This window comes from Sinohyriopsis cumingii, chromosome 15 (genome assembly GCF_028554795.1).
Source record: "Sinohyriopsis cumingii isolate HCF-2022 chromosome 15, ASM2855479v2, whole genome shotgun sequence".
Taxonomy (NCBI): domain Eukaryota; kingdom Metazoa; phylum Mollusca; class Bivalvia; order Unionida; family Unionidae; genus Sinohyriopsis; species Sinohyriopsis cumingii.
In genome coordinates, this window is record NC_142975.1 from 83,563,167 (window position 1) to 83,707,345 (window position 144,179).

The 144,179-nt window shown below is 37.9% G+C and overlaps 3 protein-coding genes, 1 long non-coding RNA gene and 1 other non-coding gene across 5 annotated transcripts; 3 read left to right on the forward strand and 2 right to left on the reverse strand.

Moving 5' to 3' along the window:
• Positions 1 to 26,385: 26,385 nt before the first annotated feature.
• LOC149782212 (medium-chain acyl-CoA ligase ACSF2, mitochondrial-like) lies at positions 26,386 to 32,095 on the reverse strand. The gene is made up of 2 exons (XM_089933606.1): positions 30,948 to 32,095; positions 26,386 to 29,460 (listed from the first exon to the last, which is right to left on the reverse strand). Exons 1-2 carry the CDS (start codon positions 31,860 to 31,862, stop codon positions 28,729 to 28,731), a joined length of 1,647 nt encoding a protein of 548 aa, XP_089789732.1. The 5' UTR covers positions 31,863 to 32,095; the 3' UTR covers positions 26,386 to 28,728.
• LOC149782213 (uncharacterized) lies at positions 30,030 to 59,516 on the forward strand. The gene is made up of 2 exons (XR_016414272.1): positions 30,030 to 30,618; positions 59,212 to 59,516. It is a non-coding gene; the product is annotated as an uncharacterized LOC149782213 (long non-coding RNA).
• Positions 59,517 to 60,594: 1,078 nt separating this feature from the next.
• Positions 60,595 to 64,565, forward strand: LOC149782214 (uncharacterized). The gene is made up of 2 exons (XM_089934852.1): positions 60,595 to 61,849; positions 62,706 to 64,565. Exons 1-2 carry the CDS (start codon positions 60,923 to 60,925, stop codon positions 63,447 to 63,449), a joined length of 1,671 nt encoding a protein of 556 aa, XP_089790978.1. The 5' UTR covers positions 60,595 to 60,922; the 3' UTR covers positions 63,450 to 64,565.
• A 13,464-nt stretch (positions 64,566 to 78,029) lies between these two features.
• LOC149782215 (U5 spliceosomal RNA) lies at positions 78,030 to 78,149 on the forward strand. Its single transcript, XR_016414848.1, has one exon. It is a non-coding gene; the product is annotated as a U5 spliceosomal RNA (small nuclear RNA).
• Positions 78,150 to 99,591: 21,442 nt separating this feature from the next.
• On the reverse strand, positions 99,592 to 103,598 carry LOC149782216 (uncharacterized). The gene is made up of 2 exons (XM_089933607.1): positions 102,542 to 103,598; positions 99,592 to 101,064 (listed from the first exon to the last, which is right to left on the reverse strand). Exons 1-2 carry the CDS (start codon positions 103,454 to 103,456, stop codon positions 100,333 to 100,335), a joined length of 1,647 nt encoding a protein of 548 aa, XP_089789733.1. The 5' UTR covers positions 103,457 to 103,598; the 3' UTR covers positions 99,592 to 100,332.
• Between the last annotated feature and the right edge of the window lie 40,581 nt (positions 103,599 to 144,179).

Sequence of the window (144,179 nt, forward strand, 5' to 3'; positions counted from 1 at the left end):
TAGCATTGAGGGATATGGAAAAACAATTGGTACCGTGATACCATAAGGTATCTTCATCAGCGAAACGTCTGCCATCATTTTAGTCTCAACAAACTTGCAAAAACGTCATCTGCAATCAGTTTTGTGTAATAAAGAATACATGCAACCTTTAATGGTAGCATATCTAAACGAGAGGGCTGGGGTCAACACGTGTGTTATAAAAAGTTTACCGCAAAGCTTTTTCTAGTCACTAAATTGTGAAGACAAAATTCATTTTTCTGATATGAGCATATTGTGTCGCCACCATCTCTCAAGAAAAATTATCATGGTCTGCGCTCTTATGTTATAAGGAAAAAAAGCGCGCGGTGTTGTTGTAATAATGACACGGACGAGCCTCTATTCTGCAACACAATTAAAACTAGTATATATTACCTAAGAGCGTACACAAGAAATCATTTATGATATCAGTACACATGACTTAAAAGAACTGAAGGCTGCACACAATTAACTGACTCACAGAAATACTATTCATGTTACATGTTACATGGGGATAATTTAGAAATCACATTATTTTGGTAATTCGATATAAGTATGCTGCAATTAGATGTCTCATTAGTTAAACAATTTCACTTCATTTGTCCTCACTTCAGGTAAACTAATTCATAGTCAAGTCTCTCTTTGAGCGATTTAAGAATACATGTATTTATACCAAAACTAAATGTGTACTGGTTAGAACGTGACACATTAGGCCTTTAATCCGGATATAACCAAATTTTGCGAGAATGACGATTGTTGATATTAGAATCAACTGTAAATTGTTCACTATCGGATTGCGTAAGGTGAACTAACAGCTACAAAGACTGATGTACAAGAACATGTTTTCGAAAAGCTATCTTACCACCTTAAGAGAGACATCTGTCGCATGCAAAACAATTCCTGATTCTTTAAAACAACTGGCTAAAGATGCACCGGATGCAGGGGCTTTCATTTTTCTTTCAAAATAAAGTATAACATGGAAGGAGCTAAACGAGAGATCGCGGGAATTTGGAAAGAAATTGATAAAATATGGCGTCAGAGGTGGGGATATAATCGCACTCAGTATTCCGAATCGTCCGGAATGGCTGTACTCTGCGCTTGGATCGGTGATAGCAGGAGCTAGTCCGATATCCATTAACGTTTTCATTTGCTGACGGAAATGATGCTTCGGCAACATTAACCAAGCTGAGGAAATGTTCGACCTTTATTCTGGATCCGAGTCCCAACGGTATAATGTGGGACATTTTGAAAACCTTCATTGATTCATTTTCTCCAGATGGATCTGTGAAGTCAACGAAGATCCCGTCTTTGCAACGTTTGATGCTTATATCGCAACCTGAAAGAAACGACAAAATTCTGCTTTTGGATGACTTTCTTAACAATAATGTTTCAACAATTGATATTCATAAGATAGAGCCAGAAAACATTGCTTTTATGATTCAGACTTCAGGTAGTGCAGGAATGCCAAAGGCCGTTGCTCACACACATCAGTCTCTTCTGTCCTCTGGTTTGCATTGGGCTTTATGTTTCACTCAGAAGGACAGGCACTATTGTGATGGGAGTTTTGGCTGGACGGGGGGATTGCCGTATAACATTCTCATAAATGGAGAAACGAGCCTGACGAGTTCCAACATACCGGTTCAAGAGGCTACAGCGGAATTTATTCTGGATGTTGTCGGTCGCGAGAAGTTTACGATTTTGACACTTATCCCATCTGCCTGCATTCTATACTTTCCATGAAGGTACCCAATATTTTATTTATCAATCTATTATTTATGGAATATAAACAATCTGTCTGTCAAGGACACGCCCTCACACTCACACTCCATCTGCATTTCCTGGGGGGTAAATAAGTATATTTGAAAGATTTACCGAATTGCTATACATTTTTTGAGAAACTAGTGATTTTCTAATCCAGTATATTGGAAGATAACTTGCTCAAAAGGGCAAAAAATCAATTATTACATCATTTTCTTGATATTTAATGTTCTACATACAGCGTTTATCTCCTCCAAGTGGTCAGTAATTACTAGAAAGGGCCTCCATGCACAATGTTAAGTTACAACTATTATTGCTCCCATATATAACACTCAAACAAGCACAATTAAATGCATATTGTATTGTTTACAGTTTGTTTACTGGTTCAGGTAGTATTAGAAACCAGAATATGCACATTGTATGGTATCTCAACCAGGAAGAATATTATATGCTACTGAAGTATTTCGTTAACGATTTTTTCGCTCCTTCCAACATTAATTTAAAGGTGCCGGATGCTGTGACATTCACTTTCAAGTGACACATGTCTGTGGGAACCAATTTTAACTTATGTCTATTGTGACAAAAACAAGAAGTTTTGTTGACTTACTTTACCAGTTTTTAATTAACAACCGTCTGATTATTTAAAACTGACTCCGCCAGAGCTGCAGTAGTATACATTTAATTGCGTAGACACCTGGGCGATATATAACACATCTATTTCTTCGGATATAAATATTGAAAGAGACCTAAAGATCCTATTTCAGTGTGCTGTTTAAAAAAACAACAAAACATTTGTATGACAAAGTTGGTGGAGTTGATAATCCGAATTAAGTTTCATTTATGACATGCCTTTACATAATTGTTAAATAATTTGTTACCGCTGTTGTTCAAAAGTGTTCCATATGCGTTGATAGCTCACAAGAACTTGGGTAGAATTAACACACATACTCATTAAGTTCGACATCAAGAGGACAGGCTGTTATCAGATAACACGCTGGCAATAGCAATTGTACCAATCGAATCTCAGAAACTACATGCATACTATTATTTAACTGAGAAAACCATGCTACAATCTATTATTAGACTGTGAAATCCCTATCATTAGCTATTTGCATAGTTTGACAAATAGTTGCATTAGTTGCACAAAGAAATAATAAAAACATAATATTTAAACTTTTAAATTTCGAGTTAAAAATTTGAGTGAGCGTTTTGAACAGTTCAGCTTTGGTCCATTTCAAATGTATTCAGTTTTATGGACGGCCAAGGTACATCAGACTATACACCTAGTCTATTTCGACTGCTGTGATGACATTTTTGTGGCTTTTGTCTTGGGAAGGACTTTGGGGCATTAGGATCAACTTTTTTAAGAGGGTGCGAATGATGACAGATCAGCCAGTTGCGTCAAGGTTACTTTGTTTCTCTCAAAAAAGCGTTTGGTTTGATGAGGAATGTTAAAGATGCCTTTCAGTAATTGACGTGCTGTCATGGTAAACCATCGTAAGACTTCTTTGATCCTGGCTTCTAAGACACGAGCACGCATTCATGATTTTTTCGCGACTTATGCCGTACAAGGCACGAGTCGATTTGATGAGAAGATGTGATTGAAGGGATGTTATGTTGACGCTGTATGAGACAGACCCGAATTGTCCGAGGTTTTTATACAATTTTTTTAAGTCAACAACGGAACGTGTACACGACAGGCCCTCCGTCTTGGCACAAGTGGTGAAACAGATGGGTACGAAATCGCAAATAATCGGGGCTGGGGGATGGGTTTTAAATCCACGAGTAAATAGGCGTGTGGGGTTTGAGTGCCATCGACTTACGCATGAGTCAGACAACGCGTTCCTAACTGTTTGGCTAAGATTTGCACTTGCGATTTACATATAGGGCTTTTAAACAAGACCAGGTAATGAACAATGAGACTGATGGTGCTACAGGCTTTACTGTGTTGAAACAAATTTTGAGTAATGTAAATGACGCTTCCATTATGATGATGACCTTTCCGCGTAAACCACATTTTAATTTCTTCTTCGTCTTCACTTAACATGTCGATAAAGACCAGATAGGTTTGACTTGGGTCAGACATGATTCCGTCGTCTTCGTCAGGAATCCCTTCCACAAACACGATGGATACGCCTTGACTTTCTAGCATGAGACTGTACGCCAATTGCCATTCTTTGTAACACCACATGATGAGTTGATGTGAAAGATCAATCAAATGATGTTTATGCTTGGTCAAACGTTTAAAAATTCGGTTTTGCCTGAATCGCTAGGTCCGACAATTAACATGTTGAAGGGATGACGAAGATACAAGGCCTCCAAACAAGCACGATCTAAGTGTTCGTCAATGACTTTAAAAGTGGCGGAAGAGGAAGCGGAGACAATAGAGGTAGCCATAGTGAAGGTAATGTCACTTTTGACACGAAGACCGACAAGACACTAGCTTGTTTTATATTTTCTTCAGGACGCGTGTATTGCAACATAACATGGAACAACTCGAAAGACGAAAATACATAAAAGCCAAAATGGTTAAGTACAGCTATAAAATACACACCACAACGATCAAAGTGGAATATAAACAAGTCACTGTACAACATGAGTTTGGTAACCAAGATGTCCTAGGGACAGTGGGCAATGTTCTTACAGTCTCAATATTGGGTATAGTCGCACAGGTGTCCTCCCGGAATGGTCTTTCGGGAATGTCTATGACAGTCCTGTCCTGTCCTGAAGGGAGTGGTTGTCCTCTGTGCCGGGTTTTTCTTCTAGTACTGTCACTAACACTGGTTTATAAGTTACCTTTTTCACTGGACGTTTGAATCGAGGATCACAACTTTCGGGCATAATTGGCCACTTCTTTTGTCCTAGCCTCAAAACCCCAACTTTTCCAGTCACGTACATATGTCCAATGAGGCTGTAAGTCACAAGCTACACACACATGGTCGTACACATCTTCAGTACCTAAAAGTTGACGAATCTTTTTTTCCCGAAGAGGTCGAGAAGTATCAAGATAAAAACGCAAGGCTTTTAACAAAACGAATCCATTCTGAACATTTAAAGGGAGCATTTGCATGTTTTATTTGGTGGTAAATTCTGTTCGTAAAGAGTCCACAAGGAATCGGCTGGTAAATGAAATCTCAGAAAGCAAGTCATTAAGATATACACCACACGTCGACCCTAATTCAATGGAGACAATTCATGTAATAAGTGTTGGTAATCCTCCACCATTTGAATACTCTCATCTATTTCCTTCCACGGAATCTGTTGTATCACCACTGATAAAGGTCGTGGCATGATAGCCCGTTTTTATACCTCTTTTCTCGGAGGCAATACGTATACTTTCTGCACAGGGGTGATAGTGCTTCACTTCTAATTGTCTTTATTTGATTTAAAATCTTCTCCTAGAGCGAGCGCAATGGAGATAGTGATTAATTTCTGACCACTGCCACTCAGGGTAACGGTCAAGAATGTCAATAAAATCTAATGTAAACGGTCTAAAGCGGAAAAATCGGTTGAACGCAGACTTGATCCAGAGAAATTTGACAAGTTTGGTCACTTTTTTCTTTTTCATCTTGTGAAGTTCTCGACACAAAAGTTCTACAGTCATCGACTGAGATTTTGTTCTGGCAAGTCCCTGCCAAACATCATTGTAGATCTTCTCTTGCAGTTCGTTTGGTAATCGTTGAATATTACTTTTCAAAGGGGTATAAATACTTGTCTCGGTATTGTCCAGCGTTTGACTCCTAGTCAAGCTGGTTTCTTAAACGACATTGTATGTCACTTCAATGACTAGGCCCCCACTAAAGGTGGTGACACCGGAGACCACTGAGCATGTTCCAGGTAAGCCGAATCTTTCAGCTCCCACTGTTGAAGTGAGACACCACAACTGAAGCACTTGGCTTTATCCCCTTCGCCCAAGTAGAAAATTCTGGCTCTGGATAATTCTTCGGGGGTAGGTCCTTCTAGATATTTAGGCCATCGTCCTTGGAAACGACTTTCAAAGTTGCAGTATTCGTCTTTCACAGGTTCATTTCGACGACGGTAGGGTGAAATCCACTTTGGTTTGCTCATGTTTGGATGACATCCGTAGAGTGGTAGCTGAATGATTTCACCTGGACAATGACATGCAGTAAAGAGTCCACGATAACGAGTGGCATCGCTTTCGTCCGACAGGTTTGACACGCACATCATCACTTTCCATGGTAGGTGTAGTGGTTGTAGTAGTAGTCATAGCAAAGTCCCCATGATACTTTACTGTATCGCTAAGTCCCAATGATACTTTACTGTATCGCTGAGGTCACAACGTACGGCTTCGCTCTCATCTCAAGGAACAGCATCGCACTCCACTTGAAAATCCCTAAACTTGAATGATGTCTGTTTAAAAGGATTCATCTTTCTCGTTTGGTCTTTGTAGTTACAATGAACTATCGGTCTTGGAAGTTTTCCCTTTTTATACTAATCGTAATGCAGTCTCGAGCTTGTACATCGTTCCTTTTTTATACATAGTTTTGGAAGATTTCCTTTATTTCTTCCTGGGCAAATGTAATAACTCCTCTAAGGTATAGTCACCGTAATGTGATTGCTGAATAGGTCTTAGGAAGGTAAGGACAGTGAGGAGACCATTGAGTATGTTCCAGAATAGCTGATTATTTATAGATACATCGATCCATTCGCAGCTTCAGACCATAGCTGAAACACTGTACTTCGTAACCCAATCCAGTTTCAGGTCCCAAGTAGACAAATCCTGTTGTAACTAAAACATTCGAAGTAGGTAATCCTTCCCTATCCGTGGGCTATTTTTAAACGTTTGCAATCGACGGGCACAATCACAATAGACAGAAAAATTGTATTGTTTGAACTTGGATTCCTCAAAGGGTCTCTTACTCGATTCTTGCTGTCTCGAAATCATCCTTCTTGTTATAGTCTTTCCAAGGGTCGACTGACCATTTGGTAGGTAGGTTAGCGTACAATCTTGTGCCATTCGTAGGTGGTCACTTTATAGTTTCCATCTTGTCCAGGCTGAAAGGCTTCTTTCAATACACCAAAGTTCAGCACTGGACTGTTGCGATACATGAGAGTCGATCCTTTCACTTTACACTACGTGTTCACTTCTCCTTGACTGAAGGTGTTCGTAGCCGTAAATTTTAGGACTGTCACTAGCAAAACTTAGAATCTTGTCATCGGAGTATTCGTCTGTCCAGGCTCCTAAACGGTCTCCTTCGATGTCAGGATGACACTGACCCAGGAGATCGCTGTAGATATGCAACTGTCTGTGTCAAAATACAGGACGCAATCTCATACCAGTTCTTAAGCTTCGTACAATTTTAAGCGAACATGGGCTGTCACGTAGGGCGCAATGATGACATTTCTAAATTCGTCGGCTTCTTCAAAGTCCAGTGTTTCTTTCTTCGTAATTGACCAGGATCAAGTACTCACGAAGTACATCCACGTGTTTCATGTATTTGGTTTTGTCGTGAATCATCTAAAAGTAACGGGAAGGTTCTGTCAAATACTTTGTATTGGGGAAAGTCGGTCGTTGTGCCATTTTGCCCCATAAGTAATTTAACATCACCTTGGCAAACAATCGCCTTCCTTTGTTTTTGTCCACTTGGTCTAAAGTGATGCCTTCCTGCTCCTAGTATTTCTCTTTGAATTTCTTTTGGTTTTCGGGAGTGTGGCACCAGGAAAGATAGCGAATGGCTTCTTGTGTCAGTTTCAAAAAGGCATCCTCATAGTTTGCGAAAATGCCTTTCTGAGTCTCGTCTCGTGTTATTTTTCTGTCTTGGGAAAATGGTAAATGTTGTACACTTCTAACAGTTGGTATCCCAGGTCCAGAGCTTTAAACAATTCCACGCTGACCCAAGTACCCGTCAAGGCGCGTTCTTCCTGCGTGTGCTGACAAGGTCGGTCTTGGTTGCACGTTTCGACATAAGTACGGCACAAGGGAAACATCAGTTTTCCTTGGCAATGGTGAGGTAAAACGGGAATGTACATGTCGGTTGGAGGCAAGACTTTGCACTTGATCAATCCTTGGTATTGTCGAATGTTGTCCAGGTCGATGTGTTTCGTCAGCAATTGTGGGTACCGTGCGGAAAAGCGACAATATTTGCACACGTAAGTATCTGATTTGTTCTCTTTTCTCCTCGTCGGTTTGGTACGGCAGACAGATAAACACAATACTTACATAACTGATATTAAAGTAAAGTAATTCAAAATCTGGATAATTGTCTTCAAGGACAAAAGTGAACCATTTCATAACAGAAAAGAATCATCACTACCACAGTTTGAACTCCATTTCAGTATAGAAAATACCTGTAATGTTTGTGCTCCTCTTTATCTCTATTGCAAGTAGTTCAATTTCTATTGTAAATAAATATGGTACTAAAGGGTCTCCCTTGGGGACAACAACTCTCCAACTTAAAACGTGTCGATTATGTCAATTACTAAGGATATAGCCGTTTGAAGGGTTCTTCACAGAGGTGTGGGATTCTTTGCTAACCACACTGAAACGGTAATGTGAAGCAAAGAAGACGATCGCTTGAGACTTTCCATTCATCATGACAGTCTGAAGTCCCCCGTTTGGGTCTAGTTTAGCAGCCCAACAGAATTGACACCTTCCAAAGTCATCTACAAGATTCAAGCAACAACACGTGGGACAAGCGAATATAAATAAAGATCAGGTGCAAAACAATTTAAGCTAATGTCCCACACCAGGTCAGGCGGAGATGTAAGGGTACGTTTTTAACCATGACAACGTATAATTAGCAATTTTTTAAATTAAAAACTGTCAAAACATTATCCGCTACAATTCTCGAGTGCAGAATCATAAATCCAAAATACTAATATCTGATTCATTGAGGGAGGAGGGGAAGGGGTAGTCAGATAATTGATACCTCAAACCCGCATTGGGTGGTCTGGGTTCTGGATTCATCTGTTTATAAAAATCTACAATGATTGCAGTCAGATTTGTCTGCAACGGAAAGTTCGAACAGTTGTATAGGTTGAGCGATATTTCTCACGGCTCTTAAATTACTGTCAGTTGAGGGTGCTCTTACGCGAACTATACAGAATATTTTCGTATCAGAACAATGCTAGGTAATTTGTAAATACACGTGAAAAAACACAAGCCTGCCTCATGTAACCGTTTCGAATTACCGGGTTCCATTAGTAATAAAGAACCAATCAGGCGCGACTTAGCGTATAAGAAGTGGTCATGTGACTATAGGTTTGTGGATTTATCAAGTGTTTGTTACGCGAATATGATCAAGTCATGTGGCTATTATCAAGGTCCAAAAATGTGTATTATCAGAAACTCGACGGGACAAGTTTTCGTTGTACCTCAACATATTCCAAAAAGTCGGTTAATTAGTCAGTTTTGTAATAGGATGTGTTGTTGAACCACGATAACTTCATGAGATATGCATCACGTGACAGTTATATGATACATCCACAGACATTCGAGTCACATTAGCAAAACAACAATTTGCAAGGGACGAAATAGCAACTAAACGGTTTTTCATTTCTTGTGTAATATCCATGACTTGCCAATGTTGCCTGGTAATTGAAATGGCGGCAGTAAATCTGGCTGTATCATTTCACGTGGAGTTACAATACGAAAAACATCAAATATGATACCGAAATATGCTCTGCATATCGTCGCAAGGCTCCGCCTTTAGTGAAGAACCGCGAAAAATAACGGCAGATGTATTGAAATGATCCATAGGTGCACTCTTGTGCTGTGGACAAATCTGTCTGCAATTGGAGGGTAGTATAAACAGGTGAGATCAGATTCCAAACCATCCGTCATACTAATGCAGATCTGACGGCTGATATACAGACTGGGATCGGGGTGCGGGTGAGGGTTGGGTTGAGAAATTGATTAATGTTAGCATTTCTTTCAGGACATATTTTACATTTCTTACCGCCAAGGTATCACATAATTTGCCAAAGAATGATTTTTTTTTTCTCAATTGGATAAGTGTACATGATTATTCTGTTTTCGTACACTTGGGATTCAATAGTCATTGAAATTACTTTCTACAGATAAAAAGTTCTGTTCATATACTTCTCATTAGAGGTAAACACTAATGTTGCTAGTTTGTTTTGTTATTTTTTATGAGCGGGGATGGAAGTCTTTTCTGCATGGAGCATTATACGTTAATTAGGTACATTTATGACATTTTATGTTTTAATATTCCAGTTAAGTAATAATATTTAAAGAGATTTTTAATGTATTAATTTTTAAAGATTGAACATCCTTGTTCTACCATATACATATCAGTTTACAGAAAGGATACAAGATTTACTATTCGTGTAAAAATTCAATATTGAAGAGCGATTTTTAGAATACATACATACATACATACATAGGATAGGATTTTGGTGGTGGGGTATCCAAGTTGATTCTCTCAATTTGTGTCAGATTTGGCATAACCAGAAAGAAAATGTTTGTGAATCGCAGTTTCAAAATATGTGTTGATGTTTGTTTAATATAACTGAGAAACATCAACCACAACACTGCTGTAAAATACTAACAAGAAAACACTTCTCTTATTCCCCCTATGACCTGTTTAAGACTTTAAATTGTTATTTCAAGATTCGCGCTGCGTAATAAATTTTGCACTGATGTTTACTCCAGAGATTCAACATTTTAGCCTACATCAAATCTAACCTACTACCATACCTCTTAATAATATGGCTGGTTTTCGAACATCACTGCTTGATATGATCATGATCAGTCACGCATACGTTAAATTTCAATGCGCGGAATGGAATACTACATTCTCATTGTCTACCAAAAATAATATCATCAGCAAGTGGAAAATTTCTAAATATGTTAGGACTTGCCTTATGTATCTACTGTGTGGATCTGTGGATGGCGAGAAAGAAAAAAAACGCAGCCGGTACTCTAGATCTTTATTTCAAGTAAATGATTTAGGTATCTTTACGTTCTCTATGACGTAATGAAAAGGAAAACGGCAATGAATATGTTTTATCAAGATGTTTCAATCTTGTGGAGTCTATAAAAAATCATCGGTGAAAAATGTCTGATACAGAAAGAAACCCCGACGCTCTAGAGATATCACTAAAAGTAAAAGAATATGACTTTGGCATATTTAAATTGCTCTTCACAATATAAACTCTGTTTACTTCGGAGAAGTTAAGCTTTAAAAGTGTTAATTTCCATTGTACATTCGGGAATGAAATTGTTGTATTTAACTTCTTTGACCACTTATCTTTGTTAAAACTATAATGTATTAAGTTGAAAATATGTGTGTAAAATGTGCAAAACATAATGTTACCTCTCTCTTTATCCCATTTATCCAACGTTTGCTCTTAATAATTTTGCTGGCCTACACCTGTACAATTGGGGCTATTCAATAATGTGCCCCATGTTAGATGACTTCATGTTGTATCAATGATATATAGACACGAATGTAATGAAATACAGAACTGTTTTAAAATTAATTTGGTTTACAAGAATTGTATTGTCCAAATATATAATGCACATGATGAGGATTGATTCATTAGCTTGTTACGAGTTTGTCGTCTTAAAATGAGTCACATAAAAGAATGAAAAGCAACAAGATTTGTAAAATTCAACAAACAATTTATTTCCCTTGATTGTAAAGCGAAAATGAAAAGAAAACGTGCGGTATTACAAATTAAATCCGAAAATATTCCTAGAATTACAGACACAAGTCCTGATAATAAAAGTTCTGAATACACTTTAGTAGAAATTCAAATTAAATCCATCGCTGAAGTTGTTGATATCCCTGTGGCGGTCTGTATATTGCTGTATCAACAGTCTTTTCTTGAAATACAGTAATATAATTTCACATTTGAAATCACTATTAATGTTAGTGAATGTCTTTGTCCAAGAACATTTTTTTATGAGCATTCTGTATTTCCAGACAAAATATTCACTGAATTAAATAATTTGAAGAAATAAATTCCAGCCCAAATGAACTTCTGGATATAACAATAATACAATCTTATTCTTTCTGCTAGATCTTAAAACACGAATGAATAATCTTTCCAGAAAAAATATTATCTAGTCTTCCACTCGACCTCATGGCACAATTAATATAATTTTAAAAAAATTACCTAATGGTAAACAACTTTCTATAAAGTTGTTAATGTTTGCGAAATAAAATTTCCTTATTATTAGAAAGTGTGTTACTAAAATTATAATACATAACCTGGACTATGTCAGATACACCAAGTAAATTGTATTTGGAGATTCCAATAACCTAGACCCAGACCCAAATAAACATGTTTTCTTTTATTAATAATGATCTTGATATTAAACCCATAAAAATAGAGAATATTGGAGCCATGTATTAGTTATTACAGATACAAATCCAAATAATAACATATAGCCAACCCGTTTATGCTATGTTGGACCCTCATTAATTGTTTTAAATGACCACTCCTTGACTCTCCTCCCTACATTGTGCTCTATATCTATCTATAAAGATAGAGAATATTTGAGGCATGTATTAGTTGTTTACAGAATAAAATTAAAAAAAATCAGTAATTCTGGTCAAGTAGAAAATAACTTATTTTGGACAAGATTATATCTAACATACAATGTTAGATTACAATAGCATATCAAGGAAAAAACTTAACTTACAAACAATACATATTAAGCATATGTAACAATTTAATATCCGGCTCTTGCACAAGGGATTTGCACGCTTATTTGAATGAAATTAATAACAAAGATATACATTGTCCCTTTTTGTTGCGATTCTTGTATGATTTTGTTTGCTTTATGTTTGCATTAGTTTTAATGTACATTTTACACATTATTGACTATATCATGCCGACGAAATGGTTTTCAAAGTGTCTTTCCCAAGAGAACACCAAGACGGCGGACTAGTGGTGACCCCGTAAACCCTTGAATACATATCCGACATTCTAGAAACCGCGGTTCCCTGAAGTCATAATCATAAGCAAATTTTTAAAAAAAAGATGACAATAAAAGTCAGTGTGTCTTTATGTACGTGTGTATGTGATTTGGATTTTTAACATACCTTTAACAATTTTTCAACCATATTGCTACGAAGTCTGCAGTCTGACAGTTTATAGTGATGGCTAGCATTGGGGCATCATGCTTCAGACATGTAGCATGATATCCCACCCATTCACATTATCCCAACACTAGGCCGACCAGCCCTAATAATAACATCTTAATACTGAGCGTCTAACTAGGTTGCTGTTAGTACCATTTTTATAAATTTTTGATATGAATCGGCCTTGGTTCGAATCCGCGACCTTTCTAACAACTAGGCCAGAGGAGCAGCTCAAACTAAAAGTCTGAGTTAGCCAACCGTACTTAATGAATAAAAATATACATAACATCACATGCTCGCCAAACGGAAACAGGCTTTTTACATTACTGTATTGACATACTCGCACTAGAGATTTGGGCTTTGCATTAAATGTCGTTCGGCTGTTTCCGTATCCGTCTCCTTTGGATGGTTATTAAATAGTCATATCTCATAATCCAGTACATGTGCGTCAGATCTTTGTAGTGCATGTGAAATGTCTTGGAATCAAAGGTCTCGTCGTGTTACTGTCAGCAAATTGGAATGATGACAGCTAACATCTGAACCTGCTCTTAACAATACTACCGTTGAAAACCAAATCACACAAAATAGGCGCATCGATCTCACGAACACAATATATATTCCATAAGAATGCAATTTCCATATATATAAATAAATAATTACAATCTCTCTCTCTTTCAAAATTTAGCTAAAAATCTCTAGTATTTATCCCTTTATCTATTTACACACGCAATTGTCTGTTTGTGCTCTTAGAAAGAGTACTTATGCAGACATAGCTTGAAGAACACTAACAGACAATTACTAACCTCCACGTATCTAGACTGGAATATACATCTTAAAGATGTATAGAACATACAGAACGAAGTCAAACACGATGAAAGGCTATATTTATTAATGCTAATGCCGAAAGAATATGCCATTCCATCCTTGTATAGCATAGTTATTATACTTACAAGGAACTGATTGAGATACTAAGCTTAATAACAGCTTGTGTCAATAATTTACTATAGGTGTCAAATTCCGATAACCGGACTCGGGTCACAGTTATTTTGTCTGTATATCAATATTTGTTTGCAAGTACTGAACTTTACAGTGTGTCCAAGCCCTAATAAATCATATTTTAATCCGTTGTCTTGAAAGCTTAACTCACGGTGAGTTTCTTTGATAGGTTGGACTGTAAACAAAACGACTTACAATGGGTCACAGATTTCACCTCCTGGCACCCACCAGAGCCACACTAATCTCTCTGCGCACCGTTGCCACGATGCACACAGACAACACACAACACCATAATGCTCATATTCTAAAGAATAATCAATTTCTTTTAAATTATTACCAGTATTGCATACATCTAAGTAAAGAACCACCAATAAAAGAAATGAGGAAACATACTGTAAAATGCGATTGCGACTACATTAGTGGTGTTTAATATGGAAATATTAATTATGACCGGGGTCCATCTAGAAGGTCAGCAAATTCGGTTTACTCGGACATTATTTGGGTCTAGGATACAGATTTAGAACTCATCTATTTCTGATTGATTTAAAAAAAAGTCGAGAAAAGTTGGAATATAAATGTCTAAGTCCTTCCACAACACAAATTTCTGCGAAATTAGCAAATAAATAATTTCGGGGGAAGGGGTGGGGTTGGATGGGGCCTTGAGTTAAGAATATCATTTATTGTGATTTAAACAACTAAGGCTCTACATTTCATTGTTGACCTTGCACTTATAGATCAGGGTTCTCCTCATTGTCAATGATATATTGAAGAGGTAATTTAAAGTTGTCAATTCAGTGTAGGGCTTGTTGTTTAATTTTGGTGATACTTCGATGTTGAAATTTGTATTACTCTCATAAATCTTTCAGTCATACCCAAAATTACAATACCTGTGGTACATCTTGATACATTTCTGCAATAGTTGGCCGAAAGTAACTTTTTTTTAAGTTCTCAATTTCTCAGCTTTTTCATTATTCATCTTTTCCTTGGCGAGTTTAAAATTATGACGTTCACGACTTGTTTGTAAAGTATTTATTTTTTATATCTTTTTAAAAAAAGAAGTTATTTGCATCGAGTCACAGAATAATGCTCAGTTTTGTTTCGTTTTAGTTTATTAATTAAAGAGAAACCGTTCATCAGGCGTGATATGCGTATACTTTTCTTTGGTTTGACACTAGCCGTATATAATATTACCAAAATATTATATACAAGAATAGGTGTGCACATGGGATGCACGATATTCGACGCTACGAGATGGCGACTATAACTGACACGTTTTTCTTTCACAGGGGCACGAAAGAAACTCAAATTTGCATATCAAACGTTCGGTACAGTGCGACGCATTCGGTGTAAGCACGTTGATGATGGTTTTCTTATTTGAAGTTGTAATAAACATTAAATACAGTCGTTTGTAACGTGTGGCCATTCCATACTTTGTTCCGTCTTGTGTATTCCTATGCCGAGTTGTGTTGGTTGGGTCTAAGCCCAAATGACAATATGTCGAATGCAACAGCAGTATGTATGTATGTATACATGTATGTATGTATGTATGTATGTATGTATGTATGTATGTATGTATGTATGTATGTATGTATGTATGTATGTATGCATGTATGTATGTATGCATGTATGTATGTATGCATGTATGTATGTATGTATGTATGTATACATGTCTGTATGTATGTATGTATGTTTCAGTGTGGGTATGTATGTATGTATGTATACATGTCTCTATATATGTAGGTATGTATGTATGTATGTATACATGTCTGTATGTATGTATGTATGTTTGTATGTATGTATGTATGTATATATGTATGTTTCAGTGTGGGTATGTATGTATGTATGTTTCAGTGTGGGTATGTATGTATGTATGTTTCAGTGTGGGTATGTATGTATGTATGTATGTATGTTTCAGTGTGGGTATGTATGCATGTATGTATGTTTCAGTGTGGGTATGTATGTATGTATGTTTCAGTGTGGGTATGTATGTATATATGTATGTTTCAGTGTGGGTATCTATGCATGTTTCAGTGTGGGTATGTATGCATGTATGTTTCAGTGTGGGTATGTATGTATGTATGTATGTTTCAGTGTGGGTATGTATGTATGTATGTATGTTTCAGTGTGGGTATGTATGTATGTATGTATGTTTCAGTGTGGGTATGTATGTATGGACGGATGGACGGATGTATGTATGTATGTATGTATGTTTCAGTGTGGGCATGTATGTATGTATGTATGTTTCAGTGTGGGTATGTATGTATGTATGTATGTTTCAGTGTGGTATGTATGTATGTATGTATGTTTCAGTGCGGGCATGTATGTATGTTTCAATGTGGGTATGCATGTATGTTTCAGTGTTGGTATGTATGTATGTATGTATGTATGTATGTTTCAGTGTGGGCATGTATGTATGTATGTATGTTTCAGTGTGGGTATGTATGTATGTATGTTTCAGTGTGGTATGTATGTATGTTTCAATGTGGGTATGCATGTATGTTTCAGTGTTGGTATGTATGTATGTATGTATGTATGTATGTATGTATGTATGTATGTATGTATGTTTCAGTGTGGGTATGTATGTATGTTTCAGTGTGGGTACGTATGGAAGTGAACAGTGTGACCAAAGCAGGTGCATTTCCATAGACAAGGATCGATCACTGCATTGACATTAATGGAAATGCAAAATATGTCACCAATCTGAACTTTGTATGTAGGTATTTATGTTTCAGTGTGGGTATATATGTATGTATGTATGCATGTATGTATGTATGTATGTATGTATGTATGTATGTATGTATGTTTCAGTGTGGGTATGTATGTATGTATGTTTCAGTGTGGGTATGTATGTATGTATGTATGTATGTATGTTTCAGTGGGGGTATGTATGTATACATGTATGTTTCAGTGTGGGTATGTATGTATGTTTCAGTGTGGGTATGTATGCATGTATGTTTCAGTGTGGGTATGTATGTATGTATGTATGATTCAGTGTGGGTATGTATGCATGTGTGTATGTATGTATGTATGGATGGATGGATGGATGAATGGATGGATGTATGTATGTATGTATGTATGTATGTATGTTTCAGTGTGGGCATGTATGTATGTATGCATGTTTCAGTGTGGGTATGTATGTATGTATGTTTCAGTGTGGTATGTATGTATGTATGTATGTTTGTTTCAGTGTGGGTATGTATGTATGTTTCAATGTGGGTATGCATGCATGTTTCAGTGTTGGTATGTATGTACATATGTATGTATGTATGTATGTATGTTTCAGTGTGGGTATGTATGTATGTATCTATGTTTCAGTGTGGGTGTGTATGTATGTATGTATGTATGTATGTTTCAGTGTGGGTATGTATGTATATATGTATGTTTCAGTGTGGGTATGTATCATGTTTCAGTGTGGGTATGTATGCATGTATGTATGTATGTATGTTTCAGTGTGGGTATGTATGTATGTATGTATGGATGGATGGATGGATGGATGTATGTATGTATGTTTCAGTGTGGGCATGTATGTATGTATGTATATTTCAGTGTGGGTATGTACGTATGTATGTTTCAGTTTGGTATGTATGTATGTATGTATGTTTCAGTGTGGGTATGTATGTATGTTTCAGTGTGGGTATGCATGTATGTTTCAGTGTTGGCATGTATGTATGTATGTATGTATGTTTCAGTGTGGGCATGTATGTATGTATGTATGTTTCAGTGTGGGTATGTATGTATGTATGTATGTTTCAGTGTGGTATGTATGTATGTATGTATCTATGTTTTAGTGTGGGTAAGTATGTATGTATGTATGTTTCAGTGTGGGTATGTATATATGTTTGTTTCAGTGTGGGTATGTATGTATGTATGTATGTATGCATGTATGTTTCAGTGTGGATATGTATGTATGTATGTTTCAGTGTTGGTATGTATGTATGTTTCAGTGTGGGTATGTATGTATGTATGTATGTATGTATGTTTCAATGTGGGTATGTATGTATATATGTATGTTTCAGTGTGGGTATGTATGTATGTTTTAGTGTGGGTATGTATGCATGTATGTTTCAGTGTGGGTATGTATGTATGTATGTTTCAGTGTGGGTATGTATGTATGTATGTATGTTTCAGTGTGGGTATGTATGTATGTATGTATGTATGTATGTATGGATTGATGGATGTATGTATGTATGTATGTTTCAGTGTGGGCATGTATGTATGTATGCATGTTTCAGTGTGGGTATGTATGTATGTATGTATGTTTCAGAGTGGTATGTATGTATGTATGTATGTTTCAGTGTGGGTATGTATGTATTTGTCAATGTGGGTATGCATGTATGTTTCAGTGTTGGTATGTATTTATGTATGCATGTATGTATGTATGTATGTATGTTTCAGTGTGGGTATGTATGTATGTTTCAGTGTGGGTATGTATGGAAGTGAACAGTGTGACCAAAGCAGGTGCATTTCCGTAGACAAGGATCGATGACTGCATTGACATAAATGGAAATGCAAAATATGTCACCAATTAGAACTTTGTATGTATGTATGTATGTTTCAGTGTGGGTATGTATGTATGTATGTATGTATGTATGTATGTATGTATGTATGTATGTATGTATATATGTATGTTTCAGTGTGGGCATGTATGTATGTATCTTTCAGTGTGGGTATGTATGTATGTATGTAGGTATGTATGTTTCAGTGTGGGTATGTATGTATATATGTATGTTTCAGTGTGGGTATGTATGTATGTTTCAGTGTGGGTATGTATGCATGTATGTTTCAGTGTGGGTATGTATGTATGTATGTATGTTTCAGTGTGGGTATGTATGTATGTATGTTTGTATGGATGGATGTATGTATGTATGTATGTATGTATGTATGTATGTATGTATGTATGTATGTTTCAGTGTGGGCATGTATGTATGTATGCATGTTTCAGTGTGGGTATGTTTGTATGTATGTTTCAGTGTGGTATGTATGTATGTATGTATGTATGTATGTATGTATGTTTCAGTGTGGGTATGTATGTATGTTTCAGTGTGGGTATGTATGCATGTATGTTTCAGTGGGGGTATGTATGTATGTATGTTTGTATGTATGTTTCAGTGTGGGTATGTATGTATGTATGTTTGTATGGATGGATGGATGGATGGATGGATGGATGGATGGATGTATGTATGTATATATGTATGTTTCAGTGTGGGCATGTATGTATGTATGCATGTTTCAGTGTAGGTATGTATGTATGTATGTTTCAGTGTGGTATGTATGTATGTATGTATGTTTCAGTGAGGGTATGTATGTATGTTTCAATGTGGGTATGCATGTATGTTTCAGTGTTGGTATGTATGTATATATGTATGTATGTATGTATGTTTCAGTGTGGGTATGTATGTATGTATGTATGTTTAAGTGTGGGTATGTATGTATGTTTCAGTGTGGGTATGTATGTATATATGTATGTTTCAGTGTGGGTATGTATGTATGTTTCAGTGTGGGTATGTATGCATGTATGTTTTAGTGTGGGTATGTATGTATGTATGTATGTATGTATGTATGTATGTTTCAGTGTGGGTATGTATGTATGTATGTATGTATGGATGTATGTATGTATGTATGTATGTATGTATGTATGTATGTATGTATGTATGTATGTTTCAGTGTGGGCATGTATGTATGTATGGATGTTTCAGTGTGGGTATGTATGTATGTATGTTTCAGTGAGGTATGTATGTATGTTTCAGTGTGGGCATGTATGTATGCATGTATGTTTCAGTGTGGGTATGTATGTATGTATGTATATATGTTTCAGTGTGGGTATGTATGTATGTTTCAATGTGGGTATGCATGTATGTTTCAGTGTTGGTATGTATGTATGTATGTATGTATGCAAGTTTCAGTGTGGGTATGTATGTATGTTTCAGTGTGGGTATGTATGGAAGTGAACAGTGTGACCAAAGCAGGTGCATTTCCATAGACAAGGATCGATGACTGCATTGACATTGATGGAAATGCAAAATATGTCACCGATTTGAACTTTGTATGTATGTATGTATGTTTCAGTGTGGGCATGTATTTATGTATGTATGTATGTATGTTTCATTGTGGGTATGTATGTATGTATGTTTCAGTGTGGGTTTGTATGTATAGATGTATGTTTCAGTGTGGGTATGTATGTATGTTTCAGTGTGGGTATGTATGCATGTATGTTTCAATGTGGGTATGTATGTATGTATGTATGTATGTATGTTTCAGTGTGGGTATGTATGTATGGATGGATGGATGGATGGATGGATGGATTTATGGATGTATGTATGTTTCAGTGTGGGCATGTATGTATGTATGTTTCAGTGTGGGTATGTATGTATGTATGTTTCAGTGTGGTATGTATGTATGTATGTTTCAGTGTGGGTATGTATGCATGTTTCAATGTGGGTATGCATGTATGTTTCAGTGTTGGTATGTATATATGTATGTATGTATGTATGTATGTATGTATGTATGTATGTATGTATGTATGTATGTATGTTTCAGTGTGGGTATGTATGTATGTTTCAGTGTGGGTATGTATGGAAGTGAACAGTGTGACCAAAGCAGGTGCATTTCCATAGACAAGGATCGATGACTGCATTGACATTAATGGAAATGCAAAATATGTCACCAATTTGAACTTTTGAAAGGATTCCAGTAAATTTCACTAAAGAAAACGGCAAATGAAAAATGGACTTTTCCAATATAAAGTGATGCCGTTTGGGATGGAAGGGTAGCCTTGTTCGTTTAAACATTTAATGAATATGATTACATCTGGTTTAGAAAAATGTGATATTTACATCGATGATGTCATCATCTACAATGACGTCTGCAAAGATCATTGAGAGGCAATTCAGAAATTCTTTGGCAGACCTACACATGCAAATTTGACAATTAATTTATCCAAAATCGAGTTTTTTCGTGCTTGTATTACATTTCTATGACAAATTGTAGGACATCGACAACTTAAATGTATAGATGCTAACAGCAATGCTATCGCTGAATTCCCCGTGCCTACGAGTACAAAACATCAGATGCGAATTTTGGGTATGGCTAGATACCATCGGAAATATTTGTTCCACCTTGTCCATAATGTTGAACCCCTGACTTATTTATTGAGTAGAAATTCCAAGTTTCATTGGTCTGAGAAATGTCAGTGGGATTTTGATATGTTAAGGGCCATAGTTTATAGAGCACCAAGGTGAAATTAGTGTCAGATTATATTTGTGTTTTGTGTGTAGTTTCCTTCCACGAATGCCTCTTTAGATAATTATAAGGAATTAACGGAAACTGTGGAATGACTCTTTGATGAGTATAGCCAGAAAGGTCTTGTGATTATTTGTGGTGGCTTGTGTGCAGAGCTGCCGAATCAAGTGGTTCCCAAATGTAAGAATGACAATGATTATTTGTTGCATTCCTTTCTTAAAACTTGGCGTCTAATCTCTACAAGTGGTTATACCCCTTGTAGAATGCCAGGATTTACATTTTGCTCGCCTGATGGCCAATACTCATCCACGATCAATTATATTCTTGTACCAATTTCAAAAATAGATTTGGTCAATAGTACTAAGATTGAAGATGATAGCCATCTAAATAATTTTGACCTCTTGACTGAAAGATCAGAGCTGATAGTTCCCAATGAACTCCAGGAATCGACTTTTTCCGACTATCCCGTTACAATCAACTGGAGTAAAGTTTCTTCAGAGCTGCTGGAGAAGTACAAAACCCTTCAACCGCATCTAAAACCCATGGAAATTCATTAATGTGGCGGCACTGTATAAAGGTATGAGAATAAACTAAAAAAAGAAGGGGACATAATTCGGGACCATCAGTTGATTCGTGAAGCGTGGCGTCAACATATTGAAACACTAGGACCTGAAAGCCCTGCTTTTCAACGAATCTTTGGCGAATAAAACGAAGAACACAATGAAGAACAATGTCTGTTTAAATAATAAAGAACAAACAAACAACAAGTTGTTTGGTATCATAATGCAAAATGACACTGAAGACGCTGTGAGAGAACTGAAGAAAATTAAATCATATGGTCACGTTAAAATATATGCAAAACGTATCATCCTTGTTTATGAATCGATTAGTTCTATTCTGTGCCATGTATCCATTGGCATCATCTTCTTGGAAACGTCAATGGCATCATCTCCTTGGAAACGTATCCCGACTATATAAAAGTGTAATTGTTATATTTATCTTTCCAGGTGGGAAAAATATAGACTTGATATGCCTAACTATAGAGACATCTCAGTCATTCTCGTTTTTCAAAACGCATTTGAAAAATACTGTTGAAAATACTTAATCAATTTAGTGAAAGATCAATTTTCCACTCATCTTACAACAGGGATTTTGAAACAATTGTGGAATCATTACTGAAGCCTTTATTTTAAAAGAGGCAGCGCCCACCATGTTGTAGGTCACTCAAACGTATATGGAACATTCTTGGACTGCACTGGGCTTCAATGCAGTATGACATGATGGCCTCTCTATAAACTATTCTTTCTTAGTGTTAAAGGAAAACTGTGGAGATTAATTCGTAATTATTTTCTCCTCAACGGAAAACATTCGAAACCATGCACAGTAAACTAAGGGGTAGGATAAAGAAGAACGTTATCAGCGTGGCTATTCTTTGTCATGATGAATGACCTAATATCGTTGTTGGAATGATCATGTTGAATACAAGCTGGTACCTTAAGCATCCCATGTGGTTCATCTAGCTGATGACACAACCCTGTTATCCTTATCACTGAATGTCATGTCTAATTTGCTTCGAAACTTCAATGATTATGCATCCAAGTGGAGATGCGGAGAAAAGCAATATTGTCATATTTTCTAATAAAAGAATCCTGCAAGAAAACACGTCCATAAGCAGATTCATATTGTTTCGTCAAGAAAAAATGATGGGGCGATTATCTCCTCTGAAAATTCTAATACAGTAACTGCTACAGTGAATGGTGCAGGTGATAAAGAAAGTTCAGTACTATATTCCCTTGTTGTAATTATCTTAGGAAAGGATGGTAGGAATTCAGTTAGTAGGGCTAAAATCTGGTCAAATATTGTTTGGTCTGCTATGATGTATGGATGCGAATAATTTTGGTCAAACTTGACTCAGTCACAGATATTTGACCTATAAGTCTGTCAAAGAAAAGCTGCAAGAAAGATTATAGGTCTCGACCCGCGCTCACCTGCAAAGACAACAATAAGGAATCTTGGACTGTGGTCAGTTGAAGGATCTGTTGATAAATCAAAATTGGTTATTTTTTTATTTCCCGATACACAAATGTGAGAGCATTGCTTTGGTTAAAGACATATACCGTGTTCTTGTGAAACACAAGCTTGGAGACTTATACCTTGTTACAACCCGATGGTCCTAAAATAAATAATAGAAAGAGTGAAAAGAAACAAGCTTCGTAAAATTCAACAAATAGTTTATTTCCTTGGAATACAAAGAGAAAATTAAAAAGAAACTTACAGTATTTCGAATTAAATCCCAAGTAATCCTAGAATTACAAACACAAGTCCTTGAAGTTCTGAATAAACTTTAGTGGAAATTCAAAGTAAGCAAAATTCAGAAGATGTTGATATCCTCTGGTGGCCTGTATTGTGGTGTTATACGAACAGTCTTTTGTTGAATCACATTAATATAATTCCAGGTTTGAACTCACTGTAAACCCCAGTGAATGTCTCTGCCCAAGAATATTAATTTCTTATGAGCACTCTATACATCCTGAGAAAAATCACGTGGATTAAATAATTTGAAGAAAGCAATCCAACCCAAATGAATTACTGAACACAACATAACACAATTGATTCTGCCAAGATATTAAAGCACGAATAACATACTTTCAGAAAAAAGTTAGTTATATGACAAACTAAGAAGCAAAACGAAATTCCGGATAAGGACCAAAAGTTCATTGATCCAGAAGGATTATAAATTTTGTTACCATAAGACGAATAGTCGAAAAACAACTATATAAAATACAATGTCCTTGACTCAGCTTAAGATAATGATCGTCACTCAGAGAAAAAAATAAGGTGTTTCGAAATCGTAGCTGGTTTTGGACAAGGTCAGAAACTAGAAACAATGTTGGTTACCGACAACATATAATGAAATAAAAACAAACACTCATAAACAATGCAAATGAAACGTACATAACACTTTTCCATCATAAAGAAGAAGAAAAAAAAACGTATGCAATAAAGCTTTCTCTTTACTATTAGTTAAATATAAAAAAAAATCACAGAAGATGAAATCTTATAAATTACACAAAGTATACATTAAACAATATAATCGTACTAGGTCAGAAGCTATACAATGTTGTCCACGACATATAATGAAATATTAAAAAAAAAAAACTAAAAGAAGAGCAAACAATGAAAATTAAATATACATAAACACGCGAGCAATCATGCTCTGTGCCATTGTGGAGATCTAAACTAGAATCAACTTTTTATGTTATGTAAACGTCCATGCTGATCTTGAACCACTTGCTGTCCAGAAACTCGTAAAAAACTTGCCTAATAAAAACATTCTTTTGTAAACTTCGCTTATTTAACGATGTGTCCAATTTCGTCCGAGGGTGAGTATAACTGAAAACTTTGATAAACATTAGTTGCAGACATAGCCAAGCATATGCTTCTATACTGCCAAGCCCGACACGATAAACGCATTATTATGTTTGAACAAACAATAGACGCAATAGACATATTATACCCACATTCCTTTTCTGTAAAAGAGTGGAAAACATTGACCTTTCGGAATATATATATAAAATCAGAAAAGTATATATCTGTCTATAATAGGAATGTGAATATGTTCTGTTTGCTATTGGTTCATACAGAATGAGGTATCAACCTGTTTGTTATTCTTATTTGTATGTTGACAAAGGAAACCAAAATGTATTTTGTAAGCTCCATCTATCATTGATTTCCATGGGAATTTGGCCTCTGTATCAGTCAAAAAACTTAATAATTATCAACTCTATCGCCATTATTTTACATAAGAATTTTTTTTTAAATCCAGTGAATTAAGATTCTTTTCTCTTTCAATGTATGTATGAAAATAAATGGATGTTTTATATATCGCATCGATGCCTACGCAAATCAAATTATGCTACTTCAACTGGGACCAACTAGGTGTTAAAAGTTCGGAGATACTTGCTAATTTTAAAATTTGTAAAACATGTCAAACCAAACCCCATTATTTTGTTGTCACCCTGGAGACCGGTTAGGATTGGTCCCATAGATAGGTGGACCTTAATAAAGAGTATCACAACATCTGGCAACCTTGAAAATAATGATGGAAAGGGGAGCCAAAGTCAAAAAGATAATGATTAAGTGGCATATATAATTTTAAGTTGAGATACCAGACCGAATTATTTCTAGTAGAACCTGAATCATGAAATCAACCTTAAAATTTGAATTTTTAAAGCACGAAATATGCATTTATTTATGTAAATTTGATTATAATATACAGCAACACTTGTAAATGAATATTAACAACGTGACCGGAGGCCATTTCCGTAGAGCATTGACCACTTGTTTGATCTGATTACCGCTGTATGCAGACCCTTAAATAGCAAGAAAGTGATGAAATAAGTGCGGTTTTGCTATTTTCATCAGATTACATTTATATAAAGTATGAGAAAATGATGATTCTCTAACAAAATGTGTAAACTTTCAGTCCTATAATCAAATGAATTTATTTACACCCAGGGAAGGTAATCAGTGTGTGCATGTCTTTTGTATACGAACAGATGGTCTACATTCTGTAAATTAAAGATTGGATACTTCTCGCGTCGAACGACGTCCAGAATAAACTCCGCCGCATCTGCTTGAGCTGCCATGTTGGATCTCGTCAGTCTCGACTCACCCATTTTGAGAATGTTGCACATGAATCCTCCGGTCCAGCCAAAACTCCTACCACTGTAATGTTTGTCTTCGTGAGTACAAAATGATGCCCATTGCAAACCAAGAAACTTAAGAACGCGATATGAATGCGTAACCGCCTTTGCCACTCCTGTAGTCCCCGAAGTGTGAATGAGAAAGGCAATGTTTTCTGGCTCTAGCTTAAAAAAAATCAATTTTTGGAACATCGTTGTTAAGAAATTGCTTTAAATCAAAACAATATAGAATAACCAATGTATAATAAAGCATGTGTTACATGTTACAAGGTAAAGCAACCTGAATGTAAAATTTACCAGACAGCATTCAGCATCAAACTCGGAGAAGAAAACAAGTAAAATTTGAGAGAACACAGAAAAGAGTGCCATCTGAGAAAGAGGGACATACAAATTCACCATTGACAAAGGTATTATCAGTAAAAAGAGGGAAATAATTACAGAATTTGAACTCGAAGACAAATAAAAGATGTCGAAATGACAAAAACAAAGAATTTAAAACTTATTCCGTGAGATAATATGGTAATGATACTACTACTACCACTACTACTAATAATAATAATAATTATAATGATAATAATAACAATTCCAAGTCAGGAAAGTATATTCAATTTTAAATTTAATGGTTAAAGTGCGTTTAAAGTTGCAAAAATTGTTTGCCATGAATTATAGAAATAAATGTTTCTTCTTCTTTTTATTGGTTTAAAACGTACTTAGAAAAGTACTGAAACGTTTCTTGCCCAAGAACAAATCATTGAAGCCAATTTGCGAAAATCATGTTCTAGGCTGATGTGTGATGCATAACCATTTAGATAACGAGTTTGTCGACCGCTGAAACAAATGTACTCTGCAATGATGTCATTTTCTAAAGGGAACTATAACCACATATTTTTTTTTGTTTTATGCTGTATACGTTTTTCAATCATTTCTTCCTGTGTGCCTAGAAGTATACATACCCATCGCCTTTTTATCCTTGCTACAAAACGCGAACATAAATCCACCTTTATCACGTATGTTCTTCGTGATAGGGAAGTTGTTCTGTGTTAAAACTCCTGCATATATCCCAATAGGTCTGCTGGTGCAGGATAACTTAGAATAAGTAGCTAAAACTCTCTCGCTGAAATCCAAGTACTGTTGGAAACGGACACGACTAGCTCCAAGATTTTAATTACGCGAACACGAGGAAGTCGCACCAGATTCTGATTGGTTAAAAACTCTATACTTAGACTAAATTCTGGGATAGACGGAAGTCGGACTATTCTCAGTTTAGTAAAGTACCTGGATAATCTAAAATATAGAGGAGATCGTTCCTGCCTGTCCAGGTACGCTGCCCTCATTGTAGGTGACGTCGATAGGAACAGGATGACGACGCAATTTGTAATACTGGAATAGCCCTAGGGTTGATGCTGAGACCAAAGGACAGAACTTTGAACTGATAATACTGTGTCGCGGTAAGCAAAATGGAGAAATTTATCTGCGCACTGGCAACATCATATATATATATATATATATATATATATATATATATATATATATATATATATATATATATATATATATATATATATATATCCAGTAGTGCACGCACGAGATTGTACTACATTTATCTATTATATAGACATAATATACCAGCTTACAGTTGCGCAAAACTTAAGTTCATGTGTGTGTGTGTGTGTGTATGTGTGTGTGACTCAGATTTTAAACGTAGCTTTAACAATTTTAGTCATATCGATGTCTGCCTTGTGACAGTTTATAGTGATGTCTAGCACTGGGGCATCATATAGCATGTAGCATCTTGTCCCACCGAGTCGCATTATCCTGACACCAGGTCGACCAGTCCTAAAACTAACTTCTTAATGCTGAGCGCTTATCGAGGCAGTTGCTAGTGCCGTTTTTATAAGTCGTTGGTATCACCCCCCCCCCCCCGTGTTCGATCCTGCAACTCTCGCATCCGAGGTGAACTAGGCTACCAAAGAGTTTCACAAAAAATGAGGAAGCTATTTTGCAATATTCAGCTTTGATGCAGCCTGGTGATAGCCCCATGACGAGATGTTCTTTTTGAAACAGTCAGATAATCAATCCAAAGACCCTAGAGTCACATGACCACTTCGGACGAACAAAGTAGTGCCTGAGTGTTGTTTCATTATTACTGGAACAACTGATCGAACTTTGTAATTCAAAATTGCAACATGAAGTAGGATTGTGTTATTCCACGTTTATTTTCAAATTACCAAGCAACGGACTGATATAAAAATATGCTGTGCAGTTGAACAAAACGGTCCCTAACTAGCTTTCAATGTAAAATAGCTTTGAAGACTGACGAACAACTAAGGCAGAAAAATGAAACTGTTGCTAGTTTATGATGCCTAACGTGTTGCTATTCCAGCTAATTAAGAAAACAAGTGGTTTTCACTCTGTTAGTTTTAACATATTGAGAATCATGTTTGTACTGTATACCTGTCTGTTTATATAAATGATACAAGATATACTTTTGTGCATACTCTAATACTGAAGGAAGATTTTAGAATGCACACATGCATACAAATGTTTCAAGAATTTCACGCACATGCCAAGCGAAAACATTTATCAGTTCTAATATTTCTGCAGACACATATGTTGACGGTTGTACTTAATTAGATATTCCTTTTTTTAAATGCAGTAGTGGAGTCAACATTTCTCGTTTTCTATATATATATATATATATATATATATATATATATATATATATATATATATATATATATATATATTACATGTCTAGTGTATTGTTTATCAATTAATTCAATTAATGTCACTGTAATGTTCCTGTTACAATTATTTAATAATGAAAACAACTGATAGGAATCTCCTTCGAAGGAGAAGTGAAGGAATCATACATACATACATACAAAGTCCAAGTACTGATTTTCTTTCGGTTTCTTCGTTGGTGCAAATTTTCTCTTTCACCTTATTCCCAATTGTTCCTTAGCTCTGATTGATAAGGCTTTTCTGTCAATCTTTCCAGTGCTTGCTTGCGGAAAGGAATCAACGAAGACATAGTATTTAGGAATCACATCGAGCAAATGAGCCGCAGAAAACTTTCTAAGGGAATCCTCTAGCTCGGCCTTGTTGGCGGAAGTGAAGGGAATCACGCATGCGCACACTACTTGGAACATAACGAAATCAGGAATTGGTACGACACAGACATCCAGCACACCTGGATGGGTTTTCAATATTTTTTCAATGACAGATGGCATCACATTCAACCCACCTGAGATCATCATGTCTGACTTCCGGCCAAGTATAATGATCTCACCTGCTTCACTGATAAAGCCTACATCGTCAGTTTTGTACCAACCATCTTGATGTTTTACACTGTTCGTTTTCTCTTCATCATTGTAGTATTTCAGAAATACACTTGATGAGCGAACGTAAACTTCACCCTGAATCCCTATCGGCACTATTTCGTCTGAATCGTTAACTACTTTTATTTCAACCCCTTCCTGAGGTCTTCCGCTCGAATACGGGTCTTTGATATTGGTTTCGTCAATGACTTTGGCAGACACCAAAAAGGTTTCCGTCCCTGCATAGAAGAGTGTCAGTCGCCGACACAAAGGCCCTACAACAGTTGAGGCATGCCCAGACAATGGTTGTCCCGCCGTGACGATTGTCTCCAGTTGGAGATCATCCTGTCCCTGAAGGAAAGACAGCATTATCTCAGAAGAATGATCGAAATAGACTAGGTTTAAAGACTGTTTAATGTACCTTTGCCGCCCATACACTGAACACATTTGAAACGAACAGAATAAATGTAAACTTTTCAACAAGTTCATTAAAGTTTGACTACTCGGCAAATTGTTTATTCTGTGATGTTTCTATTTCAAATTTAAAAATTGTGCTACCATTATTTTCATGTTCATCTAATACAACTATTTGTCAATGGGATGGAAATAGCTTATAACAGGGATTTGACAGTCTAATAATAGCATGCACGTGCTGTCTGTGGGTCGTTTAACTGGTGCAATAACTGTTGGCAGAACTACAGTTTCATGTACGTCATTACAAGTTATCATAGTCTGTTCGTTAATAATGGGTTATCCTTATAGCTGTTCAATCTACTGAATAGCACATGTGTGGCAATACTTTCTCGGTTCTTGTGAACAGACATTTAGGATCTGGAGAATGTTGAATTCTATGGCCAGTCAATGAACAGCAAATGGACAAGACAAAGAACTGCTGATCCAGAGCTTTCAGACATAAAAAAGTGAGTGCTTTTTTGTCAGATGGGGCATTTAGCCAAATGCATGTTCTAGAATTTACCCTTGCTACAGTCCTAATTTCATCTTAACAGATCCACGTACCAAATAAGCATAAAAACATTAACAAGAGGAGGATGGCAACCGGGGTTATAAAAGAAAACTTCTGTTAATAGAAGAACTAGGAGAGTCCCGGATGCTTCATTCCCCAGGGCCAGTGATCACTCTCCACGGTATATATATATATATATATATATATATATATATATATATATATATATATATATATATATATATATATATATATATATATCCAAGGTGTCTACTAAATTCAGATTATGCTACTACAGCTGGGACGGACGGAGTTCAATGATCAGAAGGTAGTTTCTAATTTAAAAACTGGTAAAACCACAACTCATTTTCGGTCATCAAAGGGACCGGTTAGGATTGCTTCTTTAGCTAGATGGCCCTTTAAGAGTGTCACAGCTTCCGGCAACCTTGAAGTCAAAAATGAAAGGGGAGCAAAAATCATACAGAGAAAGATGAAGCAGCATATAGAATTCTAAGATGAGACACCAAACCGGATTATTTCTAAAGGTAGGTGAATAATTAAATCAACCTTAAAATGCGAATATTCAAGACAAAAAAATGGATTTATTTCATTACATTTGAGTGTCATATACAGCAGTTGTATTATATATATATATATATATATATATATATATATATATATATATATATATATATATATATATATATATATATATATATATATATATATAATTAAAAAACAATATTTTACTAAAATGTGTAACAAATTCCGTCCATTAATCAAATTTAAGGGAAGATAAGTGGTGTGTATGATGTGTGTGTGTCCTTGATAGACAAACATATTGTCTACATTCTATAAATAAAAGAATGGATACCTTTTTGGAAAGCATTAAATGAATGGTAGGTGGGAGAGCTGTCAAAATATTACACTTCTCTCGACGAAAAACATCCAGAATAAACTCCGCCTCATCTTCTATATCCGCCATGTTGGATATCGTCAATCTCGTTTCTCCCGATATGAGAATGTTATACGGGAATCCGCCGGTCCAGCCAAAACCTCTATCACAGTAATGTTTGTCCTTGTGAGTAAAAAATAAAGCCCAGTGCAAACCAACGGACATAAGAGAGCGATGTGTATGAGCAACGGCTTTTGGCACTCCTGTAGTTCCTGAAGTCTGAATGAGAAAGGCAATGTTTTCTGGCTCTATCTTAGGGAGATCAATTTTTGAAATCCCCTTGTTAAGAAAGTCATCCAAAAGCAGAATTTTGTCGTTGCTTTCAGGTTGGGATAGAAACAACAAGCGTTGCAAAGACGGGATCTTCGTTGACTTCGCAGATCCATCTGGAGAAAACGAATCAATAAAGGTTTTCAAAATACCCCAGTTTCTACTATCGGGACTAGGATCCAGAATAAGGGTCGAACATTTCTTCAGCGTAGTTAATATCGCTAAAACGTCACTTCCATCAGCAAATGAAAACCATATAGATATCGGAATAGCTCCGGCTATCACCGATCCAAACGCCGAGTACAACCATTCCGGACGATTTGGAATACTGAGTGCGATTATATCTCCACTTTTGACACCAAACTGTATCAATCTCTTTCCAAAATCTCGCGATCTCTCGTTTAACTCTTTCCATGTTACACTTTCTTTCTTAAAATCTGTTGAAAGAAAAACGAAAGCCTGTGCATTTGGTGCTTCCTCAGCCCATTGTTTTAAAGAATCGGGAATTGTTTTGTATGGCACAGATGTGTGTCTTAAGGTGGTAATGTAGCTTTTCGATAACATTTTCTTGTACACCAGACTGTGACTGTTTTTGTTTTAACTGTATGCGTCTCAGTAATCCAGAATTTGTACAGCTTGTTCAAGTTACAGCAATTGTTATTCTAGCAAGATCTGGTTATATCCTGAATAAACGAGTTGTTGTGTGAAGGTAAAATCAGGATACACCTCCTTCCCGGTATAAATATATGCACGCTTATCTCGTTGACGATAGATTCGGCCATAAATTAGTATACTTGAAGAGGGGAACAAATGAGGGGATAACGTAAACTAAATCAACACCTAAGTGCACAAATTTTATACCGGAGTAACAAAATAACCAAAGCTCTAAATGACCAACATATAACATGAATAGTATATCTGTATTTCTATTTTTAGTTTGATGTGTGGCTTTCAGTTCTTTTTGTTCTCCGTGTGGGGAATGAAATATACAGTTTCTGTGCCATAACAAAGGTACTACTACTACCTATACCACTCTACTACAACTATTAACAATAATAATGACCTAATTTTATTTTCTGAGGATAATATATTTGGTTTTGAATCATTCATATGACCGTTCCGGTGGCCTAACTGACCTATCCAAGACTTATAAAAAGGGTATTAGCACGCTGCAGACATCGTTGCGATATGACTAAAATTGTCAAAGCTACGTTAAAAATCTTAATCACACACACACAGACACGCACACACACACACAGACAGAGTCAACCGATTTTAGATGTTGTCATCATTAATAAAATTAATAAAATAAAAATGCAACGTGGATATAATGACTACAGAGTCTGACACTCACGTGCAATCATAAAATATACATACATACATACATACATACATACGTACGTACGTACGTACGTACGTACGCACGTGCGTGCGTGAGTGCGTGCGTGCTTGCGTGCGTACGTACATACATACATAAATACATGTAGATTTGGAAGAAAGCAAGGTGGTGGGGTATCCAAGTTAAATATCTCAAGTTGTCAGAAAGCAAACGTTTGCAAAATATTGTCATAAAAGAACTCTGCTTGTGTTTGTTTAATATAATTTAGAATTATATTCAACACAACACTAGTGCAGAGTATGTAACATATGTTTTGTGCTAAGTCATTTTGAATTTAGGCTAATTAAAATGAGGGTATGAAATAAACTGCAGATTGCGTAAATGTGCATTGGAAGGTAGAGTTACGTATGTTTTTTTTTTTTTTTGACACTTTTTAATATAGTAACCTGAAATGTACTGCTACCATCTAATTTCTTTATTCTCACTATAATTGTCATGCAATTTTATGTCTGTGTTTATTTGCATTTTGATAGTTTCGCACGACAGTATTACATATCAACGGCCTTATGTTAATTCAGTTAAAGACAAGTGATACAACCAGTCATGGCATGTCAGTCGTCAGTCATTCGATGTAGAATTCTGTCATCCGCAATATATAAAGATTAATGAAAAGAAGAGATATCTCATTATATATTGTATTAATGGCAGGCAATGCAAACGGAATGATATTCTAAATCTTGCTTAAATGATACAGTCCCCTTTCAAAGTCATTGAGAAGCCGATGATGTTAATTGGTCATGCTTTCTCTGCGCCACCTAAATTCGAGGCGTTCGTCCCAACATAAGTAGTAATGGGGGGCGCCGTGGAGACACGTATACTTCCATATTAAAAGTGAAGATGTACTTGGAAATTTAACATGGGTCTTTAGAAGATGTACTTGGGGGACAATGAGAATTTAACAAGGGCCTGTATAGGGGAATTTAACATGTGGAATGGGTCAATTGAGGGAAAATGAAAATGTTTTGGGTCAGTATAGGGACAAGGGGACTTGAATAGAACAGGTTTGGGATTGTCTAGTGACAAGGATTATATATGGACAAAGACTTCAGAGACGTAGAAAGACATGGACACAAACAAACAAACACGAATACATAAGAAAGAAAAAACAATTGGACAAGAGAGTAGACATCTTATCGAGATAATGGAGTGGTCCTCAATAGAGCCTTTTGATTTTGTTAACAACACTCAGTTAACATAGGGAACATGGCACAAGTCTTCTTCTCTTCCTCAAACTTCATCTGACATCCGGACCGTAGATTAAGACTCACTTCAGACAGCCCTGCTCTCCACATAAATCCTTCGTTTCCAAATGGCCCTATATGTCATATTTGTGATAGCCCATGATGATTTCGCATACAACGGACAGTCCCGGTTGAACTGTATCGAAGATATGAGGGTAGACGACTCTACTTTAGTCCGCGTCTTGTCGTGAGAACAGGTGAATGGAATGAAGGGAGTCGCGGTTATTTATAGTTCAAGAGCGTATCGAAACGGATTGACCTCTTTCACCACTCCAGACACGCTTTACAAAATTCAGTCACAGCGCAATCACTCTTCCAGTCAGAAGAGAGCTACCTGTGACGTTACATACACTATATAGGTGCGCTAGCGTCTGTGCGCAGTGAATCGATGCGACAGAGTTGGAACATGACGGAAAGAAAGAATACTGTGAATTGGGTGCACCGGCAGTGGATACAAGTATTGATGGCATAGCAGCGACTAACAAAATAACCACAGTGATACTTCCAAAAGAGAATGATTATAATAGGGATTTAGTGAATTTTCTCTCTCTCTTCACAAGAATTTGTTTGGGTACCAGTAACTTCACCACCTTTTCCTTCCTTACATCACGTCAAGGATTTTAAACAGAGGCAGAAAGAAGAATCGGAGAAATTTTGCAACAACAGAAAGAAGCAGAACAAGCCTTGCTCATTCAACATCGAGAAGAACAGGCAAGAAGAAAATGAGAGGAAGAAGAAGCAGAGAAGAAGCAAGGTCTATAGTACAAGTCAGATAGGTCACTTATATGTGTAAACTCATTTCAAATTAAATATAAATCTTTCTTTTAAAATTTAACACTAATTTTATTTAACCAAAATCTATTTGATCCTGATTATTGAATGATCTGCACCTTAATTGTCACCAAGAAACCTCCAGACGAAAATTATCCAATTCTATGGACTTTTACAATGGTGGATATGCACTAAACTTGGGTCAACATAAGATCGCCTTGAGTGGAATCGTTACAATCGAGGGACGTACGAATTTGTTTATCAATATGCGTTGCTTTCATTGTAACATCACAGTACGCGACATCCTATCCGGATTGTACAGGATTACACCTTTATGTTCATTTCGTCCAAAAATGTATACGTACTTTAGCATTGATTTTGCCGTGTGCATCTCTTGGGGCGTCTACAAAATGATCTTCCGAAGAAATATTGATATATTCGAACCTAAATGAAGTGAATACTTGCCACTTCAGTGTATGTAGAATCCAATTCCAAAACATGTTGCCCATTACTGGAATAGTCTGTGTTGAATACCTACATGACCCGTGTGACTTGTACTATAGGAGAGAAGGAGGACAGTGAAAGTCAAACGGTCACGGAACTCTTAGACATTTTGGCAGAGTGAAGCAGTCTGAAACAAATGTATCAGACTTATTTAACTCGACCCAAGAGAAAAAGACCTTCCTAAGCCAAATAGTCCATCCAAGTCGACACTCCCACTACTCCTGAAATGACAACAGTAGTGATCTCTACCACATCACCGACAGTAGCAGGCAAGGAATTAGGCCTTGGCCGTGGTGAAGGTATAAGGCAGATAAAGCTCATTACCTCCCGTTTCTGAGTTTGTTAAAATAACACCCAACGGTCCTTTTCAATGCCACCCTTATCTCTCGAAAAGTGTGACTACTCAAAGTTTGCGAAATCAAGTAACACTTAAATCCTTTTTCTTTCCCCTAAGACATACGTGTGTGAGTTCGTGAGTGTAGGTCCTTATTATTATTATAAAAATCAAAACCAAGAGACACTTACTTTTTTCTGGTCTATTCTAGCAGAATTAATAATGTCACATCACATCAATAAAAAGTTAATTGACTTCTTTTCTTTTCACTTTGTTCCTTTGAATTTCTTCGCTGACACAGGTGTTTCCTCCTCTTCTTCCTCACATTCTTTTCATCTTCTTTTCTGTTCTTTCTGGACGGGTATGGGTTCTTCTCTCATTTCGGAGGTTACATATTATTCGTATTCGGAACACCTTTCCTTCTACTCCTCTTGATTCTTGGATCGGCTCTTGTTTTCTTAGGGCAGTCTGAGGACCAGTGACAATGATAACAGGTATCTTGACCTTTGTCTTTCGTGACGCCTGTGTTCCTTTTTCGTTGCGGACATTCTGAAGTTCAACGTCCTTTCTTCTGATTGACACAGCAAGTGTCTCGACTTTTATCTCGAAAGGAAGAGGATTTGTCCGTCAGCTTTTCTGAAGAAAACCTTCGTAAGCAATCCACTTGAATTGACACCTTCCAAAGTTATCGACAAGGTTCAACACGTGCAGCAATCCAACTACAAGTTAAATATCACTGAGGGAAAATGGACACTGTACATGGCTCACGTTTCTCTTCTCCCTCCAAGGGATAGGACGCAAAAAATGCTATTGGTGGACGACTTTCTCAGCATCACGCGCAGCATCGTCGAAATTAAGAACATTCAAGACAAGAATAAAACGGCAGAATGGAAAAGAGCCTGGGAGAACATTCGAAAATCGAACAAAGCCAAACAATGAAGTGATGCAGAACTCCTTTTACAGCAAACCGGTCTATGCAAAGACACACCTTGTGGCATTCCTGAATTGAAAAACTGCAGGACGTCGTGGCACCACGCTTCACGTTAAACGAACACCAACCATCAAGAAGTGCATGGAGAACTGTTGTTTCGAGGCAACGATTTCAAAGACAGAGAATACATTCACGTCTGTCATCACGGTGAACATTTCGATACCATTACCAGTATACCTCATTCCTCGGATATGGTTATTATTGTGAGAAATGTGACTATGGATATAACAATCGAGACCAACACAAGCTATGCGGATCGAAAATTTCAGGATGTTTAGCCTCTAAACCATGTCTTGACAAAGGACAACAACGAATGCATTGCTCAGCTTTTCATCGAACATTTGTCACTCCAACCCGTTACCAACATCTCAAGATGCAAGGTTCTCAGCGGAAATTGTTTTGTCAACTCCTGAGATGGTGCCCTACTTGTGGAAACAGCATGCGTACCAATAGCACAGAGTCTCATATTTGCCAAGTATAGAAACGGTGTAGCATTTGTCGCCAAATCGTGGACTTTAAACATGAATGTTACATTCAAAAATACCATTCCAAACTGAAGAAGGAGGAGGAGGAGCAGGTGGTGGAAGATCACCAGAAGAAGAAAGAGAATTTCAGCTTTTCGATTTCGAATGCATGCAAGGGACCGGCATTCACATTCATAATTTCTGCGTGGGTCATCGAGCATGAGAGAAGTGCATCCAAGAACCTCTAATCGTTGCCCTCACTGTTGCAAGATTCCTGGAGGATATAAAAAAAGTCTTTCGGGGACCTAACTCGTTGGTCAATATTGCCCAATGGATTTTGGACCCTATCGACGAGATGTGGAGTCATTAGGACATCGAACGTTACTGAGATTGTCATCGCTATACCACGGTGATGGCTCATTTCTCGGGGTACGATGGACAGTTTCTTCTGAAATACTATATGGAGCAAGGTACCGAACGTCTTAAAATCACTTTGAACGGAGAAAAAAATATTTTTATGCAAGTTGGACAAGTACAGTTTAAAGATTCGATGAATTACTTGGCCATGCCTTTGAGTCGAATGCTTTAAACGCTTGGAATGACAGAAATGGGCAAAGGATATTTTCCGCACGTTTTCAATATCGAAGCCACTCAACACGCCGTCCTACCACTTTTGCCTGGATCGCACTAATACGACCTCGACAATATGCGCACTGAACAACGAGAGGATTTCAACGTACCAAACTCACGCTTCGGACCCCTTAGACTTTCAGGAGTAAATGTTAAGGTACTGTCGATCATACGTGGATATTTTACGGCCTTGCAGTGGAGAATTTCGAGAATATTCATGGAGCACTTAGAGATGGATCCGTTGAAAGTTCTTTTCCACTGCCAAAGCGTGTTTGTTAGTGTACCGCAAACTATTAATGACCAAGAACAAACTGGCTGTCACCCGCCATCAAATGATTAACTTTCCCAAACGCAGTTACTCGCTCAAAACTCTAAGCTATCTGTATTACTTGAGGGACAAGGAAGAAACATGGATTCAACATGCTATGAAACGGAGGAGGCGAAAAGAACATCGGAATTTATTTGGTTGATGGAGACTTAAAAAACCCAAAGATCGTCTACGAGTTTAACGGATACTGAATTCATGGATGTCAGACCTGCTACCCTCAATATGACACCAAACATAAGTTTTTACAACGTACCAAGGGAGGCTTGTACAAGGACATATGTCAACGCCACTTGAAGTTAGAACAGCAAGGATACCAAGTCGTGGAAATGTGTGAAAACTAGTACGATCACCGTCTAGAAACCGATTACGAGTATAAACGAGTGTTCATTGTATCCTTACGTGTGCAAATATTATCATTTTCCCGTAGGACATCCACAATTGCTGACGGTACACATCGACGTGGAAAACACTTGACAACAGGAATGATTGATTAAATGGAAAGGTTTGACGCCTACGGACTAGTACCATCCCGTTTTAGTTTAACACAGCCAAGGAAAACTAATGTTTTCTTTGTGTCTCACTTGTGCCGAAACTTGTAACCAACGTCAACCTTATCATCACAATCAGGAAGAACGCGCATTGACGGGACCGTGGGTCAGCTTAGAATTGTTAAATCTCTGGACCTAGGATACCGACTGTTAGAAGTGTATGAAATTACTACTTTCCCAAGACAGAACATTATCAAAGGGTGATGAAACTCAGAAATGTATTTTCGCGGACTACGTATTTGCAGTTTTTGAAACTGAAACAAGAAGCCAGCGGCTCCCCTTCCTGGTGTCAAACTCCTAAACATCAAAATAAAGATTCAAAGAGAAATACTCTGACCAGGAAAGCATCACTTTTGATCACGCCAAAAAACGAAGGAATACGTTCGTTTGCAAACGTGATGTTGGCAAAACGACAGGGTTTACCCAATGAGTAGTATTTGACAGATCCTTGCTGCTACTTACCGATGTTTCACGAGGAATATTGGAAATGACTTCATTGCGGCCTAGGTGACAGCCCATGCTCGTTTAAAATTGTACGAAACCTTAGACCAATTAGTAGATCTTGTGCTGTCTTTGGACACCGAGAGTTGCATCTACATCGATCGTCTTAGTCACCGTCACCCTAAAATCGAAGGAGGCCGTTTAACATCCTGGACGGACGAGCACCTCGACGACAAGATTCTAAGTTTTGTTAGCGGCGGTCCTAAAAAGTATGGGTGTGAATACCGGGAAAAACGAGGAGAAGTGCACACAGAGTGCAAAGTGCCAGGATTAACTGTAAATCATCGCACGAGTCGGGTGGTGAGCTTTGGCGTGCCCACCTATAAACCGCACAAGATTGCACCTTTAGCCACATACAAAATCATCAGTCGGCCTTTGGGATAAAAATGTATCAAATCGTGTACCAGGAACGAGTACAAATTCCCAACCACTTCACTTTACTGTAAGGACACATCGATATTTCTAAGCATATGAAGGGGAAAACGTACAAGACCGACACTTCATTGTGACTACAAAGGTCCAGCTACAAGGACGAATCCTTTCAGACAGACACAAGTTAACAATAGGTCAAAGATCGATGATGATCAAGTCGAGTGCGATGCTGTGCCTTGCGATGTCAGAGATGCCGAGCGCAGCGACATAATCGGTTCAGCACGGGATCACGAGATCTTCGCTATGACAACTCCACCTACCATGGAACGTGGTGCTGTGCGTGTCAAACCTGACGGAAAATTACTCATGTATCACCACTACCTCATCGAAATGAACTTGCCAGAGAAGAATATTTGTTGCCTGTGTGCATGTCTGGATACTGCGACTCTGAAAGTCGATTCCAAACGTTGAAAGGAATGTGGCCCAAATATATGAGAGGACCTACCCCCAAGGAAGTAACCAGAGCTGGATTTGTCTACTTGGGTGAAGGAGATAAGCTCAGGTGCTTCAGGTGCTTCAGATGCTTCAGTTGCGGTGTGTCACTTCACGAGTGGGAACATAATGATCCAGCTTACCTGTATCATGCGCGTGATCTCCGCACTGTCACAACCTACCTATAGAAATTGCAGTGTATTCACCAAGTTTCATACGATGTTGTTTAAAAAAGCAGTCCAACGTTTGACAACACCATTGACTCATGGGACTCAAGTATTGAAACCCCATTTCAAAAGCAATATTTAACGATTACCAAGCGAACTGCAAGTGAAATCTACAAGGAAATTTTGCTGCGATTTGCAACAGTAAAATTTCAATTATTGTCTGTAGAACATTTGTGTCGAGAAATTCGCAAGAGGTAAGTGACAAAATGTAAACAAACTCACCAGATTTCTTTGGATCATATCTGCGTTCTACAGAGTATTCTACTTTAGACCATTTATATTAGAAAATGTTATTGACATTTTTGAAAGTTTTCCGGAATGGCAGTGGTCCAAAATTACTTTCTACATCCATCCCTTTCACTCTGGGAGAAGATTTTGAAGAAAACTAAGGTCATTCAGAAGTTTCCCAACGTAGGCATAAAAACATGATACCATCCCACGATCTTTTTCAGTAGTGATACAACAGATTCCGTGGAAGCAAGTCAATGACACCGTCCAGACTTTGGAGGATTACCACAACGTTTTACAAGAACTGTTTCCTTTGAATTGGGGAGGGCTTGTGGTGTGGATGTTAGTGATTTCCTTTCTGAGATTTAGTTTACCGTCAGATTCCCATTTACAAACTATACCTACAAGAAAGACATTATGGTGGTTCATTTGAATGTATACAAGAGACTTATTTCTGTTGAAAGAGTTGCGCTTTCATATCGATACTTCTCAACCTCAACCGGTAAGAAAGATTCGTAAAATTTTAGCCACTGAGGATGCGTACGAAGTGTGTATAGCTTGTGACCTACACCCTAACTGGCAATATATACGTGACTGGAAAAGTCTTGGTTTCGATCCTTGGACGAAAGAAGTGGCTCAGTATGCCAAAGGTTTCTGTTAATGAATTCAAACGTCCAGTGGAATATGACCTTTACATCCGTGTTAGAAAGAGTGACAGAAGAAGAAACCGACACCGAATAAAACCACCTGATTCAGGACAGTACCGTCGTTAACATAGACACCACCCATAAAAGCAATGCCGGAAGGACACATGTGAGACTGTGCAACGTGAAAAGACTCCAGGAACGTTTCAAAGTGTCCCTAGGGCACCACACCTTCTTCACAAATGGTGTACATTAACTTGTTTGTTCACCACTTTGATCGTTTTATTGTGTATTTTATCGATGTATATAACCATCTGGCTCTTATGTATGTTTGTATTTCGTCTCTAATTTTAAGTTTGGAATAAACTTGCCCTGAAAATTATAAAAAAAACTCTTGTCTTGTCTGTGTTCGTTTTAAAATTATAAACGTCTTCACTAGAGCTACATCTTCCTCTTTCACCTCTTCCACGACTTTCAAAGTCATAGAAGAAACGTTAGATCGTTCATGCTGGGAGGCACTGTATCTTCGCTATCCATTGAACATGTTAACTGCTGGACCAAGCGGTTCATGCAAAACTGAATATTTTGTTAAACGTTTGACAGAACACAAAAGTCATTTAATCGATCGTTCAGCTCAACGCAATGTATGGAGTTACAAAGAGTAGCAATCAGCGTACAGTCTCCTTCGAGAAATTCAAGAAAATTCCATCGTTTTTGAGGAAGGCATTCCTCGCGAAGACGACGGAATCATGTCTGACACTAGTGAAACTTATCTGGTCATCTTCGACGACATGTTAGGTGAAGACGAAGAAGAAACTAAACTGGTTTACGTGCAAAGGGCATGATCGTAACGACACTATAATTTAGCTTACCAAAAATTTGTTTAAACAAAATAAAGTCCATCGCACCATCAGTTCTCATTACCTGCTCTTGTATAAAAGTCACAGAGATAAATTGCAAGTTTAAGTTTAGCCAAAGAGTTAGGAACTCCTTGGCTGTCTCATGAGTACGACGATTCCATTCAAACAATACACGCCTATTTACTCGTCGATTTAAAACCCACAACCTCGAATTATTTGCGATTTCGTACCCATCTGTTTCACAACTGGAGCCAAGACGGAGGGATTGTCGTGTACACGTTCCCGTCGGTGTGCATAAAACCCATAAAAGCCTCCGACACTTGTGGTCTGTCTTACACATCGTCAACATGACATTTCTTCAGTCTCATTTTCCAGTGAAATTGATTCGTGCCTTGTACGGCATCAGTGGCGAAAAAATCCACAAATACGTGCTCGTGTCTTAAAAGCAAGTTGAGAAGTCCTATGATGGTTTAAGTTGCTAGCACGTCAATTACTTCAAGGCATCATTCACGTCCGTCATCAAAGAAAACGCTTTTTTGACAAACAATTTGACCATTTTACTGAGCAGCTGCATCGGTTACTTTCTACCCAATTCTTCCTTGAAATGCTCTGCCAGAAGTCAAACGGGAGCCTTGCGACCAACTCCAGTCACCATCACAACAATCACAACAGCTCTCTTCAGGAAACTCATTTGACCTCTAGTGTCTCCTATCTTTACCAAGTATGTTTTCACACAATAAATGGTGCAATTTCACGGCTAAATTACCTCAGGACATCAATGGATCGCGAAGTCATTGGGAAGTGACATTGTCCGGAATCATTCATCCAACACAAGTCTAAAATGTCAGTGGAAATTAAACGAACTTTACCCTCGAAGTCCTGAACGAACAAATGCAGCAACACTTGGATACCAACGATCCTGGTTTTACGTATCCAAAAGATTGTCACCTGCCAATCCAGCATTGAGCATGTATGCCATGAAGATTTCGACAGGCTGCCTCTTTTGCTCTCAACATCTGGTGAAAATGATTGCCAGTATTTCGACGATCAATTTGGCAAAACCTGGAGAAAACAAAACGAAGTGTCAAGATCGAGTACAACAAAATAGTTTGTCGCCTGCTGTGAGATTTTCGGATGATGAAACCTTGTCCATCACGTTTCATCCCACTTTGTTTGAAACATTGGGTGGAGATCTCATAGTGTCCCCCAAGTCTAGAGACATCAACAACAGCGACCGATTTTATAAGCATTTTTGTTACCTGTTAAACCGAACTAAGGACTGAATTTGATCTCTCTGTATTCCGATGTGGTGGAGTACAAAGTGATGGGAAACACAGATACAACGTTACTGCGAGTGATTCCTTTCAAAGTGGATCTGCCGCGGCTACTTACGAGGAAGGTGGAAATATTTGTTACATACATCGCGAATTTGTACACCCTCATTATCGGCGGTCAGTTAGTCGTACTTCGAGAGTGTCAACATCGGTATAAAAAGAGATCTGGGACAAAATATTCCATTCTCGAAAGGAAAAGTCACGGCGAAACTCCATTTTCGAAAACCATTTTCTAGCTACTTGTAAGTCATGTATCCTGTGTACCGTGGAGTCGCTCGAGACAGAGGACATAGTTTATGAGATATGCTGGTATCTGCGATTTGTTCGGTAGCACTCGTCTTGAAATCGATGGTGACACGAGGATTGCACGCCTTAAAAGATGCCGCTTTGACGTACCTTTTATTTTAAGCCATACTAATGTTCATCGGCACAGATAGTCTATATTCAAAATATCATGAAGACGACAAAATTTATATTTCGGACAAGGGGATACAGAAATGATTACCAATGGATAAATGGACACTTTTCGTGGCGCCCATGTGGCTATCTCGGACCCTGTCCTCCCTTTCCAGCTCCGTACATAATAGTTTATTAGGCAGTGCAGATCGTGTTAAGATGAGTATGTGCACTGCGATTCCCAGTCATCTAATGTCCCCTGCGGCTTGTATAGCAAAAACTAAAAAGCATACGGTGTATGCATTAATTCGTACGGAAGTGAGGCACAAATTCCCTCCCGTACGAGTAACCTAATATCCAGCGGTGCTGGAACAAACTAGACGCAAATGTTCGAAAGGGCGAAAGCATCTCTAATTGAATCGAAAGAACGAACGAACGAACGAACAGTCTGACCCTTGTTGACTCGTCAACCAGTGAAGATCACTTCCAAATTAGCAATGCTACACGATGCCCACGTGAATTTAGGCAAAACTGATGTGAGAATGATTAATGTAGCACAAGACTTGATAGAAGAGATGTATGGATTACAACGTACTGGAGTGAGGCACTAATTCCCTCCCGTATGAGTAATTAAATATCAAGCGGTGTTGCAACAAACTAGACGCACACGTCCAAATGGACAAAAGCGTCCCTAATTTAATAGAACGAACGAATAGTCTGGTTAATTTATCGACCAAGAGATCAGCAAACAGTACAACAAGTATTACTTGAGCTAGATATGGATGTACTCATTTCTGAACAAGCCCTGAGTGCGATACGATGGTTAGGTCTCAATATCGCAACAATATTGAGCCTAAGTGGGAAAATAAGCAAGACGAACACCACTCTTGCACATTTGTGAAGAGAGACCATTTAGCAATAACTAGAGAAGTGGCCCCCAGAGACGTCCGACGCAAATGAGACCAATTAACACCCAACAAAGGGAGCAAACTAGAGATTCGCATACTCGACCTGCTAGTAACGTCGTCACCATTAGTACCCCTGCTGGAATTACATCAAGAGAAATTCCATCTTCCGATGAGAAAACAGCTATGGTGGCGCACCTTAACTTGCCAACAACAACACAACAACATCCGCCTCAGTGAATACTACTCATACATAGGCGCTCCAAAGTGACAAAGCGGCAAAAATTAAAACACCAGAGGGAACACAAGGGGTAGAGGCCATGGAAGTTATTCGGATGCAAGAAAAAAAGATATGGATTATTCAAAAGAAACTAAAAAAAAAAAACCAAACAAACCGAGAAACCAGAAAAACTTCACCAGTAGTTCCTGTAGACCCATGAACAACAATAACTGCCCCCACTCCTACATCAACATCAACACGATCGATAGAAGTTAGCCAAATTATTACTACTACACGGAAAAATCTAAAAGAGAAGCAGAAAACTATGTCAAACATCGCTTCACTACCAACACCACTACCAACCAAAATAACTACGTCAAGAGCAACATCAGGCACAATCGTGGCACCAAAGATGGTGCTATCATGAACACAAGGTAATCTGTAACATCAAAAGCAGCCACTGGAACTTCATCAGCAAATCCCAAGAAAAGGCAACAAAGAAAGAAAAACCCTGAACTTTCGCAGTTTCTTTTAGTTCTGCACACACATTACTTTTGAATCTTTAGTATGTGATATATGTAGTTTATATAATTGGGTGTTTTCCTTCACATCCGTGCTTGAGACATATAAAGCGGTGCGTTCGTCAGTCTGGCTATCCTCGCTGACTATTCGACACATTGAAAACATGAATTTGGTGAATGTTTTAAAATATGCTTGTTATTGGATGATGGATGCGTAGTATATGGTAGAAACGGTTGCAACTCATTGGAGGTATAGAGTCACCCTAGAATTCGTGACAAGTCAAATGACCACGCTAAAAACAGCCAGAGATCTGGCTAAGACGTGATAAAGGAGGAATTCGAAAAGATAAGAAGATTGATGAAGTGTTGTAAAGTGGGTAATTTGAAGGAGGCTGTTGATGTTGTGGTGAAAGTAAAGTATTTTTAGAAGACATAGATGATTGGACCGATTGGTCTTACCTGTCACTCAGGAGTGTGCAGTGGGGAACAAACAGCTTAAATAAAAACGAATATAGGGTTAGAAGGGTCATGGAAGAGGAAGTGAACAACATAAAAAGCTACCTGGGCCAAGGAGAGGAAGGAGAAAGATAAAAGAAAGGAAAAAGCGGTCTTTGACAGACTCAGTGAAAATTGGATAAAGGTACAGGAAACGTTCAGAGCATGGGACATCCTGACTGAATCCCAAAGGAGGAAAAGAAGCAAAAGAAATGAATAATAGAGAAAGCGAAGAGATGGTTGAAGAACGGGGGGAAATAGAAGAAGAAATCAACGGCCCACTCCACTGCCTCGAAAAGATGTATACTCTCTTACCCAAAACGTTTTCGTCTTTCTTTTGTATAGGTGTTTGTTTGTCTGTGCCTATGTCTGACTACGTCGCTGATGTCTTTGTACCTGTACAACCCTTGTCCTTAGACAATCCCACCCCTGTTCTGTTTAAGTCCCCATGTCCCTATACTGGCCCAATACATTTTCCTTTGTCCCTCAATAGACCCATTTCCCATGTTAAATTCCCCTTGTCCCTATAGAGACCCTAGCCTGGCCTTTGTTAAATTCCCATTGTCTCCCACATGCATATCCACTTTTACCATGGAAGTCCCCGTTGTCCCTACGGTGCCACCCCGAAATCACTCCTAACATACTCTGTTAGTGATTGCTATCCGATCTGTGCCACAAGAAAGAAGTTTAACATTCAGAAACGGCCCATACCACTATTACGTAGAGATTATGTAGCCGTTTCCATGACTATACCTTTTTGACCGACACGAAATATATTCTAAGCAAATGTCAACCAATCTTCATAAATCCAAATTGTATATCTTCCACACATACTGCACTAAAATTAAGAAATGTATTTTTAAAATTTCAACTAAGTTCGAACCCACGGCCAACATTCCACGTTAGGTATTGTATTAGAGTAACTGCACATTAAACACACGGCTAATCGGACATATATTATAATATTTAAAATCAATGACATATAAAGAGTTTATACCTATTATAGATTGTTTACATTTGGTCCAAACCTAAACATTGTCAATTGATCATGGTTTCTCTGTACAATCCGCCTATAGTTATATGATAACCGGTATAAACATTATTCGTATTTAAGGAGATCATGGATACTCGTGCATATTGATATCAGTTTAAATTATTTATTTGCACTATTGAATAGCACCTTCATTATAACGTAGTTGTAAAATGCGTGCCATTGTTAGCTCTTTAGCATCTTTCAATTAAAGAAGGGGTCATAGGTTCGATTCTCTTGAAATAGAGTTTAAAAACAATCTGTACATACTACATGCCGATGCATAATTGAGACGTTCGGTTGATTTAATATCGTGATAAAAACGTGTTGAATTTTCACTTTTGTAATCACCGGATTGTTTAAGACTGTATCAAACTTTCTTATATGCACGTATACCGGATAAAGTGTCAGTGAAAACGTGTTATATGAGAAACAGATACGGCTTGTAAGGCCTAGAAAGAGTTATGTCACTACGTTCTTTTTGTTTTTTGTAATTGTTTTGTCGTATCGTTTGAATATTATTTTGTAATTGAAATATGCTTAAACATCAAGGCTATCGATTCTTCAGAAACTTTTTACTGATTGTTAATGCTTATATTTAATGAATATTTATATAACCTGCCATTTAATTCAACACAATCCTAAATTTACCCGATTTACCCACAGTAACAAACAGATCTAGTCTTTCATTATTATGCATCTTTAAACAGACATTAGATGGTTTATTCGTTATTCACGGGTTCTTAGTTACTGTTACATGGATTGTTATCATCAAGGGCGTAACTATGATATGACTGCTGAATTTGCTGCCGCAGTGTCATGTTGAGCGGCAAAGCACCGAAAGTCAGAGGGGTGGGGGTTGTACGGGGTAAGATTATTAAAATCTAGAGGATCAGAGATGATGATGAGAGAGAGAGAGAGAGAGAGAGAGAGAGAGAGAGAGATATCTACAGTGATTGCCATAGAAAAGGGAAATAAGAACGTACTTATTTTCCTTCATAGACTTCAGTTTTCACCACCTCTGGGATACCAAGCGATTCCTTTCAGGAAATGAAATCCAAGTCAAGTATTGTACCAGTCATCAAGGAATGCTCTTTCTTCGACTATTTGTTTGAATGTACCTGAATTGTTAGTTTTTTTAATAAAAGTTCCTGTCAGTTCTAGAGCCGTAGTTTAGCGTATGAATTCTTGTTGAGGGTGTCATCTACGTAGCTATTTATAGAACAGTGGATTCTCCATCTGCAACGTAATAGCCACGTCAACATATTTTTTTTTACCAATGGTAGGCAATCTAAGGCTTTGAACATTACACAGCATGGTCTTAATCTTTTATCTAGATTGGTATATGTGATCTGAGTAGCAGTTCAATATTCAAAGCAAAGGATGTGTTCTTTTGTTTGACGTACGAATGTATCATGTATCTTGGATTTGATGTTGTCATGAGTTCATTATGACTTGGCCGAATCGTTATTGTCCAGACACGTGAGTAACCAATTTTCATTTCTTTAAATCTATTTTCAGGTTCACTAACAGTTTAGGCTACCTACAGAGGTTACTTACAAATGGAATTAAGAATATTAGTAAATGGTTATAGTGATGGGGTCCAATAGTAAAACAGTGCAATACATTCACCATGACAGTTACGATGGGGTGAATAGCGGAATTTTTCCACCCCTCCCCACATCGAACTATCAATGTAGTTATTTGAACCCCTCCTCCCAATCCCTATATGCATTTACCTGTGGTTTTAAATTCATTTATAACGAGCAGCAAGTGCTGTAAAACATAACCCCAATGTTCTTCTATGCAGATTTTGAGTTTCCGTGCTTTTTTTCCAAACCTAATCAAAGAAAGAATTATTTATCTTCAGAAAAGTTAAAAAGATTTGTCATTTGATTCTGTCAAATCAATTTATTAAATTTTCGAAATAAAATATAAACCCACATTTTTATTTCCTTTTAAGGGCATGCAGTGTGTATGCCTTCCGATTCAGTTTTTCCATGAATCATAAAGTAGATCCCCGTACAGTTTTTAGAGAAATAAACGCAACTTGGTCTGATTACATGGTTATGTTCTTACCAATCGAAATCTCCCCTACATTTATCAAATGATGCAACTGCAATTATGTAGAGAAGAACGGATTGGGTGTGGGCGGGGTTGGATCCCGTATTAATTGCTAGGTTACGAAAGCAAGATACCAAACTTAGCAGGGAATGATCATGTAGCCTTCGTTAGTGGTCCCGTTTTTTCTGGGTGGATCTACCCTGTTTGACAAAATAGGGAAATATGCAATTGTCTTCGAGAAACTTTAGCGTAAAACTTCACATTTTTTGGCCAAACCCTGCAATATATGCAATCATCTAGATCCACTTTTGGAAGTGGAGAACTGTTTAGCATACATTTATGTTTTCAAATTTTCGACAGATAACGTATTCTTAAAATTACAAACAAATTCATGGCAACTGACCGGTACTATGGTGAGTAAGGAATTATGCTTATTTTATCGGGTTCCTCTAGACCCACTGGGTGTATGCGTCACGTTAACTTTCATGTCTGGCCAACTAACCTTTCTTTCATGGTAAGAAAGGGGAAACAGACTTGTATAATATGAAAGATCTTTCCTAGCTAAAACTTTGAAAAAGATTAAGATAATATCTTGCGTGCCTCATTTTGGAGAAATATCCTCTTGTACGTACGCACTTTAAAATGTTCGCCCCGGGCAATCGATACAATGAAAACGGTTGAAGGTTGAAACCTATTACTGAGGAAAATTAACGCATACATGGGTTTCGTTTTGAAACATTTTATTTATTTCTGTCATTAATTAATTTTAGTCAGTCAGCGACCTTAATTTTTTTAAATATTGTATTTTGTTATAGAGCACCATATATTGCTGTTTTAGCTCATACAGTTAGTAGTTGTCTGTGGTGCATAAGTCTGAGATTAATTTATGCTGCACATCAAAAAATTCCTAACGGTCAAGTCAAATTCAAACTGATCTAGCCAGTAATACCTTAAACGACATATAAAAGCTGAACAAGGTTTGGTCCGTCTAAATGAAATATTATTTATTATTGCATGATAGGTCATGAATTACTGGATTTCCAAGTGAAATAATTGTACTAATTCAATGGAGTGAATTAAGATAAATATTTTCACTGCCGCGTCGATAACATTATAAACAAGAAATCTGAGCTACTTTATGAGTTCAGTAATAAGTATCGCCGTCTAGCATGCATGTGAACCAAATCTAATAATATGCATATCTGTTTTTTTCTTTCAAATATTTTTATAACGTTGTGTGTTACCTTGAATTAAAAAGGAGAATTATGTAACCAGTGATATTTTCTGTGCGAACATACACAAGACACAAGAGAGCATAAACGGTAAACCGCAGACATTATCAAAAGGGATGCAGTAAGAAATATGCTATCAGTCTCTTATACAAAGATTATATCTATTTTGATCTAGTAGATAGTACTAGATACGAGAGACAATGCCAAATGTTTCCACTGCAAAAGTGAAATATTCCGTCTACGTACTCAAAAACGTAGATTTTCTTTTCATTGAAGGTTTTATAAAAGGCAAAAGTCGTCGATTTGCATGCGTTTTCTTCATTCTGTGCCAATGCGATTAACGGCTGTATTATGAGATTTATAAAAAAGAAGTTCCTAAAGTTTACAATAAATTGCGGAAAACCACGTTTTTCAAATTTAACTGTACATATTACGTTTCATGTTGGGGATTTTCGTTAACATAATGACTGTATTCGTACGAAAATAAGGACATTTTTAATTTTGTTAACAAATTTCTTGCGTAGATTGATACTGTTGTGGTGGGGTAAATAGAAACATCAAAGAGCCGTTCTGTCTGACAGATTAGAGAGCGTACAATCTTTAAAGAAAGATTTTAATGATTGTGAGTTTAACTTTAAAGAATTTGTGTTCTTCATATTTTTCATTTATGCATTCAAAAGTAAATATTTGCGTGGCTTTGACAAGCTTGCAGTCTGACTTGGTAGCCGAAACTGTATCCAATATTCAATTGCCATTTAAGTTCGGTTTGCAAAAAACATTAATCTACACCCTATTTATCCGTCATTTTCAAACCCAGATGTGATGCAAATTAAAAACACTACTTAAAAGTTGTATTATTATATTTAATCACTAGGATTTTTGTTTCTCTTCTAAGAAAAGAGTACCGTTTGTAGTAGAGTATTTCAGGTATACAGTAATGTATCGATGACATATAACAACAGGTCATTTAAGTTCAGTGACTGACAGTTTCGACAATTCATGTAGAACACCAATGAACAGAGTTAATACTTGAAGCATACTCCTCACTGTTTGGAGTTTGTATTTGGCATTTCTTGGTGGCACCTCATTGATTGTATAAATGTACAATACATGGTCTACAAACACATTTAAGATCTGTACATCCTGATGGAGAGAGAGAGAGAGAGAGAGAGAGAGGCCTAAATATGTAAAGAATACACTCAAAATGGCAGGTATACTACCTATATGGAAAAAGAAAGTAGCTCCAAAAGTGATATTGCCCGTATGGTAACAAAAGTGTATCAACTCTGTGACTGTATCATTTTTCTTCCACTGATATATTTCAAAATCTCATTAGTGAAATATATAATAAATATTGCCAGCAAATAGATGTTAAAATAAAGTACACAAAACTGTGCTTGCTCTGAGTGTATAACATATATAATTCAACGCGTGGGTGAAAAACTCAAGTGTTTCACACGTAATTTCGTCTCTCGTGAAAATTCTGTGTTTTCCACCCACTTGATGAAAAATATACGTTATTCATTCGGGTCAAGCAAAAATCCTCTATTCAGTTCTACCTTTCGTATTTAATTGTTACGATGATTGGGGCTACTCACAACTGTCATCCAATGAAGAGAAGAAATATTAATTATATGATTGGAGTTTTATTATATACACTATTAACAGTTACTGACCAGCTACCGATAACCATTATATACACTACTGGTAATTCTTGAATTCACAGTCTTCTATCGTAACACAATGTAGGGCTACGCAACAACTCTCATGCAAGATATCTACGTTCCAGATAAAACTATTCCCCCTCCACGCAAGACACTCAAAGGAGTACGTGCACTACAAATACAAGAATATAACCACCGAAAGCGCCGAATCTCGCAGTCACGTGTCTTATATTACCACTTTAAAGGCTATTGCTTGTATGTCTTAATTCGATCTAATTCTATAAATATCTGCAATTAAATGTAATTATATATTCTGGTCATTTGAATTTCAATCAGTACTTATATGAAGCATAAATTCTAGCTACGATGTCGTAGCCTGAACTTGATTTGTTGTGGTTGAGGATACGAACTAATCCCATATCATGTAATGGAGCAAAGACTGTCATCACTAAAGTCCGAAAAACAAACAGTGTAGAAATCTATTACATAAGCATAATCATGTTGTGAAGGAAGGTTGGCTTATTTTGAATGTATTAAGCCCTTGCACGATAAAATAAATTGGCATGGTTACACTAACCTCACCGTGTCCACCATGACAGATAACGCGAGACTCTCGCCGTGACCCCTTTTCTACATAACTCTTGCCAGACCATATTTGGAATTCTACGCTATGTTATTATCAAAGTGGCGAATAATGGCTTTTTGGTGGAATTTCAAAGTTGCCGATAAACCGTATTTACTTTCAATGCGCAGAATTTCTCACTCAAACCGTGCTCATTATTACTACGATTTGTTTACGTTTCCAAATAAGGCCTCACTGTCCTTATATGGCACACAAACAAACGAGGCTGAGAACGAAAGTAATCATTATTTAAACTAATATGGCGGAGGATCTAAACGAAAATATTGGATAAAAAAGGTAAACGAGATTATGCAACTATTTCTACAATGATCTTCGATACTTACGGTATTAAATAAGAGGACCACTCAATTTATTGGATTATATGCAAGGAATATGTTCAAATTGTTGATATTAGGCTTAAAGAGCGCCGGGTGTGATCCATTACTACGTATATGCTGATGTTAGTACCCTGTCCACGAGGTAGGTTGTTGTTGTTGTTGTTGTTGTAGGGTTTAACGCCATTTTTCAGCACACGATAAGCTATACATGGCGGCCAGTATTAATGGTGGAGGAAGAACCCGGGAAAACCCCGGAAAGAACCACCGACCCACGAGAAGCTACTGGCAAGCTTTCTCACATACCCACATTAGCCGAATCCGAGATTCGAACCCACGCAGACAGAGATGGCAGTGATCCGTAACGGAGAGCGCTTTAGACCACTCGGCCACTCGGGACCCCCCACGAGGTAGGAGTAAGGGTACTAATATTAGTACTAGCATATATACATGTATACATTTTGTGGTACATCGAAAGTTTTGGTTGTTTCTAAGTCTCCGATTAATATTACATGTGTTCCTTTCATGAGATAAAGCATGGTGCTTACCACGTGTGTGCGTGTTCGTATGTGTGTGATTGGATTTTTAATGTAGCTTTGAACAATTTGTCAGTCGTATCGCTACAACGTCTGCAGAGTGGCCGTTCATGGTGATGAACAGCACTGGGGCATCATGCGGCAGACATGTAGCATGGTGTCGCACCCATACTGACACCAGACCGACCAGTCCTAGCACTAACCTCTCAACGCTGAGCGCCAAGCGAGGCAACTGTTAGTACCAATTTTATAAGTCTTTGGTATGACTCGACGAACCCGGGATTCCATCATCCTAGGCGGACGCTCTAAACGCTAGGCCACAGGAGCGGTATTATACAAGAAACGTGTTTCTATTACAAATTGAATCTCACTAATGCAAAATTGAATGTTCCATTTTACTTGACGAGAAATTTCTCTTTTATTTTGTGCTTCCATTTTACGATGTAATTTGATATCATGCACTTTCCTGAATTTGATAAACCTGATGCAACCTCAGCTTAAGAGGGGAAAAAAGTCAGTCAGCAAATTAAGTCTTACACACATGCATACACACAAGCTAATCTATATTTCACAAAGACGAACGATGAAGACAGGCAAGATTAACCGTACAAACCTGTAGCATCCAAAATATAATTTAGAAACAACATAAACTGTTAAGCACCTGTACTATTAATAATTAATTTGCTTTGTATATTTTTTCCATCATTGTTTTATACACTGTTTGCCGGTACAGAGATAAATGTACCGGAGGTTGAAACGACGATTCCAGACCTTAATGTTATGTTTTTTTTTATTTTTTAAAGTATTCCTTGTACTTGGATTAACTGTTTACGTTAAACAAGGATATGAGCCAATAAACTGAAGTTGCTTGTTTGAATACAGTGAGCTGTATTGAAAAAGCTCGTTTCTTTAAAAACACACATACCTTCTTAACAATGTTCATAAAAATATTACGTTTTTATATATCTTACATTACGTGTTTAGGCTCGAATAAACAATAACACAAGAAAGAGTGAAAACAACAAGTTTGAAAAATATAGTAATTTATTTCCTTGGAAAAATTCTGTCAAAATGAAAAAATATGAACTTAGAGTTTTCAGAATCAAATACGAAAGTAATCCAAGAATAATCCACGATTAAAAGTTTAGGAGTCCTAATAATAAAATGTTCTAATGATTTCAAGTTCAAGTCCCGGCGAAGAATTTAAGATTGAAGACGATGACGTATGCTGTAACCCGTAGTTTTGAAGTCTACAGTTCCTCATAGAAACAAGAAATATCACTCCGGTTTTGAAAATCTCAATACATTTTGATCAAAGCTATCTTTGTTCAACAATTTCATATGAGCACAAGTATTTTCCAGGGAAAACGAATTAATCCTTTTGAATCCAAGTAATTTGAAATAACTCCAAACGACACAACACCTTCCAGTTTAAAGGAAAAAGCGCAACTACTGAGAATATCTCACCAAAACAAAAGTTATAGCGTATTCTAAAACCCAAAATAGGGTCACGTGATCATATTCCAGAACCTCGTCGAAATTATTTACTTGTTAAAGATCACGTACACTTAGTGTGGCCCTGACGAAAACCAATCATTTTACTCTAAGAAATAAGATAAAAACGTTGCTTACATCTTAAATCAGTAGTTCCATCATGACATCGACAACAACCAATCATTTTAAAACAAAAATAGAAGTTATTTACGTGGTTGCTACTAATTTTGAATCAAGGTCAGGATCTAGGTCAACACTTGATGTTTACTAAAGCAAACAGTCTTGGTCAAACTATTTTCTAGAAAAAGTATCATCTCCAGTGAATAAATTTACCTTACAATATCATGTAATGAAAAATAAAATAATTAAAACTTACAAACAAACAATTAAATTGAAATATATATATATATATATATATATATATATATATATATATATATATATATATATATATATATATATATATATATATATATATATTAGAGAAGATATAATAAAATCAGATATACATAACATTATGTGACTCTAATTGTCTATTTAAAATAATCTGACAATTCATTACCGATCAGAAGACGTTTCTACATCGAAAGTAAATATCAGCATTACTTTATAGAAAGTTGAAAGTAAAATTATTACAATTCTTAATACCATCTTATAACCTAAATGTTTCGATCAAAGCTTTTAAATCTCTCTGTTAGGTGTAACTAGCTTCAGTGTTATTCTCGTGTTTGGAAGCCTGTCTGATTTAAACAAACCAGTTGTAAATATTGACGAACTGTGGTTATTTTGTAAATGGAGCTCTACTCTGACACACTGGGTTTAGGTATATTTTGTACTCAAAATAAGTATTTATAGATCTTACATAGGTTTATTTTTCTCGTGATCTTCACTCGATAGCAATGTTTGAGCAAGTAAGCAATACACAGTCGACATTTAGTTTTTAAAAATGAATTTATGTAAACATTATCGAGAACTTTGCCAGGCGTTGCATTTTCTTGCAGCGATTATCAGCTACAATTATTGATCTTGACAAATATATCAAACAATAACAGATGCAAATTATGAATGATAAAGTAAAATCTGTTTGGAGGTAATAGTTACAGCATCCCAGTGTATGTTTCTCTCTGTCGACGTTAATTGTTTTTTCCCTTTTCCTTCCCTCTGTCTGTCTGTCTCTCTCGCTATCTGTCTGTCTGTCTGTCTCTGTGTATTTATAACATTACAATACCTAAGTGAAATATAGGAAAGTAATACTGCTTTCAATGTTGTTTCAATGGTTTACGTTTGTCCGATTTCTAATGACTGTACAATGGCAGGAAATGGTCATGAAACTGCATTTGTTATCGACACATAGAAAGAAATAATAAACGGTGATAATACTAATTATTATGATACATTCAGGAAGCGGCTTAGCAAAGAAACAGGAAAAAACAAAAAGTCAGTACATGGAGAAAAGAAACAATCGAAGTAGAATTAGAATAAATAACACAGCGGTTATTAAAGCCATATTTTGCAATGAAATCACAGGAAAGAGATCTAAAATATACTTGAGTTCATTAACGACAACATAATATTGTTTATGTGTGTCAAACAAAACTTGCTGACGGAACAGCTGATCATATGAGCTGAACCGATTAACCATCAACAAAGAGATGATATCATCCAATTCGTTTAAATGTTAACACTGACAGGTCTGAATAGTTAACTAGTTTACACATCAACAGTGTGAGGTCTTATTGTATGATTAGTTTACACATCATCAGTGTGAGGTCTTATTGTATTATCAGTTTACACATTGTCGGTTATGAGGTCTTATCGTATGTCTTGCTTAAACATCATCGGTGTTAGGTCTTATTGTATGACTTGTTTACACATCATCGGGTTGAGGTCTTATCGTATGACTTGTTTACATATCATCAATGTGAGGTCTTATTGTCTGACTTGTTTCCACATCATCGGTGTGAGGTCTTATTGTATGACTTGTTTGCACATCACCGGTGTGAAGTGTTATTTTCTGACTTGTTTGCACATCGTCGCTGTGAGGTCTTATTGTATCTCACCTCTGTCTGCGCAGGGTCGAGTCTCAGATTCAGCCAATGTGGGTATGTGAGAAAGCTTGCCAGTAGCTTCTCGTGGGTCGGTGGTTCTTTCTGAGGTTTTCCCGGGTTCTTCTTCCACCATTAATACTGGCCGCCATGTATGGCCTATCGTGTGCTGAAAAATGGCGTTAAACCCCACAACAACAACAACAAGGTCTTATTGTATGATTGTTTTACACGTCGTCGGTGTGAGTTCTTATCGTCTTACTTGTTTACACGTCATCAGTGTGAGGTCTTATCGTATGACTTGTTTACACATTATCGGTGTGAAGTGTTATTATCTGACTTGTTTACACATCATCAGTGTGAGGTCTTATCGTATGACTTGTTTACACATTATCGGTGTGAAGTGTTATTATCTGACTTGTTTACACATCATCGTTGTGAGGTCTTATTGTATGATTAGTTTACACATCATCAGTATGAGGTCTTATTGTCTGACTTGTTTCCATATCATCAGTATGAGGTCTTATTGTATGACTTGTTTGCACATCATCACTGTCAGGTCTTATTGTCTGACTTGTTTCCACATCATCGGTGTGAGGTCTTATCGTATGACTTGTTTACACATCACCGGTGTGAAGTGTTATTTTCTGACTTGTTTACACATCGTCGGTGTGAGGTCTTATTGTATGATTATTTTACACGTCGTCGGTGTGAGTTCTTATCGTCTTACTTGTTTACACATCATCAGTGTGATGTCTTATCGTTAGACTTGTTTACACATCATCAGTGTGAGGTTTTATCGTATGACTGGTTTACACATCAACAGTGTGAGGTCTTATTGTATGATTGGTTTACACATTATCGGTGTGAAGTGTTATTATCTGACCTGTTTACACATCATCAGTGTGAGGTCTTATCGTATGACCTGTTTACACATTATCGGTGTGAAGTGTTATTATCTGACTTGTCTACACATCATCATTGTGAGGTCTTATTGTATGATTAGTTTACACATCATCAGTATGAGGTCTTATTGTCTGACTTGTTTCCATATCATCAGTATGAGGTCTTATCGTTAGACTTGTTTACACATCATCAGTGTGATATCTTTTTGTCTGACTTGTTTACACATCATCAGTGTGAGGTCTTATCGTATGACTTGTTTACACATTATCGGTGTGAAGTGTTATTATATGACTTGTTTACACATCATCAGTGTGAGGTCTTATTGTATGATTACTTTACACATCATCAGTATGAGGTCTTATTGTCTGACTTGTTTACACATCATCAGTGTGAGGTCTTATCGTATGACTTGTTTACACATCAACAGTGTGAGGTCTTATTGTATGATTGGTTTACACATTATCGGTGTGAAGTGTTATTATCTGACTTGTTTACACATCATCAGTGTGAGGTCTTATCGTATGACTTGTTTACACATTATCGGTGTGAAGTGTTATTATCTGACTTGTTTACACATCATCAGTGTGAGGTCTTATCGTATGACTTGTTTACACATTATCGGTGTGAAGTGTTATTATCTGACTTGTTTACACATCATCATTGTGAGGTCTTATTGTATGATTAGTTTACACATCATCAGTATGAGGTCTTATTGTCTGACTTGTTTACACATCATCAGTGTGAGGTCTTATCGTATGACTTATTTACACATCAACAGTGTGAGGTCTTATTGTATGATTACTTTACACATCGTCAGTGTGAGGTCTTATTGTCTGACTTGTTTACACATCATCAGTGTGAGGTTTTATAGTATGACTTGCTGTCTTATCGTAGGACTTGTTTACACATCAACATTTTGAGGTCTTATCATGTGACTTGTTTACGCATCAACAGTGTGGGGTCTTTTCATATGTCTTGTTTACATAACAGCGTTCAGAGGATTCCATAACAGGAGTATATTCATTCATTCATTTATCAGTGAATTAGCTTAAATCTTAGAGAAAAAGCTGCATACATTTTTGCTGTTAGGGATATCTTTCAATACTTGTTTTAGTTACAAGCCGAGTGTGTAATAGTGTGCTGATATTTTTTATGCACCACTGACTGTCAATTATGTAACAACTCATCCGATAAGTTTGAGAGTTTTTATCTCGGGATTCTTGGTAAAGTACATTTGAGCTGCTAAACGTACAGATTGTGCAGTTTGAGAACTGATTCTCAAAATGTTTAAAGGCAAATTAATGCTTGAAAGAATTTTGAACGTTGAAATAAGCGAACATTTATATTAAGAAGGCACAATACATCTCTTTGTATGACAGTGGTATAAATCGTTCAGTAATTGTATTACTCGGTCATTGGTTCATTACAGGTTTTATAAGCAAGTGCAGTTATTGTAAAATTGTAATTAGGCTGTTTATAAATTTATAGATATATTAAGGGGATATTAAAATCTGAGTTCATATGTAATGTGTTTATTGAGATATCAAATTTAGAATTGACAATTTCACTTAATCTTGCAGGAAAATTCATGTCAGAACAAAAACTGTCGCAGATGAAAGTTGCTTCCGTTTTATTTAACTCTTTGGATTTGAAAAAAAAAACAACATGCTTATGGACAGTGCAGAGCACGGAAACACCACCCTGCTAAGAAGAACGGGAATAGTGTCTTGTGCAGAGCCAAACTCCTATGTCTTAAATATGACTCATAACGTGCTTGAATGATTGATGCATGCGTGTGTGATTGTGTTTTTTATTTACCATTATCTGATGATTTTCTTTGTACTTATAATTATCAATTCTTAGAAATATATGCACATGCAGCTGCTATTTTTGTATGCATTGTTCTTACACAAAGGAATCACGGGAATGGTCTTTTTATTTGCATAGTTAAATATCACATAGTTCATAACTGACAAGTCCTATATCTTATATCTAAGCTAGAACACTGTAAGGCAACTCAACTATCGACTTAGATAAGTGGTAAATAGTTGTCGATTTATTCGATAATTGCAAATTCTTAGATAAATACAACATCAACGCAATATGCCCCAGTGCTTGACATCACTATAAACTGCCACACTGCAGACTGTAAAATTGTTAAAGCTACGTTAAAAATCTAAATCACACACACACACACACACACACACACACACACACACACACACACAGACACAGACACACACATCCTCCTCAGTTCTGAAAAAGCCTTTGCAAATTGATAGTCGAGTGAAACAGATACAGCTATAATGCTGATCAAATGTTGAGCCTGGATACAAAAGTCCCAATGAATCCTAGATACTTTGATATTTAATGTAAACCAGTCTAGTTATAATGCAGAAATTGTAAATTACTCTAGTTATAATGCACAAATAGTAAACCAGTCTAGTGTGGATTTTGCAATATATGTAAAATGCTTTAAATTATTGTTGCACAGTTATATAAAAGTCTACATACTTTTACTGACACAGTGCTATTTATAATTACATTTTTTACGTTCCTGCCAGAGCATCCCTATATGTACAAACACAATTATTCTAGTAATCTTTGATGACCAAGCATATATATATATATATATATATATATATATATATATATATATATATATATATATATATATATATATATATATATATATATATAATCAACTTAACAAAACTTAAGTTACCTTATATCCTTTATTACCACTTTGAATTCACTTTAGCCTTGATCCGTCGAAAGATTTAATGTAAACGATATATTGAAGTCGTGTCACAACATTACAGTTAAGTAAATTTGCTATGACCTTTCCAAAGTCATGACAAGAATACAAATTGCGCTTCTCTATAAGTACTTACCATACACACCAGGTCAACGAGCACCTGATTCTTTATTACCCCGTGCCGATTCCTCAGTTGGTAGTTTGAAGCCACACCGTAATCTGATGCAAAATATCATGAATCGGGGTACAATTGTGACAATATATAGGAGCAACAAGGTTTCGTAAAGCATACATATATGTACAGTTTGCATCTATGTCATGGATCTGATGGGTACAGCAAAATCGCCATTACATTATTTCCATTTTAAACTGTACATACTTCCAACAAAAAATAATCACGTTCTCGGCAACCTAAAGCCTTTCATTGCCTTTCAGCTCTCCTGATGTAAAGGTATAAATACCTGACTGACTTGATGAGAGACTCTTCAACGCCTATAGAGGGAGTTTGTCCATATGTCAGCTTCATTTCTTAAATGTCCATCGAGGAGAAAATGACCAGCAAAAGTTACATAGTTACCGCTAGGACTACGCAGACTTTCTACAATACACTACCGGACCTAATTCGCACACATAAAGAAAATTTTCCCGACAGTGAGGCGTTTGTATTTTTTACATCTGAGATGGAAAGAATTAGTATGACTTGGAAAGAACTGTATGTTGGTTCAGAAAACTTCGCAAGAAGTCTCATTGGACTTGGAGTAAAACCAAAAGATAAAGTAGCTATCAGTGGACCAAATTGTCCATCTTGGCTTTTTGCAGCATTCGGTTCTATGATGGTTGAAGCAATACCGGCCAATGTTAACTTTGGCTATTCAGATGGAAGTGACGTCATCGCTCTTTTACAGAAGATGGGTAATTTTTCTACGTTTATTTTGCATCCAGGCTTCCGTGATAAAAAGTGGAAAATTTTTAAGGCGTTCCTCACTGAATTCGACAGTCATGGAAATATAAAATGTGAGCAGGTGCCCTGGCTAAAACACCTTGTCTTTATGGAAAAACCGGAAGAGGAAACGGATGTGTTACTAGTGGAGGATCTGGCTAAAATATATTTGTCAACCGACAATCCGTTACCAAACGTGGACTCGGACAATATCGCATTTCTCTTTCAGACATCCGGTAGCACTGGGCTGTCAAAGTTCGTTGCTCACACCCATTGTTCTTTATCGTACTTCCTCAGTAATGTTTATGGCGAAGGCATGATGGATCGCTACAATGACCGGAGTTTTGGCTGTATTGCTGGCTTTCCTTTTGAAGTAGTTACTGGGATTAAGAGAGTTACTGGATGGTTCACCAAAGAAGACTTCGATCCGTTTGAAGTCATGATTAAAGCTGTGCAGAAGGAGGGATGCTCTGTGATCTATATGTTACCACCAACTGTTCAAAGACTACTGGACTCAAAGGTAATATCAACAAACAACATATAGAGATGTGGAATTTCCTTCTGCTTTAAATTCCAATGCTTAAAATTATCTCACTCCTTTCTCTCTGTCTCTCTGTCTGTCTGTCTGTCTGTCTCTCTCTCACCCCATTGATCCATCTATAAAGGAATAACTAAGCTAACCTTAAGTTACCACACTATCATTACGAACTGATTCATGTGGCTGAAAATCACGAGGAGTTACGTAAAATGGGTTTAAATTCAACTTAAAATTTGAGAGACAACCTTTCCTCTGATACTGTATGTAAAGTTTTTGTTTTTAAATGCACATTGAAATCAGAAATTGTTGCAAGATGGTAATCAATGAGAAACGTGTGACCCATCAATGGTTTTCATTGTCAAAACGTCACATTTTGAATAAAAAAAATATCTAGGTTGCACTAATTTGAACTAGTACTTGTGCATGCGCACAATATCTCGCATTATGTTCGATACACATTATATTTTTAAATTTGTAATATATTTGAGAAGGACATAAAAGTCATGTATTTAACAGTTTCATATCAGAAACGTATTATATTTCTGCGGATTGAATTTTTCTATCGCAGCGTTGATATTAATATTCAACAGGGTGTATTTGGTTCGAACACATTTATTTCGAACACATTTGATTCGAACAAACCTGGATGGCTCAATCCAAAGTAATTATATCGAACCTTGGTCTTACAAACAAAGGATCACTCTAAGTTTTGGTTCCCTTTTGTGTCCTAGCTTCTGAGATTCTGCTGTATCAGTCTTGCTATTATACACAAATAGTTATGCACGAAGTTTGATTTATATTCATGTAATTGAAAACAACATATATGATGCTATTCCAGAAAAGCCTTCCAGCTGATTGGCCAGTAAAGACAATCGCGTGTAGCGGACAACCAATATCCTCCTACTTTGCTTCAGTAATTGGTTCAGTAAGTGAAACCTTTCTGGCTGTCTATGGTGCTACAGAAAGCTTCCAATGTTGTCGTAAAGTCGTAAAATGTCCAAACGAATTCAAGGATTTTAACTGCGGCAAACCTACCAAAGGGGTGGAGATAAAAATCGTCGACGATGAAGGTAATATTGCCCCAATCAACACTCGTGGAGAGATTTATGTCCGAAGTCAGCATAATTTTAAATGCTATGTCAACGATCCAGAAAGAACAAGCAGGGTGAAAACTGAGAGTGGATGGTACAAAACAGATGACATTGGTTACATTGACGAAAATGGGGAGGTTTTTGCTGAAGGACGAAAGAGCGATGTCATTATATCAGGTGGAATTAATGTTATCCCAACAATACTGGAAGCAGTTCTCTCCTCCTTACAAGGAGTCAAAGATGCTATAGTCGTTCCAATTTATCATCCAGTCATGTACCAGGTAATTTGTGCATGCATTATTCCTGAGCCCGGTTCTGAACTGACGGAGGAAAAACTACGCTGTCTGTGCGAGGAGAAGTACATGGACAAGTTTCGATCATTTACAGTAGTTCCTACCCATTACATCTTGTATGATAAATTCCCTGAAAGTCGCTCTGGAAAAACGGATAGGAAGAAACTTATGATTGAAGCGCATGAAAGATTCCAATAAAAATATTATATCAGGACCAGCAAAGTCTGATGAGGAATGTCTACATGGACATTATATTGTTACAACTTTATAGTCTTAAACTCAGTAAGGAAAAGAGTGAAAACCAAGAAAAAAAATTGTAAAATTGAAGAAATCAAGTATTTTCGTTTTTATAGAAAATTTAAAAATAACGTTCAGTATGGTGAAAGAAATCCTAATTAGTCCTAAACATTGTATCACACGTCCAAATGTAACGAGTATTCCGAATGATTTCCAGAGGTATTTAGAATGAGGTTCAGTCTACTGTACAAGTGAATCAATAATCTTGATGTATCACATTAATATAATCAAAAATGTTTTCAAATGAATCCACAGTAATTCCAAAGCAGCTGCTAAATTCTAATGGCTGCAAACTTTGTAATTCTAATGAATAATTGAAAGAAAGAAATTAAATCTACACATCTAATTGAACATAACTATTTTACTCCTCTAAGACTGATGTCTATGCCAGATATATTTCATTTCAAGTAAATCATCCCTTGCATAAAATAAAACTAAGAAGTTATTTCAGAAGAAAAGTGAATGTTGAGGTATCATTTTAGAATCGTATTAACTTTGTCAACGTTGTTTGAAGTACTTCAGTAGCTATTTAATCAACAATTAGGTCAGCTTGGTTTTTCAAGAAAAACCATGACCTGAACTCATATCTCATCAGTATGTTTCCTTCTATCTTGAAAATATGTGATGTGTTTACCAAAATCACCTCAAATAAAGTACAAGCCCGGATATAAAGATAATTGATATTTAATGTTATTTACAAAATGAATACTCCCCGCCCAAATTCAAGATAGAATTTTATAATTACTTATCCATCGTGAAAAACATCATGCAAAAAGTAAAAACAAATCCACCATCCCGCCCATTTTTTTAAAAGCAAACAAAAACGTGGAAAAATACAAAGTGCAAATTAATTATCTACTATTTACATACAAATATACATTCCATCAAATAAGTCGTTTAATTAAAGATTAACAGATATGGGAAATATATGCGTGAATGTGACTCCTAGGAAGAGTGCGACGATTCTTTCATGAAGATTGTTTTTACTTTACTCTAAAACTAAAGTGTTTCCTTATATTTTCTTCTTCGTTTCATGAACGTCTCATTCATTCTCTTATTTATGATTTACTACTCCAATTCCACCTGGTACTTCAAATTAATATTAGACTGATATTTTGAAACGTTTTCAATATTCTTTAGGCTGGAAATATCGAACCTAGTTTGGTAACATCATGTAAACACCGTATTTACGTTATTACAATCATAGAAAAACAGGTATTCATGTTTCTAAAATCATGGAAATAATCATGCATTTGTAAGCCTTTGAGACATTTAGAATATTTCAATGCAGGAAACAAACTATCCTACTGCAAACCATCACGTGTCGTAATATGGTAATGCACTTATACAAATACAGGAGAATTCGAAGTCGAAGTCAAAGTTTTCCTCTCAAAACTTATTTCAAGTCTAAACCTTATCTCACAACTGCTAGAAATTACAGATTAATAATTTCTGAGATGAAAACAGGTCATAGCCTGTCCACGTCCATCCTAACAAGTGTAAACGCATTTAAGGTGTGATTCGAACCCTTTGATTATGAGCAAAAGGGTTTTAGACGGGTGTTAATGGCTATAAATGTAATGACAGATTATGAGTCTTTTTGTGAACATGTGTGTTTTAGGATAGCAGTACCTGTGATTTTGTAGGGGTGGCGGGGGTGGTATATTATTAGCATGTGGATATATGTAAAGAAAGATTTCCTCTGTATATGGAAAATAACCAGTCTTTAACATGCAAATGCATCTGTTATCGTTAAAGGGATATACAAATATATCTTTTATGACTTTTGATATGAGTAGTTTCTACATCCGGGTATTTTGAACTGACCTCTCATTCAGCAGCGGTATCAGCGCGGTCTTTATCCTTTATCACCAGGGATAAACGAATACCTGATGGATTAAATGACTACCCTCTAATAACGCGCAAATTGCCCCCGGAAATCAATTCAAAAACGCTGCTGAATGTCGTCAAAGGTACGTTTTAACTTTTTTCTCCTTAAGTTTTATACTGTGTATAAGCATTGTAGCCCATGGGACACCTGTCACTCCGGTCAAAACAAAGTAGCTACCTGTTTTAAATACGCTGTAGATTTTACAATTATTTAGACACAATGTAATTTGGCATGAAAGAACTTCTCTTAGACGCTATGCTTAACGAGAATTTTCAGTTAATGTACATCAATATCCGACTGTCACAACATGCGATATGTCAGAAACGTATAACAAGTTTTCTCTCTCGTAGTTTTTGATATACTTCACTGCCATTCAAGAACGATATTTTACAGTTTTCGAGCACGTGCTACGTAATACCTTTTACTGGCTAAGCTATAAATAAACGACGATTTCAGGATTTTTATCAAATTCAATATCCCATCATAATACATTATAAGACAACAAGGAGCAGAGAGTCTGAACAGACCTTTGTTGAAACGTCATTTTGAAAACTTAAACCTCATACGAAAGAAATGAAAATATAAAGTCACTAACGCCAAGACGAAGGCTCTAACTTACCGAGAATTTTTCTAAATGGGTTAGTTTATTTTGTTACCTTATTTTTATCGTTATTTTTTTTTTAAAATTTGTATGTGTGTTTTGTTAGCCACCGGCCGTTTTACTGAGGTCACACACTCTCTGCTGCTATACTTAAATAATTATTATGTAAATAATGGAACCAGCTATGGAGTCTTATACTGCTAGATTAACTAGAGAAAGATTAGAGCAGTTAAGAAATGTCTTCCAGTCCGTCAGATGAAAACTACAAGAACATCAAGAATCTCAAGTTTTATTTGCAGAAGATTCAGAACAATTATTTAAATCTATTGTCGAACCAACCAAAGAAAATTGTTACAGCAACTAAGGCAACACAAACAGCTCTTAAAACATTGTCATTTGATGTTGCTGGCCGTCTTCAAGCAGCTCAACCACCACCTCATCAATCTCATCAACCACAACCTAAAGTTCAACCACAACCTCTGCCAAGAGTCAGAACCAAGATAATATATAAATTTACGCCTGAAGGTATTGCCGATATCGAAAATCCAGATAAAGTAATTGATATTGCCGCGTTTGGATATCATGAAAGAGAAAAATATGCAAAACCCGAATATATTAATAATTTAAAAGCTACCGCTTGAATTAAGGATGTATGTCGTGTCGCTACTAGTACTCCGCTACTCCAACTTAAGGAAGATATTTATAATTTTGAGGTCTTTGAGAATAAAGTAGATGAGCATATTAAAGAAGTAAAACAAAATGGAAGACAACAGAAAAAATGAAGCAGCAACTTAAAAAAGCAAAAGTAGAAGGATCACCTTTAAGATCATGAGAGCAAAAAGCAGATGAAACAGTAAGTGAGGAAGAAGGAACAACCTGAAATAGTTTTTCCACTCAAGGAAGTGATCGTCATACTTGTCTTGACAGTATTCTTGCCGATGTTGACGGACTAGAAATTCTGAGAACGATTTTAATTGGGATTTAGTGAATTCTCTCTCTCTCTCTCTCTCCACATGAATTTGTTCTGGTACCAGAACCTTCACCACCTTTTCCTTCTTACCTCAAGTCGATGATTTTAAACATAGGCAAAAAGAAGAATTGGAGAAAACAGCAGAAAGTTGCAAACAAGCCTTGCTCATTCAACAGCAAGAAGAAGAAGCAAGAAGAAAATGAGAGGAAGAAGAAGCAGAGAAGAAACAGTGTCTATAGTACAAATCATATAGGTCATTTATGTGTATTTTCTCATTTTAAATTAAATAAAAATCTTTCTTTTAAAATTTAACAGTAATGTTCTTTAACCAAAATCTATTTGATCCTGATTATTGAATGTTCTGCACCTTAACTATCAACAAGAAACTTACAGACGAAAAGTATCCAATTCTAAGGACTTTTACAATAGTGGGTATGCACTAAACATGGATCAAAGTAAGATCGCATTGAGTGGAATCGCTACAATTGAGGGATGTACGAATTTTTGTTGTCAATATGCGTTGATTTCATTGTAACATGACAGTACTCGACATCCTGCCCAGATTGTACAGGATTACACCTTTATGTCTACATACATTACTATTGATTTTGACATGTGCATCTCTTGGGACGTCTACATCATAATATTCCCAAGAAATATTGATGTATTCGAATCCAAATGAAGTAAATACTTGCCACTTCAATGTATATATAATCAAATTCTAAAAAATGACACCCATTATTGAAACAGTTTGTGTTGAACACATACCTGACACGTATGACTTGTACTATAGGGGAGAAGGAGGACAGTGAAAGTCAAACGGTCACATAACTCTTAGACATTTTCGTAGAGTTAAGCCGTCTGAAACACATATATCGCACTTATTTAACTCGACCCAAGAGAAAAAGATCTTACCAAGCCATATAGTCCACCCCATCATGACATTCCCACTACTCCTGAGGTAACAGCAGTAGTGATCTCTACCACATCACCGACAGTAGCAGGCAAGGAATTAGGCCTTGGCCGTGGTGAAGGTAGAAGGCAGTTAATGGTCATTAATCCCTTTTCAGAGTTTGTTAAAATAACACGCAACGGTCCGTTTCAATACCAAGCACCTCTCTCGAAAAGTTTGCAAAATCAAGTAACACTTAAATTCTTTATGTTTCCCTAAGATGTACGTGTGTGCGTTCGTGAGATTATGTCCTTCTTATTATTATAAAAAAACAAAACCAAGAGACACTTACTGTTTTCTGGTCTATTCTCGTATAATTAACAACCAAATGACACATCACTTCAATAAAAGTTTCTCCCTTTGAATTTTTTCACTGTCACAGGTGTTTTCTCCTATTCTTCCTCAGAAGCTGTTCGTCTTCGTTTCTGTTTTTTCTGAACGGATATGGGTTCTTCTTCCATTTCGGAGGTTACATATCATTCATATTCGGAACACCTTTCCTTCTACATCTCTTGATTCTGGGATCGGTTCTCTTTTTCTTAGGGCAGTCTGAGTACCAGTGTCATGTACCTTGACAATGATAACAGGTATATTGACCTTTGTCTCTCGTGACGCCTGTCCTCCTTTTTCGTTGCGGACATTCTGAAGTCCAATCTCCTTTCTTCTGATAGACACAGCAGGTGTCTCGACTTTTGTCTCAAAAGGGAGAGGAGTAGTCCGTCAGCTTTTCTGAAGAAAACCTTCGTAAGCAATCCACCTGAATTAACACCTTCCAAAAATGCTATTGGTTGAGAACTTTCTAAGCATCAAGCGCAGCATCGTCCAAGTTAAGAACATTTAAGTCAAGATGTGTTTAGCCCGAGCCATCGCAGTGGGACAAACGTATGCCGATAACAATAACACGGCAGAATGGAAAAGAGCCTGGGAGAACATTCGAAAATCGAACAAAGTCAAGCAGTGAAGTGAAGCAGAACAACTGTTACATCAAACCGGTCTATGCAAAGACACACCTTGTGACATTCCTGAAATGAAAAATTGCAGGACGTCGTGGTACCGCGCTACACGATGAAGGAACACCAACCATGAAGAAATGCGTGGATAACTGTTGTTTCGAAGCAACACTTTCAAAGACGGAGAATACATTCACGTCTGTCATCACGATGAGCATTTCGACACCATTACCAGTATCAACTCAATACAGTTATTATTGTGAGAAATGTGTATATGGATATAACAATCCAGAGAAACACAAACAATGCGGATCGAAACTTCCAGGATGTTTAACCTTTAAACCATGTCTTGAATGAGGATAAAAACGAATGCATTGGTCAGCTTTTCATCAAACATTTGTCAGTCCAATCCGTTACCAACATCTCAAGATGCAAGGTTCTCAGCAGAAACGTTTTTGTCAACTCCTGAGATTGTGCCCTACTTGTAGAATCAGCATGCGTACCAATAGTACCGAGTATCAAATTTGTCAAGTATAGAAACGGTTTAGCATTTGTCTCCGAATCGTGGACTTTGAACATGAATGCTACCATTCAAAATTACCATTCCAAACTGGAGGAGAGGAGGAGGATGAGGAGGAAGATCACCATAATAAGAAAGAGAATTTTAGCTTTAAGTTTTCAAATGCATGGAAGGGACCGGCATTCACATACTTAATTTCTGCGTGGGTCATCGAGCATGAGATAAGTGCATTCAAGAACCTATTTCTAAGCGTTGCCCTCACTGTAGCAAGATTCCTGGAGGATGTAAAATATTATTTCGGGGACTTAACTCGTTGGTCGATCTCGCCCAATGGATTTTGGACCCTATCGACGAGATGTGGACACTGAACGTAACTTATATTGTCATCGCTATACCAAGGTGATGACTTCCGATTTTTCGGGCTACGATGGACATTTTCTTCTGAAATACTATATGGAGCAAGATACCGAACATCTTAAAGTCACTTTGAACGGAGAAAAAGAAATATTTTCATGCAAGTGGGACAAGTACAGTTTAAAGATTCGATGAATTACTTAGCCTTGCCTTTGAATCGAATGCTTGAGACGCTTGAAATGACAGAAAAGGCCAAAGGCTATTATAACGTCGCCCTCTTATAAAGAATGGTGGTTAATTGGGTTTGCTGCGTTATCCAGAGGATGACCTCCCTCGATATTATAGCCCGGCGGGAGTAAAACAAGAATGGAATTTCAACAGAGAACTCAGCGAGAAAACTGGGAAGAAATAAACAATTCGAGCCTCTTTGACAAGAAAATAACAAATCTAATCAGGACAAATTAAAACTGTAATTGATATCTGAGTTAGATTATATAAGTAGAATTTAACAGGTGTGTCAAATTTGGATGTATTACATCATCATAACGAGAGGTGAGTGAGCGCAATAACCACGTTTGGTTGCATGACCTTCATTCACTGTGACCGTATATCAACTTTTCTTAGTTCATCCCTCCAACACTCTAGGTTCTTCCCTTCATGAACTTCCTGGTACCTTTATTCTGACCTCGTCCTTCTTTCTTTCTTTTCCAGTACTCCTGTCTTAGGACTGTCTCATCTTTCTCTCCGAAAGCTGTTCCTTACAGGACAAATTTACCCAATAATAATGTATACCTTCTGTTCAGAGGCACATACTACAATTCATTTAATTGTTATCCAGAGCCAGTGGCTATCCGCACACCGCGTAAAGTTTGACTCAGTACGGTAGGACATTGATCTCGCTTTCCAGCGGCAAGTCTAAAATTACCACGTGAACGACTAGTAAATATTATCGTATATTTTTACATATGCTACTACACGTTCGATTACTATTGCATGAAATTCAAAAGAAATTTAACTCACGGCAATCCTTAACTACAAGATTATCCAAGCATTACAAAATCATAAATAATTAGGTAATTATCGTTAACTCACAATAATCTGTATCGTCATAAAAACAAAGGAAGTTTTTTCATATAATCATATGAAGTCTTACACATATGAAGATTTGGATCGCATACAATCAATTCTACAAATGAATTAATAACTGTATAGTTAAAAACATAGATTGCATAACAATTCTATCATAAACACTTTCCATGAAACTGAATAAAATAAACTGCATAATAAACTCTACCATCAAGATATTTTCATGAAATTGAATAAAGCAAGTTGCATAGCAACTCTAACGTCGACACATTTCCATGAATTGAATAAACGATACAAAGTATAGAAACCTAGTCATAGCAAACACATTTGCTTAAAACAAGCAATCAAATAATAGAATATTACGTGAAATTAAAATTGCGTACCTCGTCGCTGTATTTTCACGACTTGCACGTCCTAGCACTAAACATGCCTTTCATTTTACACGACGACCAACTGGTTCCTTTCTTGTTTCACGAGGAAAGCACTAAGCTGCCCCTTCGGGGAAAATTTCAGACTAAAGAATTTACACTATCACTTTAAAGTAAGATTGCTCTAAAGTGTACGCCCTAATTTATTCCACCCAGTCGTAGGCAAGGGTCCCTAATCTTTCCCAAAGAGATAATTTCTTTCATCAGATTTAGACAGCTCAGAATCTGTGTACGACAGTGCGTGACAATTTTCCCTTTGAAAATATGATAAGTGGACATAGGTTCCTACCAAGCGGTTAGGGTTGGTAGCTCAAATGTGTACTTTCTAAGGACCGTGTTAAGGTACCTCGGTCAATCTAACTGTGTCGGAAATACTGTTCCTTTGAAGTTTAGACTACCTTGGGGGAGGATAACGACGAAAGTTCAGAGTGACCCTTCACAAAAACTTTCCTGGCTTAACTGCGATAACTTGAATTGCTAAATGCATTCAACTTTTAATTTTCTGTACTTCAAAATTCGACACTTCACAGCTATTTCCACATGTCTTCAATATCGAAGACACTCAACACGCCGTCCTACCACTATTGCCAGCATCGCACTAACACGACCAGACAAAATGTGCACTGAACAACGAGAAGCTTTCAACGCTTGGTACCAACTCACGCTTAAGACTACTTCGACTTTCAGGAGGAAACGTTAAGGTACTGTCATGGAGCACTTAGGGATTGACCAGTTGAAAGTTCTTTTCCACTGCCAAAGCGTGTTTCTTAGTGTACCGCAAACTATTTACCACCAAGAACACCCTGGCTGTCACCCGTCATCAAATGATTAACTTCCCCAAACGCCGTTACTCGCTCAAAGCTCTAAGGTGTCTGTATTACTTGAGGGACAAGGAACAAACATGGATTCAACATGCTATGAAACAAAGGAGGCGAAAAGAACATCGGAATGTATTCGGTGGATGGCTGAGACTTCGAAAACCCAAAGATCGTCTACGAGTTTAACATATACTTAATTCACGGATGTCAGATCTGCTACCCTAAATGTGACACCAAAAATCATGTTTTACAACGTACCAAGGAAGACATGTACAAGGACATTTGTCAACGCCACTTGAAATTAGAACAGCAAGAATACCAAGTCGTGGAAATGTCTGAAAATAGTAAGATCACCGTTTGGAGACTGATTCTGAGTGTAAACGTGTGTTCGGTGTATCCTTACCTTTGCAAATATTATCATTTTACCGTAGGACATCCACAATTGCAGACAGTACACATCGATGTGGAAAACACTTGACAACAGGCATGACTGATTGAATGGAAAGGTTTGACTCCAACGAGTTAGTACCATCCCGTTTTAGTTTACCACTGCCATGGAAAACTAACATCAACCGAGTTTTATAAATAAGATATGTGGTCCTATGTTTTGGATACTGATAGCAACATCGGTGTAATCATGTTTGGATTAAAATATCAAATGAAAAAGTTGACATTTTATACTGAGTCTCGATAAATACATTTAATGGATGTTTTTCCTCCATTACCTGTCTAATTGGGGTGGCTTTAACTTTTTGTTTGTCTTTTTTGTTTTTGTTTTGGGGCACCAGACAGATCCCCCCAACTTGTGCAAAAAAAGGAAAGTGTTTATATGCATGTGTTTTCCCACAGGAGTGTTGTATGTTTTTTTAAGAAAAGAATTCCGATAAAATAATGTATTTTGACCAAAAAAAATTGACGGGGTATTTGTTGGATTTCCTAGTGTTTTCTAAAGGGTGGTTCTTCTTAGTTGGTTTCTATCACCTTACTCGAAGTCCCATTCCTGATTTTCTAGTTGACCTTGGCTAGAGGTCACCTATATCCCGTGTGTGCTATGTGTATATTGCTATATGTATGTGTGCTATATATAGTTTTCTTTGTAGGGATAGCCAGTTATTTCAAATTTTAACCTAGTTGTCTTACAATCTTATATTTTATTAATGGTTATATTTATTTCAAATTTGGAATTGGGCAAAAAAACGGTGGACTATTGGTTTTAAAAGAAAAAAGAAGCTACTGTTTTATGTGTGTGTTTGTGTTGTTCTTCGCTTAAATTAATATGATTAGGTCGGTTGGGCTCGAGCAGGTGTCAACACTTTATTTACTGTATTTCTCGCTGCTGGACTTAGTCCGCCTTTATTTGTTTAAGATTATGTTCCCAAAAAAAACCAAAAGGTAATTTTTATATTTATATCCCGCTAAATTGGGGGATGGATACACAGTACGGGAGCTGTGTAACAGAGACAGAGTGAATTAGGGCGAGAGTATATACCAGTAGTCATTTCTTTGTTTTGCACGTCTGAGTTTGCCACCTGGGGATATTTCCAAAACTCTTTCACGGGCCTTTTCACTTTGCGTAGCGCCATGTGACGTAGCCCGTGACTTCATTATCACGTACTTCCCCCATTAGGGATCCCTGTCCCTCCCTGTTTTGCTCATTTCCTATACCCATTAAGAATGAGACTGATGTAAACAAAAAAAAAGAAAAAAGGTTTCTTTAGGTAAATAAATTATATGACTGGAAGATTTGAGAGTCATAATAATAATTTATGTGTGGGCTATTTCTATAAAAATATTCAGTTGCAGGATGTTATATGGCTGGGAGATTTTTATATTTGCTTGTTAAATATTTGAAATTTAAATTGCGACTGAAATAAAAAAAAAGAATTTTATTTGTGTTTTTTAATTTTGTATTTCCTTATCACTATAATCTGGCCACAGGCTTTCATTGTGTCTACACTATAGTCAGTTATTTTATATAGTGTTTCTTTGTCAAATCTCACATCTAAGTATAGTTAGTTTTCTTTTATATATCTGTCGTTCTTACTAATTTTCTCTATAACTCTTAGTCTTTCTACTTTTCTTTTCTCGCACTGAGTGATAACATGATGTTTGCTAAAAACTAGTTTCTATACACAGTGGACAATTTGGCGGTACTCGGACCATATGTCGTCGCACTTCAACCTCTCCCGTCAACCATGCATCATGCATGTATTTGAAGCAGAGGCTTTGTATTTTAAGGGAGCCTAATTTAACCCAGTGCCCCCATGCTCTTTGCCAATTAATATATAACTTATTTCCTTTTACTTTATTTTTATACTTTTTTGTAGTTATTTTCCTTAAAAATTTGTATGTAAGTTTATCGTCTAGTTCCCATAGATCTTTATTATCTCTATACATCTGTAGTAGTTGTTTAACACATCTAAATTATCTAGGTACTCTAGTTTTTGTTTTACAAGTTTATTATTTTGATATATGTCTCTTTTGTTTCTCATAAAACCCCCAAACCAATATACATATTTCCCTTCCCACGGGTATTCTGGCTCTGTTTGTATTTTTTAAAATCTATTTAGAATATTAGCATGCTTAATTAACATTCGATTCGGCATTGCTAGTCCCCCTTTTCCCTTGCTTTATATAAAGATTCTTGTTTAACATAATGTGTTTTAAAATCCCAAATATAGTTAATGATGGGTTTATCAAGTTTTTGCAATGTTGTATTATTACTGTCGTTTGACGTTAGTATATAATTAATATTTGTGTATATGTATGTTTTGGCCACTTGGGCCCGTCCCATGAGGCATAGTCGCGTAAGTGCCCAGAAGATGTTCACATGTTTGTCTATTTTTTCTCTCATTTCCTTACAGTTTGCTTGCTCTTCTTCTTTTCCGAAATATATACCTAGTGCATTGATTTTCTGCTTGATCTGATGGGGTAATACAGAGTGATTTCCCCTCCAGTTTCCTATTTTTAGTAATTCCTTTTTTTCATGGTTGATTTTTGACCCCGAGGCTTTTCCAAATTTTTCAAATTCCTGTATCAAGTATTTATAGGAATTAAGGTCCTTTGTGAAGTTTGTACAATCATCGACGTGTTGTAACATCTTTATTTCCCCTTTTATGTTTGGAACTTGTATGCCTTCAATCCTCGTATTTAGTCTTATTTTTATGCTTAGTATTTCTATTGATATTACATATAATAGCATAGATAGTGGGCATCCTTGCCGTACTGATCTTTGGATTTCAAATTGCTCAGTACTAGCTCCGATGACCTGCACTTTTGAAATTATTTTGTTGTACAGGATTTTGGTCCATTTTTGGAAATTGTTTCCAAAACCGAATATTTCTAGCGCTTTTTGTATGTAGTTATGCTCTAATCTGTCAAAAGCTTTATCCTGGTCAAAAAGTACCATGGCACCTTTTTTTTAACCACTTCCATTTAAATAATCTATAGCTGTTCTTATACTGAAGATATTGTTTTGAATAGCTCTACCTTTCGTTCTACAAGACTGATTTTTATTAATTATTTTGTTTATCCCCTTTTTAAGTCTTTCTGCTAGTAGTTTACTTAGTATTTTATAGACAGTGTTTAGGAGAAAGTGGCTTTAACCGGCTATAATAACATCTCCGTGAATGTATGTCATCTAGTTTATGATTACTATACATTGACCTTTATATACAATACAATCATGTATAGTCCTATGTTTCACGTGTAGCCTGTTTGTAAACAAACATTCCCATTCCGAGATTAATATATGACTCTGAGTACTGACCGTCAGTTTGACAGATAGGATTATGGATTGGTTGCATGCCACCATTCTACCTACTAAAACCGTCATTGATGATATCTAGTCATTTTTTAATAGATACATTGTAATTAATTGAGATCTTTCTATCTACTAATTCACATAGTAATTGTTTGGATTGCGACGACGTTAGCCAGCAACGCTAACATAAATTTTGATGTTTATGTGAACGTTGCTGTTTCCGAAACTGACGAATGTGGGCGTCTCGTCGCATGCAGTTTCTTGTGGCCCTTAAAAAGGGCCTGGCCGTTTGTTAAATAGCAGTTCAAACAGAATTTATGCATTAAGAATATGGCCTTTCACCATAAAACAGATAATGCCATACAGCCAACTATTTTCTTTTCGGTTTAAATGAACTTTATCGGCTGCAAAGTATTTGGGCCTAAATTGCCTGTATTTGCAGAAAACGATACGGTCGTTATCTTTGAATCTCACAGCCAATAATTTGTTTACTGTTTTTTTCTTAATATAATATTCGGAAACTGTCATACCCCTCGGACACCCTCGGGTAGAATATTTCCAAAGATCACTTTCTTGATACCTTTTTGTAGTAATTCATTGCAGATTCTCTCAATATTATTGGCTAAGTGGATACAAGATAAACTATGAGTTAATTCGTTTCCTCCTATTTGCCAAAATACATAATCAAATGTTGGTTGAATTTGTAACGTTACAAATCTCAGAATGGTGTCTGTAGTGCCATCACTGAAAGCGCAAAATTCTGTTTGTACCCCAGCTATATTTACTGGGCATTTATCCATGTTCTCTTTACAAAATGTAAAAAGATGGGAAATAATACTATGTCCTAAAACGAGCAAGTTTGCCATGTCAAAACAATTCGTAGAAGAATAGGTATTCCTGAGTCAAAGAAGTCAAATGTAAAGAATAACTTGTTACGTTGACTTTTATATGATATTCTTAACACAGTAAAATAAAAACATATGGCCATTAGTGTCTAGCCTTAATGTAAAACAAACACGCACGGTTTCCTATTCGTCATAAATATACAGCTTTGTGTACTGACCGTCAGTTTGACAGGTAGGATTATGGCTTCTTAGTATGCCAACACCTACCTACTGAAACCCTGACTGCTGATAAATAGACTTATTCCGACGACCTTACTTGTGTTAATTATTTAAGTTAATGCAACAATTGTTTCCAGTATGATATAATTATAAATATTATTATCAATGATATATTAAACAATTAGATGACAAATAACTATATATCGCAGTATATGATATGGTTAGATCTCCTATTTCATAGAGATAGATTTGTCTACATGTGCACCCAGCGCTTTATTGTATTGAACGTTCTATGTATGGGTAAATAAGTCCTAATAATCGCATACAACCACCGATTGTCACATATTTGATATAAATCTCTAAGTTTCGTAGCTTTCTAAATCGATCTGTGTGAACAGAATTCAGGACAAATGCAAACTAAAAAAGTTTGTATTTTTTATCCTATACCGCGAATGGACCGACTGATATAAGCAAACTATATGTATATGTCCTTGCCTTATTGCCAAAGTAATACATACATATATGTTATTAATATACATTTCAAGCTTATAATTCGAGCTATCAAACAGTATATGATATGTGTCGATCTCCTAAGTTATATATATATATATATATATATATATATATATATATATATATATATATATATATATATATATATATATATATATATATAATCTGTCTGCGGCGAAATACATGTGTACATGTTCTGTCGAAATCAACAAATCTCATAGATCTTAAAACTCAACCGATTTTTATAAATTAGATATGTGGTCATATGTTTTTGATACTGATAGTAACATGTGCATAATTATTTTTTGATTAAAATGTTTAATGCAAAATTTATAATTTTATGCCGAGTCTCGACAAGTACAGGTAATGGATGTTTCTCCTCTATTATCTGTCTAATTGGGGTGGTTTTTACCTGGAACTGATTGCTATAAGAACACTGCACAGTGCCCGTGAGCATATGTCACCCATTTCATGGTTATTAAACCTTGACCCTTAGCTTATTTATACTTACAGTATTCACCGGCGTCGAAATTACTGGTAGTCGTCTAGTCCAAGACTAGAGCATTTTCTGTCCGACTAGTTTCTCTTCACATCGTATTAATCTTTCGCCTTCTACTAAAGATTTTCGTGGAGAGGAAGTCTGACGTGTTAAGTAGCAATACGTTCTGATGCAAGCTCATACATTCTTACCGTGATCAGCGATAGCAAGGAAGTGGTACCGTGATCAACTAGGCGGTTTGTATGCATCAAAGCAAGAAGTCGAGTTTGAAGTTCTAAGGTTTAGTGAGAGTATTTTCGCTTACTAACACCTAGTGATCTTATAGTAATTCTTTATCGCAACATTGTTCACCGCATGTATTAATCCCGGATGGGATTAGCAAGCGGTCGTCAAGACGGTGATATATACTCAGTACTGTTTAGACCTGTGGTTTAAACAAGGAGGAATAATACTTCAATAAATTAGCAAAGACTAGTGATAGATTGTATCCAATTACATTTACAAGGCTCCCTCAAAATTGTTTTACACCTGTGACCGCCTTATTTTCCCAAGAAAATTAGGTATTTTTCCTATACTAGTTTCTCAATAGTAGTGTGCTATCTGTAATCCTGGAACATAGCTCACTCATACACCTAGCCAACATGGAGACAGAAACAGAAACAATGCCGGCCAGATCTGTCCCAAGGGGATCCAAATTAAAACAATACTTCAGTACCATAGTAGAGGACAATAAACTGATTGCCCGCCACCCCGAGGGGGTCCAGACCCCTGACTTTGGAAATGTGTCAAATATGCCCAGGCAAAGCGAAGTTTAGATGGCTTTGAATACCATAGGAATAGATCTGGGGAAGATAGATGCACTACAAAACGGAGGAATTAATAGATTTGTTTTGTACCCAAAGCAAAGGAAGCCCCTAATAGAAGGGGGTTCCATTCAAGTCAAAGGAATGACAGCAATGGTCTCTCCAACCCCACCCTTCGTCAGGGATATTGAACCCAAGGCAACAGAGCTTCACGTGATGGGCCTACCGCTGGAAGTGGATAATATCGAACTGGTAGAGAAATTAGAAAAAAGTTTGGAGCCAAAATTATCACCCCAAAAATGGCGACGGTGTGGGGCTATGACCCTATAAAATCTGGGATACGACTGGTCTATGTTTCAAGAGACGATGCCAAGAAAATACCAACATTCTTCTATGTGCTAGGATTCCGCCTAAAATATTGGTACAAGGGATGTGAGAGGGATAGAGTGTGCCCAAAATGCCAACAAACAGGGCATGGCCCCCGGGATTGCCCTGAGAACAGAGTCAGAATAGAGGCTGAAGTACATACATCAACTTACGCAAGTGAAGTGATGTCTGGCAACCTAATGGACCAGGATCCCCGCCCCCCCCCCCCCAACTACAACAACAACAACAACAACAACAACAAAAGGAACAAATACTGGACTTGATCAGACAAATACGAGGAGGGAAAGAAGCAGGGGATGATTACTCAACCAATACCCTGCCAGAAATGGACATAACCAACATCTGTGAAGGGCAGGAAACGCCAGAATGGGAGCAATTTCGTAGCCCAAATAAGACAGGAAAAGAAAAAACACCGGCTAAAAATCAAGACATCCAATCAACAAACAGATACGAAGGGTTGGAAGTAGAACCACTGCCTAAAGAAGAAAAAGAACCTCAAACAAAACCAAGGACGTCAACACCTTTACCAAAAAGGAACCAACAAAAAAGGAAAGCGGAAGTTGTCTCCCCCCAGGACAATGACGCAGCACCCATGACAGAGAAAATGGATCCTACGAAAACCATACCTAAAAAGATCAAAGAAAATGGAGATGCAGAAGACGCAGGAATGGAGACGGAGACTGAAATTGAGAATGGGAAAAAAGAAACTGAATCGGAAGATAACGAAGAAGTAACGGGAATGATAACCGTAACTGAAACTGAGGCCGGAACGGGAACTCAGTATGAAACGGAAATATCATATGAACCAGACAGCAAGCTACATGGAACCAATCTTTCAATAAACACTAATGAAACCACACCCAACTCTCCAGAGGGGGGTGGGGAAACCAGTGTCCCCATCTAACTTGATCCAAATTTTACAAATAACTAGAAATTAAATATAGGTCTTAATTGAATATACATTAAGTTGTATAGCCATAATGCAACACCCTGGGAAGAGACAGGAATGGAAGGAATGAACTTACAGATCCTGTCTATTAATGTGAACGGAATTAATAAAAGCAAAATACTTAAATTTCCAAAAGATATTAATTACGACATAATGTTCATTCAAGAAACTCATAATGGATTTAGTAACGAGAATAAGAAACTATGTGAAAGTCATTTAGATGGTATATTATTAACTAACGATGATGTAGAATCTGACATTAGAGGAGGGGTAGCGACATTAGACATTAGAGGAGGGGTAGCGACATTAGACATTAGAGGAGGGGTAGCGACACTAATTAAAAATAAAAGGGACTTAAATTGGGAAAGAAGAAGGACAATACTTTAAAGGGAGGCTACTGCACATAGTGTTTGGGAAAAATCATTTCATTAATCTATATATGCCTGCTAATAGGAACTAAAAAAAATACCTTTTTAGAAAAATTGGAAAAATATCTAGAAAAATATACCATGGAAAAATGTAATCATGGGGGATTTTAACTGGATAGGAGAGAATATTGATAGAGAAGGGGATTTAGCACCTAATGATATAACAATAAAACCGGAAATGGAAGCCTTTATAAAAAAACATAAATTAGTAGACATTTATAGAAGACTAAATATTTTAAGGAAAGAGTATACATATGACTATAAAACTAGCAAAGGGACTGGACAAGTTTCTTTGTACTAACTATGATGATAAAATATACAAAGAATCTGGAATAATTAACTTTAAAATTTCGGACCATAAATTGATATATATGACAATGGAAATTAGAAAGAGAAAAAATGGGGCAATGGAAGGTGGATGGTTAATAACGCGCTACTAAAAGATAAAAATTTTGTCAATGAAATCAAACAGGAAATATAAAATTTCAAGCAAATAGGGAATATGGACATCATAACAGAATGGGAAATGTTAAAAAAGAAATTTAAAGACATTGCAATAAAATTCTCTAATATTAAAAGTAGGAAAATGAAAATGGAAAAAGAGGAAATAAAAATGCAGCTACAAAATTTAAACAATACGGATTTGGAAACAAAGTTAAAAAATAGATTAGAGGAAGTTAAAGGGGAAGAAATGAGAGGGAGGGAAATTAGAGCCGGGAAATTTACCAATGTATATAGAAAGGCAGAGGGACTATACAAAAGAGAAGAAAGAAGGAAAGGGGGAGATAGAGTTTTAGATCAACTAATGATAAGAGGGAATAGAATATCAACAGATAAAGGGGAAATCATGGTGTATATATTGAAAACTTCTACTCTAAATTATAGCAATCACAAAATATCACAGGTAAAATAATTGATGAATATTTACAAAACGTCCCCTGCGAGATGATAACATCAGAACATAAAGATTTATGTGATGGTTTCATCTCGCAGGAAGAAATAAGAGATAGTATTCAATCTTCCAATAAAGGGAAAGCACCAGGAGGAGATGGACTCTCCGCAGAGTTCTATACGAAATTCTGTGGGGAGTTGTCGCCCATACTTGAATGGTTATACAATAATATATTACTTAAAAACAACAAAATGCCTGAAACCATGAGGGAGGGAATAATTATTTTAATTTATAAAGGTAAAGGAGAAAGAGATGACCTTAAAAACTGGAGGCCCATCTCCCTCCTAAATATGGATTACAAGATTTTAAGCAACATTTTAGCAAATAGAATTAAAAAAGGTATGGAACGAATCATTAATATACATAGACATGTGGACCTAAAATGAGAGATATCCAAAATAACATATTAAATATCAGAACTATTATAGACTACTTACAAGGAAATGGTAAAAAAGCTGCCATGGTACTTTTTGATCAAGAAAAAGCATTTGACAGATTAGAACACAACTATATACAAAAAGTATTAGAAAAAATTGGCTTCGGAGAAAATTTATTATACGTAATAGCAATCGAAATGCTAAGCATCAGCATAAAACTCAACAAAGACATAGTAGGTATAAACGTTCCCAACTTAAATGATGAAGTGAAAATGCTGCAGCATGCAGACGATTGTACGAACTTTATAAGACGATCCAAAATTCTTTAATCACATAATAAAGGAATTTGAAAAATTCGGTCAAGCATCTGGATCGAAAATTAACCAGGATAAAACAGAAATCTTAGACATAGGCAACTGGTGTGGTAAACACTCAGGTATACCAACGCAATTATTCAAAAAGACAGTCAAAGCCTTAGGAGTACATTTTGGAGTAAATGAGGAAAAAGAAAACTAAAACAATGGAAAATGAAATATAAAAAAATATCGATATCTGGGCACTGACGCCACTATGCATAATGGAACGGGTCCAAGTGGCAAAAACATATATGTATTTTCACATTAATTACGTTATTAAATCTATTGATATAAGTAACCTTAACTTAAATAACATAGATACACAGATTATTAAATACATATGGGATTTTAAAATGCATTATATTAAAAAGGAAACACTATATAGGGCTAAGGAAATGGGAGGGATTGGGTTATCTAACCCTATACTTTTAAAAATAACCAATATTATAAATAGGTTAAAAAAATTAAGTGCAGATCCCAAACATCAATGGGAGAGTATTTATACATATTGGTTATGGCTTTATATTAAGGAACAGGGCTGATATCTACAAAAACAATAGACTCACTAAATTATTAGAATGTCCAATTAAATTTAGAGGTATAAAAGAGCTACTTTTTAAGTATAGGGATAAAAAAGATTTGTGGGATACGGATGAAAAATTAACATATAACTGGATCAGTGATATAACAGGGAAAACTCTATGCAGAATAGAGAAAGAACATCTATATGTTAATTGGAAAAGGGCATGGGGGCACTGGTGTAAGCCAGGCTCCCTAAAAATTCAAAGCATCGCCTTCAAATACATGAATGATGCAATGGTTGACAGGTGAGGCTGCAGCGAGACGGCATATGGTCCGAGTACCGCCTAAATGTCCGCTGTGTAAAAGAGGGCCTTTTAGCAAAGCACATACAATACTACAATGTACCCAAACTAAAATTAACAGAGAAAAAGTCATAGCGGAGATTAGGAAATATGAGGCATATAAACCACAAAATATTCTATTTTTAGATGGGAATTTCAATAAAAACACACTTTATAAAATAACAGAATACATAGTTAACACCATGAAAGCGTGTGGCCAAATTATAGTCATAGACAAACACTAGGAATCCTTCATAAGGAAAGTACGGATAAGGAGGTTATGGGGCTAAGTCACATGGCGCTACGCGAAGTGAACAGGCCCATAAAAGAGTCTGGAAAAGGAACCCTCATGAAATGGACATAACTATAACAATAGTAAATCTCTATCTATGTAACCCACCTGGACCACTTTCAATACATATAGGCCCCTACTTCCTACCTCTTATATTACTAACAATCACACAGCTCTTGTCTGTGCAAACCCCGAAAGGGTGTACTATTTATAAATATTTCGGAATTTTGGACTCAAACTAATTAAAGATAGACCTGCCCGAGATGGGAGACATACAATAATTATAGAAAGTGTGAACCCCACATCGGACACAGTTTCATCAAATCTTTATATGCGGGAGTGATCATTCTTAATGCACTCATATAAACCCATATGGTTTAAAATTAACACATTAAATAACGCTCGCCGCCGAAATTCAAAATTGTATGAATACTCCCGATGTATATATAAACACGGGAGGAGATAAGACAACTGGATTTACTATAAATTTGGCACAGTATGCTGTCCCAACATGAAAACAAAATAGCATCATAACATACAGCACACACACATAGCACACACGGTACTTAGGAGACCCTAGCAAGGTCAACTAAATTACTAGGGAAGGAATTCTGAGAGGATAATTGAAATCGCTCTCGGATGAACAACCCAATAGACACACTAGGGACCTCTAAAAATACCCCATTCCAAATTTCTAAATAACATAAAACTTCTTTAAAATTAACTTAAAACAACAAGAAACATATCCTGGTTGATTACAAAACACATGAAAACCATTTAAAGCTTTGGCTAGGATGGGGGGGGGGGGGGGGCATCTGTCTGGTGCCTACAAAAAAAAGAAGAAGTAATTTACATAATGTCAATAGTTCAATGGCTAGTTCTCTTGATACCTGTCTGACAGTATGTTGTGTGAAGGACTAGTGAAATATTGAAAGATAAGCAGGACAAGTAAATTTCTTAATCTGCTAGTCCTTATGGCTACAAAGAAGTTTGTTTCTAATTTTAAGCATGTATGTTACTCATTTCAAATGAATGTCATGAATCAAATAATTTGAAATGATGCGACTTTTTAAAATGTATTTTCTGATTTTTATTTCCAAGTCTGTTTCAGATGTGTAAAGAATCATTGCTTTATTTAAAATACAAGCTAAAATAATGATGGCCAGTAGCTGAATAGAAGAGAAAGGAGACCCCTGACAGTTTTCTCAGCCGAGTTCACATAAATGCCTAAGAAATGAGAACAGGTTGAAATGTAAAGTATAGCACTCTACGAACCATGTAATAACTATTTTATGCTACTGCAATATACATGGGTGCATAATCAGTATCTGTTATTTTGTATTCTAATTTATATATACCGGCCCGGATTAAGGCCTGTGGGAGCCCTGGGCACAGCCAACATAAGGGCCCATAGCTATCCTGCCTTGTCCATATATATGGTTACAGTTATATTAACTATACTGCCTATGAAATCAGACGATACTATACAGAGCCCCTTGAGCCTCGGGAGCTCTGCCCGTGAAATCAGATGATAATATTTGAGGCCCTTTGAGCTTCAGGGGCCCTGCCTGTGAAATCAGATAATATACGGGCCCCTTGAGCCTCGGGGGCCCTGGCCATGTTGCCCATTTTGCAATATGGATAATCCGGTCCTGTTTGTGTGATATAATGATTCGTGTGTAGGCATGACAAGTAAAAAAAAAAGTATGATGTTGAAATAAATTTTGTTTGAAACTTTATTTCCTTCTGTAATGCAAATAAAAATAAATATGCTGTACATTAGTAGTATTTCCGGTTTGATAGAACTTCCGCTGGCGCTCTTACCCCATTTATGATTATACAAATATTACATTTGTGGACTTGCCTATATCTTAACACATCTCTCTTCACTTAATAAGACAAAACAATTATATTCTAAACTCTAAAATTCTTACTTATTCGTATCACTCACTGGATATCACAAATACCAAGAAACATTGTACTTATATGTTCACAATAAAGAAACTTTAAATGATTATAACACTAACAATTTACAAACATCCAGTACTGGGACATCGAAACCAGGAAACACTAGAGACCTAGTGGTCTAAAACGATTGCCATACTAGCCGCCATGCATAGCCTATCGTGTGCTGACAACTTGTGTTAAATCCACAAAAAACGTCCCAACCAATAACCATGATGTGGCTGGCTGCCTGATTCATGAACTATAGTCCCTAATACAAATGTGTAACATAATATACCACGGTGATATTAAATGTTACCTCCCCATCCAATTAACGAACTTGATATTTATTTTCCTATTGATGATTTGTAAATTAAACAAATTGTCAAAATTGATTTTGAAGAGAGCATTGTTATTGAACTTATTGCTATTGAACTATATATATATATATATATATATATATATATATATATATATATATATATATATATATATATATCAAACTGAGGCTCACAACAGTATGTGTAGGTATGTGATCCACTGAATATGTGATATTACAAAATACAGAATACAAATAATATAGGATTCTCTATGGAACGCTAGAGCTGTCATAAAATGAGAATATTTATTATATGCTGTGGGTTTTGTACTTACATGATGTACAAACTTCTTTGTTTGATGTGCTTTTGTACTTATATGATATGCAAACGTCTTTATATGCTGTGCTTTTGTATTTATATGATGTGCAAACTTCATTATATGCTGTGCGTTTGTACTTATATGATGTGCAAACTTCTTTATATACTGAACAAACTTCATTATATGCTGTGCTTTCTTCCTTATATGATGTGCAAACTTTATATACTGAACAAACTTCATTATATGCTGTGCTTTCTTCCTTATATGATGTGCAAACTTTATATACTGAACAAACTTCATTATATGCTGTGCTTTCTTCCTTATATGATGTGCAAACTTTATATACTGAACAAACTTCATTATATGCTGTGCTTTCTTCCTTATATGATGTGCAAACTTCTTTATATGAAACTTCATTATAATGAGAAGGCCGATAGCTGCCGCCAGAGTACAACATCAAAGTAACATGAATCTGTCATCAACTTGTTATTAGCAAGTGTGAATTTCATTCATGTCAAAATTAATTGCTTTTAGACTCCCAGCTAACTGTCCAGCTAGAATGCTCCTATTTCAGTTCCCTGTGTTTGAAAGCTAGCTTTAAATATGGGATTTCTATATTGTATTGTGCATAATAGATTGTAGGTGATATTTTGTACCAAAATAAGATTAGTTCACTGTTATTGTGATGTGTTTGATTGACAGGCACTCCAAATACATTGTCTGAATAGTGTTGTTATTTTTTTAAATACAAGAATACTTAGCTTGATCTTGAAGACACGGAGTATGTCATATAATCAAGAATTCCAAGAGGAAGAAATGATAACAATCCTATATTAATTTTATTCAGTATTTTGTAATATCACATATTCAGTGTATCACATACCTACACATACTAATGTGAGCCTCAGTTTGATATACATATACAGTTAGCTGGGAGTCTAAAAGCAATTAATTTTGACATGAATGAAATCCACACTTGCTAATAACAAGTTGGTGACAGATTCGTGTTACTTTGATGTTGTATTCTGGAGGCAGCTATCGGTCATCTCATTATAATGAAGTTTCATAAAAAGAAGTTTGCACATCATATAAGGAAGAAAGCACAGCATATAACGAAGTTTGCTCAGGATATAAAGAAGTTTGCACAGCATATAAGTACAAATGCACAGCATATAATGAAGTTTGCACATCATATAAATACAAATGCACAGCATATAATGATGTTTGCACATCATATAAGTACAAAAGCACATCATATAATGAAGTTTGCACATCATATAAGTACAAAAGCACAGCATACAAAGAAGTTTGCACATAAGTACAAAAGCACAGCATATAAAGAAGTTTGCACATCATATAAATACAAATGCACAGCATATAACGAAGTTTCCACATCATATAAGTACAACAGCACAGCATATAATGAAGTTTCCACATCATATAAGTATAAATGCACAGCATATAATGAAGTTTCCACATCATATAAGTACAAAAGCACAGCATATAATAAATATTCTCATCTTAAGACAGCTCTGGCGTTCCATAGTTTAATTCAGTTAATCTGACTCATAATACTATAGACAGTTTTTTTTGGAAGTGCAATTTGTCTTTGGAAACATCAGATTCTCACATACATGTATGTCTGTTATCACATTAGATATTTTTAAAGGTGACCTATCTCAGAATCCTGTTAAATGGTTAGATCATTTTATACGATGGGCTAAGTTTTATGAATTATCAGAAGCTAAAGTTCTAAATGCTTTTCCCTTTCATCTTCAACAGCATGCTAAAATATGGTATGAATCACTATCTGATACCGTTATAAATAACTGGTCTAATCTAGTAGCTGCATTTGCATCCAGGTTTCACACTGACGATATCATTTTAGATTGATCAATTTTACAAACTCGCCAAGAGTCTTCGGAAACAGTTATGGACTATCTAAGTCGTCTTTCATAAATTGCAAATAACCAAACTATCCCAGATCAAATATTGGTAGCAGTTGCAGTGCACGGTTTGAAACCAGCCATTAGAGAAATTGTACTGAATAAAAAAACCAAAAATATCGATGATTTACGTCAAGCCGCAAATTTAGCAGAGAAATCTATTGCCTCCTCTGATAACAATGATTGGCATTCACTTAACGGAATTTTAGAGCAACTTAAACAACTTAAAGATGAAATTAAAGCAGTCAAGTCAGAACAGAACATAGAAAACAATTCATTCTCTCAATCTTTTGTACATGTCAATAAGACAAAATTTCGGTCTCAACATCATAATTTGTCTTACCAGCCAGCCAAAATTCCAATTTTTTTTTCCAGCTCAGTACACTATTCTCGTGATAACTACACATATCAATTACCTCATGGTGCGCGCTACCAGGTACAACAACATAGTTGTACCCAAAAATACTGTCTTATATGTGGTGGACTCTGTACATCACGTCGCTTATGTCGCGCACGAAATAAACAGTGTTACTCTTGTCATAAAACAGGTCATTTTTCACGAGTATGCTTCTCATCACAACAACAATATGAATTCGAGCCAAATAAAGGGACACAATCTTGCCACAAGCGAACTCGACAGCCCAAAGTTAGCTTGGTAGTACCAATTCATAAAAATCTCATTCCTACCTACGTCAGAGACAAGATAACTAACGCACTTGTTGATTCAGACGCAAATATCACAGCAATTAATGAAAAAATTCTCTATGCGTAGGTTTGAATTCAAGTCACTACAAATCATCAAATATTTCCAAACTGTAGAAGCCGGTGGTGAACGTCATATTGTTTCAGGTCTGGTTCAACTTAATTTGAAAATAGGAGGCATACGCTTCTCTCATTCATTGTATGTTGTACCTAGTTTAAATCATTCGATTATTTTAGGTATTGATTTTTTGACTAAACACAAAGCTGTCGTGAATCTAGATACACAAACGCTCTCCTTGTTAGACAATACGGTAACCATAAATTTGATTTATAACCAGGCTGGTCTGGCACGCGCCACAAAAAACACAATGATCCAACCTAACTCAGTTAGTACAATTGCAATAAGTATCAGTAGAATTCCCAAGGGAACATCTGTTTTACTAGAACCGACTTATAGCATGCCAAATTCTACAATTCTTCCAGCTAGAACAATTTTGACAGTTTCCAAGAAGAACTTTATACAAATAATTAACCCCATTCCAATGGCTATGCATGTACGCGCCAATACAGTATTAGCATGTATGGACGTAGTAGACCCACAAACAATATTTACCATTAATGAGGACACTCTTGATAGGAAGGACACACCTAATATCATGAATACACAGTCTAGCAAACCACGCGAACCAATTAATTTTGATTTACGCTCTTCAGATTTGACAGAAAACCAAAAACAGGAACTTCACTCATTCTTGAATCAACATAGAGATGTTTTCGCAGTAAGCTTAGATGAGTTAGGCAATACTAATGTGTTCACACACCGAATAGAAACAGGTGACTCTATGCCAGCTCGTTGTCAACCTTATCGCGCGGCACCACACATCAATAAGGAAATTGATTGGCAGGTAGAGGAATTGTTAGAACATCAATTAATTGAACCCAGTTCATCTAGTTATGCATCCTCAGTCGTATTTGTCAAAAAGAAAAATGGTGACATCGTTTTGCTACTGATTATAGGAAACTTAATCAGGTGACACAACCGATGACCTTTCCTCTACCTCGATTAGAAGATGTCATCAATGCAGTTGGACAAACTCAGCCATGTCTTTTCAGTACTTTAGATTTAAATTCAGCATTTTGGCAAATTTATATGGATCCATTACAAACCATAACAGTGCTTTTATAACATCACGTGGTCTTTACGAATGGAATGTAATGCCGTATGGACTCAGAAATGCCCCCGCCACCTATTGTGTTCTTTTAAGTCATGTTCTTAGAGGGATACCGTGGTCAACATGTCTTGCATACATAGACGACATAATTATTTTTTCCAATTCATTTGAAGAACACCTCAAACATCTAGACCTTATATTTCGCCGTTTACGTCAATAAAACTTTACACTTAAGCCGTCAAAATGTGTATTTGCAGCATCTGAAGTTGTTTATCTTGGTCATACATTCTCAACAAAAGGCATCAAGGTAGATAAATCTAAAATGAATACAGTTACACAATTTCCTGTTCCTAAAATACATAAAGATGTTAGGAGTTTTCTAGGTTTGTGCAACTACTACAGAACATTTGTTCACGGTTATTCTACCATAGCAACACCATTAAATAAATTGTTGACAAAAGACAGTTCATTCCATTGGACAGATAAGTGTCAAAAGGCATTTGAAACTCTTAAGACAGCTTTGACTTCAGCGCCTATCTTGGATTATCCTGACTTTAACGAACCATGTAGGCTCACATGTGATGCTAGCGGCACCTCTCTAGGGTATATTTTGTCTCAAATAGGGACAGATGACAAAGAACATGTTATAGCTTACGGTGGAAGAGCTTTAACAGACGCTGAAAAACGATGGTCAGTTACAGAACAAGAATGCTTAGCTGTTTTGGAAGGTATCAGAACATATCATGTTTACCTATCACATCAGAAAATTCACTGTCATTACAGATCGCAAAGCATTAGTGTGGCTTAAGACAGTTTAACACACTTCAGGTAGATTAATTCGTTGGTCACTTCGCTTGCAAGAATACGATTTTGACATCGTATACACTCCAGGGCATAAAAACACAAATGCTGACGTTCTCTCACGTCGACACTATGAACAAATTGATAACACCCACAGTGAAGAGGAGAAATCTCCAGATTACGTAGACACACAGACTACTCAGTCAGAGTCAGCTGTTCACAGTATTCAAAAAGAATTAACAGTACTTACATTATACTACACTAGCGAAGATATTCCAGCTCTATCCGCAGTACACACAAATGACACCACACTCGGTGATTCTCCCCCAGATCCACCAGATATTGCCCAATATCAGCGCGAATGCCCTGATTTCAAGGACATGTATGATTACTTAAAAAAAGGAATATTGCCAGAAAATACTCGTCGCGCAAAAGCTATTCCGTATGAAGCCAATCAGTATGAACTTGTCAATGGTGTCTTATATCATTTTTTTTTCCAGCCTCGAGCAAAACACAAAACTTCCTCAGAATCAACTCATAAAACAAGTTGCCCTCCCAACAAATTTGAAACAAGATGTTCTTCTGTCTTATCACGATTCAAAAGCAGGAGGTTGTGATTTAGGTGTCCAAAGAACATATCAAGCTATCAAACAAAAATACTATTGGTCTAAAATGTATCAAAATGTATATGACTACATGACATCATGCTCTCAATGTCAACTCATTAAACGTGATACAAATGCTCGAAAGGCCCCATTGCACCCATTGCCTCCAGAAGACGTATTTTCTCAGTGGCACATGGATATTTTGTGCATGCCAAAAAGTAAGGAAGGCTACCAGTATATCGTATTGGTGACATATAGCTTGTCACATTGGTGTGAAGCCTTTCCCTTACGTACTCAGACAGCAGCGGGCATCGCCAGTGTTTTGTATAATGAAATATTCACACGTTATTGCGCACCGCGAACACTTGTCAGCGATCGTGGACGAAACTTTATGTCCCAAATTGTATTAGCACTCTGTGAACTATTTCAAGTAACACGTCACCATACAAGTTCATATCACCCTCAAACTAATTCCGTGTGCTAACGTTTGAACAGTACCATCAATCAATCGCTTCTTGCGTACTGTAGTAAACAACAAGATGATTGGCCGTCACTATTGCCCAGCATAATGATGGCATTCCGAATGAGTCCAGCTGTCAACTCAACTGGTTATTCGCCCTATTACATAGTCTTTGGTAAGGAAATGACTTTACCTTTAGTTATGTCTCTTACACTTCGAGAGACTGTCCAGAAACAATCACAACAATACATAGATCAGTTAATTCAATGATTAAAAATAGTTCAGGAATTAGCTAAAGCAAACACCCGCGAAACGCAAGACTCAACGAAACAGAGATTTGACCAGAAAGCGAAGGAACCGTCCTTTCGCGTTGGAGATTATGTACACCTACAAATCTCACACATACCGGTAGGGTTATCAAGAAAGCTTTATCGCCGATGGGAGGGTCCGTATTACATCACTCAATTAGGTCAGAAAAACACCTACAGATTACGCCGTTATTCCGACAATAAAGAAATGAAATCACTTGTACACGCCAACAGGCTTAAATATTATAAAGATCCTAGGGATTATCGACCGCCGACACCACATGCAGCTAACACAGTCCCTCAGTCGACTCAGCCACGACATGATCAAACGAACAATGGTCACGCACTAACTGACAACAGTACGGAATGGGATTCAGTTGATAAACGTTTGAAATCTAAATGGATTTCTGGAAAGAAACATTATCTGGTTAAGTGGACCGATGGATCCTAGCCATCATGGCAACCAACGGAGAATGTTTCTTAGGCATTAAAAGAAACATTTCACAGAACACGCACACAATCGAATACACGTGGCAAACGACTAAGTCGAATATTTCATCATTAAATTCAATACGAAATTCCTTCGTATATGGGAGAGATAATTATAGTCACATCCTCCTCCATTTCATTCTTTCCTCATACCTTCTTTTTCTTTTGCTTCTTTCTGGCGCCAAATCTCTTAGATCTCTTCTTTCTCTTTAAGGTACGGATGGAATATGGATTCGGTTCGTAGGATTGTGTTTCTTTTAAACTCTGAATTCAGGGTCCGCAGTATCAGAACAAAAACAATTTGAACTATGAGTTATCTTTATCCTCTCTCACTATTGTATGGTTCAGTCTATAAGTGGATTCACACTTTTACACCAGACTCTCACGGAATTGTTCAGTTGAATTTATCGAATATTGTCACAGAGATGTCAAACGTAGCTACATAAATGGTATTCTTTCACAGCTAGATCCAATACGTCTTACAATGAATGTACAGTATAATACAACAATCTTATTATTGAATAATTAATTCAGAAAGGTGCTTTCCAACTTTAAAATGTGCCATGGAGATAAATTGTGCCCTTCATTGATAAAATAGGTAAATACCTATTTGGAATGTTAACAATGAGAAACGTTGCAACATTAGCAAGTCACATAAATATGCTGACACAGTAGAATAATAATCAATTATCGGTGCTATTGTTCGATATGGAGGTAATGTCTCCTCCTAAGCCTAACAGGTCAGTAATCGATTTTTAAAATTAAAAAAAAAAAGCACAACGTGTAACGGCTATTGGTCGAAAGTCGAAAACGTTACTACTTTTAGAGCAAGCGATGCTCGTCACGGTCGAAAACATGCGTGAAAAGTATTAGAGAATGGAAGAAATGATTGCTGAATTAGTTAAATTTTGTGCCATATATCCTTTGGCATCATCTTCTTGGAAACGTCAATGGCATCATCTCCTTGGAAACGTATCCCGACTATATAAAAGTGTAATTGTTATATCTATCTTTCCATGTGGGAAAAATATAAACTTGATATGCATAACTACAGGGACATCTCAGTCATTCTCGATTTTCGAAACGCATTTGAAAAATACTGTTGAAAATACTTAATCAATTTAGTGAAAGATCAATTTTCCACTCATCTTACAACAGGGATTTTGAAACAATTGTGGAATCATTACTGAAGCCTTTATTTTAAAAGAGGCAGCGCCCACCATGTTGTAGGTCACTCAAACGTATATGGAACATTCTTGGACTGCACTGGGCTTCAATGCAGTATGACATGATGGCCTCTCTATAAACTATTCTTTCTTAGTGTTAAAGGAAAACTGTGGAGATTAATTCATAATTATTTTCTCCTCAACGGAAAACATTCGAAACCATGCACAGTAAACTAAGGGGTAGGATAAAGAAGAACGTTATCAGCGTGGCTATTCTTTGTCATGATGAATGACCTAATATCGTTTTTGGAATGATCATGTTGAATACAAGCTGGTACCTTAAGCATCCCATGTGGTTCATCTAGCTGATGACACAACCCTGTTATCCTTATCACTGAATGTCATGTCTAATTTGCTTCGAAACTTCAATGACTATGTATCCAAGTGGAGATGCGGAGAAAAGCAATATTGTCATATTTTCTAATACAAGAATCCTGCAAGAAAACACGTCCATAAGCAGATTCATATTGTTTCGTCAAGAAAAAATGATGGGGCGATTATCTCCTCTGAAAATTCTAATACAGTAACTGCTACAGTGAATGGTGCAGGTGATAAAGGAAGTTCAGTATTATATTCCCTTGTTGTAATTGTCTTAGGAAAGGATGGTAGGAATTCAGTTAGTACTGCTAAAATCTGGTCAAATATTGTTTGGTCTGCTATGATGTATGGATGCGAATAATTTTGGTCAAACTTGACTCAGTCACAGATATTTGACCTATAAGTATGTCAAAGAAAAGCTGCATGAAAGATTATAGGTCTCGACCCGCGTTCACCTGCAAAGACAACAATAAGGAATCTTGGACTGTGGTCAGTTGAAGGATCTGTTGATAAATCAAAATAGGTTATTTTTTTATTTCCCGATACACAAATGTGAGAGCATTGCTTTGGTTAAAGACATATACCGTGTTCTTGTGAAACACAAGCTTGGAGACTTATACCTTGTTACAACCCGATGGTCCTAAAATAAATAATAGAACGAGTGAAAAGAAACAAGCTTCGTAAAATTCAACAAATAGTTTATTTCCTTGGAGTACAAAGTGAAAATTAAAAAGAAACTTACAGTATTTCGAATTAAATCCCAAATAATCCTAGAATTACAAACATAAATCCTTGAAGTTCTGAATAAACTTTAGTGGAAATCCAAAGTAAGCAAAATTAAGAAGATGTTGATATCCTCTGGTGGCCTGTATTGTGGTGTTATACGAACAGTCTTTTGTTGAATCACATTAATATAATTCCAGGTTTGAACTCACTGTAAACCCCAGTGAATGTCTCTGCCCAAGAATATTAATTTTTATGAGCACTCTATACATCCTGAGAAAAATCACGTGGATTAAATAATTTGAAGAAAGCAATCCAACCCAAATGAATTACTGAACACAACATAACACAATTGATTCTGCCAAGATATTAAAGCACGAATAACATACTTTCAGAAAAAAGTTAGTTATATGACAAACTAAGACGCAAAACGAAATTCCGGATAAGGACCTAAAGTTCATTGATCCAGAAGGATTATAAATTTTGTTACCATAAGACGAATAGTCGAAAAACAACTATATAAAATACAATGTCCTTGACTCAGCTTAAGATAATGATCGTCACTCAGAGAAAAAAATAAGGTGTTTCGAAATCGTAGCTGGTTTTGGACAAGGTCAGCAACTAGAAACAATGTTGGTTACCGACAACATATAATGAAATAAAAACAAACACTCATAAACGATGCAAATGAAACGTACATAACACTTTTCCATCATAAAGAAGAAGAAAAAAAAAACGTATGCAATAAAGCTTTCTCTTTACTATTAGTTAAATATAAAAAAGGACATAAGATGAAATCTTATAAATTACACAAAGTATACATTAAACAATATAATCGTACTAAGTCAGAAGCTATACAATGTTGTCCACGACATATAATGAAATATTAAAAAAAAACTAAAAGAAGAGCAAACAATGAAAATTAAATATACATAAACACGCGAGTAATCATGCTCTGTGCCACTGTGGAGATCTAAACTAGAATCAACTTTTTATGTTATGTAAATGGCCATGCTGATCTTGAACCATTTGCTGTCCAGAAACTCGGAAAAACTTGCCTAATAAAAACATTCTTTTGTAAACTTCGCTTATTTAACGATGTGTCCAATTTCGTCCGAGGGTGAGTATAACTGAAAACTTTGATAAACATTAGTTGCAGACATAGCCAAGTATATGCTTCTATACTGCCAAGCCCGACACGATGAATTATTATTATGTTTGAACAAACAATAGACGCAATAGACATATTATACCCACATTCCTTTTCTGTAAAAGAGTGGAAAACATTTCGGAATATATATATATATATATATATATATATATATATATATATATATATATATATATATATATATATATATATATATATATATATAGATATATATAAAATCAGAAGAGTATATATCTGTCTATAATAGGAATGTGAATATATTCTGTTTGCTATTGGTTCATACAGAATGAGGTATCAACCTGTTTGTTATTCTTATTTGTACGTTGACAAAGGAAACCAAAATGTATTTTGTAAGCTCCATCTATCATTGATGTCCATGGGAATTTGGCCTCTGTATCAGTCAAAAAACTTAATAATTATCAACTCTATCGCCATTATTTTACATAAGAATTTGTTTTAAATCCAGTGAATGAAGATTCTTTTCTCTTTCAATGTATGTATGAAAATAAATGGATGTTTTATATATCGCATCGATGCCTACGCAAATCAAATTATGCTACTTCAGCTGGGACCAACTAGGTGTTAAAAGTTCAGAGATACTTGCTAATTTTAAAATTTGTAAAACATGTCAAACCAAACCCCATTATTTTGTTGTCACCCTGGAGACCGGTTAGGATTGGTCCCATAGATAGGTGGACCTTAATAAAGAGTATCACAACATCTGGCAACCTTAAAAATAATGATGGAAGGGGAGCCAAAGTAAAAAAGATAATGATTAAATGGCATATATAATTTTAAGTTGAGATACCAGACCGAATTATTTCTAGTAGAACCCGAATCATGAAATCAACCTTAAAATTTGAATTTTTAAAGCATAAAATATGCATTTATTTATGTAAATTTGATTATAATATACAGCAACACTTGTAAATGAATATTAACAATGTGACCGGAGGCCATTTTCGTAGAGCATTGACCACTTGTTTGATCTGGTTACCGCTGTATGCAGACCCTTAAATAGCAAGAAAGTGATGAAATAAGTGCGGTTTTGCTATTTTCATCAGATTACATTTATATAAAGTATGAGAAAATGATGATTCTCTAACAAAATGTGTAAACTTTCAGTCCAATAATCAAATGCATTTATTTACACCCAGGGAAGGTAAGCAGTATGTGCATGTCCTTTGTATACGAACAGATGGTCTACATTCTGTAAATTAAAGATTGGATACCTTCTTGGAATGGATATAATGCAGGACAGATGGTAGAGCTGTTAAACTGGTACACTTCTCGCGTCGAACGACGTCCAGAATAAACTCCGCCGCATCTGCTTGAGCTGCCATGTTGGATCTCGTCAGTCTCGACTCCCCCATTTTGAGAATGTTGCACATGAATCCTCCGGTCCAGCCAAAACTCCTACCACTGTAATGTTTGTCTTCGTGAGTACAAAATGATGCCCATTGCAAACCAAGAAACTTAAGAACGCGATATGAATGCGTAACCGCCTTTGCCACTCCTGTAGTCCCCGAAGTGTGAATGAGAAAGGCAATGTTTTCTGGCTCTAGCTTAAAAAAAATCAATTTTTGGAACATCGTTGTTAAGAAATTGCTTTAAATCAAAACAATATAGAATAACCAATGTATAATAAAGCATGTGTTACATGTTACAAGGTGAAGCAACCTGAATGTAAAATTTACCAGACAGCAATCAGCATCAAACTCGGAGAAGAAAACATGTAAAATTTGAGAGAACACAGAAAAGAGTGCCATCTGAGAAAGAGGGACATACAAATTCACCATTGACAAAGGTACTATCAGTAAAAAGAGGGAAATAATTACAGAATTTGAACTAGTAGACAAATAAAAGATGTCGAAATGACAAAAACAAAGAATTTAAAACTTATTCCGTGAGATAATATGGTAATGATACTACTACTACCACTACTACTACTACTAATAATAATTATAATGATAATAATAACAATTCCAAGTCAGGAAAGAATATTCAATTTTAAATTTAATGGTTAAAGTGCGTTTAAAGTTGCAAAAATTATTTGCCATGAATTATAGAAATAAGTGTTTCTTCTTCTCTTTATTGGTTTAAAACGTACTTAGAAAAGTACTGAAACGTTTCTTGCCCAAGAACAAATCATTGAAGCCAATTTGCGAAAATCATGTTCTAGGCTGATGAGTGATGCATGACCATTTAGATAACGAGTTTGTCGACCGCTGAAACAAATGTACTCTGCAAAGATGTCATTTTCTAAAGGGAACTATAACCACATATTTTTTTTGTTTTATGCTGTATACGTTTTTCAATCATTTCTTTCTGTGTGCCTAGAAGTATACATATCCATCGCCTTTTTATCCTTGCTACAAAACGCGAACATAAATCCACCTTTATCACGTATGTTCTTCGTGATAGGGAAGTTGTTCTGTGTTAAAACTCCTGCATATATTCCAATAGGTCTGCTGGTGCAGGATAACTTAGAATAAGTAGTTAAAACTCTCTCGCTGAAATCCAAGTACTGTTGGAAACGGACACGACTAGCTCCAAGATTTTAATTACGCGAACACGAGGAAGTCGCACCAGATTCTGATTGGTTAAAAACTCTATACTTAGACTAAATTCTGGTATAGACGGAAGTCGAACTATTCTCAGTTTGGTAAAGTACCTGGATAATCTAAAATATAGAGGAGATCGTTCCTGCCTGTCCAGGTACGCTGCCCTCATTGTAGGTGACGTCGATAGGAACAGGATGACGACGCAATTTGTAATACTGGAATAGCCCTAGGGTTGATGCTGAGACCAAAGGGCAGAACTTTGAACTGATAATACTGTGTCGCGGTAAGCAAAATGGAGAAATTTATCTGCGCACTGGCAACATCATATATATATCCAGTAGTGCACGCACGAGATTGTACTACATTTATCTATTATATAGACATAATATACCAGCTTACAGTTGCGCAAAACTTAAATTCATGTGTGAGTGTGTGTGTGTGTGTGTGATTCAGATTTTAAACGTAGCTTTAACAATTTTAGTCATATCGATGTCTGCCTTGTGACAGTTTATAGTGATGTCTAGCACTGGGGCATCATATAGCATGTAGCATCTTGTCCCACCGAGTCGCATTATCCTGACACCAGGTCGACCAGTCCTAAAACTAACTTCTTAATGCTGAGCGCTTATCGAGGCAGCTGCTAGTACCGTTTTTATAAGTCGTTGGTATCACCCTCCCCCCCCCCGTGTTCGATCCTGCAACTCTCGCATCCGAGGTGAACTAGGCTACCAGAGAGTTTCACAAAAAATGAGGAAGCTATTGGGTGCGACTTCGCCCAGACACCATGTTTCATTTTGGTACTGTAACTGGAACTACTGTCGATTTGACAAGTGAATTTCACGTGATGCATACCTTGTTGTAACTTTAATATCATCTTTCAACAACACGTGAAATTACATATTTGTTTGATTAAGTTACTGTGTTTGGAGTAAGTTGGTTTACAATATAATATTAATCCGTCATATTTTGCAATATTCAGCTTTGATGCAGCCTGGTGATAGCCCCATGACGAGATGTTCTTTTTGAAACAGTCAAATAATCAATCCAAAGACCCTAGAGTCACATGACCACTTCGGACGAACAAAGTAGTGCCTGAGTGTTGTTTCATTATTACTGGAACAACTGATCGAACTTTGTAATTCAAAATTACAACATGAAGTAGGATTGTGTTATTCCACGTTTATTTTCAAATTACCAAGCAACGGACTGATATAAAAATATGCTGTGCAGTTGAACAAAACAGTCCCTAACTAGTTTTCAATGTAAAATAGCTTTGAAGACTGACGAACAACTAAGGCAGAAAAATGAAACTGTTGCTAGTTTATGATGCCTAACGTGTTGCTATTCCAGCTAATTAAGAAAACAAGTGGTTTTCACTCTTAGTTTTAACATATTGAGAATCATGTTTGTACTGTATACCTGTCTGTTTATATAAATGATACAAGATATACTTTTGTGCATACTCTAATACTGAAGGAAAATTTTAGAATGCACACATGCATACAAATGTTTCAAGAATTTCACGCACATGCCAAGCGAAAACATTTATCAGTTCTAATATTTCTGCAGACACATATGTTGACGGTTGTACTTATTTAGATATTCCATTTTTTAAATGCAATAGTGGAGTCAACATTTCTCGTTTTCTATATATATATATATATATATATATATATATATATATATATATATATATATATATATATATTACATGTCTAGTGTATTGTTTATCAATTAATTCAATTAATGTCACTATAATGTTCCTGTTACAATTATGTAATAATGAAAACAACTGATAGGAATCTCCTTCGAAGGAGAAGTGAAGGAATCATATATACATACATACAAAGTCCAAGTACTGATTTTCTTTCGGTTTCTTCGTTGGTGCAAATTTTCTCTTTCACATGATTCCCAATTGTTCCTTAGCTCTGATTGATAAGGCTTTTCTGTCAATCTTTCCAGTGCTTGCTTGCGGAAAGGAATCAACGAAGACATAGTATTTAGGAATCACATCGAGCAAATGAGCCGGAGGAAACTTTCTAAGGGAATCCTCTAGCTCGGTCTTGTTGGCGGAAGTGAAGGGAATCACGCATGCGCACACTACTTGGAACATAACGAAATCAGGAATTGGTACGACACAGACATCCAGCACACCTGGATGGGTTTTCAATATTTTTTCAATGACAGATGGCATCACATTCAACCCACCTGAGATCATCATGTCTGACTTCCGGCCAAGTATAATGATCTCACCTGCTTCATTGATAAAGCCTACATCGTCAGTTTTGTACCAACCATCTTGATGTTTTACATTGTTCGTTTTCTCTTCATCATTGTAGTATTTCAGAAATACACTTGATGAGCGAACGTAAACTTCTCCTTGAACCCCTATCGGCACTATTTCGTCTGAATCGTTTACTACTTTTATTTCAACCCCTTCCAGAGGTCTTCCGCTCGAATACGGGTCGTCGATATTGGTTTCGTCAATGACTTTGGCAGACACCAAAAAGGTTTCCGTCCCTGCATAGAAGAGTGTCAGTCGCCGACACAAAGGCCCTACAACAGTTGAGGCATGCCCAGACAATGGTTGTCCCGCCGTGACGATTGTCTCCAGTTGGAGATCATCCTGTCCCTGAAGGAAAGACAGCATTATCTCAGAAGAATGATCGAAATAGACTAGGTTTAAAGACTGTTTAATGTACCTTTGCCGCCCATACACTGAACACATTTGAAACGAACAGAATAAATGTAAACTTTTCAACAAATTCATTAAAGTTTGACTACTCGGCAAATTGTTTATTCTGTGATGTTTCTATTTCAAATTTAAAAATTGTGCTACCATTATTTTCATGTTCATCTAATACAACTGTTTGTCAGTGGGATGGAAATAGCTTATAACAGGGATTTGACAGTCTAATAATAGTATGCACGTGCTGTCTGTGGGTCGTTTAACTGGTGCAATAACTATTGGCAGAACTACAGTTTCATGTACGTCATTACAAGTTATCATAGTCAGTTCGTTAATAATGGGTTATCCTTATAGCTGTTCAATCTACTGAATAGCACATGTGTGGCAATACTTTTTCGGTTCTTGTGAACAGACATTTAGGATTTGGAGAATGTTGAATTCTATGGCCAGTCAATGAACAGCAAATGGACAAGACAAAGAACTGCTGATCCAGAGCTTTCAGACATAAAAAAGTGAGTGCTTTTTTGTCAGATGGGGCATTTAGCCAAATGCATGTTCTAGAATTTACCCTTGCTACAGTCCTAATTTCATCTTAACAGATCCACGTACCAAATAAGCATAAAAACATCAACAAGAGGAAGATGGCAACCGGGGTTATAAAAGAAAACTTCTGTTAATAGAAGAACTAGGGGAGTCCCGGATGCTTCATTCCCCAGGGCCAGTGATCACTCTCCACGGTATATATATATATATATATATATATATATATATATATATATATATATATATATATATATATATATATATATGTATCCAAGGTGTCTACTAAAATTCAGATTATGCTACTACAGCTGGGACGGACGGAGTTCAATGATCAGAAGGTAGTTTCTAATTTAAAAACTGGTAAAACGTATCAAACCACAACTCATTTTCGGTCATCATAGGGACCGGTTAGGATTGGTTCTTTAGCTAGATGGCCCTTTAAGAGTGTCACAGCTTGGCAACCTTGAAGTCAAAAATGAAAGGGGAGCAAAAATCATACAGAGAAAGATGAAGTAGCATATAGAATTCTAAGATGAGACACCAAACCGGATTATTTCTAAAGGTAGGTGAATAATTAAATCAACCTTAAAATGCGAATATTCAAGACATAAAAAAATGGATTTATTTCATTACATTTGAGTGTCATATACAGCAATTATATTTTATATATATATATATATATATATATATATATATATATATATATATATATATATATATATATATATATATAATTAAAAAAAAATATTTTACTAAAATGTGTAAAAAATTCCGTCCATTAATCAAATTTAAGGGAAGATAAGTGGTGTGTATGATGTGTGTGTGTCCTTGATAGACAAACATATTGTCTACATTCTATAAATAAAAGAATGGATACCTTTTTGGAAAGCATTAAATGAATGGTAGGTGGGAGAGCTGTCAAAATATTACACTTCTCTCGACGAAAAACATCCAGAATAAACTCCGCCGCTTCTTCTATATCCGCCATGTTGGATATCGTCAATCTCGTTTCTCCCGATATGAGAATGTTATACGGGAATCCGCCGGTCCAGCCAAAACCTCTGTCACAGTAATATTTGTCCTTGTGAGTAAAAAATGAAGCCCAGTGCAAACCAGCGGACATAAGAGAGCGATGTGTATGAGCAACGGCTTTTGGCACTCCTGTAGTCCCTGAAGTCTGAATGAGAAAGGCAATGTTTTCTGGCTCTATCTTAGGGAGATCAATTTTTGAAATCCCCTTGTTAAGAAAGTCATCCAAAAGCAGAATTTTGTCGTTGCTTTCAGGTTGGGATAGAAACAACAAGCGTTGCAAAGACGGGATCTTCGTTGACTTCACAGATCCATCTGGAGAAAATGAATCAATGAAGGTTTTCAAAATACCCCAGTTTCTACTATCGGGACAAGGATCCAGAATAAGGGTCGAACATTTCTTCAGCGTAGTTAATATCGCTAAAACGTCACTTCCATCAGCAAATGAAAACCTTATAGATATCGGAATAGCTCCGGCTATCACCGATCCAAACGCCGAGTACAACCATTCCGGACGATTTGGAATACTGAGTGCGATTATATCTCCACTTTTGACACCAAACTGTATCAATCTCTTTCCAAAATCTCGCGATCTCTCGTTTAACTCTTTCCATGTTACACTTTCTTTCTTAAAATCTGTTGAAAGAAAAACGAAAGCCTGTGCATTTGGTGCTTCCTCAGCCCACTGTTTTAAAGAATCGGGAATTGTTTTGTATGGTACAGATGTCTGTCTTAAGGTGGTAATGTAGCTTTTCGATAACATTTTCTTGTACACCAGACTGTGACTGTTTTTGTTTTAACTGTATGCGTCTCAGTAATCCAGAATTTGTACAGCATGTTCAAGTTCCAGCAATTGTTATTCTAGCAAGATCTGGTTATATCCTGAATAAACGAGTTGTTGTGTGAAGGTACAATTAGGACACACCTCCTTCCCGGTATAAATATATGCACGCTTATCTCGTTGACGATAGATTCGGCCATAAATTAGTATATTTGAAGAGGGGAACAAATGAGGGGATAACGTAAACTAAATCAACACCTAAGTGCACAAATTTTATACCGGAGTAACAAAATAACCAAAGCTCTAAATGACCAACATATAACATGAATAGTATGTCTGTATTTCCATTTTTAGTTTTATGTGTGGCTTTCAGTTCTTTTAGGAAAAAGATATAGCTATAATTTTGTTATCCGTGTGGGGAATGAAATATACAGTTTCTGTGCCATGATAAAGGTACTACTACTACCTATACAACTCTACTACAACTATTGACAATAATAATCACCTCATTCATATGACCGTTCCGGTGGCCTAACTGACCTATCAAAGACTTATAAAAAGGGTATTAGCACGCTGCATACATCGTTGCGATATGACTAAAATTGTCAAAGCTACGTTAAAAATCTTAATCACACACACACAGACACGCACACACACACACAGACAGAGTCAACCGATTTTAGATGTTGTCATCATTAATAAAATTAATAAAATAAAAATGCAACGTGGATATAATGACTACAGAGTCTGACACTCACGTGCAATCATAAAATATACATACATACATACATACATACATACATACATACGTACGTACGTACGTACGTACGTGCGTGAGTGCGTGCGTGCGTGCGTGCGTACGTACATACATACATACATACATAAATGCATGTAGATTTGGAAGAAAGCAAGGTGGTGGGGTATCCAAGTTAAATATCTCAAGTTGTCAGAAAGCAAACGTTTGCAAAATATTGTCATAAAAGAACTCTGCTTGTGTTTGTTTAATATAATTTAGAATTATATTCAACACAACACTAGTGCAGAGTATGTAACATATGTTTTGTGCTAAGTCATTTTGAATTTAGGCTAATTAAAATGAGGGTATGAAATAAACTGCAGATTGCGTAAATGTGCATTGGAAGGTAGAGTTACGTATGTTTTTTTTTGTGGTTTTTTTGGACACTTTTTAATATAGTAACCTGAAATATACTGCTACCATCTAATTTCTTTATTCTCACTATAATTGTCATACAATTTTATGTCTGTGTTTATTTGCATTTTGATAGTTTCGCACGACAGTATTACATATCAACGGCCTTATGTTAATTCAGTTAAAGGCAAATGATACAACCAGTCATGGCATGTCAGTCATCAGTCATTCGATGTAGAATTCTGTCATCCGCAATATATAAAGATTAATGAAAAGAAGAGATATCTCATTATATATTGTATTAATGGTAGGCAATGCAAACGGAATGATATTCTAAATCTTGCTTAAATGATACAGTCCCCTTTCAAAGTCATTGAGAAGCCGATGATGTTAATTGGTCATGCTTTTTCTGCGCCACCTAAATTCGAGGCGTTCGTCCCAACATAAGTAGTAATGGGGGGCGCCGTGCAGACACGTATACTTCCATATTAAAAGTGAAGATCTACTTGGAAATTTAACATGGGTCTTTAGAAGATGTACTTGGGGGACAATGAGAATTTAACAAGGGCCTGTATAGGGGAATTTAACATGTGGAATGGGTCAATTGAGGGAAAAATGAAAATGTTTTGGGTCAGTATAGGGACAAGGGGACTTGAATAGAACATGTTTGGGATTGTCTAGTGACAAGGATTATATATGGACAAAGACTTCAGAGACGTAGAAAGACATGGACACAAACAAACAAACACGAATACATAAGAAAGAAAAAACAATTGGACAAGAGAGTAGACATCTTATCGAGATAATGGAGTGGTCCTCAATAGAGCCTTTTGATTTTGTTAACAACACTCAGTTAACATAGGGAACATGGCACAAGTCTTCTTCTCTTCCTCAAACTTCATCTGACATCCGGACCGTAGATTAAGACTCACTTCAGACAGCCTTGCTCTCCACATAAATCCTTCGTTTCCAAATGGCCCTATATGTCATATTTGTGATAGCCCATGATGATTTCGCATACAACGGACAGTCCCGGTTGAACTGTATCGAAGATATGAGGGTAGACGACTCTACTTTAGTCCGCGTCTTGTCGTGAGAACAGGTGAATGGAATGAAGGGAGTCGCGGTTATTTATAGTTCAAGAGCGTATCGAAACGGATTGACCTCTTTCACCACTCCAGACACGCTTTACAAAATTCAGTCACAGCGCAATCACTCTTCCAGTCAGAAGAGAGCTACCTGTGACGTTACATACACTATATAGGTGCGCTAGCGTCTGTGCGCAGTGAATCGATGCGACAGAGTTGGAACATGACGGAAAGAAAGAATACGGTGAATTGGGTGCACCGGCAGTGGATACAAGTATTGATGGCATAGCAGCGGCTAACAAAATAACCACAGTGATACTTCCAAAAGAGAATGATTATAATAGGGAGTTAGTGAATTTTCTCTCTCTCTTCACAAGAATTTGTTTGGGTACCAGTAACTTCACCACCTTTTCCTTCCTTACATCACGTCGAGGATTTTAAACAGAGGCAGAAAGAAGAATCGGAGAAATTTTGCAACAACAGAAAGAAGCAGAACAAGCCTTGCTAATTCAACATCGAGAAGAACAGGCAAGAAGAAAATGAGAGGAAGAAGAAGCAGAGAAGAAACAAGGTCTATAGTACAAGTCAGATAGGTCACTTATGTGTATTAACTCATTTCAAATTAAATATAAATCTTTCTTTTAAAATTTAACACTAATTTTATTTAACCAAACTCTATTTGATCCTGATTATTGAATGATCTGCACCTTAATTGTCACCAAGAAACCTCCAGACGAAAATTATCCAATTCTATGGACTTTTACAATGGTGGATATGCACTAAACTTGGGTCAACATAAGATCGCCTTGAGTGGAATCGTTACAATCGAGGGACGTACGAATTTGTTTATCAATATGCGTTGCTTTCATTGTAACATCACAGTACGCGACATCCTATCCGGATTGTACAGGATTACACCTTTATGTTCATTTCGTCCAAAAATGTATACGTACTTTAGCATTGATTTTGCCGTGTGCATCTCTTGGGGCTTCTACAAAATGATCTTCCGAAGAAATATTGATATATTCGAATCTAAATGAAGTGAATACTTGCCACTTCAGTGTATGTAGAATCCAATTCTAAAACATGTTGCCCATTACTGAAATAGTCTGTGTTGAATACCTACATGACCCGTGTGACTTGTACTATAGGAGAGAAGGAGGACAGTGAAAGTCAAACGGTCACGGAACTTTAGACATTTTGGCAGAGTTAAGCAGTCTGAAACAAATGTATCAGACTTATTTAACTCGACCCAAGAGAAAAAGACCTTCCTAAGCCAAATAGTCCACCCAAGTCGACACTCTCACTACTCCTGAGATAACAACAGTAGTGATCTCTACCACATCACCGACAGTAGCAGGCAAGGAATTAGGCCATGGCCGTGGTGAAGGTATAAGGCAGATAAAGCTCATTACCTCCCGTTTCTGAGTTTGTTAAAATAACACCCAACGGTCCTTTTCAATGCCACCCTTATCTCTCGAAAAGTGTGACTACTCAAAGTTTGCGAAATCAAGTAACACTTAAATCCTTTTTCTTTCCCCTAAGACATACGTGTGTGAGTTCGTGAGTGTAGGTCCTTATTATTATTATAAAAATCAAAACCAAGAGACACTTACTTTTTTCTGGTCTGTTCTCGCAGAATTAATAATGTCACATCACATCAATAAAAAGTTAATTGACTTATTTTCTTTTCACTTTCTTCCTTTGAATTTCTTCACTGACACAGGTGTTTCCTCCTCTTCTTCCTCGCATTCTTTTCGTCTTCTTTTCTGTTCTTTCTGGACGGGTATGGGTTCTTCTTTCATTTCGGAGGTTACATATTATTCGTATTCGGAACACCTTTCCTTCTACTCCTCTTGATTCTTGGATCGGTTCTAGTTTTCTTAGGGCAGTCTGAGGACCAGTGACAATGATAACAGGTATCTTGACCTTTGTCTGTCGTGACGCCTGTCTTCCTTTTTCGTTGCGGACATTCTGAAGTTCAACGTCCTTTCTTCTGATGGACACAGCAAGTGTCTCGACTTTTATCTCGAAAGGAAGAGGATTTGTCCGTCAGCTTTTCTGAAGAAAACCTTCGTAAGCAATCCACTTGAATTGACACCTTCCAAAGTTATCGACAAGGTTCAACACGTGCAGCAATCCAACTACAAGTTAAATATCACTGAGGGAAAATGGACACTGTACATGGCTCACGTTTCTCTTCTCCCTCCAAGGGATAGGACGCAAAAAATGCTATTGGTGGACGACTTTCTCAGCATCACGCGCAGCATCGTCGAAATTAAGAACATTCAAGACAAGAATAAAACGGCAGAATGGAAAGGAGCCTGGGAGAACATTCGAAAATCGAACAAAGCCAAACAATGAAGTGATGCAGAACTCCTTTTACAGCGAACCGGTCTATGCAAAGACACACCTTGTGGCATTCCTGAATTGAAAAACTGCAGGACGTCGTGGCACCATGCTTCACGTTAAACGAACACCAACCATCAAGAAGTGCATGGAGAACTGTTGTTTCGAGGCAACGATTTCAAAGACAGAGAATACATTCACGTCTGTCATCACGGTGAACATTTCGATACCATTACCAGTATACCTCATTCCTCGGATATGGTTATTATTGTGAGAAATTTGACTATGGATATAACAATCGAGACCAACACAAGCAATGCGGATCGAAAATTGCAGGATGTTTAGCCTCTAAACCATGTCTTGACAAAGGACAACAACGAATGCATTGCTCAGCTTTTCATCGAACATTTGTCACTCCAACCCGTTACCAACATCTCAAGATGCAAGGTTCTCAGCGGAAATTGTTTTGTCAACTCCTGAGATGGTGCCCTACTTGTGGAAACAGCATGCGTACCAATAGTACAGAGTCTCATATTTGCCAAGTATAGAAACGGTGTAGCATTTGTCGCCAAATCGTGGACTTTGAACATGAATGTTACATTCAAAAATACCATTCCAAACTGAAGAAGGAGGAGGAGGAGGAGGAGGTGGTGGAAGATCACCAGAAGAAGAAAGAGAATTTCAGCTTTTCGATTTCGAATGCATGCAAGGGACCGGCATTCACATTCATAATTTCTGCGTGGGTCATCGAGCATGAGAGAAGTGCATCCAAGAACCTCTAATCGTTGCCCTCACTGTTGCAAGATTCCTGGAGGATATAAAAAAAATCTTTCGGGGACCTAACTCGTTGGTCAATATTGCCCAATGGATTTTGGACCCTATCGACGAGATGTGGAGTCATTAGGACATCGAACGTTACTGAGATTGTCATCGCTATACCACGGTGATGGCTCATTTCTCGGGGTACGATGGACAGTTTCTTCTGAAATACTATATGGAGCAAGGTACCGAACGTCTTAAAATCACTTTGAACGGAGAAAAAAATATTTTTATGCAAGTGGGACAAGTACAGTTTAAAGATTCGATGAATTACTTGGCCATGCCTTTGAGTCGAATGCTTTAAACGCTTGGAATGATAGAAATGGCCAAAGGCTATTGTCCGCACGTTTTCAATATCGAAGCCACTCAACACGCCGTCCTACCACTTTTGCCTGGATCGCACTAATATGACCTCGACAATATGCGCACTGAACAACGAGAGGATTTCAACGCTTGGTACCAACCTCACGCTTCGGACCCCTTAGACTTTCAGGAGTAAATGTTAAGGTACTGTCGATCATACGTGGATATTTTACGGCCTTGCAGTGGACAATTTCGAGAATATTCATGGAGCACTTAGGGATTGATCCGTTGAAAGTTCTTTTCCACTGCCAAAGCGTGTTTCTTAGTGTATCGCAAACTATTAATGACCAAGAACACCCTGGCTGTCACCCGCCATCAAATGATTAACTTTCCCAAACGCAGTTACTCGCTCAAAGCTCTAAGCTGTCTGTATTACTTGAGGGACAAGGAAGAAACATGGATTCAACATGCTATGAAACGGAGGAGGCGAAAAGAACATCGGAATTTATTTGGTTGATGGAGACTTAAAAAACCCAAAGATCGTCTATGAGTTTAACGGATACTTAATTCATGGATGTCAGACACCAAACATAATTTTTTACAACGTACCAAGGAAGACTTGTACAAGGACACATGCCAACGCCGCTTGAAGTTAGAACAGCAAGGATACCAAGTCGTGGAAATGTGTGAAAACTAGTACGATCACCGTCTAGAAACCGATTACGAGTATAAACGAGTGTTCATTGTATCCTTACGTGTGCAAATATTATCATTTTCCCGTAGGACATCCACAGTTGCTGACGGTACACATCGACGTGGAAAACACTTGACAACAGGAATGATTGATTAAATGGAAAGGTTTGACGCCTACGGACTAGTACCATCCCGTTTTAGTTTACCACAGCCAAGGAAAACTGATGTTTTCTTTGTGTCTCACTTGTGCCGAAACTTGTAACCAACGTCAACCTTATCACCACAATCAGGAAGAACGCGCATTGACGGGAACGTGGGTCAGCTTAGAATTGTTAAATCTCTGGACCTAGGATACCGACTGTTAGAAGTGTATGAAATTACTATTTTCCCAAGACAGAACATTACCAAAGGGTGATGAAACTCAGAAATGTATTTTCGCGGATTACGTATTTGCAGTTTTTGAAACTGAAACAAGAAGCCAGCGGCTCCCCTTCCTGGTGTCAAACTCCTAAACATCAAAATAAAGATTCAAAGAGAAATACTCTGACCAGGAAAGCATCACTTTTGATCACGCCAAAAAACGAAGGAATACGTTCGTTTGCAAACGTGATGTTGGCAAAACGACAGGGTTTACCCAATGAGTAGTATTTGACAGATCCTTGCTGCTACTTACCGATGTTTCACGAGGAATATTGGAAATGACTTCATTGCGGCCTAGGTGACAGCCCATGCTCGTTTAAAATTGTACGAAACCTTAGACCAATTAGTAGATCTTGTGCTGTCTTTGGACACCGACAGTTGCATCTACATCGATCGTCTTAGTCACCGTCACCCTAAAATCGAAGGAGGCCGTTTAACATCCTGGACGGACGAGCGCCTCGACGACAAGATTCTAAGTTTTGTTAGCGGCGGTCCTAAAAAGTATGGGTGTGAATACCGGGAAAAACGAGGAGAAGTGCACACCGAGTGCAAAGTGCCTGGATTAAATGTAAATCATCGCACGAGTCGGGTGGTGAGCTTTGGCGTGCCCACCTATAAACCGCACAAGATTGCACCTTTAGCCACATACAAAATCATCAGTCGGCCTTTGGGATAAAAATGTATCAAATCATGTACCAGGAACGAGTACAAATTCCAAACCACTTCACTTTACTGTAAGGACACATCGATATTTCTAAGCATATGAAGGGGAAAACGTACAAGACCGACACTTCATTGTGACTACAAAGGTCCAGCTACAAGGACGAATCCTTTCAGACAGACACAAGTTAACAATAGGTCAAAGATCGATGATGATCAAGTCGAGTGCGATGCTGTGCCTTGCGATGTCAGAGATGCCGAGCGCAGCGACATAATCGGTTCAGCACGGGATCACGAGATCTTCGCTATGACAACTCCACCTACCATGGAACGTGGTGCTGTGCGTGTCAAACCTGACAGAAAATTACTCATGTATCACCACTACCTCATCGAAATGAACTTGCCAGAGAAGAATATTCGTTGCCTGTGTGCATGTCTGGATACTGCGACCGTGAAAGTCGATTCCAAACGTTGAAAGGAAAGTGGCCCAAATATATGAGAGGACCTACCCCCAAAGAAGTAACCAGAGCTGGATTTGTTTACTTGGGTGAAGGAGATAAGCTCAGGTGCTTCAGGTGCTTCAGATGCTTCAGTTGCGGTGTGTCACTTCACGAGTGGGAACATAATGATCCAGCTTACCTGTATCATGCGCGTGATCTCCGCACTGTCACAACCTACCTATAGAAATTGCAGTGTATTCACCAAGTTTCATACGATGTTGTTTAAAAAAGCAGTCCAACGTTTGACAACACCATTGACTCATGGGACTCAAGTATTGAAACCCCATTTCAAAAGCAATATTTAACGATTACCAAGCGAACTGCAAGTGAAATCTACAAGGAAATTTTGCTGCGATTTGCAACAGTAACATCTCAATTATTGTCTGTAGAACATTTGTGTCGAGAAATTCGCAAGAGGTAAGTGACAAAATGTAAACAATCTCACCAGATTTCTTTGGATCATATTTGCGTTCTACAGAGTATTCTACTTTAGACCATTTATATTAGAAAATGTTATTGACATTTTTGAAAGTTTTCCGGAATGGCAGTGGTCCAAAATTACTTTCTACATCCATCCCTTTCACTCTGGGAGAAGATTTTGAAGAAAACTAAGGTCATTCAGAAGTTGCCCAACGTAGGCATAAAAACATGATACCATCCCACGATCTTTTTCAGTAGTGATACAACAGATTCCGTGGAAGCAAGTCAATGACACCGTCCAGACTTTGGAGGATTACCACAACGTTTTACAAGAACTGTTTCCTTTGAATTGGGGAGGGCTTGTGGTGTGGATGTTAGTGATTTCCTTTCTGAGATTTAGTTTACCGTCAGATTCCCATTTACAAACTATACCTACAAGAAAGACATTATGGTGGTTCATTTGAATGTACACAAGAGACTTATTTCTGTTGAAAGAGTTGCGCTTTCATATCGATACTTCTCAACCTCAACCGGTAAGAAAGATTCGTAAAATTTTAGCCACTGAGGATGCGTACGAAGTGTGTATAGCTTGTGACCTACACCCTAACTGGCAGTATATACGTGACTGGAAAAGTCTTGGTTTCGATCCTTGGACGAAAGAAGTGGCTCAGTATGCCAAAGGTTTCTGTTAATGAATTCAAACGTCCAGTGGAATATGACCTTTACATCCGTGTTAGAAAGAGTGACAGAAGAAGAAACCGACACCGAATAAAACCACCTGATTCAGGACAGTACCGTCGTTAACATAGACACCACCCATAAAAGCAATGCCGGAAGGACACATGTGAGACTGTGCAACGTGAAAAGACTCCAGGAACGTTTCAAAGTGTCCCTAGGGCACCACACCTTCTTCACAAATGGTGTACATTAACTTGTTTGTGTTCCACTTTGATCGTTTTATTGTGTATTTTATCGATGTATATAACCATCTGGCTCTTATGTATGTTTGTATTTCGTCTCTAATTTTAAGTTTGGAATAAACTTGCCCTGAAAATTATAAAAAAACTCTTGTCTTGTCTGTGTTCGTTTTAAAATTATAAACGTCTTCTGGACCAAGCGGTTCATACAAAACTGAATATTTTGTTAAACGTTTGACAGAACACAAAAGTCATTTAATCGATCGTTCAGCTCAACGCAATGTATGGAGTTACAAAGAGCAGCAATCAGCGTACAGTCTCCTTTGAGAAATTCAAGAAAATTCCATATTTTTTGAGGAAGGCATTCCTCGCGAAGACGACGGAATCATGTCTGACTCTAGTGAAACTTATCTGGTCATCTTCGACGACATGTTAGGTGAAGACGAAGAAGAAACTAAACTGGTTTACGTGCAAAGGGCATCATCGTAATGACAGTATAATTTACCTTACCAAAAATTTGTTTAAACAAAATAAAGTCCATCGCACCATCAGTTCTCATTACCTGCTCTTGTATAAAAGTCACAGAGATAAATTGCAAGTTTAAGTTTAGCCAAAGAGTTAGGAACTCATTGGCTGTCTCATGAGTACGACGATTCCATTCAAACAATACACGCCTATTTACTCGTCGATTTAAAACCCACAACCTCGAATTATTTGCAATTTCGTACCCATCTGTTTCACAACTGGTGCCAAGACGGAGGGATTGTCGTGTACACGTTCCCGTCGGTGTGCATAAAACCCATAAAAGCCTCCGACACTTGTGGTCTGTCTTACACATCGTCAACATGACATTTCTTCAGTCTCATTTTCCAGTGAAATTGATTCGTGCCTTGTACGGCATCAGTGGCGAAAAAATCCACAAATACGTGCTCGTGTCTTAAAAGCAAGTTGAGAAGTCCGATGATGGCTTAAGTTGCTAGCACGTCAATTACTTCAAGGCATCATTCACGTCCGTCATCAAACAAAACGCTTTTTTGACAAACAATTTGACCATTTTACTGACCAGCTGCATCGGTTACTTTCTACCCAATCCTTCCTTGAAATGCTCTGCCAGAAGTCAAACGGGAGCCTTGCGACCAACTCCAGTCACCATCCCAACAATCACAACAGCTCTCTTCAGGAAACTCATTTGACCTCTAGTGTCTCCTATCTTTATCAAGTATGTTTTCACACAATAAATGGTGCAATTTCACGGCTAAATTACCTCAGGACATCAATGGATCGCGAAGATCATTGGGAAGTGACATTGTCCGGAATCATTCATCCATCACAAGTCTAAAATGTCAGTGGAAATTAAACGAACTTTACCCTCGAAGTCCTGAACGAACAAATGCAGCAACACTTGGATACCAACGATCCTGGTTTTACGTATCCAAAAGATTGTCACCTGCCAATCCAGCATTGAGCATGTATGCCATGAAGATTTCGACAGGCTGCCTCTTTTGCTCTCAACATCTGGTGAAAATGATTGCCAGTATTTCGACGATCAATTTGGCAAAACCTGGAGAAAACAAAACGAAGTGTCAAGATCGAGTACAACAAAATAGTTTGTCGCCTGCTGTGAGATTTTCGGATGATGAAACCTTGTCCATCACGTTTCATCACACTATGTTTGAAACACTGGGTGGAGATCTCATAGTGTCCCCCAAGTCTAGAGACATCAACAACAGCGACCGATTTTATAAGTATTTTTGTTACCTGTTAAACCGAACTAAGGATTGAATTTGATCTCTCTTTAGTCCGATGTGGTGGAGTACAAAGTGATGGGAAACACAGATACAACGTTACTGTGAGTGATTCCTTTCAAAGTGGATCTGCCGCGGCTACTTACAAGGAAGGTGGAAATATTTGTTACATACATCGCGAATTTGTACACCCTCATTATCGGTGGTCAGTTAGTCGTACTTCGAGAGTGTCAACATCGGTATAAAAAGAGATCTGGGACAAAATATTCTATTCTCGAAAGGAAAATTCACGGCGAAACTCCATTTTCGAAAACCATTTTCTAGCTACTTGTAAGTCAAGTATCCTGTGTACCGTGGAGTCGCTTGAGACAGAGGACATGGTTTATGAGATATGCTGATATCTGCGTTGTGTTCGGTAGCACTCGTCTTGAAATCGATGGTGACACGAGGATTGCACGCCTTAAAAGATGCCGCTTTGACGTACCTTTTATTTTAAGCCATAATAATGTGCATCGGCACAGATAGTCTATATTCAAAATATCATGAAGACGACAAAATTTATATTTCGGACAATGGGATACAGAAATGATTACCAATGGATAAATGGACACTTTTCGTGGCGCCCATGTGGCTATCTCGGACCCTGTCCTCCCTTTCCAGCTCCGTACATAATAGTTTATTAGGCAGTGCAGACCGTGTTAAGATGAGTATGTGCACTGCGATTCCCAGTCATCTAATGTCCCCTGCGGCTTTTATAGCAAAAACTAAAAAGCATACGGTGTATGCATTAATTCGTACGGGAGTGAGGCACAAATTCCCTCCCGTACGAGTAACCTAATATCCAGCGGTGCTGGAACAAACTAGACGCAAATGTTCGAAAGGGCGAAAGCATCTCTAATTGAATCGAACGAACGAACGAACGAACGAAAAGTCTGACCCTTGTTGACTCGTCAACCAGTGAAGATCACTTCCAAATTAGCAATGCTACACGATGCCCACGTGAATTTAGGCAAAACTGATGTGAGAATGATTAACGTAGCACAAGACTTGATAGAAGAGATGTATGGATTACAACTTACTGCAGTGAGGCACTAATTCCCTCCCGTATGAGTAATTAAATATCATGCGGTGTTGGAACAAACTAGACGCACACGTCCAAATGGACAAAAGCGTCCCGAATTTAATAGAACGAACGAATAGTCTGGTTAATTTATCGACCAAGAGATCAGCAAACAGTACAACAAGTATTACTTGAGCTAGATATGGATGTACTCATTTCTGAACAAGCCCTGAGTGCGATACGATGGTTAGGTCTCAATATCGCAACAATATTGAGCCTAAGTGGGAAAACAAGCAAGACGAACACCACTCTTGCACATTTGTGAAGAGAGACCATTGAGCAATAACTAGAGAAGTGGCCCCCAGAGACGTCCGACGCAAATGAGACCAATTAACACCCAACAAAGGGAGCAAACTAGAGATTCGCATACTCGACCTGCTAGTAACGTCGTCATCATTAGTACCCCTGCTGAAATTACATCAAGAGAAATTCCATCTTCCGATGAGAAAAGAGCTATGGTGGCGCACCATAACTTGCCAACAACAACACAACAACATCCGCCTCAGTGAATACTACTCATACATAGGCGCTCCAAAGTGACAAAGCGGCAAAAATTAAAACACCAGAGGGAACACAAGGGGTAGAGGCCATGGAAGTTATTCGGATGCAAGAAAAAAAGATATGGATTATTCAAAAGAAACTAAAAAAAAAAAAACCCAAACAAACCGAGAAACCAGAAAAACTTCACCAGTAGTTCCTGTAGACCCATGAACAACAATAACTGCCCCCACTCCTACATCAACATCAACACGATCGATAGAAGTTAGCCAAATTATTACTACTACACGGAAAAATCTAAAAGAGAAGCAGAAAACTATGTCAAACATCGCTTCACTACCAACACCACTACCAACCAAAATAACTACGTCAAGAGCAACATCAGGCACAATCGTGGCACCAAAGATGCTGCTATCATCAACACAAGGTAATCTGTAACATCAAAAGCAGCCACTGGAACTTCATCAGCAAATCGCAAGAAAAGGCAACAAAGAAAGAAAAACCCTGAACTTTCGCAGTTTCTTTTAGTTCTGCACACACATTACTTTTGAATCTTTAGTATGTGATATATGTAGTTTATATAATTGGGTGTTTTCCTTCACATCCGTGCTTGAGACATATAAAGCGGTGCGTTCGTCAGTCTGGCTATCCTCGTTGACTATTCGACACATTGAAAACATGAATTTGGTGAATGTTTTAAAATATGCTTGTTATTGGATGATGGATACGTAGTATATGGTAGAAACGGTTGCAACTCATTAAAGGTATAGAGTCACCCTAGAATTCGTGACAAGTCAAATGACCACGCTAAAAACAGCCAAGATCTGGCTAAGACGTGATAAAGGAGGAATTCGAAAAGATAAGAAGATTGATGAAGTGTTGTAAAGTGGGTAATTTGAAGGAGGCTGTTGATGTTGTGGTGAAAGTAAAGCATTTTTAGAAGACATAGATGATTGGACCGATTGGTCTTACCTGTCACTCAGGAGTGTGCAGTGGGGAACAGACAGCTTAAATAAAAACGAATATAGGGTTAGAAGGGTCATGGAAGAGGAAGTGAACAACATAAAAAGCTACCTGGGCCAAAGAGAGGAAGGAGAAAGAAAAAAGAAAGGAAAAAGCGGTCTTTGACAGACTCAGTGAAAATTGGATAAAGGTACAGGAAACGTTCAGAGCCATGGGACATCCTGACTGAATCCCAAAGGAGGAAAAGAAGCAAAAGAAAGGAATAATATAGAAAGTGAAGAGATGGTTGAAGAACTGGGGGAAATAGAAGAAGAAATCAACGGCCCACTCCACTGCCTCGAAAAGATGTATACTCTCTTACCCAAAACGTTTTCGTCTTTCTTTTGTATAGGTGTTTGTTTGTCTGTGCCTATGTCTGACTACGTCGCTGATGTCTTTGTACCTGTACAACCCTTGTCCTTAGACAATCCCACCCCTGTTCTGTTCAAGTCCCCATGTCCCTATACTGGCCTATAAATTTTCCTTTGTCCCTCAATAGACCCATTTCCCATGTTAAATTCCCCTTGTCCCTATAGAGACCCTAGCCTGGCCTTTGTTAAATTCCCATTGTCCCCCAAATGCATATCCACTTTTAACATGGACGTCCCCCTTGTCCCTACGGTGCCACCCCGAAATCACTCCTAACATACTCTGTTAGTGATTGCTATCCGATCTGTGCCACAAGAAACAAGTTTAACATTCAGAAACGGCCCATACCACTATTACGTAGAGATCATGTAGCCGTTTCCATGACTATAACTTTTTGACCGACACGAAATATATTCTAAGCAAATGTCAACCAATCTTCATAAATCCAAATTGTATATCTTCCACACATACTGCACTAAAATTAAGAAATGTATTTTTAAAATTTCAACCAAGTTCGAACCCACGGCCAACATTCCACGTTAGGTATTGTATTAGAGTAACTGCACATTAAACACACGGCTAATCGGACATATAATATTTAAAATCATACTGCACTAAAATAAAGAAATGTATTTTTAAAATTTCAACCAAGTTCGAACCCACGGGCAACAATCCACGTTATTATTGTATTAGAGTAACTGCACATTAAACACACGGCTAATCGGACATATATTATAATATTTAAAATCAGTGACATTTAAAGAGTTTATACCTATTATAGATTGTTTACGTTTGGTCCAAACCTAAACATTGTCAATTGATCATGGTTTCTCTGTACAATCCGCCTATAGTTATATGATAACCGGTATAAACATTATTCGTATTTAAGGAGATCATGGATACTCGTGAGTAGTATAGTGGGTCACTTTAGCCTCAATGGGAATTAGCATTACAGACCCCCCTTGGGTCGTTTTAGCCTCAATGGAAATTTAACATGGAGAAAAATCGTGGGTCACTTTAGCCTCAAGGGGAATTGAACATGGGAAATAGTCTTGGGTCACTTTAGCCTCAAGGGGAATTGAACATGGGAAAAAGTCTTGGGTCACTTTAGCCTCAAGGGGAATTGAACATGGGGGAATAAAGTGTGGGTCTATTTAGGGACAAGGGGGGAATTGAACATGGGATTTTTTTTTTTTTTAAATTTTTTAAAAAAAGGGGTAGGCAATTGAAAAGTCATTCTCTTTTCGAGAAATATGGGTGGCCCTGAAAAGGGCCTTTGGGTTTATGTTAATGTATCCATTAACATAAAGGGCATCTGCGGCATCTTCTTGTCCTCAAGCTGCGTCTTACTCGAGGGCCATAAATCAGTGTCCTCTTGAGGCAACCTTGTCTTTCTACGTACACTCTTCGTATCCACAGACTGGTGTCTGACTTGTCGACAACGGTCCACTTGGACCGGACATACATGAGCATGTCCGTCCTAAACATCATGGAAGACACAAGGGTGGATGATTCGACTGTGGTCCACATCTTGAAGCGACGAGAACAGGTGAATCAATGCAGTGAATTGCGCTTATTTATAGGTAGAGGAAGGATTGAAACGGATTGAGTTCATTCACCAATCCGAACACGCGTTACAAAATTCAGTCAGCCCGCATCCAATCCGAAGAGATCAGTCTGTGACGTCACGTGGTCTATATAGATTCGCTAGCGCTTGTGTACAGTTAATCTATGCGACAGTGATTCAACATGACGGAAACTCAAACGACGATCCATTGGGGTGCACCAGCAGGGGAGACTGCCCAAGGGAACCCGGACTTACTTTCAGAAGAGGTGAATTGGGATTTTGTGGATTTTCTTACCTCGCAAGAATTTGTTCCGGAACCTTCGTCTCATTCTTCATTACCGCAAGTGGAGAATTTTAGACAGAGACAGAAAGAAGAATTGGAGAAATTTATACAACGACAAAAGGAAGCGGAACAAACTTTTCTCCTACAGCAGCAGCAAGAAGAAGAGGTAAGAAAAAAAACAACAGCAGCAACAGCAAGAAGAAGTAGCAGCAAAGAAACAAGAGGGTGAAAATCAAACGGTCACGGTACTGTTGGACATTTTAGCGGAGTTAAGGAGTCTGAAACAAATATATCAGACTTCTTTATTACGACCGAAGAGAATACGACCTTCCCGAGCTAAACACGTTAACCCTGTGACTAAGCCTACCGTACCACCCTTAGTGATTTCAACCCAATCATCATCAACATTACGCAGTCCAGAAGTAGGCCTTGGCCGTGGCAAAGGCTTAAGGCAGTTAAAGTTGATTGCTTGAACTCACCCCTACACCAAATTTAAAAGGCCCTTTTCAGGGCCACCCACATTTCTCGAAAAGAAATACAATTTCAATTTGCCAATAACTCAAAAAAAATAATTAACAGCCCATTTTACTCTCTATAGTACGTGTCTGTGTATGAGTGCGTGAGTGTACGTTCTTATTTTAAAATCATAACTCAAAGACACTTACCTTATATAATTAATTTATTCTTTTATCCATTGTTACAATTCAATTCACAATTCACAACACAACACTTTAATAAAAAGTTCATTGACTTCTTCTGTCTCCTTGTTTAGTCTCTCTGTTTTGTAAATTTCTTCACCGTCACACTCTTTTCCTCTTCTTCCTCCTCACTTTCTTCCCTTCTTCTTTTCTTCTCCTGTTTCTTTTTCTTCACCTGTCTGCTTTCTTCCTCTGAAAAATCCCTCTCGTCTTCCGAAGAATCCCTCTCTTCTTCTGAAGAATTCCTCTTTTCTTCTGACTCCTCTTGTTTCTTTTTTGGGCAATCTGGAGACCAATGTCCTTTTTCTTGACAATAATAACAGGTATCTTGACTTTTGTCTTTTTTAGCCCTTGTTTTTGTTCTTTTTTGACGGTCTGGACACTCTGAAGACCAATGCCCTTTCTTCTGACAGATATAGCAAGTATCTTGACTTTTATCTCGAAAGAAGGAGAGTAGTCTGTGGGCTGGTCTGAAGAGAATTTTCTAATGACCCCTCGCAAAGCTCTGACGAAACGTTCGATTTGGCTAGTCTCTTCCATCGTTGTGCTCGGCTTGAGAGTGAAATGAATAGTGAAAGGACAAGACACACACCCTTTTATATACGCTGGTCTGCCATGACTATAAATTAGTCTATGGTGTTTAAACTTGAGTCATTTGACGTTTTGCACTCAAGATGAAACGATCCTATTCATTTGAGAAGAAAGAAGAAGAAAGTAAGAGGCAGAAACGTGATCTATCGCCTCGTACCAGGGCTGAAATCTTGGCACAAATTCATGCCAGTGATTTTGAAGAGGACATGAGTGAACCAGAATCCGAACCCTCTAAACCAAGTTCACCACCCCTAGTCAACCCTGAAAAATACTATTCCATTCGAGAGACGGAAAAGCGCTCCTCTAGAAAATTTAGAACCACGGCTTACAAATACACGGTGAAGTTTAAAGATTTCAAGGCTGAAGTGCCGTTAGAGAAAGCAAAAGTGATTATCACTGGGGTGTGGGATTCTTTGCTCACTGCACTCAAGCGACAATGTCAACCGAAAGAAGACGATCCTTGAGACTTTCCATACAACACGACGGTTTGAAATCCCCTGTTTGGATCGAGTTTAGCACCCCTGCAGAATTGACCGCTTCCAAAGTCATGGACAAGATTCAACACGTACAACAATCTAATGACCAGTTTGACATCACCGATGGAAAAGCCACATTGGACATGACCCACGTCTCTCCTCCTCAAGGGACTGGACGCAAAAAGATGTTATTGCTGGACGACCTTCGCAGCACCAAAAAGAGTCTCGTCCAAATTAACAACCCTCAGGACCAGATGTGTTTAGCCCGTGCCATCGTGGTGGGACGAACCTATGCCAACAAGAACGATACGGTATAATGGAAAAGAGCCTGGAAAACTATTCGACAATCGGACCGAGCCAAACAACGAAACGAAGCAGAACTCCTGTTGCAACAAGCTGGCCTGTCCAAAGACACACCCTGTGGCATTCCTGAGATGCAAAACTTGCAAGATGCCCTAGCTCCACGATACACCTTGAAAGTGCACCCTCAAGAAGTGCGCGGACCTCTGTTGTTTCGAGGCCAAGACTTTAAGGACGGAAAATACATTCATGTTTATTATCACGATGACCATTTTGATACCATTACCACTATCACTGGATTCCTGGGATATATTTATTATTGTGAGAAATGTGACCGTGGTTATAATAATCGAGAGCAACACAAACATTGTGGAATGAAATGCCCAGAATATTTGGCCTCTCCACCCTGTCTGAGCGAAGGACCAGTGCCTTGTTCAACTTGTCTGCGGACGTTTGTCAGCCCTACCTGTTACCAACAACATTTGAAAACACAAGGTTCACAGAAGAAATGTGCTTGTCAACTGATGAGATTGTGCCCTACCTGTGGACAAGGCATACTTACCAATAATGCCAAGGCACACGTATGTCGAGGAAAGAAAAAATGTCACATTTGTCACCACATCGTGGACTTGGAACACCAATGCTACGTGCAAAAATACCAACCCCCACCAGAGAAAGAGGACGGTCACAAGAAGAAAGGCAATTTCGTTTTTTTCGATTTCGAATTCATGCAAGAGACTGGCATTCACATTCCTAATTTCTGCGTGGCTCATCGAGCGTGCGAGAAGTGCATTCAAGAACCTATCTTCAGTCATTGCCCTCACTGCAGCAAGATTCCTGGAGGGCGTGAAAAAATCTTTCGGGGACCGAACACGTTAGCCGATTTTGCCCAATGGGTCTTAGACCTCATCGACAAGACGGGGAGCCAAGAGGACATCGAACGTTACGGAGATTGTCATCGTCACGCCACGTTGATGGCTTACAATTTCTCCGGATACGATGGACAGTTTCTTTTGAGATACTATACGGAACAAGGCACCGAGCGTCCAAAAGTGACTTTGAACGGAGCCAAAATCATTTTCATGCAAGTGGGACAAGTACAGTTTAAAGATTCGATGAGCTATTTGGCCATGCCTTTGAGTCGAATGCCTAAAACGTTTGGAATGACAGAAATGGCTAAAGGGTATTTTCCACACTTTTTCAATACGGAAGCCAATCAACACGCCGTTCTACCCCATTTGCCCGAGGCTCACTATTACGACCCCGACAACATGCGTACCGAACAACGAGAAGCTTTCTACGCTTGGTACCAGGCTCACGCCTCGGACCCTTTCGACTTTCAGGAAGAAATGTTAAAGTATTGTCGTTCCGACGTGGACATTTTACGGCGTTGCTGTGGAAAATTTCGAGAACTGTTCATGGAACACGGAGGGGTCGATCCTTTGAAGGAAGCTTGCACCATTGCCAAAGCGTGTTCCTTAGTGTATCGACAACGATTCATGCCTGAAAACACCGTGGCTGTCATCAGCCCTCAAACGACCAACTTTGTCAAACGTCAATACTCGGTCAAAGCCCTACGTTGGTTACATTACTTGTGCGACAAGGAAGACAAGTGGATTCAGCATGCCCGCAACGGAGGGGGTGAAAAGACCATCGGAACGTATTCGGTCGATGGCTGGGACTTAGAAAACCCCAAGATCGTGTACGAGTTTAACGGTTGCTTATTTCACGGATGTCCCGTCTGTTACCCTGACCGTAGCACTAAAAATCAGTTTTTACAACGAACCATGGAAGACTTGTACCAGGACACATGTCAGCGGCGTCTAAAGTTGGAACAGGAAGGATACCAAGTGGTGGAAATGTGGGAACACGAGTACGATCACCGTATGAAAACCGATCCCGAGTTTAAACGTCTCGTGGAAAGTTACCAGTTCATGGACCCGCTGAACCCGAGGGATAGTTTGTACGGAGGAAGGACCAATGCCACCTGTTTGCTGTACCAAGCCGACGAAGAGAAAGGAGAAGAAATCAAATACTTGGACGTGTGTTCGCTGTATCCCTACGTGTGCAAATATTGTCGCTTTCCTGTAGGGCACCCACAATTGCTGACGGAACACATCGACCTGAAAAACATTCGACAATACGAAGGCTTGATCAAGTGTAAAGTTTTGCCTCCCACGAACCTATACCATCCCGTCTTACCTCACCATTGTCAAGGCAAACTGATGTTTCCTTTGTGCCGTACTTGTGCCGAAACGTGCAACCAAGACCAGCCTTGCCATCACACCCAGGAAGAACGTGCCTTGACGGGAACCTGGGTCAGCGTAGAATTGTTCAAAGCTCTGGACATGGGATACCAACTGTTAGAAGTGTACGAAATTTGCCACATTCCCAAGACACAACAATACCACAAGGGTGATCCCAGTCAGAAAGGCATTTTCGCCGACTACGTGGATGCCTTTTTGAAGCTGAAACAAGAAGCCAGCGGCTATCCGTCCTGGTGTCACACTCCCGAAGACCAAATACAATTCAAAGAGAAATACTATGAACAAGAAGGCATCACTTTAGACCACATCGAGAAAAACGAAGGCAGGCGATCGTTTGCCAAAGTGATGTTAAATTGCTTGTGGGGTAAAATGGCACAACGACCGTGTTTACCCAAGACGGAATATTTGACAGAACCTTCCCGCTACTTCCAGATGGTTCACGACAAAACCAAATACATGAAACACGTGGACGTCGTTCGCGAGGATTTGATCTTGGTCAATTACGAAGAAGATCTGGAATATGTACAAGACGACCCTTTTGGAAATGTCATCATTGCGGCTTACGTGACAGCTCATGCTCGCTTAAAATTGTACGAAGCTTGAGAACTGTTAGGGGAACGCGTCCTGTACTTTGACACGGACAGTTGCATTTACATCCATCACCCGAGTCAACAGCACCCTGACATCGAAGGAGACCGTTTAGGAGCCTGGACAGACGAGCATCCCGACGACAAGATTCTAAGTTTCGTCAGTGGCGGTCCCAAAAATTACGGCTACGAATACCGTGACAAACAAGGAGAAGTGCACACGACGTGCAAAGTGAAAGGACTGACTCTGAATTATCGTACCAGTCGTGTGGTCAACTTTGGGGTATTGAAAGAAGCCTTGCAATCCGGAGAGGATGGAAACTTTAAAGTGACCACCTATCAACCCAACAAGATTGTACGTTTACCCAATCATCACATCGTCAGTCGGCCCTTGGAAAAAGTCTATCAAATCGTGTACCAGAAGTGAGTGCGCCTTCCCAATCATTTCACCTTACCGTATGGACACGTTGGTATAAAACATTGGTTGTAAGAGGATAGTCACCTGCTAGAAGGATGACTTCGCCACAGCAAGAATCGAGTGAGAAACCCGATGAGAACTCCAAGTTCAAACCCTACCATTTTCCAGTCTTCTTACCTGACTATTGTGATTGTGCCCGTCGATTGGACACGTTTCAGAAATGGCCTGCGGATAGGGAAGGATTACCTTCTTCGCATGTTTTAGCTAGAACAGGATTTGTCTACTTGGGACCTGAGTCAGGATTGGGATACGAGGTACAGTGTTTCGCTTGCGGACTGAAGTTACGAATGGATCTATGTATCTATAAAGATTCAGCTATTCTGGAACATACTCGATGGTCTCCGCACTGCCCTTACCTTTCTATGGCCTTTCCGCCCATCACAGTACGGTACAATGTTGACGGTACCTTAGAGACGGTACCTTCCAGAACAAGACATAAAAAACATAAAAAAGGAAAGATGTACAAGCTGGAGACTGCATTGCGACTAGTATAAAAAAGGGGGCTATGGTCAAGATCGATAGTTCATTGTGACTACCAAGACCGAGCGAACAAGATGAATACTTTCAGAGAAACACAGAACAAGTTGTTTAGAAAGGCACAATTCAAGTGTGAGGCTTCGGAAGTGGAATGCGATTGTGAGCCTTGCGATGGGTACGATGCTGTATGTTGTGACCTTAGCGATGCCGTAAAGCATCATGGGAACTTTGTTCTCACTACCCCTATCATGGAAAGGGATGCTGTGCGTGTCAAACCTGAGAGATGCGAAAGTGATGCCGCTCGTCCTCTTGGACATTTTACTGGGTTTCGTTTTAAAGGGGAATGTTCACCTTCACGTCTACCCCCCCTACGGATGTCATCCAGCCCTGAGCAAACTCCTGTCCATGTCACCCAACTCTCATCGAAACGAACCTGTGAAAGACGAATATTCGTTCCCTGTGCGTTTGTCGGAATACTGCGACTTTGAAAATCGTCTTCAATCGTTCAAAGGAAAATGGCCTAAGTATCTGGGAGGACCGACCCCCGAAGAATTAGCCAGCGCCGGATTTTTCTACTTGGGCGAAGGAGATAAAGTCAAGTGCTTCAGTTGCGGTGTGTCACTTCATTACTGGGAACCGCAAGATTCGGCCTGCGTAGAACATGCTCGATAGTCACCGAATTGTCATTACTTACCCTTAGTGGGACCGAGACATTGAACTTACCATAATCTGTTTATGGATACTTTACAAGAGAACATTCGTGCTTTGCCTGTGGAGTTGAGAGAACGCATTTACTGAGAGCTGGTCAAAATACAAGTGAAACGTAAAGAACAATTGCATCCGTTACGTCACCGGTGTTTGAACCACTGGTACCTGAAGGCTATACAAGGATTGATTCAATTGAAAGTGTTCCATTGGACAGACATTGATCAACGATCCCCTAGTTTTAAAAAGGATTGGTTTGTTATGGACGATTCTCTCTACTACATCATTGTAAACGTACTGCATCGAATTCCAGAGGGAGAGTTAACGAATTACCAACATCTTGAACAAAATGTCAACTTAGTGAAAGAGGAAACTTCTGAACGAATTGTAATGTGTAGATTAGTGACTAAACGATTTAAATTCGACACTGAAGTAAAACCATGTTTGTGCAAAGAGTACATTTCTTGTGTCAGACCAAAGAGGATTTAGTATGACCTATTCATGGATACTTTGCTAGAGAACATTCGTGCTTTGCCTGTGGAGTTGAGAGAACGCATTTACCGAGAGCTGGTCAAAATACAAGTGAAACCTAAAGAACAATTGCATCCGTTACGTCACCGGTGTTTGAACCACTGGTACCTGAAGGCTATACAATGATTGATTCAATTGAAAGTGTTCCATTGGACAGACATTGATCAACGATCCCCTAGTTTTAAAAAGGATTGGTTTGTTATGGACGATTCTATCTACTACATCATTGTAAACGTACTGCATCGAATTCCAGAGGGAGAGTTAACGAATTACCAACATCTTGAACAAAATGTCAACTTAGTGAAAGAGGAAACTTCTGAACGAATTGTAATGTGTAGATTAGTGACTAAACGATTTAAATTCGACACTGAAATAAAACCATGTTTGTGCAAAGAGTACATTTCTTGTGTCAGACCAAAGAGGATTTAGTATGACCTATTCATGGATACTTTGCTAGAGAACATTCGTGCTTTGCCTGTGGAGTTGAGAGAACGCATTTACCGAGAGCTGGTCAAAATACAAGTGAAACCTAAAGAACAATTGCATCCGTTACGTCACCGGTGTTTGAACCACTGGTACCTGAAGGCTATACAATGATTGATTCAATTGAAAGTGTTCCATTGGACAGACATTGATCAACGATCCCCTAGTTTTAAAAAGGATTGGTTTGTTATGGACGATTCTATCTACTACATCATTGTAAACGTACTGCATCGAATTCCAGAGGAAGAGTTAACGAATTACCAACATCTTGAACAAAATGTCAACTTAGTGAAAGAGGAAACTTCTGAACGAATTGTAATGTGTAGATTAGTGACTAAACGATTTAAATTCGACACGGAAGTAAAACCATGTTTGTGCAAAGAGTACATTTCTTGTGTCAGACCAAAGAGGATTTAGTATGACCTATTCATGGATACTTTGCTAGAGAACATTCGTGCTTTGCCTGTGGAGTTGAGAGAACGCATTTACCGAGAACTGATCAAAATACAAGTGAAACACAAACGCAAAGTTATTCAACCGTTTTTAAATTATGCTCTGTTCCAAAGTATAAGAAGACTGATTATGAGTGGATATTACATCAGGCACAAAGGTAAACGAGGCTATTGGCCACCACCCAAGGATTCCAAAAACAGTGTATATACTTATGGATACTTTACAAGAGAACATTTTGGGCTTGCCTGAGGAGTTGAGAGAAAGGATTTACCGAGAATTGGTCAAAATACAAGTGAAACGTAAAGAACAATTGCATCCGTTACGTCACCAGATCTTTAACCACTGTTACCTGAATGGTATAAGAGGACAGATTCGTCAGAAATTTTTTCAGTGGTCAGACCTTGTTGAACACTTTCAGTTTGTGAATGATGATGAACTAGACGTTCGTAATTTTGGATACTTCGAGATTCACTTACTGCAACGTATTGAGGAAGACGAGTTAAAGGATTACCAACATTTGTTACATGGAATCTGCTTAGAGAAAGACGAAACATCTGGACAAACTCTGACGTTTCAGTTTCAGTATGTAACATTTAAATTCCCTACTGGAGAACGAACATGTTTAGTTAGAAATTACCTTTATTGCTTCCGAAACAAAGAGACTATAAAATCAAGTTGCCATGCCACGGATTATGTCACATGTTATTGAACAGATTCCGTGGAAGGAACTCAATGACCATATTCAAACCGTGGATCATTACCACCGATTATTACAAGAACTGTATCCATTCAATTTGGGACGACAAGTGGTGTGTGTCTTAGTGACTTGTTTTCTAGGATTTCGTTTACCAGCCGATTCTTTGTGGACTCTTTACGATCAGTACTTACCACCTCAATGGCCTTAAATGGTCACGAAAAACTCCTTTTGCTCAAAGCCTTGCGTTTTCATCTGGATACTTCTCGACCTCAACAGGAAAAAAAGATTCGTCAACTTTTAGCTACCTAAGACGTGTATGACGATGTGTGTGTAGCTTGTGACTTACATCCCCATTGGACAGATGTCCGTGCCTGGAAAGAATGGGATTTTGAGGCTTGGACCCAAGAAGTGGCCCAGTATGCACGAGAGTTGTTCAAGGAAAAAAGTTACTTTTCAACCCGTGTTAGTGACGGTGCCAGAAGAACCCGTCACCCAGGACGGGACTGTCGTGGACAGGCCTGAAAGACCCTTTCGGGAGGACACTTGTGTGACCTTACCCATTACTATAGAACTGGTTAGAACATTACCCAAAACATGTTGTACAGACACTTGTTTTTATTCCACGTTAATGGTTATCATGTGCCTTTTATCCTTGTACTTAAGCCTTTGGCTTTTATGTATTTTTGTCTTTCGTATTCATGTTTGAAAACATTCAATAAACGTGTTCTGAAAAAAAGTATATAAACTCTTGTCTTGTTAGTTTTCGTGTCACAAGTGACATTTCTCACACTATGGCTACCTCTGCTGTCTCTGCTCCCTCTTCCTCTACTGTCAAAGTCATCGACGAACACTTAGATCGTGCCAGTTGGGAGGCTTTGTATCTTCGCCAACCCTTTAACATGCTCATTGCTGGACCTAGCGGTTCAGGCAAAACCGAATTCGTCAAACGTTTGATCGAACATAAACATCATTTGATCGATCGGCCACCTCAGCGGATCGTGTGGTGTTACAAAGAGTGGCAATCGGCGTACAGCCTCTTGCGAGAAAGTCAAGGCGATTCCATCGTGTTTGTGGAAGGCATTCCTAAGAAGACGACGGCATCGTCTCTGACTCCCGTCAAACCCATTTGGTCATTTTCGACGACATGTTAGGAGAAGACGAAGAAGAAATTAAGCTGTGGTTCACGCGCAAAGGGCATCACCGTAATGCCAGTGTCATTTACATCACCCAAAATTTGTTTCAACAAAGTAAAGCCCATCGCACCATCAGTCTCAATGCGCATTACGTGGTCTTGTTTAAAAGCCCTCGAGATAAATCGCAAGTGCAAGTCTTAGCCAAACAGTTAGGAACGCCTTGGCTGACTCAGGCGTACGACGATGCCACTCAAACTCCACACGCCCATTTACTCGTCGATTTGAAACCTACGACCCCCGAGGATTTGCGATTTCGTGCCCACTTGTTTCACCACTGGTGCCAAGACGGAGGGCCTGTCTTGTACACGTCTCCGTCCTCGACTTAATTTCACTCCACAAAAAAATCTATAAAAACCTCAGACCCTTTTTCGTCTGTCTCACACAACGTCAACATGACGTCCCTTCAGTCGCATCTTCCCGTCAAATTGATTCGTGCCTTGTATGGCATCAGTCGAGAAAAAAATCCACAAATACGAGCTCGTGTCTTAGAAGCTAGTTTCAAAGAAGTCTTACGATGGTTCACGGTGACTGCACGTCAATTACTCCAAGGAATCATTCAGATTCCTCATCAAACCAAACGCTTTTTCGATCGAAACAAAGTCGCTTTGGTCCAACTGGCCGATTCCCGCATCGACACTCAAACCAAAAAACAAATCATTTTGAAAGCTGGAGGGAGCGGTACTCTAGGAGGGGTCATCATTCGCTCTCTCTTAAGATGGGATCCTAATGCCCCCAAAGTTATCCCCAAGAAAAAAGTCCAACGAAGCCCCAAGAAGAAAAAGAAAAAGACCAGGTCCCCAAGGAGAACTTCTCCAGTGGCAGGACCCTCCTCTTACCAGACACCACCCCGGAAAAAGAAAAGAAGCCCCCAGAAAAAGAAACATAGAAAAAGTCCCCAGAAAAAGAAAAGTCCACAGAAGAAAACTAGTCGCAAGAGAGGCACTTCGGCCAGGACGCAACTTTACACTCGCAAACCACGACCTGCCACGGCAGTGACTGCGTCTCCGGCATCCTCACGTTCATCCACTTCTCCGTTGATGACACCAAGAACTGAAGAGTACTTGGAGACGTTGATCACACCAAGAACTTCTCCGTTGATGACCCCAAAAAGAACTTCCCCAGTGGCAGGACCCTCCAATTTAGCGGCAGTGGCTGCTGCTCACAAAGTACCTTCTCCCAAAATCAAAGTTCAAGAAAGATCGGGCATGTTACAAAGTTTACTGGATTTGTCCAAGCAAAAACTGGCTCGATTTAGTCCGTTACGTACCCCTGCACGACGTGTCATGCCTGTCCTCAAACTGATACGACGTAAAGACAATCAGTGGCGACGCGTTCCAGTATAAAGAAGGCCTGTGACCAAGTCGGGGTATCAGTGTTTTTTGGTGCTCCTGAAGACTCAAAGATGTCACCCTCCAGAAAACCCCAAGGAAAGAAAAGGAAAGGACTACCACCACGTTTAGTCAAACATGGGGACATGTTATCTATCCTGTCCAAAGCTTCTCCACCTCTACAAAAAAAACTCATTCAATCGGCCTGCAAAGAGGTCATCAATACCGTGTGCGAATGTTGTTTGAACGTCTTGAAAGGCACTATCCCTTTGTCCAAACAGCAGAAACAATGCTTAAGCAAACATCGTCACGTTCTTCGCCAAATGGTTCAAAAGAAAATTCCCATTCGTCAAAAGAAGAAGATGTTGGTCCAACGTGGAGGCATTTTACCCCTCTTCTTAGGCCCCATACTGAAAGGAGTCTTGGGAACCATGTTGGGAGGACTGGTGGGAGCAAGATAAAAAGGCCTTCGGAAGTCCCAAGATCTCAGAATCGACCCCTGACAGCCCCATGGAAGAACGAAAACTAGCTTTAGTACCTTACAAACGATGGATGGAATACCATTGGTGGCAAGAACAACGTACCCCGCATTTACCTCCCAATCCCAATTTGAGCGAGATGTCCCAGTTACAACACGAATTGCAGTCCTTGATGGATCGCCAAGATTTGTCCGAAACAGAAAAATCGCAAAAGTACGGTCAACTTTTGCAACGACTGCAACTCTTTCACCAGAAAGCTTTAGACGAAACAGCTCTACCCACTCTGAAAGATTTTAAGACCTTGATGAAAAGTCCAGCACCATCACCAGTACCAGTACCAGTCCCACCACAACCAGTGACCAAGACAGAAAAAGGAAAAGAAGAAGAAGAAGAAGAAGGGTTTCAAACTCCACCAGAAAAAGTACGCAAGTTAACAACACCACCTACCTCCAGAATTGGATGGATTAAAAAGATGATGGCCACCCCTTCTTCATCACAAGAGAAAAAGAAAGTGAAGACAGAAGTGAAGACAGAAGTGAAACAAGAACTGATATCCCCCGCTCAGACATCCTCCTCTTCGACACCTATTGCCGGTCGCACACGCAAAGCATTGCAATCCAAGAAAATACCCCAAGAGAAAAAGAGTAGCATCCTCCAAGAGTGGGTGTCTTATTAACACACCAATCAACACAAAAAAATAAAAAATGGAAAAAGTCTTAGCCAGCATTTACTACGATCCCTCGCATCCTGCAGGTTACGCAGGAGTTCAAAAATTGTATCGTGCTGCCAAAACGCGACTGAAAAGTCTCCGTTTACCTCAAGTGCAACGATGGTTACAAGAACAAGCTACCTACACTTTACACAAACCCATTCGACGCAGGTTTGCCAGAAGTCGCACCCGAGTGGAAGGCATCGATCATCAATGGCAAGCCGATTTCGCCGATGTCTGTCATTTGGCCAGCTATAATCGTGGCTACAAATATTTGTTTTGTGTCATCGACGTCTTTTCCAAATTTGCCTGGGTCGTGCCCTTGACTTCCAAATCGAGCAGCGAGTTAGTGCGAGCCCTGCAACGGGTGTTGAAACAAAGTGGTCGTCACCCTCTTCGATGGCAAACGGACAAAGGCACCGAATTTCTGAACCAAGCTTTCCAAAAAGAATTAAAGAAACGTGACATTCATTTTTTACCACCGAGAATCCCGAAACCAAAGCCAGCATCGTGGAAAGTTTTCAACGCACTTTGAAAGAACGCATGTGGAAATATTTTACGCATCACCACACTCTGAAGTACATCGACATCTTACCGCACCTGGTGCAAGCGTACAACCAATCTTACCATCGAAGCATCGGACGTGCCCCGCAAGACGTGACTCCCGACAACGAAGTGTTGGTGTTTGAGCGCCTGTTTGGCACGTCCCCGACGAGAGCTGTCCCCAAGAAAAGTGGAGAGTTGGCCGTAGGAGATTGGGTGCGCATTGGCAAAACCAAACGCACTCTTGACAAAGGTTACTTACCTAACTGGACGACCGAATTGTTTCGCGTCACTGGACGAGTGCATGGCCGTCATCCTGCCGTCTATAAATTGGAAGACATGAACGGAGAAGTGTTCAAAGGAACGTTTTATTTGCCCGACTTACAACGTGTCACCAAAAAAGAAGACGTGTACGACATCGAAAGCATTCTCGAACGCAGAACCCGTAAGGTGGGCAAACGACGTGTCAAAGAAGTCAAAGTACGTTGGAAAGGATATCCACCCAGTTTTGATTCTTGGATCGACGCTTGGCAAGTCATCGACTATAAAAAGAAGTGACCATCATGCCCTTTCACACAGACGCAGCTACGTCGACCACTCCTCCTTCACCTAGTTCTTCTGTGCAAGATTTACAAAAACAACCCTTGTGGGTGTGGTGTGGAGAACGTGTGCCTAAAACGCAAATCGTCTTTTTCTGCCAAATCTTCGTGGTGTATTGTGTCATCGGGGCAGCCATTGCCAATTTGAGTTTGCAACAAGGAGACAAACAATTGTGGACCATTTTATTGAGCAGTTGCATCGGTTACCTGCTTCCTAATCCCTCCCTGAAATTCTCTTCCAACGGGAACCACGGGAACCTTGTGTCCAGTGCCAGTGCCAGTCACCACTCCAACCACAACCAGAACCCCATTTTGAGCGGAGACACGCCTCTGACGTCCAGTAACCCCTCGGACAGCCACAGAACTCTGGAATTATGAGTCACCAAAACCAATTTTACTTAACCTTACCCAGTGACAGTTCCATGGAGGTGTTTCCCAAGAACACGTTGTGCTGTTACACGGCCAAATTACCTCAGGCCATCCCCTTAGATCACGAAGCCCATTGGGAAGTGGCTTTAGTGGAAATGATTCACCCAACACAAATCAAAAACATCACTGAAACTCAAAACACTTTTTACGTCGAAAGTTTGGACCCAACAATGCAGCAACACATGACGGGCAGTCCTCAACATAACTCACAAAGGACCTATTACCCCGCAGCAGTGACTCTTCTCCTCCTCTTTTCGTTTATCACTTTAAAATTAATTCAGGCCATTATTTTAGTGGTCAACATCTGGTGGAAGCCATCGCTGACAAATTCTATGCAACCTTTGACAAAGTTCTGACCAAAGTAGATAAACGTGTCACCATTGAGTACTACAAACAGTCTCATCGTCTACTCATCAAATTTCAAAGTGAGGAAAGAAGTATACGTATTAAATTTTGCCCTGGATTGTATGACATTTTGGGTGGAGACCTCAATATGGTCACGGATAGGGAGACCAAAAAAATTAAAATGGCAGAGATTGACAACGACATGCATTTTGCAAGGTATTTTCGTTTCCCGGTAGAACTGAACCAAGGACTGAATTTGATGTTCGTGTACTCCGATGTGGTGGAATACAACGTGGTGGGACACACCCCCGTACCATTACTGCGTGTCATTCCTTTCAAAGTAAATTCTGCCACGGCCACTGACGAGGAAGGTGGAAACACTTACCACGTTCACCGCGAATTTGTCCATCCTCACTATTTGCCTGTCAGCAAGTCTTATTTTGACACGGTCAACATTGCTATAAAAGGAGATTTGGGACAAAATATTCCATTCACCAAAGGAAAAGTCACGGTGAAACTCCATTTTCGAAAACGGTTTTCTCACGACTCGTAAGTCAAGTATCCAGTGTACCGAGGGGTTGCACGACAGCGACGACACGGTTTAGGAGATTTGTTAAAATCGGCCTTTCGTTCGGTGGCTCCGGTTTTGAAACCGATGGTGACACGCGGATTGCACGCTTTGAAAGATGCGGCACTGACACAAGGCAAAGAATTTCTCCAAAATGTCATCATCGACAAACAAAACCCTAAAGAAGCTTTCATGAGGGCAGGCAAAAATGTCTTGCTGCAAACGGGTAAAGACCTTTTGGGCCGACGAGACACACCTATAAATGCCCTGCACGCTACCGAGTCAGGCATTCAGCAAGGACAAGGCAGAAAGAGACGACGAAGAAAACACCCTTTCACCAGACTTCACACGTCTAAAGCGAGAAAGATCAAGAAAGGAAGAACCGTTCGAGACTGAGACGTTTTCGATTATTGAGAAAGAACAGAACAAAATGATGCACCGAGAGTCTTTCGCTTGTTCCAAGTCGGAACTGGACCTGTTTGCCATGCCCCCCACCATGATGACCATGCAAGAATCCCAATGGGTGGAATTTCATCCCGTCTCCTCACTGACCGATTCCACTCCCATTGAGTTTGAAATCAAAGGACAGCCCGAAGATTACATCGATCTGAATAGCAGTTACTTGTACTTGAAAGTCAAAGTTCTAGATAAGGATGATGGTGGAGTAGAAGACACTGAGAATATAGCTCCCGTCAACAATTTCATGCATTCCTTGTTCAGCTCAGTGGACTTGTACTTGAATAACAAACTAGTCAGCAGTAGCATGGATACTTACCCTTACCGTGCCTACCTGGAAAATCTTTTGACGTACGGAATAGAAGCCAAGAATACTCATCTCAATGCTTGTGTGCTGTGGGAACCTGACGAAGCGATGGCGTTTGACGAAGTAGATAAAGACAATGACGGCTTTGTGGAAAGACGAAGCAAAATCACATGTGAAAAGAGTTTAGAACTGATGGATCGTTTGCATTTGGACATGTGGTTGCAAGAGAAATATTTGCTGAACGGTGTCAATGTTCGCCTGAGACTGAATCGTAGCAGTGCCGCTTTCCATTTGTTGGCTGATACTGCTGCTGGCAATCATAAAAGCAAAATCGAGGAGGCCAAACTCTACGTACGACGCGTGGAAGTGTTACCTAAAGTGGGAAACGACATCAGTCAGACGTTGAGCAGAACGACTGCCAAGTATCCCATACGACGCGTGGAAGTGAAAACGTTCACCATTCCTACTGGACAGCATTCCATGATTGAAGATCATCTGTTTCAAGGACAGTTACCCAAGCGTTTAATCCTTGGTATGGTCCTGAATTCAGCCTTCAACGGAGCCTTCAAAGAAAATCCTTTCAACTTTCAACACTTTAAGGTGAAGAAAATCGAAGTCAGTCGCGATGGCAAGACCTTGTGTACCCGACCTTTCGAACCTGACTTTGAGAAGATGAATTACTTGAGATCGTACTTGTCGCTGTACGAAGCCACGGGACAGTTAGGGACCAACACCAGTCACGGCATTACGTACGAGGATTATGCAGGAGGCTATGCTTTGTGGGCTTTCGATTTCACTCCAGACCAAGGCAGCGACGAGGGACATTTCCACCCTATAAAATCCGGCCAGATTCGTGTGGAACTTCAGTTTAAAGATGCACTTCCAGCGACAGTGAACGTCATCCTGTATGCAGAATTCGATAATACCATAGAAATCAACAGTTTGAGAGAAGTCATTCTAGATTATTAGAAGCCATGGAAGACTGTTATCCTTCTTTACAAAGTGGAGAAACGTTGGAGATGGAATGTGAGGAGACCGTGGAAGGAGAAGAATCTCAAGACAAAGACGAAGAAGTTGTCATGATGAAGTCGAGATGGCCAGAACAAGAAGCCCATTTAGTCTGCTGTTTTGCCAAACACTTGGCCGAAAAAATGACGGAATTGTTCAAAAAAGAGTGTTATGGATGTCAAAACGATCATCCCAGTCAAATTCAACACGATAAATGCCTGATGTTGAGTCAAAAAGAAAAATTGGACGAGTATCTGGACGAAGCTTGGAGTCTCATATCGGACGAAGACGTGTTGCATCAGTGGTATAAAGACTTGCGTGAACATTCTTGTCCACCATTAACCACTCAAGAGATCCATCGTATCGAAGCTCTCCTGAATCAGAGTGAGGAGACGAAACGAAGAAACGGTTATTTGTCAGACATTTTCAAGCAAAAATTCAGGATCGAATTGATGACTTATTATTACCTGTGAAGAAGAAGAAAAAACACATACACACAAATCAATGGATACCTGGGAACTGTATTACCTTTTGAACCACAGTTCGTATACGGCTTCTTGGAATCCTGTCGTCTGTGCTAAAGATGAACTCCCTCATCGCAAACCTCAAGACCATCAAGCTTACGTGATCAACACGGACGACAGTCATCTCCCAGGAACCCACTGGGTAGCCGTCTACTTTCCTCAAGAAGGATGTGTGGAATATTTCGATTCGTACGGATTGCCCCCTTTGGAAGACGATATCATCGCCTTTATGAGAAGAAATGCTCAGACCACCCGATTCAATAATGTGAAATTACAAGGCACAGATTCCTTGGTGTGTGGACAATATTGTGTGTATTTTCTGCATCATCGCAGCCTGGGTTATTCCTTAGAACATTTAGTGCCTCATTTTGATCCTCGTTCTTCTTCTAGAAACGATGTGAAAGTAGATCGATGGTTTTGTGACCATTATGCTTATCTTTTTTCTCAAGCTAGGAAACGTAGTGTCCATCAATGGCCTAATGACTTCCAACAGTGGAAATCACAATTTCATTCACAACGTTGTCAGCCCTGTTTAAAGTACAGTGTGAATTGAAGAAAAATGTTTGTGATTTGAAAAAAATGTTTGATGTTATATGGTTGGATTATTGTTAAAAAATGTTAGAGTTGTTGTTGGTTAGTGTTAAGTGATTTTTGAATAAAAAATGTTGTGTTTTGAAAAAATGCCTTTGTCTTTTGTTTGCCTATAAGAATGTTTGATTCATGCTCTTTCATTTCTTACTATCCCTCTCATGACACTCACTGAACGTTGCGGCTCGAAAACCGTGTGGGGATGTTTTCCTTCATGTCCGCGCTTTGACTTTAAAAACCGGGGAAGTTTCCAGTATAACCATCCATTGTCGACTCATCGTCCTACGAAGATGTGCTCCAAACTAGCTAAGCTCAACGAAGCCTACGTGAATTTGCATAGGGTCAGACACAGTCTGATACCAAAGCCAGAAGAGATAGAGAATGTGAGAATGCTAAAAGTCACTGAAGACCTGATAGAAGAGCTCTTCAGAGAAGAAGTGAACAGGGAGAAAGAAGAATGGACAGAGAAGTACAGACTTCAGAGACAGCAGCAGCAACAGCAACAACAACAACAACAACAACAGCAGCAGCAACCTGAAGCTGACAGAGGCTTTGTCGATTGCCGTATCGACACCAAAGAGTTCTTCTTCTCTTTCCGAAGAAGCAGACCTATTGTCAGAAAGTCTATCCTCAGAGGACATCGCATTCTTAGAAACTAAAAAAGATTGCCATAGCAAACAAAAAAACCAAAAAAAAAAAACCAGCCCTTTTCAGGGCTACCCAATACTCTAGAAAAGAAATAACCATCAATTTGCCAATGTGTGTAGGTAGAGTAGTGTGAATATAAACACTAACTCTTTTTTTAATAGTGTGAGGGTATGTGTTTGTGTATATGATTGTGTGTTTGTAAGTGCTCACGTACGTTGGTGTGGATAGTAGATTAAGATGGTGTTTGTTTGTTTTTTTTTGGTGTTTGAGGTGTGGGGAGAGTAGATTTGGGGGTTTGATTGGATTGCTTTGCGTATGTGGATAGTCTATTGAAGTGATTAATGAAAAAAATTTTTAGAATAGGAATGGGTAGCATAAAAAAGTGAGTGAGTGTTTTTTTTAGGTCCGCGCGTTGTTTGGTCATGATCTAGGTAAGATCAATTTTATGTTTTTAGGGGGATATTTTCCTTCACGTCCGCGCTTTCAGTATAAATTGAAACTCGCTCGGCAGTCTAGCTACCCTTGTTGATTGATCAACACCACCAGAAAAATGAACACGAGAATTGTGAAACTGCTAGAACTCCAGATGCACCTGGAATATGCCAGGCGCATAGTAAATGAACTATCCGCGGAAGCCATAGTAGAAGAGGCAAGAATAAAGAAGGAAGAGGAGGAGAGAAGAGAGAGGGAAGAGGAGGAAAAGAAAATAGGAGAGAGGATGACTTACAAGATACCAGAGACAGAGGATTGGGGTGCTGAAGCCAATCATCCCGCCTCTGCACTTTCAAGAAGAAAGGTGAAAGGAGACTGGGGAAGAAGATGCGTGTGTGGCGCCAGGCCAGGAAGGTGCCATCATTAGATAGGTGCATCTGGAGTTCAAAAAAAACCAACAGCCCTTTTCAGGGCTACCCAATACTCTAGAAAAGAAATAACTATAGATTTGCCAATGTGTGTAGGTAGAGTAGTGTGAATATAAACACTGACTCTTCTTTTCATAGTGTGAGGATATGTGTTTGTGTGTTAGTGTTTGTAAGAGCTCAGGTATGTTTGTGTGAATAGTAGATTATGGGTTTCTTAGCGTATGTGGAGAGTATAGTTTGGGTTTTATTATATGAAATAAGAAAGTATAGTTTGGGTTTTATTATATGAAATGAAATGAAAAAGTAGGGGGATGTTTTCCTTCACGTCCGCGCGTTGTTTGGTCATGATCTAGGTAAGATCCTTTTTTATGTCTTAGGGGGATGTTTTCCATCACGTCCGCGCTTTTCGTATAAGCACCCACAGTATTCGTTGTTCAAACCATTCTACAGAGAAGATGGCTTCAAACCACCTCGATAAATTGCAAACATTGCAAGACGTCCTTGACAATTTGGGCATGATGGAACAAATGCTAGTGAGACTAAATGAAGACCACTATTCTTATAGTCCGCATAGAGTAAAAATGGAGATTAACAACTTAAGAAAAGTAAAGGACATGATAAGTGGTGTGATGAAAGAAATAAAGGAGGAGAAGGAGGATGAAGAGGAAAGGATAAGGATAAGAGCATGGAACGAAAAAATTGAAAAAGAAGAAGAAAATGAGAAGAGGAAGAAAGAAGAGGTGGAGAAGAAAGAAGAGGAGGAGAAAAAAGAAGAGAAAGAGTGTAGGAGAGAAAATAAGAAGTTGGTGGAGAAAAAGAAGAAATTAGAAGCAGAAGAAGAAAAACCAAAGGCCCTTTTCAGGGCCACCCATATTTCTCGAAAAGAGAATGACTTTTCAATTGCCTACCCCTTTTTTAAAAAATTTAAAAAAAAAAAAAATCCCATGTTCAATTCCCCCTTTGTCCCTAAATAGACCCACACTTTATTCCCCCATGTTCAATTCCCCTTGAGGCTAAAGTGACCCAAGACTTTTTCCCATGTTCAATTCCCCTTGAGGCTAAAGTGACCCAAGACTATTTCCCATGTTAAATTCCCCTTGAGGCTAAAGTGACCCACGATTTTTCTCCATGTTAAATTTCCATTGAGGCTAAAACGACCCAAGGGGGGGTCTGTAATGCTAATTCCCATTGAGGCTAAAGTGACCCACTATACTACTCTCGTGCATATTGATATCAGTTTAAATTATTTATTTGCACTATTGAATAGCACCTTCATTATAACGTAGTTGTAAAATGCGTGCCATTGTTAGCTCTTTAACATCTTTCAATTAAAGAAGGGGTCATAGGTTCGATTCTCTTGAAATAGAGTTTAAAAACAATCTGTACATGCTACATGCCGATGCATAATTGAGACGTTCGGTTGATTTAATATCGTGATAAAAACGTGTTGAATTTTCACTTTTGTAATCACCGGATTGCATGTTTAAGACTGTATCAAACTTTCTTATATGCACGTATACCGGATAAAGTGTCAGTGAAAACGCGTTATATGAGAAACAGATACGGCTTTTGTAAGGCCTAGAAAGAGTTATGTCACTACGTTCTTTTTGTTTTTTGTAATTGTTTTGTCGTATCGTTTGAATATTATTTTGTAGTTGAAATATCATGCTTAAACATCAAGGCTATCGATTCTTCAGAAACTTTTTACTGATTGTTAATGCTTATATTTAATGAATATTTATGTAACCTGCCATTTAATTCAACACAATCCTAAATTTACCCGATTTACCCACAGCAACAATAGATCTAGTCTTTCATTATTATGCATCTTTAATCCGACAGTAGATGGATTATTCTTTATTCACGGGTTCTTAGTTACTGTTACATGGATAGTTATCATCAAGGGCGTAACTATGATATGACTGCTGAATAAGCTGCCGCAGTGTCATGTTGAGCGGCAAAGCCGCGAATGTCAGAGGGGTGGTGGTTGTACGGGGTAAGATTATTAAAATCTAGAGGATCTGAGAGAGAGAGAGAGAGAGAGAGAGAGAGATATCTACAGTGATTGCCATAGAAAAAGGAAATAAGAACGTACTTATTTTCCTTCATAGACTTCAGTTTTCACCACCTCTGAGATACCAAGCGATTCCTTTCAGGAAATGAAATCCAAGTCAAGTATTGTACCAGTCATCAAGGAATGCTCTTTCTTCGACTATTTGTTTGAATGTACCTGAATTGTTAGTTTTTTTTATAAAAGTTCCTGTCAGTTCTAGAGCCGTAGTTTAGCGTATGAATTCTTGTTGAGGGTGTCATCTACGTAGCTATTTATAGAACAGTGGATTCTCCATCTGCAACGTAATAGCCACGTCAACATATTTCTTTTTTTTTACCAATGGTAGGCAATCTAAGGCTTTGAACATTACACAGCATGGTCTTAATCTTTTATCTAGATTGGTATATGTGATCTGAGTAGCAGTTCAATATTCAAAGCAAAGGATGTGTTCTTTTGTTTGACGTACGAATGTATCATGTATCTTGGATTTGATGTTGTCACGTGTTCATTGTGACTTGGCCGAATCGTTATTGTCCAGACACGTGAGTAACCAATTTTCATTTCTTTAAATCTATTTTCAGGTTCACTAACAGTTTAGGCTACCTACAGAGGTTACTTACAAATGGAATTAAGAATATTAGTAAATGGTTATAGTGATGGGGTCCAATAGTAAAACAGTGCAATACATTCACCATGACAGTTACGATGGGGTGAGTAGCGGAATTTTTCCACCCCTCCCCACATCGAACTATCAATGTAGTTATTTGAACCCCCCCCTCCCAATCCCTATATGCATTTACCTGTGGTTTTAAATTCATTTATAACGAGCAGCAAGTGCTGTAAAACATAACCCCAATGTTCTTCTATGCAGATTTTGAGTTTCAGTGCTTTTTTCCAAACCTAATCAAAGAAAGAATTATTTATCTTCAGAAAAGTTAAAAAGATTTGTTATTTGATTCTGTCAAATCAATTTATTAAATTTTCGAAATAAAATATAAACCCACATTTTTATTTCCTTTTAAGGGCATGCAGTGTGTATGCCTTCCGATTCAGTTTTTCCATGAATCATAAAGTAGTTCCCCGTACAGTTTTTAGAGAAATAAACGCAACGTGGTCTGATTACATGGTTATGTTCTTACCAATCGAAATCTCCCCTACATTTATCAAATGATGCAACTGCAATTATGTAGAGAAGAACGGATTGGGTGTGGGCGGGGTTGGATCCCGTATTAATTGCTAGGTTACGAAAGCAAGATATCAAACTTATCAGGGAATGATCATGTAGCCTTCGTTAGTGGTCCCGTTTTTTCTGGGTGGATCTACCCTGTTTGACAAAATAGGGAAATATGCAATTGTCTTCGAGAAACTTTAGCGTAAAACTTCACATTTTTTAGCCAAACCCTGTAATATATGCAATCATCTAGATCCATTTTTGGAAGTGGAGAACTGTTTAGCATACATTTATGTTTTCAAATTTTCGACAGATAACGTATTCTTAAAATTACAAACAAATTCATGGCAACTGACCGGTACTATGGTGAGTAAGGAATTATGCTTATTTTATCGGGTTCCTCTAGACCCACTGGGTGTATGCGTCACGTTAACTTTCATGTCTGGCCAACTAACCTTTCTTTCATGGTAAGAAAGGGGAAACAGACTTGTATAATATGAAAGATCTTTCCTAGCTAAAACTTTGAAAAAGATTAAGATAATATCTTGCGTGCCTCATTTTGGAGAAATATCCTCTTGTACGTACGCACTTTAAAATGTTCGCCCCGGGCAATCGATACAATGAAAACGGTTGAAGGTTGAAACCTATTACTGAGGAAAATTAACGCATACATGGGTTTCGTTTTGAAACATTTTATTTATTTCTGTCATTAATCAATTTTAGTCAGTCAGCGACCTTAATTTTTTTAAATATTGTATTTTGTTATAGAGCACCATATATTGCTGTTTTAGCTCATACAGTTAGTAGTTGTCTGTGGTGCATAAGTCTGAGATTAATTTATGCTGCACATCAAAAAATTCCTAACGGTCAAGTCAAATTCAAACTGATCTAGCGAGTAATACCTTAAACGACATATAAAAGCTGAACAAGGTTTGGTCCGTCTAAATGAAATATTATCTATTATTGCATGATAGGCCATGCATTACTGGATTTCCAAGTGAAATAATTGTGCTAATTCAATGGAGTGAAATAAGATAAATATTTTCACTGCCGCGTCGATAACATTATAAACAAGAAATCTGAGTCACTTTATGAGTTCAGTAATAAGTATCGCCGTCTAGCATACATGTGAACCAAAATAAAATCTAATAACATGCATATCTGTTTTTTTCTTTCAAATATTTTTATAACGTTGTGTGTTACCTTGAATTAGAAAGGAGAATTATGTAACCATTGATATTTTCTGTGCGAACATACACAAGACACAAGAGAGCATAAACGGTAAACCGCAGACATTATCAAAAGGGATGCAGTAAGAAATATGCTATCAGTCTCTTATACAAAGATTATATCTATTTTGATCTAGTAGATAGTAGTAGATACGAGTGACAATGCCAAATGTTTCCACTGCAAAAGTGAAATATTCCGTCTACGTACTCAAAAACGTAGATTTTCTTTTCATTGAAGGTTTTATAAAAGGCAAAAGTCGTCGATTTGCATGCGTTTTCTTCATTCTGTGCCAATGCGATTAACGGCTGTATTATGAGATTTATAAAAAAGAAGTTCCTAAAGTTTACAATAAATTGCGGAAAACCACGTTTTTCAAAATTTAACTGTACATATTACGTTTCATGTTGGGGATTTTCGTTAACATAATGACTGTATTCGTACGAAAATAAGGACATTTTTAATTTTGTTAACAAATTTCTTGCGTAGACTGATACTGTTGGGGTGGGGTAAATAGAAACATAAAAGAGCCGTTCTGTCTGACAGATTAGAGAGCGTACAATCTTTAAAGAAAGATTTTAATGATTGTGAGTTTAACTTTAAAGAATTTGTGTTCTTCATATTTTTCATTTATGCATTCAAAAGTAAATATTTGCGTGGCTTTGACAAGCTTGCAGTCTGACTTGGTAGCCGAAACTGTATCCAATATTCAATTGCCATTTAAGTTCGGTTGGCAAAAAACATTAATCTACACCCTATTTATCCGTCATTTTCAAACCCAAATTAAAAACACTACTTAAAATTGTATTATTATATTTAATCACTAGGATTTTTGTTTCTCTTCTAAGAAAAGAGTACCGTTTGTAGTAGAGTATTTCAGGTATACAGTAATGTATTGATGACACATAACAACAGGTCATTTAAGTTCAGTGACTGACAGTTTCGATAATTCATGTAGAACACCAATGAACAGAGTTAATACTTGAAGCACACTCCTCACTGTTTGGAGTTTGTATTTGGCATT

What these genes read in the sequence shown, in the direction of transcription:
- LOC149782212 (XM_089933606.1), bottom strand. Translation starts at nt 31,862, where the DNA reads ATGTTATCGAAAAGCTACATTACCACCTTAAGACACACATCTGTGCCA. An exon ending in ATTTAATGCTTTCCAAAAAG is followed by an intron (nt 29,461 to 30,947) that starts GTATCCATTCTT and finishes TCTTTCCTTCAG; the next exon opens with GGACAGGATGATCTCCAACT.
- LOC149782214 (XM_089934852.1), top strand. Translation starts at nt 60,923, where the DNA reads ATGTCCATCGAGGAGAAAATGACCAGCAAAAGTTACATAGTTACCGCT. An exon ending in AAAGACTACTGGACTCAAAG is followed by an intron (nt 61,850 to 62,705) that starts GTAATATCAACA and finishes ATGCTATTCCAG; the next exon opens with AAAAGCCTTCCAGCTGATTG.
- LOC149782216 (XM_089933607.1), bottom strand. Translation starts at nt 103,456, where the DNA reads ATGTTATCGAAAAGCTACATTACCACCTTAAGACAGACATCTGTACCA. An exon ending in ATTTAATGCTTTCCAAAAAG is followed by an intron (nt 101,065 to 102,541) that starts GTATCCATTCTT and finishes TCTTTCCTTCAG; the next exon opens with GGACAGGATGATCTCCAACT.